This window comes from Thalassophryne amazonica, chromosome 3 (genome assembly GCF_902500255.1).
Source record: "Thalassophryne amazonica chromosome 3, fThaAma1.1, whole genome shotgun sequence".
In the NCBI taxonomy this organism is placed as follows: Eukaryota; Metazoa; Chordata; class Actinopteri; order Batrachoidiformes; family Batrachoididae; genus Thalassophryne; species Thalassophryne amazonica.
In genome coordinates this window covers 96,652,614-96,796,792 of record NC_047105.1, presented here as the reverse complement: position 1 = coordinate 96,796,792, position 144,179 = coordinate 96,652,614, and the positions used below count along the sequence as shown (strand labels likewise).

The window sequence follows — 144,179 nt, the reverse complement described above, 5'->3', positions numbered from 1 at the left end:
CACCCACACGACGCCACACACGCTGTCTGCCATCTGCCCTGAACAGTGTGAACCGGGATTCATCCGTGAAGAGAACACCTCTCCAACGTGCCAAACGCCAGCGAATGTGAGCATTTGCCCACTCAAGTCGAACTGGAGTCAGGTCGAGACCCCGATGAGGACGACGAGCATGCAGATGAGCTTCCCTGAGACGGTTTCTGACAGTTTGTGCAGAAATTCTTTGGTTATGCAAACCGATTGTTTCAGCAGCTGTCCGAGTGGCTGGTCTCAGACGATCTTGGAGGTGAACATGCTGGATGTGGAGATCCTGGGCTGGTGTGGTTACACGTGGTCTGCGGTTGTGAGGCTGGTTGGATGTACTGCCAAATTCTCTGAAACGCCTTTGGAGACAGCTTATGGTAGAGAAATGAACATTTAATACACGCGCAACAGCTCTGGTTGACATTCCTGCTGTCAGCATGCCAATTGCACGCTCCCTCACATCTTGCGACATCTGTGGCATTGTGCTGTGTGATAAAACGGCACCTTTCAGAGTGGCCTTTTATTATGGGCAGTCTAAGGCACACCTGTGCACTAATCATGGTGTCTAATCAGCATCTTGATATGGCACACCTGTGAGGTGGGATGGATTGTCTCAGCAAAGGAGAAGTGCTCACTATCACAGATTTAGACTGGTTTGTGAACAATATTTGAGGGAAATGGTGATATTGTGTATGTGGAAAAAGTTTTAGATCTTTGAGTTCATCTCATACAAAATGGGAGCAAAACCAAAAGTGTTGTATTTATATTTTTGGTGTGTGTGTGTGTGTGTGTGTATATATATATGTGTGTGTGTATATATATATATATATGTGTGTGTGTGTGTGTGTGTGTGTATGCAGTATCGATATGATCAACATTTCAGAAAGTGATAGAGTATCAATATTCACACACACACACATATATATATATATATATATATATATATATATATATATATATATATATATATATATATATATATATATATATAATATAAGATATACATCAGAGAGAAGCATAATGTATACAAATCCTATATAGAGTATCAATATCATTCTTATATATATGTATAAATAAAAATCATATGGAATATCAATATATCATAAAAATCTATATACATCTGTCTGTCTGTCCAGGATAAACTCCCAAACTACAATATGTAGCCCTAAAAACTATATGTATTCTGAATCCTCATGACATAGGGAACAAACTGGTACCATTTTTTTAAAAGTTGAACTGAAAATTACCCCCAAAATAGCCGGCTGTGGGTATGACCAGGCAGATTCAAATTTCCAGCCCTGTATATGTGTTGGCCATCTCTGTTTATTTAATCCCTTCCTTCAGCTACTTTATGTTCTCAACTGTTAAGCACCTGACTGTCCTGTACAACCCAGTTTGCCTTCCTGTCTGAATACATTCATTTTATGTTTGTAAAATTGCAATGTAAAAACTGAAATACACAACTACCTCAATTTTGTTTCATTCATATTTACATTTACTGTTACCTACCTTTTTGTGTGTAATTTTGTTATAAAGTTGATTGCAAAACAAAGTCTGCATGAAGGACTTCAAATGTGTTTGTCTTTTAACTGAGTATTTCCACTTATTTTGGGGAGTCCACCTCTTATAGTTCGGCTGGACAAATTTTAGTCCATTAACTATTATATTTATAAGACATCAGCATTACAAAAACAAATGCTGGGCAATTGTTTTGATTAAAATGATTGGCATTTGGCTTATGTCTAAAACAGGTTAATCTGGGCAGCGCCGGGTACCCCAGCTAGTAATATATAAATCATATATAGAATCAGTATACTTCATATCAGGTCAGAGAGAGAATTAGAGTTCAAAGGCTATACAAAGCAGAGAGAATAAAATGGAATGCAAGTTGTCAGTTAACACAAGAACATGTATTGTACATTGTATACATTGTCCATAGAAAGTTATTTCATGTGTATTTTTGATAAAACAGTAATCACAAAAGTCTAACCAAGTCTAATTAGCCCCCCCCCCCCAAAAAAAAAAAAAAAAAATTGGTCCGTCCTGCTGTCACTGCGCATGTGTCTGAGACTGACTTGGAGTCTGACTCTCTGCACCCTCAACGCGATCAACGAGAATCATGTGATTATTAACCATCAGATGGCAAAGTAAAGCCTCTTAAATTATTCTACGGTCAGTTTTAAGCAGAAACGAGTCAATAATCGGTGACTTGCTACTGATGGCCCAAAATGACGTAGGCGCAGCAGCACATCTGTGCTGCTGTGCGCTCTGATTGGTCCCCTGTCTTTTATGATGAAATAATGCTGAATTTATGTGGAAATGATTGTTGTACAAAAGCTTCAGATGTCTGTTGCTGAGACAGATGATGACGAGAGTGCAATATTAAGCAGAAATGAGGCGATAATCGGTGAATCGCTACTGATCCTCAGGAATGACACTGCTGTGGTCCGAAATGACGCATGCACAGTGAAGGCAGGGTGGACCGATTTTTAGAGGGCACCGTTCGGTCGGTGACACTGGGAGACTGAGAGAAGCAAAATTTCAGTTCTGAATATGTCTGTGTATGCATTGCAGAATTGACAACTAAAGTTGACTTGATTGTGTTTTACTGCTACAATTTCACCTGGCCTGGGTGAGATTTATTATTATAATATTTATTTTTGACGGTGGTTATCCATACGTACGTATTTGTATAGTGAAATTCTATTCGTACGTAGCGTTGCGCTCATTGGTCGGTATAGATTACGTGATCAAGAGGCCATGCACTTGGACATGTATTTACTATTTATACCTACAATGAACAAAAATATAAAAGCAACACTTTTGTTTTTGCTCCCATTTTTAATGAACTGAACTCAAAGTTCTAAAGCATTTTCTGTTTACACAAAAGAGCTATTTCTCTCAAATATTGTTCACAAATCTGTCTAAATCTGTGTTAGTGAGCACTTCTCCTTTGTCGAGATAATCCATTCCACCTCACAGGTGTGGCACATCAAGATGCTGATTAGACAGTATACAGCTCTACAACTTCCTGATTGTTGCACAGGTGTGCCTTAGGCTGGCCTCAATGAAAGGCCACTCTGAAATTTTAAGTTTTAAGACATCTGTGGCACAATGCCACAGATGTGACAAGTTTTGAGGGAGCGTGCAGTCGGCATGCTGACTGCAGGAATGTCCACCAGAACTGTTGAATGTTAATTCTTCTACCATAAGCCGTCTCCAAAGGTATTTCAGAGAATTGGCAGTACATTCAACCGGCCTTACATCCACAGACCACGTGTAACCACACAAGCCCAGGACCTCCACATGCAGCATGTTCACCTCCAAGATCATCTGAGACCACCCACCCAGACAGCTGCTGCAACACTCAGTTTCAGAACCAACTTTTGTGTATATAGAAAATGTCTAACATCTTTGAGTTGAGCTCATGAAAAATGGGAGCATAAACAAGTGTTGCATTTATATTGCTGTTCAGTGACGATTCCTAAACTATGTTAACCACAACCACTAATCCTGACCCCTAACCATAAGAAGGCTGCACTACATATGAATAGAATTTGGAATTATTAATACGCCTACATATGAATAGCCACTTTTTTCTTATCTTTATTATTTATTTATTTATTTATTTTTTAATTCCCAAATCTGACCGCTGGAAGTGTTTCCAGTGTCAGGAAGAGATTCTAGACCAGTCTCCACTGCCTAGCAACTTTGCAAATTATTTTAGCTTAAATGTAGTGGTGTGCGATACTGCAAGATTTCCTGTTGAGTCGATACCAAGTAAATATAGGCCCAGTATCATAGATACTGGGCCTATATTGGCAAAGCTTCTGGGGAAAACCTGGTCTTGTTAGGAGAGATGGCATCCATCCCACTTTGGATGGAGCAGTTCTCATTTCTAGAAATCTGGCCAATTTTCTTAAATCCTCCAAACCGTGACTATCCAGGGTTGGGACCAGGAAGCAGAGTTGTAGTCTTACACACCTCTCTGCAGCTTCTCTCCCCCTGCCATCCCCTCATTACCCCATCCCCGTAGAGACGGTGCCTGCTCCCAGACTACCAATAACCAGCAAAAATCTATTTAAGCATAAAAATTCAAAAAGAAAAAATAATATAGCACCTTCAACTGCACCACAGACTAAAACAGTTAAATGTGGTCTATTAAACATTAGGTCTCTCTCTTCTAAGTCCCTGTTGGTAAATGATATAATAATTGATCAACATATTGATTTATTCTGCCTAACAGAAACCTGGTTACAGCAGGATGAATATGTTAGTTTAAATGAGTCAACACCCCCGAGTCACACTAACTGTCAGAATGCTCGTAGCACGGGCCGGGGCGGAGGATTAGCAGCAATCTTCCATTCCAGCTTATTAATTAATCAAAAACCCAGACAGAGCTTTAATTCATTTGAAAGCTTGTCTCTTAGTCTTGTCCATCCAAATTGGAAGTCCCAAAAACCAGTTTTATTTGTTATTATCTATCGTCCACCTGGTCGTTACTGTGAGTTTCTCTGTGAATTTTCAGACCTTTTGTCTGACTTAGTGCTTAGCTCAGATAAGATAATTATAGTGGGCGATTTTAACATCCACACAGATGCTGAGAATGACAGCCTCAACATTGCATTTAATCTATTATTAGACTCTATTGGCTTTGCTCAAAATGTAAATGAGTCCACCCACCACTTTAATCATATCTTAGATCTTGTTCTGACTTATGGTATGGAAATAGAAGACTTGACAGTATTCCCTGAAAACTCCCTTCTGTCTGATCATTTCTTAATAACATTTACATTTACTCTGATGGACTACCCAGCAGTGGGGAATAAGTTTCATTACACTAGAAGTCTTTCAGAAAGCGCTGTAACTAGGTTTAAGGATATGATTCCTTCTTTATGTTCTCTAATGCCATATACCAACACAGTGCAGAGTAGCTACCTAAACTCTGTAAGGGAGATAGAGTATCTCGTCAATAGTTTTACATCCTCATTGAAGACAACTTTGGATGCTGTAGCTCCTCTGAAAAAGAGAGCTTTAAATCAGAAGTGTCTGACTCCGTGGTATAACTCACAAACTCGTAGCTTAAAGCAGATAACCCGTAAGTTGGAGAGGAAATGGCGTCTCACTAATTTAGAAGATCTTCACTTAGCCTGGAAAAAGAGTCTGTTGCTCTATAAAAAAGCCCTCCGTAAAGCTAGGACATCTTTCTACTCATCACTAATTGAAGAAAATAAGAACAACCCCAGGTTTCTTTTCAGCACTGTAGCCAGGCTGACAAAGAGTCAGAGCTCTATTGAGCTGAGTATTCCATTAACTTTAACTAGTAATGACTTCATGACTTTCTTTGCTAACAAAATTTTAACTATTAGAGAAAAAATTACTCATAACCATCCCAAAGACGTATCGTTATCTTTGGCTGCTTTCAGTGATGCCGGTATTTGGTTAGACTCTTTCTCTCCGATTGTTCTGTCTGAGTTATTTTCATTAGTTACTTCATCCAAACCATCAACATGTTTATTAGACCCCATTCCTACCAGGCTGCTCAAGGAAGCCCTACCATTATTTAATGCTTCGATCTTAAATATGATCAATCTATCTTTGTTAGTTGGCTATGTACCACAGGCTTTTAAGGTGGCAGTAATTAAACCATTACTTAAAAAGCCATCACTTGACCCAGCTATCTTAGCTAATTATAGGCCAATCTCCAACCTTCCTTTTCTCTCAAAAATTCTTGAAAGGGTAGTTGTAAAACAGCTAACTGATCATCTGCAGAGGAATGGTCTATTTGAAGAGTTTCAGTCAGGTTTTAGAATTCATCATAGTACAGAAACAGCATTAGTGAAGGTTACAAATGATCTTCTTATGGCCTCGGACAGTGGACTCATCTCTGTGCTTGTTCTGTTAGACCTCAGTGCTGCTTTTGATACTGTTGACCATAAAATTTTATTACAGAGATTAGAGCATGCCATAGGTATTAAAGGCACTGCGCTGCGGTGGTTTGAATCATATTTGTCTAATAGATTACAATTTGTTCATGTAAATGGGGAATCTTCTTCACAGACTAAATTTAATTATGGAGTTCCACAAGGTTCTGTGCTAGGACCAATTTTATTCACTTTATACATGCTTCCCTTAGGCAGTATTATTAGACGGTATTGCTTAAATTTTCATTGTTACGCAGATGATACCCAGCTTTATCTATCCATGAAGCCAGAGGACACACACCAATTAGCTAAACTGCAGGATTGTCTTACAGACATAAAGACATGGATGACCTCTAATTTCCTGCTTTTAAACTCAGATAAAACTGAAGTTATTGTACTTGGCCCCACAAATCTTAGAAACATGGTGTCTAACCAGATCCTTACTCTGGATGGCATTACCCTGACCTCTAGTAATACTGTGAGAAATCTTGGAGTCATTTTTGATCAGGATATGTCATTCAAAGCGCATATTAAACAAATATGTAGGACTGCTTTTTTGCATTTAAGCAATATCTCTAAAATCAGAAAGGTCTTGTCTCAGAGTGATGCTGAAAAAACTAATTCATGCATTTATTTCCTCTAGGCTGGACTATTGTAATTCATTATTATCAGGTTGTCCTAAAAGTTCCCTAAAAAGCCTTCAGTTAATTCAAAATGCTGCAGCTAGAGTACTGACGGGGACTAGAAGGAGAGAGCATATCTCACCCATATTGGCCTCTCTTCATTGGCTTCCTGTTAATTCTAGAATAGAATTTCAAATTCTTCTTCTTACTTATAAGGTTTTGAATAATCAGGTCCCATCTTATCTTAGGGACCTCGTAGTACCATATCACCCCAATAGAGCGCTTCGCTCTCAGACTGCAGGCTTACTTGTAGTTCCTAGGGTTTGTAAGAGTAGAATGGGAGGCAGAGCCTTCAGCTTTCAGGCTCCTCTCCTGTGGAACCAGCTCCCAATTCAGATCAGGGAGACAGACACCCTCTCTACTTTTAAGATTAGGCTTAAAACTTTCCTTTTTGCTAAAGCTTATAGTTAGGGCTGGACCAGGTGACCCTGAACCATCCCTTAGTTATGCTGCTATAGACGTAGACTGCTGGGGGGTTCCCATGATGCACTGTTTGTTTCTCTTTTTGCTCTGTATGCACCACTCTGCATTTAATCATTAGTGATCGATCTCTGCTCCCCTCCACAGCATGTCTTTTTCCTGGTTCTCTCCCTCAGCCCCAACCAGTCCCAGCAGAAGACTGCCCCTTCCTGAGCCTGGTTCTGCTGGAGGTTTCTTCCTGTTAAAAGGGAGTTTTTCCTTCCCACTGTAGCCAAGTGCTTGCTCACAGGGGGTCGTTTTGACCGTTGGGGTTTTACATAATTATTGTATGGCCTTGCCTTACAATATAAAGCGCCTTGGGGCAACTGTTTGTTGTGATTTGGCGCTATATAAAAAAATTGATTGATTGATTGATTGATTGATACTGATACTTTTTAATAATTAAGATGGATGCATCATCAAATTGTCAAATCTGAATTAATTTTCATGACCTTTTAAGTGTTTTGTGATCTGTCCCCACCCCCATCCAGAGTTTACAATATGGCTCAACAGTAATACAGTTTTCCTGGAGATTAACATGTTACACAGGCAGTGCACAAACAGGTGCCACCCATATAAATCAGAAATAATCCAGATTTGGTCACAGCTGGATTTAAAACCATTGTTACCCAAGGCCAAATTATGGCCATCGTGTATTGCAACTTTGCATCCATCCATCCGTCTGTCTGTGTTCATCATAAGTCCAGTCCTATTATTGCCAGGATCTTCAAATTCACAGGGAACATTCTTGGGACACAGACCTTTTACAAGTTCAAGATTGGTAACCTTGACCTATTCTAAGGGGTCAAAAGGTCGCATTATTTCAACACACTATTTCATTGATTACATGCTCATATGGCTGAGGGTGCTTTAGCATTGCGTTACATATTTTTAATATTTATATTCTTTCTGTCCACCTTCCCTTCAGAAACCCATCAGGCCAGTCTTCCTCCTTGCTGTATTGAGACTTCTCCGCCCTCCTGTGAGATCCAGGAGCAGCAACAGACCAATCATATTAAAGAAAAGCATGAAGAGGGAGCTGATCAGCGAGAGATGCTCCGCGAGGTGAAGTTTGAAAGCAATGGTAACACACTGTTACAAAACATAAATGGCAGTGAGGATTCCCATCTGCCCTTGCGTGACACCATAACTATTGCTGAGTACAGTCCCATCCCTGCAGCAGTGGACATCAAATCTGAACCCGGTAATGATGAACGTGCCACTTCTCCATCAAGCAGAGAGGTGAAGATCTCCTGTGATGTTAAACCTGATTGTTCTGGATTACAGCAAGAAGCCCTGAAAGGTGAGGAGAGTCTTAAGGCTGAAATCCACCCTGACTTTAATTAATACACTGGTGATGCGTTCTAATGGGGTTTGCACTGGTCTTTAACTACAAATGTGTATTTTGATGTAAAGTCATAGAATGTGTGGGTTTTTACTCTTTAGTCATTTTGGTCAACAAGATGAAAATGATAAAACAGATTTTGAGGTATGCTTTCATGCTTTTTATTAACATGTAGATCCTCTTGAGGCGGACAGACCCAGTGATCAGATGTGCGCTGATCCAGATTGGCACCCCTGTCAGGACGACAACGCTCCAGGTCCCGAATCAGTTAAAGAAGAAAAAGTGACGCTGACTGGTCCTGTGGAAGAGATTACGTGTGATGGCAAACACTCTTTCCATTCAAACACGATGGCTTATGATGAGCCTCCAAGTTCAGACCAAAGCCAAGACGTTAATCAAAGGCACGGAAGAGTTTACACAACAGAGGAACAGAGTAAAGAAGGATTGGAACCGTCTGGCCTGACAAGAGACTCTGTGCACTTCTACTCAGTGGCTTCGGCGTGTGTACCTCCATCTGAATATAGGGAGAATACAGGAAAATGCTTTATAGCTCTCTCACTGAAAGAACTCAGGCTGAGGAACAGACAAAAATCCATCACGCGCTGTCTAGCAAGAAGTGGGACACCAGCTAAAGAAGGCGCAAGCAGTGCGTTCAATCAAAGACGACACATGTGTTCGATCTGTGGAAAGTGTTTCAGAGACTCCAGCCACTTGAGGGATCATGTGAGAATCCATACAGGAGAGAAACCATTCCAGTGTCAGAAATGTGGCAAGAGCTTCAGGCAGCGTGGGACTTTGAATTTGCACACGAGAATCCACACAGGAGAACGGCCCCATGAGTGCAGCGACTGTGGCCGCCGCTTCTTCAGAAAATGTGACATGGATTCGCACAAAGTGACACATACTAGGGAAAAACCCCACGTGTGTGTCACATGTGGGAAAAGCTTTCAAAGAAAACACAGCTTAAACGTCCATGTAAGGACTCATGTAGTTGATCGTACGGATGGTCAACTATGAGCGTGTTAAGTATTAGTCACAAGTAATTGGAGAAACTAAAACTTAGAATTAATGTTGATACAAATTCTCGCTTTCACGGCTAGTTTTCTTTGGAAAAGACGGGATGGATACGTGAACATTTTCACGTCCCTGAATATCAGTGTGTTTCCTGGTTCAAAATGAGGCTGAGGTGGTAGCCCCCCACAGGACCTGGGGTTGGGGAGGGTCATCTTGTTTATGCCTTGTACACATAGACATTTATAGTCTTAGACTTGCAGATTATTTAAAGTAGAAGAAAATATGTGAGAAATGGTCAGAAAACTTTGTTTCAAAATTTATACCTTGTTTAATAAAGGAAAGTTGCACATTCTGTCTATTTGATCTATCTAATCTGTAATCAATATATGGATTACTTGCTGGAGAAGCCAAAATAAATTATTTTTAATCACAATATTATAATATTGTGCTCCAAATGATTTGACCAGTAGAGATGTCAGTGAGCTGCTGTGGGGACAACGCACAGAGAAGGCAGCGGCGTTGGTATGACACAAATATCAAGGTTTAGACGACACATGGTTTAATCTAACACTACACTGTATGTTTTGCTTTGATCAGCTTTTTATTTTCTCAACAAACGCATTACGTCATGGCTAGCTGTCCGTTTGACTCCACCGTCTGTGCTAGCGAGGACATATGAAGCACTGCTTCACAGCACTAAATGTATGATTCAAGCATTGTTTGAAGAAGATAAGTGGTGTGTATTCTTGTTTGGAGATGTGTATAGATTTTGGTGATAATCTGGACATGCTGTATGTATGGAGAGATTCCATGTGCTAGGACACGACGGGTATGTAAAATCTGATTTATTTTCATATTTGTTTGTCTTTTTTAATATATAAATAGGACAATTGAATCCTGTACCACGATCATACACACAAGAACATGTACTGTTCCATAGAGGGGAAATATGTAGCAGTTGAACTGACAAATGTTTGTCTTTGGGCTGCGCCTTTTTTCTGTACAGGATTGCAGATCTGTAGTGGAGAAACCAAAGCTTTTTGAACCACTGAATCAATATGAAACAGTTGTGTTGCAATGGTTCAGTGTTTTGAAGCATTTGATACAATTAAATATGGCGACATCTGCTGGCCAATCTTCAACATAGCACTTGCAGGGAACAAAGGGCAAGATGTCATGAAACAGTAACACTTGTGTATATTTAATAAAGGTTCTATGTGCATCTTGAAATTTTTCACTATATTTTTGTTTAAAGACAATCATATACTTGTAATGTGACTGTTTCATAAATTACTGTATGTAATAGATATAAATTGAGAAATGCTTGCACAACTACGGACTGTTATGAAATTGTACAAAATGATGGGATGGGATTTCAGGGCTTGTGTTTTTATTTAAACACAAGGTCATTTCAGTGGCGTTAGGCTTGAGTCTGTTCCTCTTCTTTGATACTTCCTGTCCAGTTTTAGAGAAGACCCTCTCATGGCATAGACGGTGGCATATGAAGGTAGATTTTGTTGAGCTTGTAAAGAGTTGGATAAACAACTGCCTCCATCCTCCCTATCTCTGCTTTCCTCACACTATCACTTTCTATTATTCTCACACTCACATTGCACTTAAAAGTATGAACATGAAAAGTATGAGCATGTACAGCACTCAATACGTAGTTGGGGCTCCTTTTGCCTGAATTACTGCAGCAATGCGGCGTGGCATGGAGTCAATCAGTCTGTGGCACTGCTATTTGGTATAAGAGCCCAGGTTGCTATGGGGTTAAGGTCAGGTGAGTTTGCTGGCCAATTAAGAACAGGGATACCATGGTCCTTAAACCAGGTACTGGTACGTAGCTTTGGCACTGTGTGCAGGTGCCAAGTCCTGTTGGAAATTGAAATCTGCATCTCCATAAAGTTGGTCAGCAGCAGGAAGCATGAAGTGCTCTACAACTTCCTGGTAGATGGCTGCATTGACCTTAGACCTCAGAAAACACAGTGGACCAACACCAGCAGATGACTTGGCACCCCAAACCATCACTGACTGTGGAAACTTTACACTGGACCTCAAGTAACGTGGATTCTGTGCCTCTCCTCTCTTCCTCCAGACTCTGGGACCTTGATTTCCAAAGGAAATGCAAAATATACTTTCATCACAGAACATAACTTTGTACCACAGTAGCAGTCCAGTCTTTTTTGTCTTTAGCCCAAGCAAGACGTCAAGTCAGCAGTTTTCCCCATGATTATGGCAAGCCAAGAGTGCCACAAATACGCCACTTTCAGACACGTTTCACCAAAAATACGCTGTAAAAAATGCAGTTTTGTCAGTTATTACGCTTTTTACTCTAATTAAAGACAACGCCATTGTCAAAAAATGCAGTTTTTCACGACGCAATAGAGCCCTTAACAAAACACTAAAATACGCCGTTCAGATGGCCACAACGCGTGTATGGCAAGCTAACGGTGCCACAATTACTCCACTTTCAGACACATTTCGCCAAAACTGTCATCAGCATCAAAATGCAAATTAGCATTTGACACATAAAAGCCCAAAAAGTTTATATTATTAATAAATAAAATGGGACCCAAAACAGAACCCTGCAGCACCCTCTTGTGAACAGTAACAAATTCAGAACACAGACCACAGGACCACTCCTACTTGATGGTCCTGGTGATGATGATCCACAGGTAGCAGAAGGACTCCACAATGGAAACTGGAAAGTCACACAGGGCTGGGTTCTTTCTGAACTCAACAACCATCTCCACTGACTTGATGGTGTTGAGCTCCAGGTTATTCTGTTTGCACCAGGTGATCGATCTCCGTCTGTAGGCAGACTTGTCCCTGTCTTTTACTTGTTCACTCACAAGAATGTCAAGAATTTTGGCCGGCACTGCTAGATTAGATGTTGGTGTGTAATTAGTTAAAATTAATGGGTAGCCATCTTTAGGTAAAAGGAAAACAAAAGCTGATTTACATACTATAGTTAAGCAGACGACAGAATATTTACAGAGGAATCTTTCAAATGGTGAAACAAGCACCTAATTTGGCACAAATAGTCCTTAGCCATCACTCCTTTGTAAAAGCACGTTAGCCACCTAAATTTTCAATAGGCAGCTAGGTAGGTGCAAATTATCGGTTGTGCTAATAGGATTAATAAATGGAATAGTTTTGATGTGTTGAATGTTTGGTCTCCAAAGTAAAGGTCAAACAAGGTCAATGTCCATTGGATTCTATGACATGTGACATATGTTACCCTGTAACATGATAACTAAGCATGGCACATAGTGTAAACTATTCCTTTTTAAAACCCTATTAACTCAACCAATAATTTGCACCACTTTTTTTTACCATAATTGGAGCAACTTTAACTTTTGACCCCTGTACAAACTGAAATTGACCTTTGTCACCATTCTTGTTGTTTTTACCCCATAACTGCATAATATTCAGTTATAGATAGACCAAACTATACCCTTTTGGAATCTTCATGATCAGACTAATAATGTAATTTTCAACATGATTGGAGCATTTTTTAAATTTTGACCCCTGTGCAATTCTTCAATTGATCCTACCTGGCTGCCTATTGAAAATTTAGATGGCTAATGTGCTTTTACAAAAGAGTAATGTCTAAGGTGTATGTGTGCAAATTTTGGTGCTTGTTTCCAGAAATGAACAATTGTTACAGTTATCTGCTCCACAACTAATGGAATTTCATTCTTTTCCACTGTGAGGTTAAAAAGATATGGAAGGGGCTCTGCTCAAAAATCAGCTGCCAGCTTCAAAAAGTAAGGATCAATGAAATCAGGTCCACATGATTTCCTGCTATCTAAAGCTTTAAGAGCTTGATGAACTCCCCCCCGTCCTGCATATATACGTAGTAATGGTAAATGCCACACTGGCAGAACCATTTATGAACATTAATACACATATATGCAATTTATTCTTGCAAGACAGAAGGTATGTAGTGTGTGAATGAATGTGGTGTGTGTGTGTGTGTGACCCCCATCCACCCTTCCCGATCAGCCTACAACAGCCTACTCAAACCCGACCGACAACGTCTATCAGGAGGGACCGACCACCAAAACAACACAAAGACAGACAAGAATGAAAGACAAGTGGTGAAGGCAATAACTGATGTGATACACCGAGGAGATGGGGCCCAACCATACAACATACCAGGACAAACAACCATACATGGACAGTCTGTTGTCTAATTAGTGAGCATCCATACCCTAATCTAGGACACCAGAATCTTGATCCCCTTGAGAGCATCCAAAACTGAATTGTGGTGACGGCCACAAACACACTGCCATCCACACGTAGAGACCCAGATCACAGCTAATTATCCGATCACTACTGTGGCTGGTGTGTTGGGCCAAGACAAAAGTACAGAACCTTACCAAATGACCTGGACCAATCCGGCATGTCAGAAGTCATGCGGTCGACCGCAAGCAATGACAGAAATGGGTGCAGGACGCAGGGCCCCAGGAGAAAAAGGGCAGCGGAAGGGCACAGGGGTCAGGAAGGGCAGCCACCAGAGCCACCGGGGCAGCACGGTGAACCAACACCCACCGCCCGGGTGGTGTGGGCGGAGGAGCGGGCTGCGGAGGGGATGGGGAGCAAAGGAGCCACTGCAGCCGAACCCAAAGTGAGGGCAGGGAACACCACCAAGCCAATCAAGGTTGGGACCCGGCCCCCAGACAAGAGGCGAGACCCACCCCCCTTGGGCCATGAAGCACATGAGACCCCCCGAACACCCAAGACTCCCCCAGCACAGCCAGCAGGACCCCTCCATGGGTGCATTCTTTTTCCTCTACTCTTCTCCCTGTACCAACAGCTGCACCTCCAGTCACCAGTCTGTGAAGCTCCTGAAGTTCACGGATGATACAACCCTCATCTGACTCATCTCTGATGGGGACAAGTCTGCCTACAGACAGAGATTGGTCACCTGGTGTCCTGGTGCAAACAGAACAAGCTGGAGCTCAACACCCTCAAGACAGTGGAGATGGAGTGTTGACTTCAGAAAGAACCCAGTCCTGTGTGACTCCCCAGTTGCCATTGTAGAGTCCTTCTGCTACCTGTGGATCACCATCACCAGGACCTCAAGTAGGAGCTGAACGTCAGCTCTCTCGCCAAGAGGGCAAAACAGAGGATGTACTTTCTACAGCAGCTGAGGAAGTTCAACCTTCCACAAACAATGATGGTGAACATCTACACTGCCATCACTGAGTCCATAATCTTTGTCTGTCACCACTAATAACCTAAACAGCCACAGAAATTTTGGAAAGTTATTAAATCTCTATCTGTGAGGAAAAGCTCTCAATGACATGTTATGCTTTCACGTACTTCATGTCTTCACTGAAGCAGGAAAGAATGCATTCAGTTTTTCAGCTCCCTCTGATTGGAATGTTCAGACTGACTTCCTTGAACTCCTTCCAGTTTATTTAAAGAGATCACAAATGGAATTCGTTTGCTCAATGCCTATGTTTCTAAAACTAAATCTGCCTGATACTTTACACCATGTGCAATGCTATTATGACCAAGTCAATTGTATTTTATTTATCACCATCATTCTCCTGTTGATGTTAACCTGTCCATGATGACATATGCTGCTGCCTTTCATTGCCTGGTCTTCCTTGCAAAGAGGCTTCAATCTCAATGGAATTCTACCTGGTTAAATAAAGGTAATTATTATTTTTAAATCTGATGGTCTGTGTTCTGAATTTGTTACTGTCCACAAGGGGGTGCTGCAGGGTTCTGTTTTGGGTCCCCTTTTATTTATTAATCAAACCAACTTTTTGGGCTTGAATGTGTCAGATGCAAATTTGCATTTTTATGCTGATGGCACAATTATTTATTGCTGTGGTTCAACTCTGTTCCATGTGCCCAGACAGAAGAGGGCTTTTGTCCACTCCACAGCTTTTGCCTGGAATAAACTGCAAGAGGAGTGGAAATTAAAGCTATTAATTCACTGAGCCTTTTAAATCCACATTAAGAGCACTTGAGGCCAACTCTATAATACGAGGTCTATTAGATAAGAAACCAACACTTTTTTTTTAACTATGGATTTGAATGACGTGCGATTACACCAATCATGCTTGAACCCTCGTGCGCATGCGTGAATTTTTTCACGCGTGTCGGTGACGTCATTTCCCTGTGGGCAGGCCTTGAGTGAGATGTGGTTCAGCCCTCTTGGCTGAATTCCTTTGTTTCACACGCTGCTCGAGATGGCGCGCGTTGCTTTATCAAAATTTTTTCTGGACCTGTGAGGAATATCCGAGTGGACACTATTCGAGAAATTTAGCTGGTTTCGGTGAAAAGTTTAACGGCTGATGAGAGATTATGGGGTGTTTCTGTCGCTGTAAGGACTTCCCACGGAGCGGGACGTCGCACAGCACTTCAAGGCACCGTCGTCGGCCTGTTTCGACCTGAAAACATCCTAATTTAAGGCCTTAATTCACCCAGGACGTCGTGAGAGAACAGAGAAGATTCAGAAGAGGCCGGCATGAGGACTTTCCACTGTTTAAGGACATTTTGTAATGAAAGACGTGCGCGCAAATTTGCCGAGTCGTTTCCGTGACAACTCGGCGAATCTGTGTGCGCCGCGACAGGAAAAACACCTCCGTGTTGAAAACCATTTGTAAAATTCAGGTGGCTTTTGATGGCTTTCAACAAGTGAGTAACTAAGAAATTGTTTAACAGCTTGGACATGTTACAACTTGCCCGTTAAGGTTTCCAACGGAGGTGTTTTTTCCTGTCGCGACCCCACGCGGTCAGGTCCGGCCCAACATGCGACTCTGCCCGCACGTTCTTTCATTACAAAATGTCCGTTAACAATGGAATGTCCGAATAAACTCCTCATGCCGACTTCTTCTGAAAGTTCTCTGTTCTCTGATGACTTCCTGGGTCAACAGAGCCTGAAATGTGAAAGTTTTCAACTTGAAACGGCGAGACGCTGCCGCCCTCGAAGCACAGATCGCCGTCAGGCGCCGTGGACCGTCCTTTAAAGCGACACTACCAGACCAAAATCTCTCATCAGCCGTTAAAATGTTTACCGAAAACCAGCTGAATTTATCGAATGGTGTCCAACTCAGTTGTGCCTTACAGTTTTGAAAAAATTTTTATCAAACAAAGCAGCAGTCTCTGAGCCATTCCTAAACAATGAAAAAATGGGCCACTCCTCACTCAAAGACTGCCCACAGGTGAATGACGTAACCGACAGGCGTGAAAAAACTTTTGCATGCCCACGAGGGTTCAAGCATGTCTGATGTAATCACACGTGATTCAAATCCATATGGTTTTTGAAAAAAATAATAAGGTCGGATACTTTTCTAACAGACCTCGTATGCACTTTTTTATAGTGTGCTTGTAATTTAATTTTTTTATCATCTTTTTATTTGCCTTTTGATTGAAAGGAGTCAGTTGAGGTGGCTCGGGCATCTTTCCGGATGCCCCCTGGACGCCTCGCTGGAGAGGTGTTCCGGGCACGTCCCATTGGGAGGAGGCCCTGGGGAAGACCCAGGACACGCTGGAAGGATTACATCTCTCGCCTGGCTTGGGAACGCCTTGGGGTTCCCCCGGAGGAGCTGGGGGAGGTGTGTGTGGATTGGGAGGTCTGGGCGGCTTTGCTTGAGCTGCTGCCCCGCGACCCGACTCCGGATAAAGCGGAAGAAAATGGATGGATGGATTGTGTTTGTGTAAATGTGTAACTGTGCTTTGTATTTGCTGTTGTTCATTTTTTCTCAGGACTCGCTGGGAAAAGATGTTCTTAATCTCAATGGGAGTTTTTCTGGTTAAATAAAAAAAAAAAAAAAAAACAGTCGCGGGATTCGAACCTGAATAGCAGACAGCCACAGTTGGGTGACAGAAATGTAAAATCCCTAAAATAAATAAGGAGGGAAATTTATTTGATTAAAAAAATGAAACGATGTATAAAAGAGGATGTTAATTTATGATATATTTTCCTGTCTAACCCCAAAAATATTAGCTGATGTTAAATGACACAGCAGCTAAGATGGAGCAAACTGCCACAAAGGGATCTGTGCTGGACTGATTCGGTTTGCTTGTCTTGATCAGCGATTGGGCACAAACACGTCAAGTTCAGTGGCTGAGAGAAAACTTGCCCAGTTCTGGATCACTGCTGTAGTATTTGCATCGCCGTTTTTTGTAATCAGCGCAAATAAGCTAATACTTGGTACCAATGGAATGACAGATGTTTTGTCTACAAATGACCACAAGCTCGACCAGATCCAGCCATCTTTGTGATCAGCAGAGGAATCAATACATCGGGTCTCTGTGGTGTGCGCGCGCGTTTTCTGACTCACTCATTTGTGCAAGTGTGAAAGTGACGATCTCTATTAAGTACCAAAGATGAGTTAGTCATTCAGTCTCATTAGTTCTAGAGTGGGAAAATACTTACTTACTTGGGGTAGAAAATGTTTATCTCTGACGCGAACATTTGCCGGTTGTGGATCACTGAAGCAGCAACCTGTGTCAGTAGTTGTGAGCCTTGTGTACTTTGGGGGTCATCTCAACATCACGAATGGGCATGAATGTGGGGGCTTTTACTTTTGAATTCAGGAGAAATCTCACCTCCACACATTTAAAACCCTCCTTTGCTCTCCATCTCTAACAATATAAGGTGCGAAATGATAGCAAATTGGGGGCATCTTGTGGTATCCCTGACCCATTTCATTGAGTTAAAGCTTAGGGAGAGATGTCAAAATCCAAGAATGTTTATTACCACAGATTTTATTTTATCTTCATTTATTAAGGAGTGCCACCCATTTTGAGTAAACACTTCATTTTTTGCTCGTAAAAAACGCATAACAGTGCCTTTCAAAACTAAGTAAATTCTCATTTAATAAGTATAGTTTATATCATTTTTGTGTTCAAAACACCTTCTCGGACACAGTGTGTATCATTCTGCATTAAAAGGGCTCCAGCCAGATGCCAGCAATGCCCCCAAAGTGACACAGAGTGTCGTTATCCAGAACCGGGCAAGTGGTACATTTCTGGCAAATATTTGCGCCACACATAATGTGGCTTCACCCTTCCTGACTTTTTCAGCTAGATAACATCCAAATACCCAATACAACAATACCCAATAAAGGACATTCAGTTGCATTATGGCTCCGTATAACGGAACTTTCAAAAAATTGATCCAGAACTTGGCAACTGACTGTATCATACCGCACAAACGCCGTTTTTACATGCGTTGTAAAGTGCACAGACGCACCTATTTTATGTGCATTGTAGGCATCTTAACGGCATTTTTCACTGTGTTTTTTTAAGGGCTCCATTGCAGGGTGAAAAACGTCATATTTTACACATTACGGAGCATTTAATGGTGTCGTCTTAATTACAGTGTAAAAAGCACCGTAATAACTGACAAAGCAGTGTTTTTTTAACGGCGTATTTTTGGTGATACGTGACTGAAAGTGGTGTATTTCTGGCACTGTTAGCTTGCCATAAGTCTGCTCCATTTTCGCCAAGTTTTAACCCCCGTTTCGTTATTATCAGTCCAATTTCGCTCCATTTCGCTTAAAAATAATTAAATAAAAGTAGTGAATTTAATCATATTTAATGATATTTGGAGTCAGTCTGCTCTACTTTGGTGCGACACCCAGTCACCTTGGTCGTTCCTCTTGTGTCTGGTTCACACGACAGGACTTTAAAATTACCTTTAAGTTTCCAAAACCTGAGAGACCACACACATGAAGATAAAAAATCATGGATCTAACAGGTTTGGCCGTACAAGTGTGTGGTGTGCAGCCACACAGTAAGAATAACACCACACATGAACATTCCCAGGTCAGACAGGAAATCTCACAAAATCTCTCGAAATTAAACGTGATTTCAGAGTATAGAAACGGAGATACTTTGTGGACTATTTAAAACAGAGGGAAAAAATGATACAAAAGGAAAAAGAAAAGTGTTCTTTAAAGGAGTGGAGACAGCTGGAACACCGGACTTTTTGGTAAGTCAGAACAGCTGTTTTGATTTTATTTCTGCTCCGTGCGTCCGTCACCTCGCTTTCTGATTGGTTACATGTCACATTCAGCAGGCTGCATGCTCGTTTGTGGTCGGAGGACACAACACACTCCTGTAGTGAACTGAACTTTGATCCTGAGTGAACTGAACTTTGATCCTGAACTGCTACACTGAATGAACTATTTAAGTTTAGTTTTGATTGTTATTTCTAGATGTGTGCCCAACATGCAGCTGCACAACCTCACCCGCCCTTTAATTCTCCCCTGCAGCTGATCTAGCCCCACCAGCTCTATAGGCTCGCTTCTCCTGGTCACTTTCCTGTCTGTCTTGTCAGTCTGGTTCCCTTCCTCTAACCTGTCGACGCTGTCAGTTAAGTCTTCCTTGTTTTGCCCTCTACTGCGCAGTTATTTGTTTTGTTCAATAAACTCTTAAGTTATTCTGCCTGCATTACTGCTCTCTGCATGTGGGTCAACATCCAAACCTGGTCCTCCACCCCGCAACAAACAGCAAGATAGTATAGTGATAAGCAACAAGCAATAACTAAGGTAATAAACATAAACTGCTATGCCTAGTTTCACCATTACAAACAGCAGAGTACATAAACTCTAAACGTAATACCTGCCATGTGCCTGTCTAAGCAGGAAAACAGGTTATAACAATCGATGTAATTAAAACCCAATGAAGATAATAAATGCACAGCATGGATGCATAGGAATCTATGAACAGATATAACAAAAATAGGGCCTGACTCCACATTAAGTAGGCTAATTATTGCACACAGGTACAGGTTAAGCAAACAGACAGTGATCTACAGCATGGTACTAATTAGTCACGTGGCTCAACGAGCTCAAGTTAGCCACACCAACCAACAAATTATCCGCATGTCAAAGCACTATAAAAATGCAACAAAAAGCATTTTTGGACATTTTATTAGCATTTTTTGTGTGTGTTTTACTACGACGGAGTTTTAGGGCCACATTGAATTTTTTTTTTTTTTTGTTTGTTTTTTTTGGACTAATATTACGAGAATAAAGTAGTAATTTTACGATGAAAAAAGTTGTAATATTATGAGAATAAATTAGTAATTTTACGAGAAAAAGTCGTAATATTACGAGAATAAAGTCGTAATTTTATGAGAAAAAAGTAATATTACAAGAAAAAAGTCGAAATATTATGACTTTATTCTCGTAATATTAGACTTTATTTCTCATAAAATTACAAATTTATTCTCGTAATATTACGACTTTATTCTCGTAAATTACTCATTTATTCTCATAATATTACAAACTTTTTTCTCGTAAAATTACTACTTTATTCTCGTAATATTACGACTTTATTCTCGAAGTCTTAAAATTACGACTTATTCTCGTAATATTACGACTTTATTCTCTTAAAATTACAAATTTATTCTCGTAATATTACGACTTTATTTCTCGTAAAATTACAAAATTTATTCTCGTAAATTACGACCTTTATTCTCGTAAAATTACTAATTCTCATAATATTACTACTTTATTCTCGTAATATTACGAGTTTATTCTCGAAATCTTAAAAAAAAAAACAAAACAAAAAAAAAAACAAATTCTATGTGGCCCTAAAACGCCGTCGTAGTTTTATGAACACCAAGTAAGTGTGTTTACTTGGTGTTCATAAACACACACAAAACTCGAAATGAATGTTCCCCGACTCCGTGCCTGCTTTCATCAAAGTGAGCCGCGCGGTTCAGGGGATGGTGCGTTCAAGCGCATCTCGGAAATCCTAGCGCTGAACAAATAGGCTTTCAGACAAGCCTATTTCACGAGCTTGATTTTTTTTTTTTTTTTTGACACCCTACGCGCAGTGCGTGATACGCGTGTGCGGAACGACAGCAGTGACTCAGAGAAATAGAAACACTGGATTTTTGAGCGTTACAGGAGAAACAAACTGTGGATTTTCTGTGGGTGTCTCCCCACACATTACAGGAGAAAAGTTTCGTTTGGCTTCGACGCTCCGCCTCTTCAGTCCGCTGTACAGATGAACCGACAGGTATCGCACCAAAGTAGTTCTCTCGCCGTCAGAATTTGTATCCCCTGGCGCGGGAGCGCGCACTGACTCTGCAGCGCTTACAATCTCCTGCTGCTCCCAGACAAAATAACAGCATGTTGGCTGTTCAATACATGACATTAAAATAAGTTTCGTAATCTTTTGACGACGTTTAATGCATGCGTGTCTTCACGTCGATTACACGCACAGCACAGAAACGTGTCCAACAGCACGCCGTAAGACGTTTATTAAAAAACGCTGTAAGACGTTTATATGTAAAAACAACAAAAACTAAAAACACGCTGAAGACGTTTATGATCGCACCACTCCAATGATTTTCATTCTTTCTTCAGTTTAGTTCGTTCATTTGAGATTAAAATATGTACAGTTATAAACTGTGCACTCTTGTACTTGTCCGTGACTTTTTCTGTTTTAAATAAATTAAAATAAGCAGACAAACGTGATGTGGTGATGGTTGTTTTGGTTTACAAGAATAAAATTCAGCTTTTACACTGTAAAAAAAATCCAGTTTTTACAGAAAAATTCTGTCAGCTGTGGTTGTCGGGAATTCTGTCAATGAACGTGTAAATGGTTTTACACATACATATATTTATGTCAATTTTACAGTTTAAACCTGTAATTAAAAAATATTAATCTGTAATTTTGATGGTCTTTTTCATGTTGAATTGGCATGGCCATGCTGATATTAAACTTTTTTTTTTTTTTACATATATAAACGTCTTACAGCGTTTTCTTTTTTAATAAACTTTTTTTTTAAATAAACGTCTTACGGCGTTTCTATGTCTGTGCGTGTAATCGACGTGAAAACACGCATGCATTAAACCTCGTCAAAAGATTATGAAACTTATTTTTAATGTCATGTATTGAACAACCAACATGCTGTTATTTTGTCTGGGAGCAGCAGGAGATTGTAAGCGCTGCACTGAGTCAGTGCGCGCTCCCGCGCCAGGGGATACAAATTCTGACGGGGAGAACTACTTTGGCACGACACCTGTCAGTCTGACTGCAGGCAGCAAACGGCCGGCTGGCATCATGGACACTCTGCACCAGCTGTTTGAGGAGAAGATTCGACCCTGTATTGACCTGGTCGACTCGCTGCGCTCTCTGGGAGTAGAGAGGGACTTGGCGCTGCCTGCTATCGCCGTGATCGGAGACCAAAGCTCGGGGAAGAGCTCCGTGCTGGAGGCACTGTCAGGGGTGGCACTGCCCAGAGGCAAAGGTAAATATCATTACAAAATATTTAGGAATTAAACCCATCATCATATGCAGCCTCAGAGTGATCAGAGACCACAAATAATTGGACAAACTCAAGGATGATTGTCAAAATAATCACTTTTACAGGGTGTTTTTTTTTTTTTTTATCCAGAAAGGGTTCAGATTTATGAAATCATCACGAGACAATGTAGACATCCACATCTCTTTTATTAAAGTTATTGACTCAGATCAGTTTGCTCCTTTTTTTCTCTCTCTTTTGTTTTGTACTTTTTGTGATTTTTACAAAGGCTATTTTTTAAATTCAGTTCAGATTGCAATTCAATAGAACAATTTAATGTTTTATTTTAAAATATTGTTGTTGGGAAGGTGTCGTGACACGGACCCACAACAGGGGGCGCTAAGGAACGGACAATGGATAAGCCAACCAGTAACAATTTAATGTTGTGGAAACACACAACGGAATACACACAGAGATATGGATTGCCAATGATACACCAGGTGACGTGTGGGCAGGCTCGAAGATAGAAGACCTCTGGCGAGAGAAGAGCTGATTCCCACACAGCTTCCACCAGCAGCGGGCCTGAAGAACACCGGAGCCGCCAAGTCCCGAGTCCCCAGGTGGCCTCTGCCTTCGGCTGTCGACCCTGGTACTGCTGGCAGAGAACAGAGAAAATCCAGGTGAGTGTGAATCCGCACACTCAGTAGTCCACTCACAGTCAATGTTCTCCAAGGAGGGAGCACCTCCACCTCCAATCACACACTCGTGCAGCTCCTGTGTAACCACTTATCTGCTACGGAGCGTGATGCGAAGTCGTCGCGGTCACGCCCTTCTCCAGCTCCGATAAGAACACCACAGGGCAAGCGGCTGCAAGGAAGAGTTACGTTAGCAGAGAAATTTACCACAGAGAAGATTACCTCTTGGTTGCTGATTTCTCGGCGGGGAGGTGGAGTTGTAGTCTGGCTTTTATGGTGATGTGGTGAATGAGTGACAGCTGGTGCAGATGATGAATGACAGCTGTCACTCTCCGTTGCTCCGACGCCCTCTCCTGCTTGAAGCCCGCACTCCAAGCAGGGCGCCATCTGGTGGTGGTGGGCCAGCAGTACCTCCTCTTCTGGCGGCCCACACAACAATTCTATGGAACATTAGACACCTTGTTTTCATTCCCAGTGAGCACAAGACATAAGGCTGATTTTTGGTTGGCTGATGTCATAGGCTTTTTTTTTTTCATGTCATAGACTGTATAAAACCCTGCTCAGAGTGCTGCTCTCTTTTGAGCAACAACAACACAGAATGTGTCTCTTCCCAGATAAGATCTCTTTCAGTGCAGCTTCTTGTTCTGACTTTAACAAGAAGTTAACACCCAGGTCTTTCATCGCCAACTGGAAATGGTCATCAAAACATTCCAATCATATCTTTCTGAACTCTTCCGCATCAAACTCCATCATGTTAATGTTTATAATGTGTTTGAGCGATAACAGGTGAAGTTGCTCATAAACTTCTTAAATATTTATTACGGCCACTCTTAAAACTTCAGTTATCGTTATAATTTTATTACTGGTAAATTTTAGAATTAATTTAGATGTATAATATATATCAGAATTATCTGGGAACTACATTTTGCGCAGGAATTCATCAAGCACGTCGGCTGTGGGCGCGTACTGACACAGAATACCCAGAAACTGGACAGTTGTTCGGCCATAACGAGAGCGTCCACTTTTAGCATGTCATAAGCTAAGCTAGTGTAACGGAGGCCAGCAGGTGTCGCTGTGCAGATGTAGTTAACCTCACTCCCAACAGCTCAAAAGGATTCTCTGGTCACAAGGCCAGAGCCCTGGGTTTTAGCCTTCTGGTCAGAGTCTGACTCCCATGCCGGAAATCGTGAGTTCGCATCCTGAGGGAGCGAATGGGTGGAGTCATAACAAATCAAATCAAATCAATTTCATTTATATAGCAAAGCCATACAATAATTACGGAAAAACCCCAACTGTCAAAATGACCCCCTGTGAGCAAGCACTTGGCGACAGTGGGAAGGAAAAACTCCCTTTTAACAGGAAGAAACCTCCAGCAGAACCAGGCTGAGGGAGGGGCAGTCTTCTGCTGGGACTGGTTGGGGCTGAGGGAGAGAACCAGGAAAAAGACATGCTGTGGAGGGAGCAGAGATCAGTCACTAATGATTAAATGCAGAGTGGTGCATACAGAGCAAAACTCAGCATTACAAAAACAAATGCTGGGCAATTGTTTTGATTAAAATGATTGGCATTTGGCTTATGTCTAAAACAGGTTAATCTGGGCAGCGCCGGGTACCCCAGCTAGTAATATATAAATCATATATAGAATCAGTATACTTCATATCAGGTCAGAGAGAGAATTAGAGTTCAAAGGCTATACAAAGCAGAGAGAATAAAATGGAATGCAAGTTGTCAATTAACACAAGAACATGTATTGTACATTGTATACATTGTCCATAGAAAGTTATTTCATGTGTATTTTTGATAAAACAGTAATCACAAAAGTCTAACCAAGTCTAATTAGCCCCCCCCCCCCAAAAAAAAAAAAAAAAATTGGTCCGTCCTGCTGTCACTGCGCATGTGTCTGAGACTGACTTGGAGTCTGACTCTCTGCACCCTCAACGCGATCAACGAGAATCATGTGATTATTAACCATCAGATGGCAAAGTAAAGCCTCTTAAATTATTCTACGGTCAGTTTTAAGCAGAAACGAGTCAATAATCGGTGACTTGCTACTGATGGCCCAAAATGACGTAGGCGCAGCAGCACATCTGTGCTGCTGTGCGCTCTGATTGGTCCCCTGTCTTTTATGAAATAATGCTGAATTTATGTGGAAATGATTGTTGTACAAAAGCTTCAGATGTCTGTTGCTGAGACAGATGATGACGAGAGTGCAATATTAAGCAGAAATGAGGCGATAATCGGTGAATCGCTACTGATCCTCAGGAATGACACTGCTGTGGTCCGAAATGACGCATGCACAGTGAAGGCAGGGTGGACCGATTTTTAGAGGGCACCGTTCGGTCGGTGACACTGGGAGACTGAGAGAAGCAAAATTTCAGTTCTGAATATGTCTGTGTATGCATTGCAGAATTGACAACTAAAGTTGACTTGATTGTGTTTTACTGCTACAATTTCACCTGGCCTGGGTGAGATTTATTATTATAATATTTATTTTTGACGGTGGTTATCCATACGTACGTATTTGTATAGTGAAATTCTATTCGTACGTAGCGTTGCGCTCATTGGTCGGTATAGATTACGTGATCAAGAGGCCATGCACTTGGACATGTATTTACTATTTATACCTACAATGAACAAAAATATAAAAGCAACACTTTTGTTTTTGCTCCCATTTTTAATGAACTGAACTCAAAGTTCTAAAGCATTTTCTGTTTACACAAAAGAGCTATTTCTCTCAAATATTGTTCACAAATCTGTCTAAATCTGTGTTAGTGAGCACTTCTCCTTTGTCGAGATAATCCATTCCACCTCACAGGTGTGGCACATCAAGATGCTGATTAGACAGTATACAGCTCTACAACTTCCTGATTGTTGCACAGGTGTGCCTTAGGCTGGCCTCAATGAAAGGCCACTCTGAAATTTTAAGTTTTAAGACATCTGTGGCACAATGCCACAGATGTGACAAGTTTTGAGGGAGCGTGCAGTCGGCATGCTGACTGCAGGAATGTCCACCAGAACTGTTGAATGTTAATTCTTCTACCATAAGCCGTCTCCAAAGGTATTTCAGAGAATTGGCAGTACATTCAACCGGCCTTACATCCACAGACCACTGTAACCACACAAGCCCAGGACCTCCACATGCAGCATGTTCACCTCCAAGATCATCTGAGACCACCCACCCAGACAGCTGCTGCAACACTCAGTTTCAGAACCAACTTTTGTGTATATAGAAAATGTCTAACATCTTTGAGTTGAGCTCATGAAAAATGGGAGCATAAACAAGTGTTGCATTTATATTGCTGTTCAGTGACGATTCCTAAACTATGTTAACCACAACCACTAATCCTGACCCCTAACCATAAGAAGGCTGCACTACATATGAATAGAATTTGGAATTATTAATACGCCTACATATGAATAGCCACTTTTTTCTTATCTTTATTATTTATTTATTTATTTATTTTTTAATTCCCAAATCTGACCGCTGGAAGTGTTTCCAGTGTCAGGAAGAGATTCTAGACCAGTCTCCACTGCCTAGCAACTTTGCAAATTATTTTAGCTTAAATGTAGTGGTGTGCGATACTGCAAGATTTCCTGTTGAGTCGATACCAAGTAAATATAGGCCCAGTATCATAGATACTGGGCCTATATTGGCAAAGCTTCTGGGGAAAACCTGGTCTTGTTAGGAGAGATGGCATCCATCCCACTTTGGATGGAGCAGTTCTCATTTCTAGAAATCTGGCCAATTTTCTTAAATCCTCCAAACCGTGACTATCCAGGGTTGGGACCAGGAAGCAGAGTTGTAGTCTTACACACCTCTCTGCAGCTTCTCTCCCCCTGCCATCCCCTCATTACCCCTCCCGTAGAGACGGTGCCTGCTCCCAGACTACCAATAACCAGCAAAAATCTATTTAAGCATAAAAATTCAAAAAGAAAAAATAATAGCACCTTCAACTGCACCACAGACTAAAACAGTTAAATGTGGTCTATTAAACATTAGGTCTCTCTCTTCTAAGTCCCTGTTGGTAAATGATATAATAATTGATCAACATATTGATTTATTCTGCCTAACAGAAACCTGGTTACAGCAGGATGAATATGTTAGTTTAAATGAGTCAACACCCCCGAGTCACACTAACTGTCAGAATGCTCGTAGCACGGGCCGGGGCGGAGGATTAGCAGCAATCTTCCATTCCAGCTTATTAATTAATCAAAAACCCAGACAGAGCTTTAATTCATTTGAAAGCTTGTCTCTTAGTCTTGTCCATCCAAATTGGAAGTCCCAAAAACCAGTTTTATTTGTTATTATCTATCGTCCACCTGGTCGTTACTGTGAGTTTCTCTGTGAATTTTCAGACCTTTTGTCTGACTTAGTGCTTAGCTCAGATAAGATAATTATAGTGGGCGATTTTAACATCCACACAGATGCTGAGAATGACAGCCTCAACATTGCATTTAATCTATTATTAGACTCTATTGGCTTTGCTCAAAATGTAAATGAGTCCACCCACCACTTTAATCATATCTTAGATCTTGTTCTGACTTATGGTATGGAAATAGAAGACTTGACAGTATTCCCTGAAAACTCCCTTCTGTCTGATCATTTCTTAATAACATTTACATTTACTCTGATGGACTACCCAGCAGTGGGGAATAAGTTTCATTACACTAGAAGTCTTTCAGAAAGCGCTGTAACTAGGTTTAAGTATATGATTCCTTCTTTATGTTCTCTAATGCCATATACCAACACAGTGCAGAGTAGCTACCTAAACTCTGTAAGGGAGATAGAGTATCTCGTCAATAGTTTACATCCTCATTGAAGACAACTTTGGATGCTGTAGCTCCTCTGAAAAAGAGAGCTTTAAATCAGAAGTGTCTGACTCCGTGGTATAACTCACAAACTCGTAGCTTAAAGCAGATAACCCGTAAGTTGGAGAGGAAATGGCGTCTCACTAATTTAGAAGATCTTCACTTAGCCTGGAAAAAGAGTCTGTTGCTCTATAAAAAAGCCCTCCGTAAAGCTAGGACATCTTTCTACTCATCACTAATTGAAGAAAATAAGAACAACCCCAGGTTTCTTTTCAGCACTGTAGCCAGGCTGACAAAGAGTCAGAGCTCTATTGAGCTGAGTATTCCATTAACTTTAACTAGTAATGACTTCATGACTTTCTTTGCTAACAAAATTTTAACTATTAGAGAAAAAATTACTCATAACCATCCCAAAGACGTATCGTTATCTTTGGCTGCTTTCAGTGATGCCGGTATTTGGTTAGACTCTTTCTCTCCGATTGTTCTGTCTGAGTTATTTTCATTAGTTACTTCATCCAAACCATCAACATGTTTATTAGACCCCATTCCTACCAGGCTGCTCAAGGAAGCCCTACCATTATTTAATGCTTCGATCTTAAATATGATCAATCTATCTTTGTTAGTTGGCTATGTACCACAGGCTTTTAAGGTGGCAGTAATTAAACCATTACTTAAAAAGCCATCACTTGACCCAGCTATCTTAGCTAATTATAGGCCAATCTCCAACCTTCCTTTTCTCTCAAAAATTCTTGAAAGGGTAGTTGTAAAACAGCTAACTGATCATCTGCAGAGGAATGGTCTATTTGAAGAGTTTCAGTCAGGTTTTAGAATTCATCATAGTACAGAAACAGCATTAGTGAAGGTTACAAATGATCTTCTTATGGCCTCGGACAGTGGACTCATCTCTGTGCTTGTTCTGTTAGACCTCAGTGCTGCTTTTGATACTGTTGACCATAAAATTTTATTACAGAGATTAGAGCATGCCATAGGTATTAAAGGCACTGCGCTGCGGTGGTTTGAATCATATTTGTCTAATAGATTACAATTTGTTCATGTAAATGGGGAATCTTCTTCACAGACTAAATTTAATTATGGAGTTCCACAAGGTTCTGTGCTAGGACCAATTTTATTCACTTTATACATGCTTCCCTTAGGCAGTATTATTAGACGGTATTGCTTAAATTTTCATTGTTACGCAGATGATACCCAGCTTTATCTATCCATGAAGCCAGAGGACACACACCAATTAGCTAAACTGCAGGATTGTCTTACAGACATAAAGACATGGATGACCTCTAATTTCCTGCTTTTAAACTCAGATAAAACTGAAGTTATTGTACTTGGCCCCACAAATCTTAGAAACATGGTGTCTAACCAGATCCTTACTCTGGATGGCATTACCCTGACCTCTAGTAATACTGTGAGAAATCTTGGAGTCATTTTTGATCAGGATATGTCATTCAAAGCGCATATTAAACAAATATGTAGGACTGCTTTTTGCATTTAAGCAATATCTCTAAAATCAGAAAGGTCTTGTCTCAGAGTGATGCTGAAAAAACTAATTCATGCATTTATTTCCTCTAGGCTGGACTATTGTAATTCATTATTATCAGGTTGTCCTAAAAGTTCCCTAAAAAGCCTTCAGTTAATTCAAAATGCTGCAGCTAGAGTACTGACGGGGACTAGAAGGAGAGAGCATATCTCACCCATATTGGCCTCTCTTCATTGGCTTCCTGTTAATTCTAGAATAGAATTTCAAATTCTTCTTCTTACTTATAAGGTTTTGAATAATCAGGTCCCATCTTATCTTAGGGACCTCGTAGTACCATATCACCCCAATAGAGCGCTTCGCTCTCAGACTGCAGGCTTACTTGTAGTTCCTAGGGTTTGTAAGAGTAGAATGGGAGGCAGAGCCTTCAGCTTCAGGCTCCTCTCCTGTGGAACCAGCTCCCAATTCAGATCAGGGAGACAGACACCCTCTCTACTTTTAAGATTAGGCTTAAAACTTTCCTTTTGCTAAAGCTTATAGTTAGGGCTGGACCAGGTGACCCTGAACCATCCCTTAGTTATGCTGCTATAGACGTAGACTGCTGGGGGGTTCCCATGATGCACTGTTTGTTTCTCTTTTTGCTCTGTATGCACCACTCTGCATTTAATCATTAGTGATCGATCTCTGCTCCCCTCCACAGCATGTCTTTTTCCTGGTTCTCTCCCTCAGCCCCAACCAGTCCCAGCAGAAGACTGCCCCTTCCTGAGCCTGGTTCTGCTGGAGGTTTCTTCCTGTTAAAAGGGAGTTTTTCCTTCCCACTGTAGCCAAGTGCTTGCTCACAGGGGGTCGTTTTGACCGTTGGGGTTTTACATAATTATTGTATGGCCTTGCCTTACAATATAAAGCGCCTTGGGGCAACTGTTTTGTTGTGATTTGGCGCTATATAAAAAATTGATTGATTGATTGATTGATTGATACTGATACTTTTTAATAATTAAGATGGATGCATCATCAAATTGTCAAATCTGAATTAATTTTCATGACCTTTTAAGTGTTTTGTGATCTGTCCCCACCCCCATCCAGAGTTTACAATATGGCTCAACAGTAATACAGTTTTCCTGGAGATTAACATGTTACACAGGCAGTGCACAAACAGGTGCCACCCATATAAATCAGAATAATCCAGATTTGGTCACAGCTGGATTTAAAACCATTGTTACCCAAGGCCAAATTATGGCCATCGTGTATTGCAACTTTGCATCCATCCATCCGTCTGTCTGTGTTCATCATAAGTCCAGTCCTATTATTGCCAGGATCTTCAAATTCACAGGGAACATTCTTGGGACACAGACCTTTTACAAGTTCAAGATTGGTAACCTTGACCTATTCTAAGGGGTCAAAAGGTCGCATTATTTCAACACACTATTTCATTGATTACATGCTCATATGGCTGAGGGTGCTTTAGCATTGCGTTACATATTTTTAATATTATATTCTTTCTGTCCACCTTCCCTTCAGAAACCCATCAGGCCAGTCTTCCTCCTTGCTGTATTGAGACTTCTCCGCCCTCCTGTGAGATCCAGGAGCAGCAACAGACCAATCATATTAAAGAAAAGCATGAAGAGGGAGCTGATCAGCGAGAGATGCTCCGCGAGGTGAAGTTGTGAAAGCAATGGTAACACACTGTTACAAAACATAAATGGCAGTGAGGATTCCCATCTGCCCTTGCGTGACACCATAACTATTGCTGAGTACAGTCCCATCCCTGCAGCAGTGGACATCAATCTGAACCCGGTAATGATGAACGTGCCACTTCTCCATCAAGCAGAGAGGTGAAGATCTCCTGTGATGTTAAACCTGATTGTTCTGGATTACAGCAAGAAGCCTGAAAGGTGAGGAGAGTCTTAAGGCTGAAATCCACCCTGACTTTAATTAATACACTGGTGATGCGTTCTAATGGGGTTTGCACTGGTCTTTAACTACAAATGTGTATTTTGATGTAAAGTCATAGAATGTGTGGGTTTTTACTCTTTAGTCATTTTGGTCAACAAGATGAAAATGATAAAACAGATTTTGAGGTATGCTTTCATGCTTTTTATTAACATGTAGATCCTCTTGAGGCGGACAGACCCAGTGATCAGATGTGCGCTGATCCAGATTGGCACCCCTGTCAGGACGACAACGCTCCAGGTCCCGAATCAGTTAAAGAAGAAAAAGTGACGCTGACTGGTCCTGTGGAAGAGATTACGTGTGATGGCAAACACTCTTTCCATTCAAACACGATGGCTTATGATGAGCCTCCAAGTTCAGACCAAAGCCAAGACGTTAATCAAAGGCACGGAAGAGTTTACACAACAGAGGAACAGAGTAAAGAAGGATTGGAACCGTCTGGCCTGACAAGAGACTCTGTGCACTTCTACTCATTGGCTTCGGCGTGTGTACCTCCATCTGAATATAGGGAGAATACAGGAAAATGCTTTATAGCTCTCTCACTGAAAGAACTCAGGCTGAGGAACAGACAAAAATCCATCACGCGCTGTCTAGCAAGAAGTGGGACACCAGCTAAAGAAGGCGCAAAGCAGTGCGTTCAATCAAAGACGACACATGTGTTTCGATCTGTGGAAAGTGTTTCAGAGACTCCAGCCACTTGAGGGATTCACTGTGAGATCCATACAGGAGAGAAACCATTCCAGTGTCAGAAATGTGGCAAGAGCTTCAGGCAGCGTGGGACTTTGAATTTGCACACGAGAATCCACACAGGAGAAACGGCCCCATGAGTGCAGCGACTGTGGCCGCCGCTTCTTTCAGAAAATGTGACATGGATTCGCACAAAGTGACACATACTAGGGAAAACCCCACGTGTGTGTCACATGTGGGAAGAAGCTTCAAAGAAAACACAGCTTAAACGTCCATGTAAGGACTCATGTAGTTGATCGTACGGGATGGTCAACTATGAGCGTGTTAAGTATTAGTCACAAAGTAATTGGAGAAACTAAAACTTAGAATTAATGTTGATACAAATTCTCGCTTTCCACGGCTAGTTTTCTTTGGAAAAGACGGGATGGATACGTGAACATTTTCACGTCCCTGAATATCAGTGTGTTCCTGGTTCAAAATGGAGGCTGAGGTGGTAGCCCCCCACAGTACCTGGGGTTGGGGAGGGTCATCTTGTTTATGCCTTGTACACATAGACATTTATAGTCTTAGACTTGCAGATTATTTAAAGTAGAAGAAAATATGTGAGAAATGGTCAGAAAACTTTGTTTCAAAATTTATACCTTGTTTAATAAGGAAAGTTGCACATTCTGTCTATTTGATCTATCTAATCTGTAATCAATATATGGATTACTTGCTGGAGAAGCCAAAATAAATTATTTTATCACAATATTATAATATTGTGCTCCAAATGATTTGACCAGTAGAGATGTCAGTGAGCTGCTGTGGGACAACGCACAGAGAAGGCAGCGGCGTTGGTATGAACACAAATATAAAGGTTTAGACGACACATGGTTTATCTAACACTACACTGTATGTTTTGCTTTGATCAGCTTTTTATTTCTCAACAAACGCATTACGTCATGGCTAGCTGTCCGTTTGACTCCACCGTCTGTGCTGCGAGGACATATGAAGCACTGCTTCACAGCACTAAATGTATGATTCAAGCATTGTTTGAAGAAGATAAGTGGTGTGTATTCTTGTTTGGAGATGTGTATAGATTTTGGTGATAATCTGGACATGCTGTATGTATGGAGAGTTCCATGTGCTAGGACACGACGGGTATGTAAAATCTGATTATTTTCATATTTGTTTGTCTTTTTTACATATATAAATAGGACAATTGAATCCTGTACCACGATCATACACACAAGAACATGTACTGTTCCATAGAGGGGAAATATGTAGCAGTTGAACTGACAAATGTTTGTCTTTGGGGCTGCGCCTTTTTTCTGTACAGGATTGCAGATCTGTAGTGGAGAAACCAAAGCTTTTTGAAACCACTGAATCAATATGAAACAGTTGTGTTGCAATGGTTCAGTGTTTTGAAGCATTTGATACAATTAAATATGGCGACATCTGCTGGCCAATCTTCAACATAGCACTTGCAGGGAACAAAGGGCAAGATGTCATGAAACAGTAACACTTGTGTATATTAATAAAGGTTCTATGTGCATCTTGAAATTTTTCACTATATTTTTGTTTAAAGACAATCATATACTTGTAATGTGACTGTTCATAAATTACTGTATGTAATAGATATAAATTGAGAAATGCTTGCACAACTACGGACTGTATGAAATTGTACAAAATGATGGGATGGGATTTCAGGGCTTGTGTTTTATTTAAACACAAGGTCATTTCAGTGGCGTTAGGCTTGAGTCTGTTCCTCTTCTTTGATACTTCCTGTCCAGTTTTAGAGAAGACCCTCTCATGGCATAGACGGTGGCATATGAAGGTAGATTTTGTTGAGCTTGTAAAGAGTTGGATAAACAACTGCCTCCATCCTCCCTATCTCTGCTTTCCTCCACTATCACTTTCTATTATTCTCACACTCACATTGCACTTAAAGTATGAACATGAAAAGTATGAGCATGTACAGCACTCAATACGTAGTTGGGGCTCCTTTTGCCTGAATTACTGCAGCAATGCGGCGTGGCATGGAGTCAATCAGTCTGTGGCACTGCTATTTGGTATAAGAGCCCAGGTTGCTATGGGGTTAAGGTCAGGTGAGTTTGCTGGCCAATTAAGAACAGGGATACCATGGTCCTTAAACCAGGTACTGGTACGTAGCTTTGGCACTGTGTGCAGGTGCCAAGTCCTGTTGGAAATTGAAATCTGCATCTCCATAAAGTTGGTCAGCAGCAGGAAGCATGAAGTGCTCTACAACTTCCTGGTAGATGGCTGCATTGACCTTAGACCTCAGAAAACACAGTGGACCAACACCAGCAGATGACTTGGCACCCCAAACCATCACTGACTGTGGAAACTTTACACTGGACCTCAAGTAACGTGGATTCTGTGCCTCTCCTCTCTTCCTCCAGACTCTGGACCTTGATTTCCAAAGGAAATGCAAAATATACTTTCATCACAGAACATAACTTTGTACCACAGTAGCAGTCCAGTCTTTTTTGTCTTTAGCCCAAGCAAGACGTCAAGTCAGCAGTTTTCCCCCATGATTATGGCAAGCCAAGAGTGCCACAAATACGCCACTTTCAGACACGTTTCACCAAAAATACGCTGTAAAAAATGCAGTTTTGTCAGTTATTACGCTTTTACTCTAATTAAAGACAACGCCATTGTCAAAAAATGCAGTTTTTCACGACGCAATAGAGCCCTTAACAAAACACTAAAATACGCCGTTCAGATGGCCACAACGCGTGTATGGCAAGCTAACGGTGCCACAATTACTCCACTTTCAGACACATTCGCCAAAACTGTCATCAGCATCAAAATGCAAATTAGCATTTGACACATAAAAGCCCAAAAAGTTTATATTATAATAAATAAATGGACCCAAAACAGAACCCTGCAGCACCCTCTTGTGAACAGTAACAAATTCAGAACACAGACCACAGGACCACTCCTACTTGATGGTCCTGGTGATGATGATCCACAGGTAGCAGAAGGACTCCACAATGGAAACTGGAAAGTCACACAGGGCTGGGTTCTTTCTGAACTCAACAACCATCTCCACTGACTTGATGGTGTTGAGCTCCAGGTTATTCTGTTTGCACCAGGTGATCGATCTCCGTCTGTAGGCAGACTTGTCCCTGTCTTTTACTTGTTCACTCACAAGAATGTCAGAATTTGGCCGGCACTGCTAGATTAGATGTTGGTGTGTAATTAGTTAAAATTAATGGGTAGCCATCTTTAGGTAAAAGGAAAACAAAGCTGATTTACATACTATAGTTAGCAGACGACAGAATATTTACAGAGGAATCTTTCAAATGGTGAAACAAGCACCTAATTTGGCACAAATAGTCCTTAGCCATCACTCCTTTGTAAAAGCACGTTAGCCACCTAAATTTTCAATAGGCAGCTAGGTAGGTGCAAATTATCGGTTGTGCTAATAGGATTAATAAATGGAATAGTTTTGATGTGTTGAATGTTTGGTCTCCAAAGTAAAGGTCAAACAAGGTCAATGTCCATTGGATTCTATGACATGTGACATATGTTACCCTGTAACATGATAACTAAGCATGGCACATAGTGTAAACTATTCCTTTTTAAAACCCTATTAACTCAACCAATAATTTGCACCACTTTTTTTTACCATAATTGGAGCAACTTTAACTTTTGACCCCTGTACAAACTGAAATTGACCTTTGTCACCATTCTTGTTGTTTTTACCCCATAACTGCATAATATTCAGTTATAGATAGACCAAACTATACCCTTTTGGAATCTTCATGATCAGACTAATAATGTAATTTTCAACATGATTGGAGCATTTTTAAATTTTGACCCCTGTGCAATTCTTCAATTGATCCCTACCTGGCTGCCTATTGAAAATTTAGATGGCTAATGTGCTTTTACAAAAGAGTAATGTCTAAGGTGTATGTGTGCAAATTTTGGTGCTTGTTCCAGAAAATGAACAATTGTTACAGTTATCTGCTCCACAACTAATGGAATTTCATTCTTTTCCACTGTGAGGTTAAAAAGATATGGAAGGGGCTCTGCTCAAAAATCAGCTGCCAGCTTCAAAAAGTAAGGATCAATGAAATCAGGTCCACATGATTTCCTGCTATCTAAAGCTTTAAGAGCTTGATGAACTCCCCCCCCGTCCTGCATATATACGTAGTAATGGTAAATGCCACACTGGCAGAACCATTTATGAACATTAATACACATATATGCAATTTATTCTTGCAAGACAGAAGGTATGTAGTGTGTGAATGAATGTGGTGTGTGTGTGTGACCCCCATCCACCCTTCCCGATCAGCCTACAACAGCCTACTCAAACCCGACCGACAACGTCTATCAGGAGGGACCGACCACCAAAACAACACAAAGACAGACAAGAATGAAAGACAAGTGGTGAAGGCAATAACTGATGTGATACACCGAGGAGATGGGGCCCAACCATACACATACCAGGACAAACAACCATACATGGACAGTCTGTTGTCTAATTAGTGAGCATCCATACCCTAATCTAGGACACCAGAATCTTGATCCCCTTGAGAGCATCCAAAACTGAATTGTGGTGACGGCCACAAACACACTGCCATCCACACGTAGAGACCCAGATCACAGCTAATTATCCGATCACTACTGTGGCTGGTGTGTTGGGCCAAGACAAAAGTACAGAACCTTACCAAATGACCTGGACCAATCCGGCATGTCAGAAGTCATGCGGTCGACCGCAAGCAATGACAGAAATGGGTGCAGGACGCAGGGCCCCAGGAGAAAAAGGGCAGCGGAAGGGCACAGGGGTCAGGAAGGGCAGCCACCAGAGCCACCGGGGCAGCACGGTGAACCAACACCCACCGCCCGGTGGTGTGGGCGGAGGAGCGGGCTGCGGAGGGGATGGGGAGCAAAGGAGCCACTGCAGCCGAACCCAAAGTGAGGGCAGGGAACACCACCAAGCCAATCAAGGTTGGGACCCGGCCCCCAGACAAGAGGCGAGACCCACCCCCCTTGGGCCATGAAGCACATGAGACCCCCGAACACCCAAGACTCCCCCAGCACAGCCAGCAGGACCCCTCCATGGGTGCATTCTTTTTCCTCTACTCTTCTCCCTGTACCAACAGCTGCACCTCCAGTCACCAGTCTGTGAAGCTCCTGAAGTTCACGGATGATACAACCCTCATCTGACTCATCTCTGATGGGGACAAGTCTGCCTACAGACAGAGATTGGTCACCTGGTGTCCTGGTGCAAACAGAACAAGCTGGAGCTCAACACCCTCAAGACAGTGGAGATGGAGTGTTGACTTCAGAAAGAACCCAGTCCTGTGTGACTCCCCAGTTGCCATTGTAGAGTCCTTCTGCTACCTGTGGATCACCATCACCAGGACCTCAAGTAGGAGCTGAACGTCAGCTCTCTCGCCAAGAGGGCAAAACAGAGGATGTACTTTCTACAGCAGCTGAGGAAGTTCAACCTTCCACAAACAATGATGGTGAACATCTACACTGCCATCACTGAGTCCATAATCTTTGTCTGTCACCACTAATAACCTAAACAGCCACAGAAATTTTGGAAAGTTATTAAATCTCTATCTGTGAGGAAAAGCTCTCAATGACATGTTATGCTTTCACGTACTTCATGTCTTCACTGAAGCAGGAAAGAATGCATTCAGTTTTTCAGCTCCCTCTGATTGGAATGTTCAGACTGACTTCCTTGAACTCCTTCCAGTTTATTTAAAGAGATCACAAATGGAATTCGTTTGCTCAATGCCTATGTTTCTAAAACTAAATCTGCCTGATACTTTACACCATGTGCAATGCTATTATGACCAAGTCAATTGTATTTTATTTATCACCATCATTCTCCTGTTGATGTTAACCTGTCCATGATGACATATGCTGCTGCCTTTCATTGCCTGGTCTTCCTTGCAAAAGAGGCTTCAATCTCAATGGAATTCTACCTGGCTAAATAAAGGTTATTATTATTTTTAAATCTGATGGTCTGTGTTCTGAATTTGTTACTGTCCACAAGGGGGTGCTGCAGGGTTCTGTTTTGGGTTCCCTTTTATTTATTAATCATACCAACTTTTTGGGCTCTAATGTGTCAGATGCAAATTTGCATTTTGATGCTGATGGCACAATTATTTATTGCTGTGGTTCAACTCTGTTCCATGTGCCCAGACAGAAGAGGGCTTTTGTCCACTCCACAGCTTTTGCCTGGAATAAACTGCAAGAGGAGTGGAAATTAAAGCTATTAATTTCACTGAGCCCTTTTAAATCCACATTAAGAGCACTTGAGGCCAACTCTATAATACGAGGTCTATTAGATAAGAAACCAACACTTTTTTTTTAACTATATGGATTTGAATGACGTGCGATTACACCAATCATGCTTGAACCCTCGTGCGCATGCGTGAATTTTTTCACGCGTGTCGGTGACGTCATTTCCCTGTGGGCAGGCCTTGAGTGAGATGTGGTTCAGCCCTCTTGGCTGAATTCCTTTGTTTCACACGCTGCTCGAGATGGCGCGCGTTGCTTTATCAAAATTTTTTCTGGACCTGTGAGGAATATCCGAGTGGACACTATTCGAGAAATTTAGCTGGTTTTCGGTGAAAAGTTTAACGGCTGATGAGAGATTATGGGGTGTTTCTGTCGCTGTAAGGACTTCCCACGGAGCGGGACGTCGCACAGCACTTCAAGGCACCGTCGTCGGCCTGTTTCGACCTGAAAACATCCTAATTTAAGGCTTAATTCACCCAGGACGTCGTGAGAGAACAGAGAAGATTCAGAAGAGGCCGGCATGAGGACTTTCCACTGTTTAAGGACATTTTGTAATGAAAGACGTGCGCGCAAATTTGCCGAGTCGTTTCCGTGACAACTCGGCGAATCTGTGTGCGCCGCGACAGGAAAAACACCTCCGTGTTGAAAACCATTTGTAAAATTCAGGTGGCTTTTGATGGCTTTCAACAAGTGAGTAACTAAGAAATTGTTTAACAGCTTGGACATGTTACAACTTGCCCGTTAAGGTTTCCAACGGAGGTGTTTTTCCTGTCGCGACCCCACGCGGTCAGGTCCGGCCCGACATGCGACTCTGCCCGCACGTTCTTTCATTACAAAATGTCCGTTAACAATGGAATGTCCGAATAAACTCCTCATGCCGACTTCTTCTGAAAGTTCTCTGTTCTCTGATGACTTCCTGGGTCAACAGAGCCTGAAATGTGAAAGTTTTCAACTTGAAACGGCGAGACGCTGCCGCCTCGAAGCACAGATCGCCGTCAGGCGCCGTGGACCGTCCTTAAAGCGACACTACCAGACCAAAATCTCTCATCAGCCGTTAAAATGTTTACCGAAAACCAGCTGAATTTATCGAATGGTGTCCACTCAGTTGTGCCTTACAGTTTTGAAAAAATTTTTATCAAACAAAGCAGCAGTCTCTGAGCCATTCCTAAACAATGAAAAAATGGGCCACTCCTCACTCAAAGACTGCCCACAGGTGAATGACGTAACCGACAGGCGTGAAAAAACTTTTGCATGCCCACGAGGGTTCAAGCATGTCTGATGTAATCACACGTGATTCAAATCCATATGGTTTTTGAAAAAAATAATAAGGTCGGATACTTTTCTAACAGACCTCGTATGCACTTTTTTATAGTGTGCTTGTAATTTAATTTTTTTATCATCTTTTTATTTGCCTTTTGATTGAAAGGAGTCAGTTGAGGTGGCTCGGGCATCTTTCCGGATGCCCCCTGGACGCCTCGCTGGAGAGGTGTTCCGGGCACGTCCCATTGGGAGGAGGCCCCGGGGAAGACCCAGGACACGCTGGAAGGATTACATCTCTCGCCTGGCTTGGGAACGCCTTGGGGTTCCCCCGGAGGAGCTGGGGGAGGTGTGTGTGGATTGGGAGGTCTGGGCGGCTTTGCTTGAGCTGCTGCCCCGCGACCCGACTCCGGATAAAGCGGAAGAAAATGGATGGATGGATTGTGTTTGTGTAAATGTGTAACTGTGCTTTGTATTTGCTGTTGTTCATTTTTTCTCAGGACTCGCTGGGAAAAGATGTTCTTAATCTCAATGGGAGTTTTTCTGGTTAAATAAAAAAAAAAAAAAAAAAACAGTCGCGGGATTCGAACCTGAATAGCAGACAGCCACAGTTGGGTGACAGAAATGTAAAATCCCTAAAATAAATAAGGAGGGAAATTTATTTGATTAAAAAAATGAAACGATGTATAAAAGAGGATGTTAATTTATGATATATTTTCCTGTCTAACCCCCAAAAATATTAGCTGATGTTAAATGACACAGCAGCTAAGATGGAGCAAACTGCCACAAAGGGATCTGTGCTGGACTGATTCGGTTTGCTTGTCTTGATCAGCGATTGGGCACAAACACGTCAAGTTCAGTGGCTGAGAGAAAACTTGCCCAGTTCTGGATCACTGCTGTAGTATTTGCATCGCCGTTTTTTGTAATCAGCGCAAATAAGCTAATACTTGGTACCAATGGAATGACAGATGTTTTGTCTACAAATGACCACAAGCTCGACCAGATCCAGCCATCTTTGTGATCAGCAGAGGAATCAATACATCGGGTCTCTGTGGTGTGCGCGCGTTTTCTGACTCACTCATTTGTGCAAGTGTGAAAGTGACGATCTCTATTAAGTACCAAAGATGAGTTAGTCATTCAGTCTCATTAGTTCTAGAGTGGGAAAATACTTACTTACTTGGGTAGAAAATGTTATCTCTGACGCGAACATTTGCCGGTTGTGGATCACTGAAGCAGCAACCTGTGTCAGTAGTTGTGAGCCTTGTGTACTTTGGGGGTCATCTCAACATCACGAATGGGCATGAATGTGGGGGCTTTTACTTTTGAATTCAGGAGAAATCTCACCTCCACACATTTAAAACCCTCCTTTGCTCTCCATCTCTAACAATATAAGGTGCGAAATGATAGCAAATTGGGGCATCTTGTGGTATCCTGACCCATTTCATTGAGTTAAAAGCTTAGGGAGAGATGTCAAAATCCAAGAATGTTTATTACCACAGATTTTATTTTATCTTCATTTATTAAGGAGTGCCACCCATTTTGAGTAAACACTTCATTTTTTGCTCGTAAAAACGCATAACAGTGCCTTTCAAAACTAAGTAAATTCTCATTTAATAAGTATAGTTTATATCATTTTGTGTTCAAAACACATTCTCGGACACAGTGTGTATCATTCTGCATTAAAAGGGCTCCAGCCAGATGCCAGCAATGCCCCCAAAGTGACACAGAGTGTCGTTATCCAGAACCGGGCAAAGTGGTACATTTCTGGCAAATATTTGCGCCACACATAATGTGGCTTCACCCTTCCTGACTTTTTCAGCTAGATAACATCCAAATACCCAATACAACAATACCCAATAAAGGACATTCAGTTGCATTATGGCTCCGTATAACGGAACTTTCAAAAAATTGATCCAGAACTTGGCAACTGACTGTATCATACCGCACAAACGCCGTTTTTACATGCGTTGTAAAGTGCACAGACGCACCTATTTTATGTGCATTGTAGGCATCTTAACGGCATTTTTCACTGTGTTTTTTTAAGGGCTCCATTGCAGGGTGAAAAACGTCATATTTTACACATTACGGAGCATTTAATGGTGTCGTCTTTAATTACAGTGTAAAAAGCACCGTAATAACTGACAAAGCAGTGTTTTTTTAACGGCGTATTTTTGGTGATACGTGACTGAAAGTGGTGTATTTCTGGCACTGTTAGCTTGCCATAAGTCTGCTCCATTTCGCCAAGTTTAACCCCCGTTTCGTTATTATCAGTCCAATTTCGCCCCATTTCGCTTAAAAATAATTAAATAAAAGTAGTGAATTTAATCATATTTAATGATATTTGGAGTCAGTCTGCTCTACTTTGGTGCGACACCAGTCACCTTGGTCGTTCCTCTTGTGTCTGGTTCACACGACAGGACTTTAAAATTACCTTTAAGTTTCCAAAACCTGAGAGACCACACACATGAAGATAAAAAATCATGGATCTAACAGGTTTGGCCGTACAAGTGTGTGGTGTGCAGCCACACAGTAAGAATAACACCACACATGAACATTCCCAGGTCAGACAGGAAATCTCACAAAATCTCTCGAAATTAAACGTGATTTCAGAGTATAGAAACGGAGATACTTTGTGGACTATTTAAAACAGAGGGAAAAAATGATACAAAAGGAAAAAGAAAAGTGTTCTTTAAAGGAGTGGAGACAGCTGGAACACCGGACTTTTTGGTAAGTCAGAACAGCTGTTTTGATTTTATTTTCTGCTCCGTGCGTCCGTCACCTCGCTTTCTGATTGGTTACATGTCACATTCAGCAGGCTGCATGCTCGTTTGTGGTCGGAGGACACAACACACTCCTGTAGTGAACTGAACTTTGATCCTGAGTGAACTGAACTTTGATCCTGAACTGCTACACTGAATGAACTATTTAAGTTTAGTTTTGATTGTTATTTCTAGATGTGTGCCCAACATGCAGCTGCACAACCTCACCCGCCCTTTAATTCTCCCCTGCAGCTGATCTAGCCCCACCAGCTCTATAGGCTCGCTTCTCCTGGTCACTTTCCTGTCTGTCTTGTCAGTCTGGTTCCCTTCCTCTAACCTGTCGACGCTGTCAGTTAAGTCTTCCTTGTTTTGCCCTTCTACTGCGCAGTTCTTTGTTTTGTTCAATAAACTCTTAAGTTATTCTGCCTGCATTACTGCTCTCTGCATGTGGGTCAACATCCAAACCTGGTCCTCCACCGCAACAAACAGCAAGATAGTATAGTGAATAAGCAACAAGCAAATAACTAAAGTAATAAACATAAACTGCTATGCCTAGTTTCACCATTACAACAGCAGAGTACATAAACTCTAAACGTAATACCTGCCATGTGCCTGTCTAAGCAGGAAAACAGTGTTATAACAATCGATGTAATTAAAAACCCAATGAAGATAATAAATGCACAGCATGGATGCATAGGAATCTATGAACAGATATAACAAAAATAGGGCCTGACTCCACATTAAGTAGGCTAATTATTGCACACAGAGTACAGGTTAAGCAAACAGACAGTGATCTACAGCATGGTACTAATTAGTCACGTGGCTCAACGAGCTCAAGTTAGCACACACCAACCAACAAATTATCCGCATGTCAAAGCACTATAAAAATGCAACAAAAGCATTTTTGGACATTTTTATTAGCATTTTTTGTGTGTGTTTTACTACGACGGAGTTTTAGGGCCACATTGAATTTTTTTTTTTTTTTGTTTGTTTTTTTGGACTAATATTACGAGAATAAAGTAGTAATTTTACGAGAAAAAAGTTGTAATATTATGAGAATAAATTAGTAATTTTACGAGAAAAAGTCGTAATATTACGAGAATAAAGTCGTAATTTTATGAGAAAAAAGTAATATTACAAGAAAAAAGTCGAAATATTATGACTTTATTCTCGTAATATTATGACTTTATTCTCATAAAATTACAAATTTATTCTCGTAATATTACGACTTTATTCTCGTAAAATTACTCATTTATTCTCATAATATTACAACTTTTTTCTCGTAAAATTACTACTTTATTCTCGTAATATTACGACTTTATTCTCGAAGTCTTAAAATTACGACTTTATTCTCGTAATATTACGACTTTATTCTCTTAAAATTACAAATTTATTCTCGTAATATTACGACTTTATTCTCGTAAAATTACAAATTTATTCTCGTAATATTACGACTTTATTCTCGTAAAATTACTAATTCTCATAATATTACTACTTTATTCTCGTAATATTACGAGTTTATTCTCGAAATCTTAAAAAAAAAACAAAACAAAAAAAAAAAACAAATTCTATGTGGCCCTAAAACGCCGTCGTAGTTTTATGAACACCAAGTAAGTGTGTTTACTTGGTGTTCATAAAACACACACAAAACTCGAAATGAATGTTCCCCGACTCCGTGCCTGCTTTCATCAAAGTGAGCCGCGCGGTTCAGGGGATGGTGCGTTCAAGCGCATCTCGGAAATCCTAGCGCTGAACAAATAGGCTTTCAGACAAGCCTATTTCACGAGCTTGATTTTTTTTTTTTTTTTTGACACCCTACGCGCAGTGCGTGATACGCGTGTGCGGAACGACAGCAGTGACTCAGAGAAATAGAAACACTGGATTTTTGAGCGTTACAGGAGAAACAAACTGTGGATTTTCTGTGGGGTGTCTCCCCACACATTACAGGAGAAAAGTTTCGTTTGGCTTCGACGCTCCGCCTCTTCAGTCCGCTGTACAGATGAACCGACAGGTATCGCACCAAAGTAGTTCTCGCCGTCAGAATTTGTATCCCCTGGCGCGGGAGCGCGCACTGACTCTGCAGCGCTTACAATCTCCTGCTGCTCCCAGACAAAATAACAGCATGTTGGCTGTTCAATACATGACATTAAAAATAAGTTTCGTAATCTTTTGACGACGTTTAATGCATGCGTGTCTTCACGTCGATTACACGCACAGCACAGAAACGTGTCCAACAGCACGCCGTAAGACGTTTATTAAAAAACGCTGTAAGACGTTTATATGTAAAAACAACAAAAACTAAAAACACGCTGAAGACGTTTATGATCGCACCACTCCAATGATTTTCATTCTTTCTTCAGTTTAGTTCGTTCATTTGAGATTAAAATATGTACAGTTATAAACTGTGCACTCTTGTACTTGTCCGTGACTTTTTCTGTTTTAAATAAATTAAAATAAGCAGACAAACGTGATGTGGGTGATGGTTGTTTTGGTTTACAAGAAATAAAATTCAGCTTTTACACTGTAAAAAAAATCCAGTTTTTACAGAAAAATTCTGTCAGCTGTGGTTGTCGGGAATTCTGTCAATGAACGTGTAAATGGTTTTACACATACATATATTTATGTCAATTTTACAGTTTAAACCTGTAATTAAAAAATATTAATCTGTAATTTTGATGGTCTTTTTCATGTTGAATTGGCATGGCCATGCTGATATTAAACTTTTTTTTTTTTTTACATATATAAACGTCTTACAGCGTTTTCTTTTTTAATAAACTTTTTTTTAAATAAACGTCTTACGGCGTTTCTATGTCTGTGCGTGTAATCGACGTGAAAACACGCATGCATTAAACCTCGTCAAAAGATTATGAAACTTATTTTTAATGTCATGTATTGAACAACCAACATGCTGTTATTTTGTCTGGGAGCAGCAGGAGATTGTAAGCGCTGCACTGAGTCAGTGCGCGCTCCCGCGCCAGGGGATACAAATTCTGACGGGGAGAACTACTTTGGCACGACACCTGTCAGTCTGACTGCAGGCAGCAAACGGCCGGCTGGCATCATGGACACTCTGCACCAGCTGTTTGAGGAGAAGATTCGACCCTGTATTGACCTGGTCGACTCGCTGCGCTCTCTGGGAGTAGAGAGGGACTTGGCGCTGCCTGCTATCGCCGTGATCGGAGACCAAAGCTCGGGGAAGAGCTCCGTGCTGGAGGCACTGTCAGGGGTGGCACTGCCCAGAGGCAAAGGTAAATATCATTACAAAATATTTAGGAATTAAACCCATCATCATATGCAGCCTCAGAGTGATCAGAGACCACAAATAATTGGACAAACTCAAGGATGATTGTCAAAATAATCACTTTTACAGGGTGTTTTTTTTTTTTTTTTATCCAGAAAGGGTTCAGATTTATGAAATCATCACGAGACAATGTAGACATCCACATCTCTTTTATTAAAGTTATTGACTCAGATCAGTTTGCTCCTTTTTTTCTCTCTCTTTTGTTTTGTACTTTTTGTGATTTTTACAAAGGCTATTTTTTAAATTCAGTTCAGATTGCAATTCAATAGAACAATTTAATGTTTTATTTTAAAATATTGTTGTTGGGAAGGTGTCGTGACACGGACCCACAACAGGGGGCGCTAAGGAACGGACAATGGATAAGCCAACCAGTAACAATTTAATGTTGTGGAAACACACAACGGAATACACACAGAGATATGGATTGCCAATGATACACCAGGTGACGTGTGGGCAGGCTCGAAGATAGAAGACCTCTGGCGAGAGAAGAGCTGATTCCCACACAGCTTCCACCAGCAGCGGGCCTGAAGAACACCGGAGCCGCCAAGTCCCGAGTCCCCAGGTGGCCTCTGCCTTCGGCTGTCGACCCTGGTACTGCTGGCAGAGAACAGAGAAAATCCAGGTGAGTGTGAATCCGCACACTCAGTAGTCCACTCACAGTCAATGTTCTCCAAGGAGGGAGCACCTCCACCTCCAATCACACACTCGTGCAGCTCCTGTGTAACCACTTATCTGCTACGGAGCGTGATGCGAAGTCGTCGCGGTCACGCCCTTCTCCAGCTCCGATAAGAACACCACAGGGCAAGCGGCTGCAAGGAAGAGTTACGTTAGCAGAGAAATTTACCACAGAGAAGATTACCTCTTGGTTGCTGATTTCTCGGCGGGGAGGTGGAGTTGTAGTCTGGCTTTTATGGTGATGTGGTGAATGAGTGACAGCTGGTGCAGATGATGAATGACAGCTGTCACTCTCCGTTGCTCCGACGCCCTCTCCTGCTTGAAGCCCGCACTCCAAGCAGGGCGCCATCTGGTGGTGGTGGGCCAGCAGTACCTCCTCTTCTGGCGGCCCACACAACAATTCTATGGAACATTAGACACCTTGTTTTCATTCCCAGTGAGCACAAGACATAAGGCTGATTTTTGGTTGGCTGATGTCATAGGCTTTTTTTTTTTCATGTCATAGACTGTATAAAACCCTGCTCAGAGTGCTGCTCTCTTTTGAGCAACAACAACACAGAATGTGTCTCTTCCCAGATAAGATCTCTTTCAGTGCAGCTTCTTGTTCTGACTTTAACAAGAAGTTAACACCCAGGTCTTTCATCGCCAACTGGAAATGGTCATCAAAACATTCCAATCATATCTTTCTGAACTCTTCCGCATCAAACTCCATCATGTTAATGTTTATAATGTGTTTGAGCGATAACAGGTGAAGTTGCTCATAAACTTCTTAAATATTTATTACGGCCACTCTTAAAACTTCAGTTATCGTTATAATTTTATTACTGGTAAATTTTAGAATTAATTTAGATGTATAATATATATCAGAATTATCTGGGAACTACATTTTGCGCAGGAATTCATCAAGCACGTCGGCTGTGGGCGCGTACTGACACAGAATACCCAGAAACTGGACAGTTGTTCGGCCATAACGAGAGCGTCCACTTTTAGCATGTCATAAGCTAAGCTAGTGTAACGGAGGCCAGCAGGTGTCGCTGTGCAGATGTAGTTAACCTCACTCCCAACAGCTCAAAAGGATTCTCTGGTCACAAGGCCAGAGCCCTGGGTTTTAGCCTTCTGGTCAGAGTCTGACTCCCATGCCGGAAATCGTGAGTTCGCATCCTGAGGGGAGCGAATGGGTGGAGTCATAACAAATCAAATCAAATCAATTTCATTTATATAGCAAAGCCATACAATAATTACGGAAAAACCCCAACTGTCAAAATGACCCCCTGTGAGCAAGCACTTGGCGACAGTGGGAAGGAAAAACTCCCTTTTAACAGGAAGAAACCTCCAGCAGAACCAGGCTGAGGGAGGGGCAGTCTTCTGCTGGGACTGGTTGGGGCTGAGGGAGAGAACCAGGAAAAAGACATGCTGTGGAGGGGAGCAGAGATCAGTCACTAATGATTAAATGCAGAGTGGTGCATACAGAGCAAAAAGAGAAAGAAACACTCAGTGCATCATGGGAACCCCCCAGCAGTCTAAGTCTATAGCAGCATAACTAAGGGATGGTTCAGGGTCACCTGATCCAGCCCTAACTATAAGCTTTAGCAAAAAGGAAAGTTTTAAGCCTAATCTTAAAAGTAGAGAGGGTGTCTGTCTCCCTGATCCGAATTGGGAGCTGGTTCCAGAGGAGAGGAGCCTGAAAGCTGAAGGCTCTGCCTCCCATTCTACTCTTACAAACCCTAGGAACTACAAGTAAGCCTGCAGTCTGAGAGCAAAGCGCTCTATTGGGGTGATATGGTACTATGAGGTCCCTAAGATAAGATGGGACCTGATTATTCAAAACCTTATAAGTAAGAAGAAGAATTTTAAATTCTATTCTAGAATTAACAGGAAGCCAATGAAGAGAGGCCAATATGGGTGAAATATGCTCTCTCCTTCTAGTCCCTGTCAGTACTCTAGCTGCAGCATTTTGAATTAACCGAAGGCTTTTCAGGGAACTTTTAGGACAACCTGATAATAATGAATTACAATAGTCCAGCCTAGAGGAAATAAATGCATGAATTAGCTTTTCAGCATCACTCTGAGACAAGACCTTTCTAATTTTAGAGATATTGCGCAAATGCAAAAAAGCAGTCCTACATATTTGTTTAATATGCGCATTGAATTACATATCCTGATCAAAAATGACTCCAAGATTTCTCACAGTATTACTAGAGGTCAGGGTAATGCCATCCAGAGTAAGCATCTGGTTAGACACCATGTTTCTAAGATTTGTGGGGCCAAGTACAATAACTTCAGTTTTATCTGAGTTTAAAAGCAGGAAATTAGAGGTTATCCATGTCTTTATGTCTGTAAGACAATCCTGCAGTTTAGCTAATTGGTGTGTGTCCTCTGGCTTCATGGATAGATAAAGCTGGGTATCATCTGCGTAACAATGAAAATTTAAGCAATACTGTCTAATAATACTGCCTAAGGGAAACATGTATAAAGTGAATAAAATTAGTCCTAGCACAGAACCTTGTGGAACTCCATAATTAACCTTAGTCTGTGAAGAAGATTCCCCATTTACATGAACAAATTGTAATCTATTAGATAAATATGATTCAAACCACCGCAGCGCAGTGCCTTTAATACCTATGGCATGCTCTAATCTCTGTAATAAAATTTTATGGTCAACAGTATCAAAAGCAGCACTGAGGTCTAACAGAACAAGTACAGAGATGAGTCCACTGTCTGTAACTAATGAAAATAACTCAGACAGAACAATCGGAGAGAAAGAGTCTAACCAAATACCGGCATCACTGAAAGCAGCCAAAGATAACGATATGTCTTTGGGATGGTTATGAGTAATTCTTTCTCTAATAGTTAGAATTTTATTAGCAAAGAAAGTCATGAAGTCATTACTAGTTAAAGTTAAAGGAATACTCGGCTCAATAGAGCTCTGACTCTTTGTCAGCCTGGCTACAGTGCTGAAAAGAAACCTGGGGTTGTTCTTATTTTCTTCAATTAGTGATGAGTAGTAAGATGTCCTAGCTTTACGGAGGGCTTTTTTTATAGAGCAACAGACTCTTTTTCCAGGCTAAGTGAAGATCTTCTAAATTAGTGAGACGCCATTTCCTCTCCAACTTACGGGTTATCTGCTTTAAGCTGCGAGTTTGTGAGTTATACCACGGAGTCAGGCACTTCTGATTTAAGGCTCTCTTTTTCAGAGGAGCTACAGCATCCAAAGTTGTCTTCAATGAGGATGTAAAACTATTGACGAGATACTCTATCTCACTCACAGAGTTTAGGTAGCTACTCTGCACTGTGTTGGTATATGGCATTAGAGAACATAAAGAAGGAATCATATCCTTAAACCTAGTTACAGCGCTTTCTGAAAGACTTCTAGTGTAATAAAACTTATTCCCCACTGCTGGGTAGTCCATCAGAGTAAATGTAAATGTTATTAAGAAATGATCAGACAGAAGGGAGTTTTCAGGGAATACTGTTAAGTCTTCAATTTCCATACCATAAGTCAGACCAAGATCTAAGATATGATTAAAGTGGTGGGTGGACTCATTTACATTTTGAGCAAATCCAGTTGAGTCTAATAATAGATTAAATGCAGTGTTGAGGCTGTCATTCTCAGCATCTGTGTGGATGTTAAAATCGCCCACTATAATTATCTTATCTGAGCTAAGCACTAAGTCAGACAAAAGGTCTGAAAATTCACAGAGAAACTCACAGTAACGACCAGGTGGACGATAGATAATAACAAATAAAACTGTTTTTTGGGACTTCCAATTTGGATGGACAAGACTAAGAGTCAAGCTTTCAAATGAATTAAAGCTCTGTCTGGGTTTTGGATTAATTAGTAAGCTGGAATGGAAGATTGCTGCTAATCCTCCGCCTCGGCCCGTGCTACGAGCGTTCTGGCAGTTAATGTGACTCTGGGGTGTTGACTCATTTAAACTAACATATTCATCCTGCTGTAACCAGGTTTCTGTAAGGCAGAATAAATCAATATGTTGATCAATTATTATATCATTTACTAACAGGGACTTAGAAGAGAGAGACCTAATGTTTAATAGACCACATTTAAATCAAGTCAAATCAATTTTATTTATATAGCGCCAAATCACAACAAACAGTTGCCCCAAGGCGCTTTATATTGTAAGGCAAAGCCATACAATAATTACGGAAAAACCCCAACGGTCAAAACGACCCCCTGTGAGCAAGCACTTGGCGACAGTGGGAAGGAAAATCTTGCTTTTAACAGGAAGAAACCTCCAGCAGAACCAGGCTCAGGGAGGGGCAGTCTTCTGCTGGGACTGGTTGGGGCTGAGGGAGAGAACCAGGAAAAAGACATGCTGTGGAGGGGAGCAGAGATCAATCACTAATGATTAAATGCAGAGTGGTGCATATAGAGCAAAAAGAGAAAGAAACACTCAGTGCATCATGGGAACCCCCCAGCAGTCTAAGTCTATAGCAGCATAACTAAGGGATGGTTCAGGGTTACCTGATCCAGCCCTAACTATAAGCTTTAGCAAAAAGGAAAATTTTAAGCCTAATCTTAAAAGTAGAGAGGGTGTCTGTCTCCCTGATCCGAATTGGGAGCTGGTTCCACAGGAGAGGAGCCTGAAAGCTGAAGGCTCTGCCTCCCATTCTACTCTTACAAACCCTAGGAACTACAAGTAAGCCTGCAGTCTGAGAGCGAAGCGCTCTATTGGGGTGATATGGTACTCTGAGGTCCCTAAGATAAGATGGGACCTGATTATTCAATCATGAAGACAGGAAGTCTTTTCTACAAACACATTTTACGTGTGAACTAACAATGTCCAGTAGGTGGCATCATTGTGATGTGAGTGTGTTAAATTTTCAAGCACAAGGTCACAAATTCATAAAGGAAACGTGTTACGTAACTGTTTTAGTCTGTGGTGCAGTTGAAGGTGCTATATTATTTTTTCTTTTTGAATTTTTATGCTTAAATAGATTTTTACTGGTTATTGGTGGTCTGGGAACAGGCACCGTCTCTACAGGGATGGGGTAATGAGTGGATGGCAGGGGGAGAGAAGCCGCAGAGAGGTGTGTAAGACTACAACTCTGCTTCCTGGTCCCAACCCTGGATAGTCACGGTTTGGAAGATTTAAGAAAATTGGCCAGATTTCTAGAAATGAGAGCTGCTCCATCCAAAGTGGGATGGATGCCGTCTCTCCTAACAAGACCAGGTTTTCCCCAGAAGCTTTGCCAATTATCTATGAAGCCCATCTTATTTTTAATAACACAACACAGAGTGCAGCCGCTGCACTAGTGGTGCTCGTGAGAGTGTGGGTGGAGTGATGAAAAGACAGAGATATGTGAACAGGTGCCAAGAGAGTGAGTGAAGGAAAACACAAAGCAGACAGCATAAAGGTGAGAGACAAAGATATGAGACAGGTGCAGTGATGAAGTGAGAACATAATCAGATGGGCATAAGAGTGAACACAAACAACTGAGATGAGCAATCAGAAAGCAAAGGCAGAATAATAAATTACTAGTAGCCAGTGGTGAGTTCCGCTAATTATCGAAGATAATGTTTTCATTATTGAATTAGCTTTTCAGATAACTTTGAAAACCATCATCGGACCAATTATTTTCTGATACGTTTTGGTCCGATAATTTTTAGATTGCTAACATTTTTGCAGGTATAGCTTTTTGTAGTAGATGTGCAGTTCTATCCTCTACAAACAGAGGTGGTTCTAGAAGAAACCGCTCCATCCTCTGCAGGCAAGGGAGGGCTGCCATATGGGGGGGCAAGAGAGAGCTCGTTTCTTTAGACCCCATACTAACTTGCTGGCAATAGCACCCAAGTCATCCAGAGGCATACAGTTTTAACTTATGGTTAAAATTTTAACCAAACTAATTTTGGACAACTTATTTAAATTAATGTGATGTCTGAAGTTTTATAAAGTGAAAATATCAGATATATGTTTTAGTTTTAAAGTAATGCACTCATTTTGAAGGTTTTAGTGTGGACATGCTGTGTCCAGGTGCATTATGGGTATCTCAGTACATTCACGACAGGAGAAATGCATTTGAGACACTCTGATCAGGCTCCACGCGGACAACAGCATTAAACTCTTTGTATATTGTGCCTAAACTCTTGTGAATATATTCTCTGGATTTAAAGACGTTGTTATTGTGTTTGTTTTATGCAAAAATGCCAGAAGAAGCTCAGGTTGCTTCCCAAAGACAAAAATTCTGTTAAATTGTGAGTCTGGCCATGTGATATAACTGGCGTCAAAATGCATAGAACACTGCCATCTACTGGCAACTGGTTATATCACAGTGTCGTTGACCGCAGGATTTTAAAATTATCTGTAGGTTTCCAAAACCTGAGAGACCACACACGTGGAGATAAAAAAAAAAATCATAGATCTGACAGGTTTAGTTGTACAGTGTGTGGGGTCAGCCACATGGTAAAAACAACACACACAAACAGATTTCACACATCAACATTCCCAGGTCAGCCTGCTCACTTTCTGATTGGCTGCATGTCACATTTAGCTCCTCATGTCCTTCTTAACACACCACATATGGCAGGAATATCTGATAAGATTATATATAGCGTCATCACGATTGTCAGGGTGTCCGTAAGATTGTCGGCAGGGAAGATCAGGTCCGATATCAACCTAATTATCTTGCCATGTGAACCAGGCTTGATGTCATGACGCCTCACGGAGCGCCTGATTGATGTGTTATGACCATGATTATGATACCGCACCGAACATGTTTTCACTATTATTTGATTTCTTTGTGCGACTGACATCGTTATTCAAGCATTCAAAAGGAGATTCCAATTACAACCACACACGAGAAAGTTTTTTTTGACAGTTCTTGTTATTGAAAGAAACCTTGTCTCCCGAACCGGATAGAGTTGTGATGTCATCACGCGTGCGCTTAGGCGCTGTCTAGCGGGATCTTGAAAATTTCTGTCTTTTTTATATACAAATACAAAAATGACAGATTTTACAAAAACACATTTATTTGTAAACACCAACACGTTGATTCACTTGTGTTGGTTTTTACATAGAATGAATGAATCAACCAATCAGTATGAGCAGAGTGTTAGTATACCCATAATCCCTTTGGGCTTCTCTGTGTTAATGTTCAAATCTTCAGAATTAGTGCATTATTTTAAAATTAACAGATATGCGTTATATATGTCTTTGTACATTTTAAGAGTTTCCATTAATGTAGTTATTCTATCCGGAATTAGTTTATTTATAAAGCAAAACCATAATTTAAACCTGCTTTCCATTTCAAGACCTCTGCCTCATTGCTGGACCACTGTATCCTGTCAGGGTATATGACACTTTTCTACACCAGGAGGCAGTGCGCACAAAGACAGAAGTGCTGGCTTATTGGCTGTTTGGGTTGGTGATTGTCATTGGTTATATTAGAAACTTTGGCTGTGTTTAAACTCAAAATCAGCTTCTGAGTAACTGAGAGCGTATTTCAGGCAAAATTGAAAGTTATCTGTAGCTTCTGATAAGTTTTTAGGCAGTTTATCGGTTTAGCGTTAAAAAAGATAACTTTTCAGTTAGCTGATAACTAGTTATTGAAGCTAACTTTTTGGTTAGTTGTGCCCACCACTGAATTCAGCATTATTTCATAATAAAATACGGGGGAAACGATCAAACCACCACAGCAGCACATTTGAGTCTGACTCTCTGAGTCTGACTTTCTACCTCCAAAGTGATCAAAGAGAATAATGTGATTATTAACCATCAGATGACAACGTTAAATCATTGTAAAGTTAGTTTTAAGCAGAAACGAGGCGGTAATCTGTTAATCACTGCTAACGCTCTGACATGACGCATGCGCAGTGAAGGAGGGGGCATACTCTCATGCGTGCCACTAGCTCAGGCAGTTTACACTCTCGTTTTGACCCAACAACAATATTGAGTTTCTGTATATTCTGTGTTAGTACGCGCCCGCAGCCGATGTGCTTGAGGAATTCCTGCGCAAAAAGTATTTCCCAGACCTGCGATGACAGTGCGTTTTCATTGGGAACAAAAACATCAGGAGTAGCATTTTTGGTGAGTACGAGCATGATATGAGTAAAACTCATCAATAGCTGTGCTCGTGCTGAAGGAAAATTCTCATTCGCTATCTCACTGTCTTCACGCTCTGTGATTGGCCAGTCACACACAGTGCCCACCCCTCCCTACATAGACACGTCTCTCTGCAGCCAGACCTGTGGCTTTCTCTCTCTCTCTCTCTCTCACACACACACACACACACACACACACACACACACACACACACACACACACACACACACACACACACACACACACACACACAGACAGGATCTCTCTCTCTCGCTCTCTCTCTCTCTCTCTCTCTCTCTCTCTCTCTCTCTCTCTCTCTCTTTCTCTCTCTGTGTGTGCTTGGCTTGATTCTACCTCACGTTGATCCCTCCTTAAGTTTTCTTCAGCTCGCCTCTTTTTTGGTTTGTATGATATTTAAAGTAGACCTGCATTGAAATAAATGCAGTCAGATCTTTGGACCAAAAAATGACTTATATTTACACATAAGATCCTTCTGAATGTAGTAAAGTAAATCTGCAAGCCCAGATCGGTCATTCAATGGAGAAATCTTCATTTAAAAATGACAAATTTACAGCTAAAATTTAGCCCTCCGCAAAGCTCTCATCACATCCGGGACGCTGCCGAGACGTCAGGGAAAAGACCCCATCCCAGCATGCACTGCGCGCGCCAACTGTAATTTGTGGATTTACGTCAGTTTGCATCTGCACCTTTTTCTTGTCTTATATGGAAGGATCTACCTTTTTTAAAACTTCATGTTGTCTTGCGGCATGTTTGGTGAGTACACATTTATTTTGTTTGTGCTTGAAAATTATTTTGGGGGACTTTTTCATACGCCTGTTTGATTGAGTGGTGTCGCATTGAAAATCTGTCTTTCGCCTCCGGTGTTACTGTCGCGGGGTACGGAGGTGGGACCCGCAAAGAATCCAAGTCATTAAAAAGATATAAACCTCTCTCAGTGGCCACGGAGCTCTGCAGCTCCGATTACTGAGACATGCGGCGCTGCGGAAAGTCTGTCCTTGCAGCAACAGGTGTCACCGGCCAAGCCGCATCAAAACAGCGAGCGTAGTCTCTGGACTTTTGCCAAGTTGGCTGCACCTCCATTCAGTAGACAGGGACGTGGTGCCGGCTGCACAGCAGACATGGGGGCGATGTGAGTGGCCCACTTCGGTGTTTACCGAGCACGCAGACTCGGTAAGCGCAGCGGAGACAGAGAGCGGGGCGTCGGGGAAGAACGTCGCCCGCTGTCGATGTCGCCGCTGATCTGAGCATGCAGAGCTGGATCTCACATTTATTGCAGCTTACTTTTGGATGCTGAAACCAGGACGTGTATAAGAGTAACATTGCTAACAGATAAAATCAATTTCAATGCGGGATCGGACTGAAGGTGGGAGCACTCCGTCTTCTGCCGGACATCACTGCAATGATCCGGATGTACAAACAGTTTTCGCTGAGGGCCAAATTTTAGCTACAAATTTGTCATTTTTAAATGAAGATTTCTCTGCTGAATTACAAATTTGGGCTTGCAGATTTACTTTATTGCATTCATAAGGGTCTTACAAATACATATCAGCTATTTCTTTCTGAGATCTGACCACATTTATTTCAATGCAGGTCTACTTTAAAGTTATTTGGTGAACTTGTTTCGTATTGTACGCGGTGCTTTTGACAAGACAGCTGAAAACGGCTCATGTCGCGTCGGTCACTGCCTCCACTCCGGTCGCGTTATTTATTTATTTATTTCTTTATTTATTTTAACTGTTTGCTTGCTCTTTCTTTGGTTTGGTGATATAAAGTCAGTTGGAAAACTCTGCTCGTACTGAACGCGGTGCTTTTGAGAAGAATACAATGAACAAGGCTGACATATTATTTCCCTGTTTGCCATCACTGGATGTTTGTATGAATCACCAAGTTCACACAGATCATGAAAAAATAAACAGTCTTACAGACCACTTACACACAACACACACATATAGCTGAACACACAAAGTAGCCTATATGAATATTTTTATTGAATATGGCTGCATGCAGTATCTGACACTTTCTCACTGCAGTTCTTAAAAATAAATTGGTCAGTGGAACAACTTCTCCCGCTCCCTCTCACACAGTCACTCAGTCACACAAACATGCACACACAGACCTACATGCACACACAGACATAAAATAAAAAAAAAAGAAAGTTGTGTTGAGTATGACAACTCTTGTTCATGCATACTTAGTAGTTCATAATTTCCTACTACATTGAATGTCAATTCTGAGGCTGTTCTGTTATTCATTCATACACTTTAGAATATTCATGTTCTGAATTTATATATAAAAAACTTGTTCTGTAAAATAGTTCTCTTACTTTTGTGATCAAAAACATTGATTTGAATCTCAATTTTGAGGCTGTTCTGTAAATAGTTTTCAAATAAACAATAAAAATTGCAACTTCTGATCAATCCATATCAATTTCAGGGTTAAAATAATATACTGATTTAAGCCCCAACCATTTTGGGTTAAGCCACACCCACTTCTGCTTTAGGCCCCGCCAACTACAGTACAGCTATGGATACAGATAATTTGGATGGTTGAACAGATACAGATACAGATAGTGGTGTACTCGCTCATCCCTAATCAGGAGTATATGTGGCACAAGAACTTGTGTATCTCGTGTGATTTTACGCCTAAATGATCGTAAGTCAGTACTCACTCATCCAGCAGTATCTTCTCATGTCGGCAAATTCAGTGCTGGGTCAGGCGAAAGTAGTCCGGCGAACTATCCCACAATGCCAAAATAGCAGAGACGTCACTCCAATGAGAGCGCCATGCTGAGCAGTGTGGGCGGGGGGGGGGGGGGGGGGGGGGTGCTCAGTCTAAGAGAGTGCTGAGTCCCTGACACCGGGTCTGGCTGGGTATACTTTGGCCGACTTTGGCCAAAGCACACTTGCCACCTAGCGGATGTGCCGGTTCTTCCACCAGCTGTACCACCATATGGACAAGGATTATAAATTAATGTTGTTGTTTTTCTAATGGGGCCTAAAAGTTATCCGCCGCATATTTCTTCATTAATCATGCATTAAGTGGACCTTCTGACAGCTGCTAAAAGTGCTAACATTAGCACATAGCATACAATATTAAATATGTTTGAATGTTTCACCACACAACAAACCACATTATTCCAGGTGTTTGCAATATGGATGGACACAGTCACTGTCACTCAAAGCAACCACTCCCACAATTATCCAGAATTTTATTAATTGAATCGTCTTTAACCCAACGTACAGTTGTCATGGAGGAAGAAACTATAGAGGCCACAAGTGGCCAGTCAAGAAAAATCACTTCTGCTATAGAGTCAAAACGTGAGCTTGACTGTTGGCACTTGGGTGACATCCGTCTGAACATATTGTCACAAAACAGCGAAAATGTGGCTACATTATCAACAGGTCACAAAAACATGCAGCTTTCTTTCATTAAATGGGTGACTGGTTCAGATGAAACTTAAAACAGAGGTGATACGAATTATTGTGGTGAAATTTCTCCAAATTAATTTTTCACTGGTCGGTGAAATCTGGTTTATTAAAAAATGTCTTTTCAACACATTTAAATGATAAATGAGGACATGCCTAACTACTGTTCAGAGTCACGGTTAAAAACGGTCTAAACCCAAACGTTGATTGTCTACAAATAGATGTTGAACAAACTTTCACTTTTAAACCATTTTTGAATGCCTTTAAATGGTGGTTGTAGACATTTTTTAAACTTCTTTTCAATGTAAAAATGCTCACTGGGTTGAAGGCACAGAGGCAAAATTGCGGATATAAATATTTTGCTTCCTCAAGCGAAATACAGAATACAATACAGTGTTTTCACTGGTGTAACGTGCTAATAAAAGACATAGTTTTCCCAGGGCCAACTTATCCCTGGACTGAGATCTCCCGGGGCTGACTTATCCCGGCCAGCTTCATGCTTGGGCCAAGGTCTCTCAGGCGCTGAGATATCTTGTTACCTCACAGATAATAGTCATTAACAAGGCAGCCCTAACTTGCAAACAGTTCCAAAATCTTACAAGCTAAACTCAGTCATGAAAAGATTTATTTTTGAGACGGTCTCAATCCCGACATATTAATATCAGAGAGATACGACCAATCCAAGCTCTCGCCATGTTGTCAGATGAACATGATGTAAATGGACTGCATTTATATAGCGCTTTTCCATCTGAATCAGATGCTCAAAGCGCTTTACAATTATGTCTCACATTCACCCCGATGTCAGGGTGCTGCCATACAAGGCGCTCACTACACACCGGGAGCAATAGGGGATTAAAGGCCTTGCCCAATGGCCCTTAGTGATTTTCCAGTCAGGCGGAGTGGCAAATAGAAAAATAAGATTAAATTTTGAGGAGTACTACTGGCAGAAACTATGATTTCCTTTTAGACATCAGTCATATTTCATGAAGGTTGGTGATGAAAGGTACAACCCCAATTCTAATGAAGTTTGGACATTGTGTAAAATGTAAATAAAAACAGAATACAATGATTTGCAAATCCTCTACATCCTATATTCAATTGAATACACCACAAAGACAAGATATTTAATGTTCAGACTGATAAATTTTATTGTTTTTGTGCAAATATTTGTTCATTTTGAAATGCATGCCTGCAACACATTTCAAAAAAGCTGGGATCAAGGTATCAACAGAACAGTGTCTAAAATCTGTTTTATTTAAATGCTCAGATGGTTTATACACTAGGGTTGTGGATGGACACGCAGTACTTTAATGTCATCAAACTCCAGGGGCAGATCTCGATTTAGATTGGGGGGGTGACTTGGTTCCCCCTGGATAATTTTTAAAATCTAAAGCCTTTTCCTGCATTGTAAGGCAATCTGGGATGTTAATTACTGAAGCCTTGGTCCCACCGAATAATAAAGCCATGAATAATGAACCACATATGGATTTGCCAGAAATTTCAGTGATTATTTGAATAATGAGCCATGTATAAATCTATCAAGTATCTGCTGTGAAGAAGCCTCTATGTGCCTCTAAGTACCTCACATGTGCCTCTAATCAACCATGACTGACCTGTCATTTGAGCCCCGTCCAGCCTGGAATGGCTCGTGTCGCCACATATGATCCACGTCAAGCCACATATGATCTATGTAGTGCCACCACACAATGTTGGTGCATGTTTAGGCATGGGTTTGATCCAACCCTCCAGCCCTCCCACACTTGTCTCTTTTAAAGTGTGGGTTTTCATTTCACTGCATCCATTCAAGATGTTGTCACATTTTTTTAAACGCAGTCCAAAAAAGATGCTCCTGTCACAGTCTGCCAGTGTGCACGTCTGTGCACCAGGCTGCAGTTCACCTGTGTTACAGAGTCATTAAATGCAGCAGTTCTGCATGTGCACCCAGCTCTCTGTGACCAAAAATAAATAAATAAATAATTATATACGTCTGCACCTGTGTGGATCCCCCCCCCCCCCCCAAAAAAACTGATCCACAAACACAAAAACCCATCCATAACCAGACCAGCTGGAACCGAACCACGGCTTCCTGGACAGTCGTCTCTGTGCTTCCTCTCACTGGCTTTATTTCTTACATGGCTTTACAGTCATTTTGACACCGTGATCCAACTTTTAACTTTGTGTTCGTCCGTTATTGTCTACAAAATCACCCTTTTGCGAGCTCGCATTCTGTGTAAATGCTCGTCTTCATTTTGACACTGGTGATCCAACTTTTAACTTTGTGTTCGTCTGTTATTATCTGCAAAATAGCTCTTTTGCACACTCGCGTTCTGCATAAATGCTCGTCTTGAGTGTGACTCTTTGCGCCAGTGCGCACACACAGCAGAGCTCAGCTGATCCATTATAACAAGATGTTAAATCCATCATAAACATACTTTTACTGCTGCTTATAAAGAAGTAATGAACATGCAACTGTTTTACCAAACCATGACAATATAAACATTACAAATAATTACCTTGTAGGCTGTTCCAAATACGTTCTCCTTCTGACAGAAAATGATTAATCCACTACAAAATAATAATTATTTTATATACAGTGTCCAGTGCACAAAGCAGGTGAGATTGTCACTGTGAAGTGCACGAGAGGGCGGAGCCAAAATAGCCTGTCCAAAATAGCCTGTCCTGTCCTCATAGCCACCAGGTGCTCGGTATAACGGGCTTTTAACAGCCTTGTCCTCATTACAAACATGCCTGTACAATCCTCGTTTTTCTCGTTTGTCCTCACAGTAACTTTTACACAAACTGCCCCACACTGTTGTTGCTAAATTTTGAACTTCTTGAAATTAGCGCCATGCTCAGAGATGACCCTCATTAGCCGAATATTCTGCCGCTACAAGTCTCTCAGAGCCACTGTTCTTCCACGATTGTTGAATAATGACTCGTACCCCCCCGCCCAAATAAAAATATGCTACCTGGCTCATTATTTATCGTTGATTATTCGGTGGGACCAAGGGGGCAGCTGGTCTGCTCTGTGTCAGCCTGATCCCATCAGATATCAGAAGCTAAGCAGTGCGAGACCTGGTTAGTACTTGGATGGGAGACCTCCTTGTGAACACCAGCGGCTGTGTGTGTTTCTCCAGGTTACACTGGAGTTGCGTCAGGAAGGACATGAGGCTGACACAGAGCAGATCGGCTGCATACAAAACAGTAAATATAGTTGAGCTAAAATAAAGACAATATAACTAATGGTAAGCAGAAAAAAAATAAATAGCATTTGCCTGAAGAGAATTAAAATAAGTGGACTTTCTAATATGAACAAGGAAATTGTTCCACATTGTAGGAGCATGGTAACTCAGCCACATGGGGTGTGCAGGCAGTACATTCTGAGTGCCGGTCCCAAGCCCGGATAAATGAGGAGGGTTGCGTCAGGAAGGGCATCCGGCGTAAAACAAGCAAACCCAACTATGCAGACTCAGAATCAAATTCCCATACCGGATCGGTCACGGCCCGGCTTAACAACGTCCGCCACCGGTGCTATTGCCCAACAGGGTGCTGGTGGAAATTGGGCTACTGCTGGGCGAAGACGACGAAGAAGAGGAGGAAAATGTTGCCACGAACAGCGGGAGAAGAAGAAAACTAGAAGGGTGGAAATGAGAGTGGGGACTTTGAATGATGGTAGTATGACTGGTAAAGGAAGACAGCTGGCTGATATGATGGAGAGGAGAAAGGTAGACATATTGTGTGTGCAAGAGACCAAGTGGAAGGGAAGTAAGAGCAGGAGCATCGGCGGTGGGTACAAGTTGTTGTACCATGGTGAGGACAGGAAGAGAAATGGTGTTGGGGTCATTTTAAAGGAAGAGTATGTTAAAAGTGTGTTGGAGGTTAAGCGAGTGTCTGACAGGGTGATGAGTGTGAAGTTGGAAATTGAAGGGGTGATGATGAATATCATCAGTGCATATGCCCCACAGGTAGGTTGTGAGATGAAGGAGAAAGAAGATTTCTGGAGTGTGTTAGATGAGGTGGTGGAGAGTGTGCCCAAGCATGAAAGAGTGGTGATAGGAGCAGACTTCAATGGGCATGATGGTGAAGGGAACAGAGGTGATGAGGAAGTAATGGGTAGATATGGTATCAAGGATAGGAATGGGGAAGGACAGATGGTAGTTGATTTTGCAAAAAGAATGGAAATGGCTGTGGTGAATACCTACTTTAAGAAAAGGGAGGAGCACAGGGTAACATATAAGAGTGGAGGAAGGTGCACACAGGTGGACTACATTCTTTATAGGAGATGCAAGCTAAAAGAAATCACAGACTGTAAGGTGGTAGCAGGAGAGAGTGTCACTAGACAGCATAGGATGGTTGTTTGTAGGATGACTTTAGAGGTAAAGAAGAAGAAGAAGAGAGTGAGAGCTCAACAAAGGATCAGATGGTGGAAGCTGAAGGAGGAAGACTGTTGTGTGAAATTTAGCGAGCAGGTGAGAGAAGCACTAGTTGGAGGGGAAGCAATTTTGGACAACTGGAAAAGTACTGCAGATGTGGTGAGGGAGACAGCTAGGGCAGTACTGGGTATGACATCTGGACAGTGGAAGGAAGACAAGGAGACTTGGTGGTGGAATGAAGAGGTCCAGGAAAGCATAAGGAGAAAGAGGTTGGCGAAAAAGTTTTGGGATAGTCGGAGAGATGAAGAAAGTAGACAGGAGTACAAGGAGATGCGGCGTAAGGCGAGAAGAGAAGTGGCAAAAGCACAGGAAAAGTCATATTGCGAGCTGTACAAGAAGTTGAATAGTAAGGAAGGAGAAAAGGACTTATACCGATTGGCCAGACAAAGGGACAGAGCTGGAAAGGATGTGCAGCAGGTTAGGGTGGTAAAAGATGCACATGGTAATGTGCTGACAAGTGAGGAGTGTGTGCTGAGAAGGTGGAGGGAATATTTTGAAGAGTTGATGAATAAAGAAAATGAGCGAGAGAAAAGGCTGGATGATGTGGTGAGAGTAAATCAGGAAGTAAAAGAGATTAGCAAGGAAGAAGTGAGGGCTGCTATGAAGAGGATGAAGAGTGGAAAGGCAGTTGGTCCAGATGACATTCCAATGGAGGCATGGAAATGTCTAGGAGAGCTGGCAGTAGAGTTTCTAACCAGATTGTTTAATAAAGTCTTGGAAAGTGAGAGGATGCCTGAGGAGTGGAGACGAAGTGTGCTGGTTCCTATTTTCAAGAACAAGGGTGATGTGCAGAGCTGCAGTAACTACAGAGGCATAAAGCTGATCAGCCACAGCATGAAGTTATGGGAAAGAGTAGTAGAAGCTAGGCTTAGAAAACAGGTGAAGATCTCTGAGCAGCAATATGGTTTCATGCCGAGAAAGAGCACTACAGATGCAATGTTTGCTCTGAGAATACTGTTGGAAAAGTACAGAGAAGGACAGAAAGAGTTACAATGTGTGTTTGTGGACTTAGAAAAAGCTTATGATAGGGTGCCAAGAGAAGAGTTGTGGCATTGTATGAGGAAGTCTGGAGTGGCAGAGAAGTACGTTAGGGTAGTGCAGGACATGTACAAGAATAGTGTGACAGCGGTGAGATGCGCAGTCGGAATGACAGACTCATTCAAGGTGGAGGTGGGATTACACCAAGGATCAGCTCTGAGTCCTTTCTTGTTTGCAGTGGTGATGGACAGGTTGACAGATGAGATCAGACAGGAGTCCCCATGGACTATGATGTTTGCAGATGACATTGTGATCTGTAGTGAGAGTAGAGAGCAAGTTGAGTCTAGTCTGGAGAAGTGGAGACATGCTTTGGAGAGAAGGGGAATGAAAGTCAGTAGAAGCGAGACTGAGTACATGTGTATGAATGAGAGGGAGCCCAGTGGAATAGTGCAGTTACAAGGAGTAGAAGTGGTGAAAGTAGATGAGTTTAAATATTTGGGGTCAACTGTTCAAAGTAATGGAAAGTGTGGTAGAGAGGTGAAGAAGAGAGTGCAGGCAGGGTGGAGTGGGTGGAGAAAGGTGGAAGGAGTGATTTGTGACCGAAGAATATCAGCAAGAGTGAAGGGGAAAGCTTACAAAACAGTAGTGAGACCAGCTATGTTGTATGGTTTAGAGACAGTGGCACGAACATATGGAATGGAATGAACATATCAGAGGGACAGCTCAGGTGGAACAGTTTGGAGACAAAGTCAGAGAGGCGAGATTGATGGTTTGGACATGTGCAGAGGAGGGACCCAGGGTATATAGGGAGAAGGATGCTGAGGATGGAGCCACCAGGCAGGAGGAGAAGAGGGAGACCAAAGAGGAGGTTCATGGATGTGCTGACAGAGGACATGCAGGTGGTTGGTGTGACAGAGGAAGATACAGAGGACAGGGTGAGATGGAAACGATTGAGCTGCTGTGGCGACCCCTAACGGGAACAGCCGAAAGACAAAGAGGAAGAAGAAGGAGCATGATGGACAAAGGGTCTAAAACCTGCTGATTTCTTAACCTGACAAGCTCACACTCTTGAATCTGTATCAGCAGTTCTGCATCCAGATTGGAAGTTAAAAAAGTGGATTTAGCCCATCTCTATTATTTTCCTGTTCACAAGTTTGTTCATTGTCAGCCTAGCCCATTCAAAAGAGAAGGGTTTTGGCTATACCTCCATCACACCAGAGGGTGAATGAGCCCAAATGTTGCCGCAATGGAAATTCGACTCACACTGGGGAAGTGTCGAGGTGCATTCTTAACAGTCGGGCAAATTCATGTGGCTGACCTGAATGTCTAGCTAGCTCAAGTTCAAAACAGTTGAGGTGGAAAAATATCGTACAGCAATCAAGGTGGACTCCAACTGCAATCTGACTGCGTTCTATATATTGTCACGATGTCAGACCAATGTCTGGTCGAATTCGAGGGAAATTCGCCATGGGCAGGCACATCTAATCCTGCTGGCATGATACCGTTCGGGGTGCGCAAAGGAAATATTGTAATGTGCAATGTTTGTGGCACACATTCATTTTGTGAACTAGATGTGAACATTGTGCAATCAAACTGAAAACACTGTGTCAATGGTGGTCAGCGTGTCTCTGAGTGTCGGAGCAGCGTGCGCAGGTGAACATGGTGTTACATCCATAATGAGCATGATATTACAGCTTCATTGTCACTCCACCTCATGTGTTAGATGTATCTGTAATATTATGTTATCATAGCTGTTACACCCCATCTAGATGGCTGTGCTGCGGGTCAACACATCACAGAGATGTGATGATGTTCAGCACTTGTGAACGTGGCGTCACAGCTGTAATAAACATATAATGACTAAACTATTAGAAGGACTGATGATGCAACTGTTTACCAAGGTCCTACAATGTAAATAAAGTAGGTAATGGTTCCAGACACACTTCCCACCACACAGCGACCACCTGCCACATTGCAGCCATCAGCTGTCATGTCATCCGTGTGACATGGGTGCAATGTGGGATGGTGACCGGATGATCGGGGGGCAGATGCACGGTCTACTATGAAATAATTATTCTATATGACGCCACGTCCAGACAGCGCTCACTTGCCCAGCCACCGTCATGCTCTCTCTCTCTCTCTCTCTCTCTCTCTTTCCAGGACATCAGCCTTTTAGCGGACAGCGGACCTTCCCGCTGTCCGGCAGCTGCAAGTGGCGATGAGGGCGGATGGTTCTATGTGGAAGATCCCTGACAAATCGGAGCGTTTGGATACGACTCTTTTGATCCTTACTGCCAGTTCAGATTGGGTCGGAGTTTATACACGCGCCCATCACACACGCACCTGCCATACGGAAAGACTTCTGGTGCGAGTAAAAAAAAACAAAAAAAAAACTGTCAGTGTAACATGAAGAAACACACGTTCAAGCTAAATCATATCAATATTTTATCTTTACTGGACCATGTGCACTGCACAAACATGTTTTGCCCCTAAGCCACCATCAGCATGTAATGAACAACAGAAAGGAATGTATTTACAAAGGTAACAGGTGAATCCTATGATGTCAACTGATGAGCTGCACCCTACAGTGTAGCATACAAATTACAGGACATTGCCAGACAAACAGATAATACAAAATGGCATCACAGCAGGTCATCATTGATGGGCACATGCAACCACCAAGGACAACACTGTCATGCTTTGGTCCTGGACCGGCCCAGAACCTGCTTTTGTTCCCCAGTCTCCTTCCATTTCCCTGTCTTGGTTTTTCTGTTTAGCTCTGAGTGTTTATTTTCTGTTTCTTACACTTTAGTCTTGGTTTTATGATTTGTTACACTTCACCCATGTTAAGTTTGGTTCTGGTTCTAGTCTCTGTTTCTTATTTAGTCATTATGTGTTATCACATTAGGTTTTGAGGATTATCTGTTACTCTTCAGCCACTTATTGAGTTCTGTTCTAGTTTAGTCTTCATCCTTTACATTCTGGTTATTCAGTCACTCTGTGTTGAGCACATTAGTCCTTCAGGTTTTTCTGTACACTCCTGCCACATGTTGAGTTCTCATCTAGTTTAGATCCAGCCTTTAATTTTCTGTTCTGTTTCTTCCTTTTCATTTGGTTATTCTGTTTCTCACATTTGGATTCTAGGTATCATTATTTCCTAATTGTTTAACATTTGTTCTGTCACTGTCACATTCCTCTTTTTACTGCTTTTGTCTGACACGCCCACCTGTCACTCCACTCTTGTCTCACTCAGCCACGCCTTCTTTCCTGCACCTGTATCTCATCACGCCCCGATTATCCTCTGCTTTTAAACCCCTTGTCTTCCACAGCTCACTGCTAGTTCGTTGTGCATTCAGCCTCGTTAGGAGCCATCTGTATCCTGTCTTAGACTGTGTTTTTGCCGTTCTCGACTTCTGCTTCTCCTTGACTACGTTTTTGCCTGAGCCTGTCAACCTGCTTCTCTGTGTCTGAACCCAGCCTGTTTTTGACTCTGTTTTTTGCCACCTCTTATGTACCTGTTTGCCCGTGCTGGAACTCTACTTGTTTACTGACCACGCCTCCGCCTGACGACCGTCCGTACAGCCGCCTGTCTGATTGTCTTCCTGTGCACCGACCAAGCCTGTTTCTGATTAAACCTTTACTAATCCTCCATTTGAGTAATGAGTCTGCATTGGTGTCCACCTGCCTGCCGTGCCACTTCACCTCAGATCCTGACAAACACAAGATCAACAATTTAAAAATAAATAAATAAATAAATTCTGACAACTGGATACATAATGACATTAGTGCCCCCTTCTGGTCAATCCCTTCTCAAGCATCCGGAACAATGATGCACTAAGAATCAAAAGGTTTGTCTCAATTACTACAGTGGGGTAAAAAAGTATTTAGTCAGTCCCTGATCGTGCAAGTTCTCCTACTTAGAAACATGAGAGAGGTCTGTAATTTTCATCATCGGTACACTTCAATTATGAGAGACAAAATGAGAAAAAAAAAAATCCAGAAAATCACATTGTAGGATTTTAAAAAAAAATTATGGCAGGGGTGGTGTCCAAGTGGTTAATGCACTTGGTTTCAGTGCAGAAGGTTCTGGGTTCAAATCCCACTCCTGCCACATTTCTCCATGTAATGTGGAGTTGCGTCAGGAAGGGCATCCGGCATAAAACCTGTGCCAATACAACATACAGATCCACCTTGGATTTGCTGTGGAAACCCCGAGTGCAAACAAGGGAGCAGCTGAAGGGACTAACTAAGTTATTTGAAAATTATGGTGGAAAATAAGTATTTGGTCAGCCACAAACAAGCAAGATTTCTGGCTCTCAGAGACCTGTAACTTCTTCTTTAAGAAGCTCTTCTGTCCTCCACCTGTAATGGCATCTGTTGGAGCTCGTTATCTGTATAAAAGACACTTGTTCACAGCCTCAAACAGTCAGACTCCAAACTCAACCATGGCCAAGACCAAAGAGCTGTCGAAGGACACCAGGAAGAAAATTGTAGACCTGCACCAGGCTAGGAACAGTGAATCTACAATAGTCAAGCAGGTTGGTGTGAATAAATCAACTGTGGGAGCAATTGCAAGAAAATGGAAGACATACAAGACCACTGATAATCTCCCTCGGTCTGGGGCTCAACGCAAGATGTCATCCTGTGGGGTCAAAATGATCATGAGAACGGTGAACAAAAATCCCAGAACTACACAGAGGGACCTGCAGATAGCTGGGACCAAAGTAACAAAGGCTACACACTACGCAGAGAGGGACTCAAATCCTGCAGTGCCAGTGTCCCCCTGCTTACTCAGCAGGGGGACATGGAGGTGGGAGGGAGGTGATGGTCTAGTGGTTAAGGTGTTGGGCTTGAGTCCAGAAGATCATGGGTTCAAATCCCCGCCTGACTGGAAAATCACTAAGGGCCCTTGGGCAAGGCCTTTAATCCCCTATTGCTCCCGGTGTGTAGTGAGTGCCTTGTATGGCAGCACCCTGACATCGGGGTGAATGTGAGGCATAATTGTAAAGCACTTTGAGCGTCTGATACAGATGGAAAAGCGCTATATAAATGCAGTCCATTTACCATTCCATTTACTTACTGGCTTTCGTTCAGCCAGTAGAACTATTGGTGTGGAACTGTCTGTCCTGGAGGACATTTACAAAAAAAGGCTTAAGTCCCAGTCTTTGGCTATTACTAAGGATCTCCTGCATCCTGCCAGGCCTGTTTGAGCTTCTTCCTTCGGGTAGGTGCTATCGGTCTATTAAATGTGGGACATCACGTTATAGAAAAAGTTTCTTCCCACAATCTGTAGCAATGATCAACACTCTTTGATTAGTTTTAAATTGTATCTTAAATTATTTTGTGGCTTTGTCATTTTTTATGTTCTTTTATGTCTTTTTATTGTTTGTTTATGCCTTCTAGTGCACTTTTGAGCTCCTTGCACCTTTTCCAATGTGGTTTTAATACTGCAAATGGCAAATAAACTTGAACTTAAGCCAGTACATGTCCAGGCCCGTCTGAAGTTTGCCAGAGAGCATATGGATGATTCAGAAGAGGATTGTGAAAATATCATGTGGTCAGATGAAACCAAAATAGAACTTTTTGGTAAAAACTCGACTAGTCTTGTTTGGAGGAAGAAGAATTCTGAGTTGCATTCCAAGAACACCATATCTACTGTGAAACATGGGGGTGGAAACATCATGCTTTGGGGCTGTTTTTTCTGCAAAGGGGACAGGATGACTGATCCGTGTTAAGGGAAGAATGAATGTGGCCATGTATCGTGAGATTTTAAGACAAAACCTCCTTCCATCAGTGAGAGCATTGAAGATGCAACGTGGCTGGATCTTCCAGCATGACAATGATCCCAAACACACCGCTCGGGCAACGAAGGAGTGGCTCCGTAAAAAGCATTTCAAGGTCCTGGAGTGACCAAGCCAGTCTCCAGATGTCAACCCCATAGAAAATTTGTTGAAAGTCCGTGTTGCCCAGCAACAGCCCCAAAACATCACTGCTCCAGAGGTGATCTGCATGGAGGAATGGGCCAGAATACCAGCTACAGTGTGTAAACCTGGTGAAGAATTACAGGAAACGTTTGACCTCTGTCATTGCCAACAAAGATTATGTTACAAAACATTGAGTTGAACTATTGTTATTGACCAAATACTTATTTTCCACCATAATTTACAAATAATTTCTTTAAAAATCCTACAATGTGATTTCCTGGATTTTTTTTTTTCTCATTTTGTCTCTCATAGTTGAAGTGTACCTATGATGAAAATTACAGACCTCTCTCATCTTTCTAAGTTGGAGAACTTGCACAATCAGGGACCGACTAAATACTTTTTTACCCCACTGTACTGTACAATAAATAACTCATAACCAGACCACATTATGAAGTATGTTGGCCTAATAAGACCCAAAAGTTAACAAATAATGTGTTTTACAATAATCATAGAGAATATTGGTGTTCAATATGTACTGAACACCAATATTGATAATATATAGAAAACCCTGTCAATCACAAAAAGCAATTTAAAACCAACTCTTCATGTCGTCCATTGGGATGTGCAGTCTGAAGTTTGTGGCTCCAGATGGCCTCCCGTTGAAGAAGATAGCTCTCCGTGTCCCCACCCCATTTAAGGTGCCTTACTGACTCAGTGCCTTGAAATTTCAAGGTACAGATGTTATGGCCAAACTCATTAAAATGTCTTGAAACAGATGAATTGATGTCACGATTTCTTATGTTGCTTTTGTGTCTATTTATTCTTATTCTTAATTCACTTTTGTTTTCACCAACATAACAAAAGCCGTATGGACATTTCAGAAGACAGACAACAAAAGACGTACTACAAGTAATTCCCCTCCTCATGGAGAATGTCTTCCCCGTCTGTGGATTAAAAAAAAAAGCCTTTAATCACAGCGTGAAAATGAACACATCTACATGGAAAGTTGCCTGGGTCAAATGTTGGAAGCCAATTGCTTGGAGGAATGAAAAAGTCTCTCACCAATACACCTCAGAGAGAGTGGACACTTTCAAAAGATAATTAGGAAGAAGAATAAATGAACACAAAACACACAAGAAAACTGTGAACACCACTGTAAAGCAGCAAGTGCATGAGGAAGACAGAAGAGAACCAAATCCAGGAAGAGTCAGCAGAGGGAAACAGAGGACAAGGACAGACACAGACACATTACCATAAGTAACTCCCTTTGTTTGCTCCCTTGTTCACACTCGGGGTCACCACAGAAAATCTGAGATCTGCATGTTGAATTTGCACAGGTTTTTACGCCGGATGCCCTTCCTGATGCAACTCCACATTACATGGAGAAATCTCGCAGGGGTGGAGTTTGAACCAAGAACCTTCTGCACTGAAACCAAGCACACTAACCACTTGGTCACCACCCCTGCTGCAGACAAGAACTATGACACATTTGTTTTCTTGCTCCTCCTCGTGCAGCAGATAAATGAAACAATCCTTTAAATGGTGATACATGCACCAAATTCAGCACAAGTACTTCTTAAACATCACTCTTTTGGGAAAAAAATAACCGGCCACTTTAATATTCAATAGGGGCCACATAGGGGTCAATTTTTAGGAGGCCACATAGGACTCAAAATTTAAAAATGCTCCAATCATATTGAAAACTATACCACAAGGGAATTTCAACAAGTTAGTAAAAAAAATAGAAAAGGAGGTGTTCACAATAATAGTAGTGTGGCATTCAGTCAGTGAGTTCGTCAGTTTTGTGGAATAAACAGGTGTGAATCAGGTGTCCCCTATTTAAGGATGAAGCCAGCACCTGTTGAACATGCTTTTCTCTTTGAAAGCCTGAGGAAAATGGGACGTTCAAGACATTGGTCAGAAGAACAGCATAGTTTGATTAAAAAGTTGATTGGAGAGGGGAAATCTTATACGCAGGTGCAAAAAAATTATAGGCTGTTCATCTACAATAATCTCCAATGCTTTAAAATGGACAAAAAAACCAGAGACGCGTGGAAGAAAATGGAAAACAACCATCAAAATGGATAGAAGAATAACCAGAGTGGCAAAGGCTCACCCATTGATCAGCTCCAGGATGATCAAAGACAGTCTGGAGTTACCTGTAAGTGCTGTGACAGAAGACACCTGTGTGAAGCTAATTTGCAAGAATCCCCCACAAAGTCCCTCTGTTAAATAAAAGACATGCAGAAGAGGTTACAATTTGCCAAAGAACACATCAACTGGCCTAAAGAGAAATGGAGAAATATTTTGTGGACTGATGAGAGTAAAATTGTTCTTTTTGGGTCCAAGGGCCACAGACAGTTTGTGAGACGACCCCCAAACTCTGAATCAAGCCATAGTTCAAAGTGAAGACAGTGAAGCATGGTGGTGCAAGCATCATGATATGGGCATGTTTCTCCTACTATGGTGTTGGGCCTATATATCACATACCAGGTATCATGGATCAGTTTGGATATGTCAAAATACTTGAAGAGGTCATGTTGCCTTATGCTGAAGAGGACATGCCCTTGAAATGGGTGTTTCAACAAGACAATGACCCCAAGCACACTAGTAAACAAGCAAAATCTTGGTTCCAAACCAACAAAATTAATGCCTCGCAGATGTGAAGAAATCATGAAAAACTGTGGTTATACAACTAAATACTAGTTTTGTGATTCACAGGATTGCTAAAAAGTAGTTTGAACATAATAGTTTTGAGTTTGTAGCGTCAACAGCAGATGCACTATTATTGTGAACACCCCTTTTCTACTTTTTTTTTTCTAATAGCCCAATTTCATAGCCTTAAGAGTGTGCATATCATGAATGCTTGGTCTTGTTGGATTTGTGAGAATCTACTTAATCCACTGGTACCTTGTTTCCCATGTAACATAAGAAATATACTCAAAACCTGGATTAATCTTTTTAGTCACATAGCACTACTATTATTCTGAACACTACTGTACTTATCAGTACTATTTTTTGGTAAGGGGGAGGCAGAACTTTTCAGTGGACTTGTACTGGTCAGTGACAATAAATGGCTATTCTTCTTCATAAGGTGCATTTGCTTTTATTGAACTAAGCTTATATTATCCTGCATTATACAATATGACACTATTATATGGTATGTTATGGCCAACATTATATTCCTTACTGTGGAAGATCGCAGTGAGATCATTAATTGCCAATTATCTGCATGGCAACTAATCATCACAAAAATTTTGTGATCATGACAACCCAACTGACTTCATGTCCCATCATTCATTGCTCATTTCAGGCATTGTCACAAGATGTCCTCTCAAATTAAAAATGAAGAAAAAGAAGGATGGGGAGAAATGGCACGGAAAAATAAGATACAAGGATTATGAGGAAGAGTTGGTAGATCCTGTAGATGTGGAGGATAAGATTCTACATGGTGTGGGATCCACAAATTCAACACACATCATGTTTAAATGTCATTCATGAAAGTATTGATGGTGTTGATGCTGTTCTCTCAATCATCACTTCATTCCTCATGATTGCATGTCGTGTCTCCACACCAGCACAGGATGAAATGGCTGGGGTCGGACAGGGGATCAGCGATGACCTCATCAGTCTGGAGATCGCTTCTCCTGATGTTCCTGATTTGACGCTCATTGATCTGCCTGGCATCGCAAGAGTGGCCTTAAAGGGACAGCCAGAGAACATTGGAGATCAGGTTTGATTCCTCACTTCAGTTGTTAGCGAATAACCACATAATATATTTTAATACAGGGTTCCTATGCAACACGTGTGCATTGTCTGTACGTCACTCATCTGCCACCACTGATGGGTGTGTGTGTGTGTGTGTGTGTGTGTATGTATGTGTTTATCAGGCATGAAACACACAGCCAGGGTTGAGTGCGCATTTCCCAACTGCCACTGCTCACGTGCATCTCTCTTTCACACTCACTTTCACATAAGCCCAAGCCACAGCCCCGTTCAGAGACGGGTGTGGGATATAGCCATCAGCATGTCCATCCATCCGTTTTCTCTTGTTAGCACAAGATCTCAAGAACCAGTTGACCAATTTCATTCATATTTAGCATAAGGGTGTACTTGGGTGATGATCCCTGATGCTTTGTATTACAGATTTGTGTGTATTGGGGGGATATGTCATCTCCTGATGACTTGTTACCTCTGTAAATGTTTAAAACCTTCTATTAGAAAAGCAGTTCCTTACCTCAGCTGCAGCAGTTCAGTCCATAAAAGTCAAATGATGATGAGATAAATGGACTGCATTTACAGTGAGGAAAATAAGTATTTGAACACCCTGCGATTTTGCAAGTTCTCCCACTTAGAAATCATGGAGGGGTCTTAAATTTTCATCTTAGGTGCATGTCCACTGTGAGAGACATAATCTAAAAAAAAAAAAAAAAATCCGGAAATCACAATGTATGATTTTTTAATAATTTATTTGCATGTTACTGCTGCAAATAAGTATTTGAACACCTACCAACCAGCAAGAATTCTGGCTCACACAGACCTGTTAATTTTTCTTTAAGAAGCCCTCTTATTCTGCACTCTTTGCCTGTATTAATTGCGCCTGTTTGAACTTGTTACCTGTATAAAAGACACCTGTTCACGCACACAATCACACTCCAACCTGTCCACCATAGCCAAGACCAAAGAGCTGTCTAAGGACACCAGGGACAAAACTGTAGACCTGCACAAGGCTGGGATGGACTACAGGACAACAGGCAAGCAGCTTGGTAGAAAACAACAACTGTTATGATTATTTATTAGAAAGTGGAAGAAACATAAGATGACTGTCAATCTCCCTCAGTCTGGGATTCCATGCAAGATCTCACTTTGTGGGGTAAGGATGATTCTGAGAAAGCTCAGAACTACACAGGAGGACCTGGTCAATGACCTGAAGAGAGCTGGGACCACAGTCACAAAGATTACATTAGTAACACATGATGCTGCCATGGTTTAAAATCCTGCAGGGCATCAAGGACCCCCTGCTCAAGCCAGCACAATTTACAATTTATTTTCATTTATATAGCGCCAAATCACAACAGAATTGCCTCAAAGTGCTTCACACAGGTAAGGTCTAACCTTACCAACCCCCAGAGCAACAGTGGTAAGGAAAAACTCCCTCTGAGGAAGAAACCTCAAGCAGACCAGACTCAAAGGGGTGACCCTCTGCTTGGGCCATGCTACAAACATAAATTACAGAACAATTCACAGAACAATTCATGGACAAATATAAAAGAAATGCTATAGGCGCACAGGACAGGAGGATCGCCAACACGAATACAACTCCCATCTCTGGATGGAGCTGCACCTTAAACAGAGAGAAAAAACAGAATCAGGCATCAGAAAGACAAGAAATACTGTATAATTTGCCAGCATTAAACAACAAGAAGAACAGAGAAATACTAAGGTGATTGCCGGCCACTAGCCCTAAACTTCATTAAAAGACCCAGAATTTAGGTAAAGTTGAGGCCGCAGCCCGCTCCAATTACTAATAAATGAATTAAAAGAGTAAAAAGCATAAAACAAAACTGTACCAGTATGCTAGCCATATCTAAGGGAAAATAAGTGCGTCTTAAGTCTGGACTTGAAAATCTCCACAGAATCTGACTGTTTTATTGACCCAGGGAGATCATTCCACAGAACAGGGGCACGATAAGAGAAAGCTCTGTGACCCGCAGACTTGTTATTCACCTTAGGGACACAAAGTAATCCTGCACCCTGAGAACGTAAAGCCCGGGCCAGTACGTAAGGTTTAATTAGGTCAGCTAATTAATATTATATTATATAGCCCAAGGGGTGCTATATAAAGGGTGGTGTCTGAATTCATTGTAAGCAGAAGATCATTCACCACTTTAGTGAGAGCCGTCTGTGTGGAATTATATTTTCTAAAAGTAGACTGCAGTAGCTCAAAGAGATTATTCTCAGTAAGATAGTCTACGAGCTGCTGTGACACCACTTTTTCCACAATTTTAGAGAAAAATTATAGATTTGATATCAGCCGATAATTTTTCAATACACTAAGGTCAAGATTAGGTTTCTTAAGTGATGGTTTAATCACTGCAGATTTGAAACATTTAGGAACAGATCCAGATGTTAAGGAAAGATTAAGAATTTCCAGCACAGTCACCCCAAGAGTGGGCCACAGGTCCTTAAACAGTTTTGTTGGTATAGGATCAAATAAACAGGTTGTGCTTTTTGTTGACATTACGAGTTTTGTCAGCATGCCTAGTGAGATACTATCAAAATCTTTAAATCTAGGTAATACCTCAGTAGTGGTGCCCACCTCAATAGCAGGGTGTAGTGGCTGGGTTAAGGCATGCCGGGATATGTTTAACCTGATGTCTTCTATTTTCTTCCCAAAGTAATCCAGGAAATCTTGTGCTGTAAAAGGAGAGCAAACTACAGGTGGTTGTCCATGCATAAGTGTTGCCACCGTGTCAAACAAGAACATTGAGTTATGCTTGTTTTTGTTGAACAAATCAGAGTAGTAAGTCCGCTTTGTAGCCAATAATGCATGCGTAAGCCCAGGTTACACATAGACGGTTTTGTCCGCGGGTAGTACGTAGACCGAAGTTCGCGGTAGTTCCGGCTGTTTTCGCTGTGGAAAGGGGCGGAGCATTTCGCCGGCGTTTTGAGAGCCATACTAGCCGCAAATACGCGGATAAAACGCCGCTAAATCCGCCGAATAAAGTGGAGTTTTGACGCCGTAGCATCCGGCACACGTCAGGCAACGGGGGTTAATACTCAGTTCTATCCTTTACAATCGCAGGTTAAGACGCGCGTGAGAATGGCGGTGTTCTGCTGCCGCCGATAATGCCCTGTGTACCGCTGAATTTATCCAGGCAAATCCTGCGTTACTGGTGATGGTCTAGTGGTTAAGGTGTTGGGCTTGAGTCCAGAAGATCATGGGTTCAAATCCCCGCCTGACTGGAAAATCACTAAGGGCCCTTGGGCAAGGCCTTTATTCCCCTATTGCTCCCGGTGTGTAGTGAGCGCCTTGTATGGCAGCACCCTAACATCGGGGTGAATGTGAGGCATAATTGTAAAGCGGTTTGAGCATCTGATGCAGATGGAAAAGTGCTATATAAAAATGCAGTCCATTTACCAAGGTGACTGTGATTTGGGGGAGTGTGGTTTTAACACAGGTGGTGCAATCATGTCGAGTGTAGTTTTGAGCACTGAGTTTAAACTATCCACAACTCTGTCTACTGACTGGGTATTTGTCAAATGCGAAGCTAAGACATCAGGCAGTCGAGCTTCGAGTTCAGTCTTAGTTGAGGAGTTGATGCATCATGGTAATGATATATAAGGTTGTTGTTCCATTAAACACGGCAGCGAAACTGTAAACGTAAGTGAGTGATCAGACACCACTGATGTAAGAGGCATGATGTCAATATTCGTGACAGCAGTACCATGTGCGAGAACCAGATCCAAGGTATTTCCACTAATGTGCGTCGAATCCCGAATGCATTGCCGAAATCCTAATGCATCCACCATTTCCATAAATGATTTGCAGAGAGGATCAGAATGCTTATTTATATGAATGTTAAAGTCACCAATGATCAGAATGTTATCTACACTAGTTGACAAGTTACAGATGAACGCACCAAATTCATCTAAGAATTCAGAATATGGGCCAGGAGGCCTGTATACAGTGACAAAGTAATACGACTGATTTTTATTCTTCTGACCTTGGCAATGTGTAATATCCTGAGCAGAGCGGTGAATCAGATGCTCAAACGAGTTATATTTGTGACCACCAACAGCTAATAAGCTGAACCTAGATTTATAAATAAGAGCAACACCCCCGCCTTGCTTTGCATCACGAGGGGCGTGACTAAATGTATATGCTGGTGGGCAGGCCTCATTTAAGGGGAGGACAGCTGTAGGTTTAAGCCAGGTTTCACATAGCCCAATCATATCTAAGTGATGATCAATAATTAGATCATTGATCAACAATGATTTTGAGGACAGTGATCCTATCTTGAGACCCAGTCTAAGGACCTCAGTGGGGCTGACAGTTGAACTGTTTGGGTTTAGGGGTGGTTTCAGAGTAGCATATATAAGATGCCTAGAAGTAGGTTTAGGTTTGAGACATTACACGCGCATTGTAGGTAGCAGACACAAAGTCTTTGCTATTGCTGGAAGAACCACTGGGCCATCCTCAATTTCAACAAATTTCATCCAATATAGTAATGGGTATTAAGTTTGGAAAGCATATCCCTCTATGATTTTTATGGGCACGACTACGGAAGCAGGCCACAGTCTCAACTTGTTGAAATTCCCTCCCTGGCAAATAAACTGCACTATCACCATAGTGGATTTTCTGCACTAAATTCCCCACTAAGCTAATGGATTCCACACCCACATTTGTCATAAGCCTTGCAGGGTCTGTAATCACCTGCTCCGTGGCCTGCTGTAGATTCCTAATGTTACCCTCCATGTAGAGCTCTGTCTATGTTCGCAGACGAGATGGCGGCGCCTTCCCCAGTAGGGTGGAGGCCGTCTGGCATCAGCAAGCCACGGCGGCCTCAGAACGAAGGCCAGTAATCAATAAAGCTAAAGCCTTGCTGTCTACAAAACTGCGCCAGCCACCTATTTAACGATGTCAGCCTGCTAAACGCCTCATCAGTACCCTGGGAGGGGAGGGCACCAGAGACTTTTAATCGATGTGACATCTTTCTGGCAAGGTCACAAGTCCTCTCTATGTCCATTTTTGTGACCTCTGAGTGCTTCATCCTGATATCATTGGTGCCAACGTGAATAACCATGTGACTATATCTCATGTCATGTTCCTTCATCTGTCTTCCCTTCTGCAGCGTCAGCACCCTAAGATGAGATGCAGTGTCGGGAGCTCTGGCCCCAGGAATACATTTAACGTCAGCCGGCGTCTGTAACCTGACTTTGCGGGTGATAGAATCCCCTATCACTAAAGTCCGGTGTTTCAGCCTGGAGACAGGAGTGGAAGACACTTGTAGGCTCAGAGAATTCACATCTAGCAAATCCAAGGGGGACAACCGATTCACAGTTCGCACTGGTTAGTGTGATCGGGGTGCCACAACCGGGCACCAAGCCCTACGGGGCTTCCTCCGCCTAGCCACAGTCCGAAAGCCGTCCTCCACAGCCGGCGTTTCTAAACTGATACTAATGGGCTCGCTAGCCGGCCCAACACTAACCTCATCTGGAGTGCCCGTAACATCTAACTCCACTGCGCTAAGAAGCTGCTCTAACTTAAGGACACGGCTCTCTAAGAGAGCCACCCTATCTTCCAACATCATGCAGGATTTACGGAGGGTGTAAAATAGGATTTTTAGTGTACTTTTGCATTAAGAAATTCAAGAATGTAACCAAGCAAACACGAGCTAACCAATAATGGATAAGCTAACCACTCCTAAGGCTCACACACATGCAAATAAATGAATTAAAATTCACTGCAGTTACACTGAAAAACTAACAGAAATATTAAACAGGTAAAAAAGCAGCAGTTATAAAATACACTAAACAGTTAATTAACTAACAGAAGTACAAAAAATGAAATGAAAAAATGATGACGGGGATCCGAAATAGCTAACGCAAGCTGACCGCTAGCGAAAATGCTAGCCGCTCCTAAGATTTTACACAGGAGTAAAATAATTACTTAAAATTCACAGCAGTTCGACTGAAAAACGAACAGAAGTATTAAATGGGTAAAAAAAAGCAGCTATAAAAAGTAACGATGGGGGGAGGGGAGGAGTTGACCTAGCTAGCGAAAGCTAACTGCTAGCGAATGCTAACTGCTAATGATTCACAACAGGACTGTTGTTAAATAACATACACACAAATAAGCACATATCCAGGCCCATTTGAAGTTCACCAGTGAACATCTGGATGATCCAGAGGCGGCATGGGAGAAGGTCATGTGGTCAGATGAGACCAGAATAGAGCTTTTCGGAATCAACTCCACTTACCATGTTTAGAGGATGAGAACAACCCCAAGAAAACCATCCCAACCATGAAGCATGGGGGTGGAAACATCATACTCTGGGGGTGCTCTTCTGCAAAGGGGACAGGACGACTGCACCGTATTGAAGGGAGGATGGATGGGGTCATGTATTGCAAGATTTTGGCAAACAACCTCCTTCCCTCAGTAAGAGCATTGAAGATGGGTCATGGCTGGGTCTTCCAGCATGACAATGAGGCCACACACACAGCCAGGGCAACTAAGGAGGGCTCTGTAAGAAGCATTTCAAGGTCCTGGAGTGGCCTGGCCAGTCTCCAGACCTGAACTCAATAGAATATCTTTAGAGGGAGCTGAAACTACAAACCTGAAATATTTGGAGAAGATCTGTATGGAGGAGTGGACCAAAATCCCTGCTGCAGTGTGTGAAAACTTGGTCAAGAACTACAGGAAACGTTTGACCTCTGTAATTGCAAACAAAGGCTACTGTACCAAATATTAACATTGATTTTCACAGGTGTTCAAATACTTATTTGCAGCAGTAACATACAAATAAATTATTAAAAAAATCATACATTGTGATTTCCGATTTTTTTTTTTTAGATTATGTCTCTCACAGTGGACATGCACCTAAGATGAAAATTTCAGACCCCTCCATGATTTCTTAGTGGGAGAACTTGCAAAACCGCAGGGTGTTTAAATACTTATTTTTTCTCACTGTATTTAGAGCTTTACCATCTGCATCAGACACTCAAAGCACTTTACAATAATGCCTCATATTCACCCCATGTCAGGGTGCTGCCATACAAGGCACTCACTACACACTACACACCGGGAGCAACAAGGGGATTAATCACCTTGCTGAAAGGCTCTTCGTGATTTTCTGGTCAGGCTGGGTTTTGAACCAAGGGTCCTCTGATTTGAAGGCCAATGGTTAACCACTAGACCATCACCAGAGATGATGAGCTTTTCTTTTCTAACCAACTAAATACTGAAGGATGTTTTCAAAGTCACTGGCAAATATACTGAAAAAAATGCACATATGTTTAATATTGCTTCATGAGTAAAATCTCTGCCAGATATTGTACAGGGTGTCACATACAATAGTAAATAAAGCTGTGTTTGAATTTATCGAGTAGATAAACAGAAATGTAACATTCTGGATCAGATCACAGTGAACAGCACGTGACCACCATGTGCTGCAGTTAATGAAGCTAATCTTGTGTGCATCGAATCCACTAAGTGGTGAATTTCCTGTTGAGGGATGACCTGCTACTCCTATCTCAAGGCATTCTGGAGTTGAACAACAGTATTCAGTATCGGGATACGAGCACTAACATGACGATCCAGAATATCTTATAACTGTTCTATGGGCTTTTCGTGCATCCTCCTTGTGTCACGGAACCTTCTCCTTATCAAACTGATCATTGAATCACACTCACTCACTCATCTTCCATCACTTACTCCAGTTAAGGGTGATCATTGACTCTTGAACTTTTAAATGTCTGGCTATGTTCCACACTGTCAAACCAGCATCCAACATGCCATGCAATGTTCATGAAGAGTTTCATTGGGGCGTGGCTATGTTGTATTAACTGCACATATCATCATTAGCTGTACATTCATATTAACCTGTACACTGCTGTTTACAGTTATTATTGTATGTATATTTTAAAAACTTTTTGTGAAAAAACAGTATCCATTTTCAAAATATAATTTTCTCTCAAAGTATTTATATGGCGGTTGTATCCATATTTCGCAACATATTGGCCGTCTTAAATTCACTACGTAATATATAATTTTCAAGCAATAGCTGTGTCAAGTTCATGGATACCAAGTGTTTAGAAATGTCAACAATATCAAATACTAAACAAATTTTAATAGGATCAAAGAAAGTACATATAGATATAAAACACAGTTATAAAGAATCACAATAAAAGAAAATAGTTCTCAAAAATAAAACTAGACAGACTAGTCTGTACTTGCAGAAAAGAAAAAAGGGACTGATGATAAAGCCAACCAACGACTAACAAAGTCCCAAAAATGTCCAGTGTGCTTAAGACACTAGTGGCATTGTCCTTTTTGTAGGGGGGAGGAAAGGGGGAAGCCTTCTTCCCTCGCCACGGGTTCAACTTCCGGCACACTGAGAGAGAGAAAAAAAAAAAGGGGCGTTCAGTGTCCTGGCCCAATGTTAGCCACACACAAACACACACAATTGGCTCTTGCAGGGTGATGTCCCTTTTTTACTTAGTACTGGAGCATCAAATCCTCTCTCCATGTCGAGTCTGGATCGCTCTCTGGGGCCCCACCTCCAAGTGTGGTTGTCCTTGCCTGTGCCGCCGATGAATCCCAGGGAAAAAAAACGCTCTGGCCTGATATCCAGGAAGCCAACAGAGACGCACGCTGCGAAAAAAAAAACGGGGCAGCTTTTAGCGGCCTAACTCAAACAATATTAGACCACACAACCAAATCTGCGCACTGCACAACGACGTCCCTTTTCACTTAGCTCGCCAAGCGTGAAATTTCCCCAGTTGTGCCATCTCCTCGCCTCACGCCTTCCTCCCGTACAGCTGCTTCCTGGTTCCCTTCGATCGGGTCTCCCCCTCCCGTACCCTCCGCCCCCCTTTTACCAGCCTCCAGCTTTGAGATCAGCCAATAAAGTTCAGTGGGGGAGGAGTCAGTTAGTCCAGTTTCTCCCAACTCCAGTCCAAATAAACACCTACAACTAATAACCCAATAAAAACACTACAAGCAAGTACATACAAAAAAAACAAACAAACGTTCAAACAGACACAACACACAAATAAAAAACTCAAATAATTGAGGGACCACAAAGAAAAAAACCCAGCTAATGAAGACCACTGACATTGCCCCCCAGTTTTAAAAAATCGGTTGTCTCGGCCAATTACTCACAATACCGGGCTGGGGGCACACCAGTATTGGAACGCTGTGAGCGACGTACTATAGGCACTTTGGGGACCAATGGTTCTTCTGAAGGGCCAGGGAGTTCAGCCTGATGCCCACTCTGTTCTTCCAGCACCATCTGGCAGGGGGCAAGTCTAGGAAGCCAACAAGTAGAAGGTGGTAGCTTTTCCTGTTGTATCTGTAATTCCATTGGTTCCTCTCGCTCCTCCTGCATGATGTTAGTAGGGCACAAATGGAGATTGTTACGATAGATAGTGCGTGTTGGAGCGTCCTTACCTTCGGGGTGAACAATGTAAACGGGATAGTCTTCCCTCAGTTGACCCACCACCACAAACGGTCCTGGGACCCACCTCGGGGCTAGTTTCCCTCTCGCCCCCCTGCGAAAATTGCACACAAGGACGCGCTCACCTGGAATTAGCAAGGTCGCTCTCACCTTCCGATTGTATCTGGCCTGGTCCTGTTCCCTCCTGCGTGTAGAGTGTTGCTGGGCTGCTTGATAAGCATGGCACAAAGCACTGTGATGTTGTTTTACCCAGCCGTCCAGGGTATAGCTCTCAGCTGAAGGGTTGAGGCCTGTCACCCAATCCACTGGCAACCTTGCATGTCTCCCAAACACTAGGTAATGTGGCGTCATCCCGGTGGTACTATGCACGGTATTATTATAAGCTTGAACCAGTGCAGGCAACTTGTTAGGCCACTGACCTTGTTGTGTCTGACAAAGAAATTAGAAGTCTTAAAAGAGTCTGATTAAACCTTTCACATGCGCCATTACCTTGTGGGTGGTACGCTATTGTACAGCTCTTGTGGCATCCATAAAGTTGACACAGCTGATTCATGAGGGATGACTCAAAAGCAGCACCACGATCCAATAAAATGCGTTCCGGACATCCAAATGTGTGAATGAGGTTGCCATAAATGACTCGAACAGTGGTGTCAGCGGACTGGTCCTTTGTAGGCACTGCGGCAGCTTTCTTTGAGAACAGGTCAATAATCACCAAAATATACTGATACCTGTCCTCTACTCACCCCAAGGAGAGATAGTCAATCCCCATGACCGCAAATGGATAAGAGGTAGAGATGGGGTGCAGTGGTGCTCGCACGGATGGACCAACCTCGGTGCAGATACAGTGGTGACAGGATTCAGTCCATTCTTTAACATCCTGCAACATTCCTGGCCAGTAACAGTGGTGTCGCAGGGCTGCTCCAGTCCTCTCCCCACTTGTGTGGTCCAACCTCTTATGGTAGGCCCGCCATGCTTCCCTTTTTTCTTGCTTTGGGACAGTGACCTGAAACATTTCAGATTCAACCCCGGGCTTTTCCCACACTCTTCACAACACCCCATCCTGTAACCTGATCTTCTCCCACTCCTTCACAAGTCCTTGTAAATACTGGGAGGCCTCTCCACATACCCCGGGTCTGGGGATACCCTGCTCCTTCCACTGACGCAGTTGTACAAGGTCTGGGTCTTTAGCCTGGCATTCACCCCAAGATAACTCTCTAGCCACTACTGCATTTGCAACATACCCAGAGGACACCTCTAGCCCTGGCTTCGGAAGCCTAGAAAGTGCATCAGCATTTTTATTTTGGGTACCAGGGCGATATTTAATCATGTACCTGAAATTTGCAAGTTGGGCCACCCACCATTGTTCTACTGCTCCCAAACGGGCTGTATCAAGGTGCACTAGTGGATTGTTTTCTGTGAAAACAACAAACTCAGAGCCATAAAGATATAGTCTGTAAATTTTTCAGTCACTGGCCATTTCAAGGCCAACAGTTCCAACTTAAAGGAGCTGTAATTTTGGTCATTGCACTCAGCAGGCTGGAGACTTCTACTAGCATAAGCAATGACTCGCTCTTTTCCACCTTGGACCTGAGCCAATACAGCACCAAGGCCTTCAAAACTGGCATCCGCGTATCATCTAAAGGTAACAAAAAGTCAGCATAAGCCAAAATGGGAGCATTTACTAAAGCTGCCTTAAGAGTGTCAAAGGCTTTCTGGCACTCCTCAGACCAGTCCACTAACGTCGACTTAACATCATGTGCAGTATTTCAAGTCAAGGCATTAAGGGGTGTTACAATCTTTGAGAAGCCAGGGATAAACCGTCTATAATAACCGGCAAAGCCAAGGAATGATTTCACCTGTTTTGATGTCTGAGGCACTGGCCATTCTTTTACTGCCGCAGTTTTAGCAGGGTCAATCGCCACTGCCTTCTCACTGATCACATGGCCTAAATAAGTCACCTCCCGTTGAAAAAGGCTACACTTCTTTTGTTGCAACTTGAGGCCATGTTGGCTCAGCCTTTGAAACACTTCTTCCAGATGTTTCAGGTGGCTGTTGAAACCTGGAGAGAAGGCCACAACATCATCTAGATATATCAACAGAGAGTCATTAACCAAACTACCCAAACAGCGCTGCATCAGCCTCTGAAATGTGGCAGGGGCATTACATAAGCCAAAGGGCAGCCTCTCAAACTCATACAGCCCAAAAGGGGTTGTAAATGCTGTCTTCTCATGGTCAGCAGGGTCCATCTCGACCTGCCAGTAACCACTGGCCAGGTCCAGAGTTGAGTACCATTTGGCCGCTTTCAGCCCTGTCAGGGATTCCTCTATGCGAAGTAGGGGGTAGGCATCTTTATGAGTCAGTGCGTTAAGTTTCCTATAGTCCACGCAAAATCTCCAGCCACCATCCTTCTTCCTCACAAGCACAATCGGGGCGGCCCATGGGCTGGCACTTTCCCTCACTACTCCACTATCAAGCATGTTCTTTAATAGTGTCTGTAGCTCTTGATATAATGCAGGAGGGACTGGACGATACCGCTCTCGACTAGGGGGCGCTGAGCCTGTTGGTATTTGGTGTCTAACGACTCCAGTTCGGCCAAAGTCTTCCTTGTGTTGTGAAAAAACCTTCCTCCATCTATAGAGCAAGGCTGTCAACTCCTCCTGCTGTCCTGGAGTAAGGCCACCCCCTGGAGGGGCAACACAGAATGTGAATGTTTGACTTCTCCATCTCCCACCCCCACATGTATCACGGTCACCTCAACAACATCTGGGGCTACAGGGTTCAATACAAGCTCCTGCTCTCCTTGGATATCCGCCGCCATAACCTCCCTGACACTAGCCACTGGCTGTTGCTGTGGAACTTCCACCAGATATGGATTAGGGTTACACACTCTGCATGGAACACGCCCTTCTGTCACTGTGGCCAAGGTCCGCCCTATACGCCACTCTCGATCACCCTCTGGAAGAGGTTCAACCATTACACAAGATGAATTAAAAGAGGTGGGAATTATCTGCATCCACAAAACCATCTCCAACTGAGGAGGGATGACTACGGGCAACTGGCGAGGCAACTTGGCAACCCCTTCATACAATGGTACCGGACCTTTGACAATCCACAAACGCTCTAGACCAGGCTTCACTCTCTGTGGATGGCATCACAGTTTTAAAAGCTAGCAAACCTGGGTGACTCCTTTCTGTAAGGGCGGACCAGACTGGCCTCATAATGTTCATCCCCAGTATGCCCTTATCGCGGCCCAAAACAGCCATCCTTTACAATTATTACCCCTTTACCTGGAACATCAACGCCTCCCACCATACACTCAACAAGGGTGTAGCCTATATAGGGTATCTTCAGTCCATTAGCAGCCCGGAGAGTCAGCCAAGGCACAGTATAGGCACCAGTCACCCCAGTCCCTTCCAGGTGCCTCTTAAATAGACTTTGGATAACCTGTGTAACCTGTGACCCGGTATCGAGTACAAAAGGAACAGCTCGGTTTTCAACTTCATTAGAACATCAGGGCACTCACCGACAAGGGCAGACTTCGGCTCTGAGTCAATCCCAGGCTCGGTTGCATTTGGTTTGGGTTCCTGCTCCAGATTTACTGCCCCCGCGACTTGGCCTTCAGCTGCAAGGGAAGCTAAAAATCCTGTGGCTTGACTGACCTCAGAGGGCACCGGCGTTGCACATGACTGGCTGCTCCACAAGCTCGACAAATAGGCCTCCCCTCTGGATCCCACTGATAAATGGCAGCAGTGGTACCCCCTGGCAGCCCCTTTGCGGGGAGCTGATGGAGCCACAGGTGGTAAACTGTGGATGGAAAACTGGGCCTTTATCTCTGTAATGAGATCAGAAGAGAGAGCTTTTAATTGAGCTTTAATCTCAGTCCTTATCTCACTAAACAATTCTTCCTTGAGCTCGGCCTTAATCTGTGCTTTTAATTGATCAGGGTTAACTGCTGCCTGCCTCTGTGGGGCATAGGAGACTCTATTCGAGATAGTGGCTTCTTCGTCCTCGTTGAGCTCCTGTGCCAAAGCCTGGGCTTCTTTGCAGGCATCCTTAAAGGACATAGTTCTTTGACGTCTCATTTGTCGAATCAATTCTTGCCTAATCGGCCCCTTCCTCAAGACCACCTTAAGCTGGTCCAATAGTGCCTCATCTTCCCTACTGGTGCCATCTTCATCATTTTCTTGCCATCTATAAAATAACTATCTTACCTGCAAAATAAAATCATTAACAGTTTCATCAGTCTTTTGTTTACAATTAAAAAAAATTAGCTCGTAGCTGTGCTTTACTAGTTGACTGTGCATACAGGGTCTGTAATAAATCAAGAATTTTCTTGCCCATATCCTTCTCCCTTGGGCTAGCAAGCTGCAACTCTCGCTTAGCGTTGCCCTCTAATGCCCCCAGAACAAAATCTGCTTATTGTTGCTGGCTTAGCCCTTGTGCCCTCAACATAGCTTCTACCTGTGCCCTCCCATTGGGCAAATTTAGTAGTTTCCCCATCAAATTTCGGTATAAAGGCTGCCCCCATAAACCACAGCATGACAAACTGTGCAGTAATGGCCGAGTCTGAACCTTTTGGGGCTGCATCCATTTCTAAACAATATTGGTATCCTGCCGACAACGCCAAAATAAGTAATGTCAAGTTCGTGGATACCAAGTGTTTAGAAATGATGTCAACAATATCAAATACTAAACAAATTTTAATAGGATCAAAGAAAGTACATATAGATATAAAACACAGTTATAAAGAATCCCAATAAAAGAAAATAGTTCTCAACAATAAAACTAGACAGACTAGTCTGTACTTGCAGAAAAGAAAAAAGGGACTGATGATAAAACCAACCAACGACTAACAAAGTCCCAAAAGTGTCCAGTGTGCTTAAGACACTAGTTGCATTGTCCTTTTTGTAGGGGGGAGGAAAGGGGGAAGCCTTCTTCCTCCATGGGTTCGACTTCCGGCACACTAAGAGAGAGAAAAAAAAGGGGCGTTCAGTGTCCTGGCCCAACGTTAGCCACACACGCGCGCATGCGCACACACACACACACACACACACACACACACACACACACACAGAATTGGCTCTTGCAGGGCGACGTCCCTTTTTTACTTAGCTTATGGAGCGTCAAATCCTCTCTCCACGTTGAGTCTGGATCGCTCTCCGGGGTCCTGCCTCCAAGTGTGGTTGTCCTTGGCTGTGCCACCGATGAATCCAAGGGAAAAAAAAACGCTCCGGCCCGATATCCAGGAAGCCAACGGAGTCACACGGTGTGAAAAAAACGGGGCAGCTTTTAGCGGCCTAACTCAAACAATATTAGACCACACAACCAAATCTGTGCGCTGCACAATGACGTCCCTTTTCACTTAGCTCGCCAAGCGTGAAATTTCCCCAGTTGTGCCATCTCCTCGCCTCTCCGTCTTCATGCCTTCCTCCTGTACAGCCTCTTCCTGGTTCTCTTCGACCGGGTCTCCTCCTCCCGTACCCTCCGCCCCTCTTTTACCAGCCTCCAGCTTTGAGATCAGCCAATAAAGTTCAGTGGGGGACGAGTCACTCAATTAGTCCAGTTTCTCCCAACTCCAGTCCAAATAAACACCTACAACTATTAACAACCCAATAAAAACACTACAAGCAAGTACATACAAAAAACCCCATTCAAACAGACACAACACACAAATAAAAAACACAAATAATTGAGGGACCATAAAGAAAAAAAAAAAAAACAGCTAATAAAGACCACTGTGACAGCTGCACAAAGTATAATTGTTTTATATAAAATATAACTGTTTTTTTTTTTTTGTTCAAATGTGCATTATATTTGTTTAATGTGAATTTTATATTCTTTAAAAACTAAATAGCAATGTTTTAAAACAAGTAAACCGTTCATGAATATTTATAAATAATTAAATCCAACACCATACAAATCCATTTTGGGCTTTGAAGGAATTGACCGTAAATACGGTTTAGCAGAAATGCATTATTGTGTATTAATTATATATTCTTGGGTAATAGGCTAAAGTGTGCATTTTTCCAGTCAAATAAAAAAAATTGTACTCTATCTGATTATTGACTGAACATTATCAGCAAATGTCAGAACATGTCAAAACATTTCACTCATAAATAACACAACTTACTGAGTGACACGTTCGTCGCTCAATATAATAAATAAATATAATGCCTCAAACTATTGATATGACTGTGTATTCAAATAATATAACTTTGATTGGTTTTTAATTGAACATTATCATTAGGTACAGTCAAAAGACCTATGGATTGTTACATGTACAGGTAATATATGTTGTAGAAAAAAAATCACACTCACAACATTACCTGTACACCTATATAATTGTTATTATTTATGTTATCATTATCATCATTATCATCTGACCCTGGTGGACAGCGGGGCTGTAAGGAGGGAAAGTTGGGAGTCTGGAGGGCTGAGAAGTGGGATAGGGTTCAGTGCTGCTGTTCCATGCACGCTCATCACGCACTGTGCGTAGGGCAACAAGTCCCTGGGGGGCACCAAAAAAATCAGTGTCTAAAAGTGTCAAAAACACGTGCCTGTCTCTGTCCTCTTCTGTGAATGAAACAGAGGAGCAGCTAGGAATGGGTATTGGGAACTGGTTCTTTTCAGGTATCGTTAAGAAATTATTTGATCCACCGACATCAATAGCCTTTTTTGCTTAACAATTCCTTTGGGGGTCCTTCAGAGTGGCCATTCTTTTTGGGGATGTTTGTCAGGAAAATGATCATTTCTCTACATTGATTACAGGCCGTGCAGTGGGTCTGTAATCAGCTGTTTCTGTAGCATGGCTTTGCTTTGAACTTTGAATCAATGAAGCAGTGCTTCGATCTTCTGCCTTGTTGGTTCTTTGTTTTATTTCTCTTTATCTTCATTTTCCCCACTAAAACCTTAAAGCGCATATGTCTGTGAGTAATATTTACCTTTTTAATGTTAAACCGACCTGTTATGGTCTTCTGAAACAGTTGATAGATGTTTTTTATAACTTAAAAACGGGACCAGTGCTAACGCATTAGCATGTTTATGGCATTTTCAATGTTAAAGTTAGCATTAAGCTGTTCGCATCTCAGTACGTTTGTGTGCATTTGTTTTCTGTATAATAATTAATAGCTCAGCGCTTGTTGTCGTAAAAGAGTCAAATGTATTACAAATTGTAATTTTTTTTATTTATTTTTATTTATATAATAGCAGCAGCAACAACAATAACAGTAATAATAACTAATAATGCTACAAAGACAATTTTAGAGAAGGAGACAAAAAGAACCTGATAAAACAAAACATAAAAGGAAAGATAAAACCAACTAACAATGATCATAAATAAATAAATAAGTGGTTCCTGTGAACACCTAGTGACTCTTACACCTCCACTTCATCCCTGTTTTATTTAAGTTTAATGACAATTTGTTTAAGTTTAATGACAATTTGTTTCAGTCAAACCATATTTTCAATTTGTTAATTTCTTCAGTGATTTCCTTCAGAACCATCTGCCAAGCTAGAAAACTGCTGCATCCTAGTAAGAGCAGAATACTACTGGAATGAATTTGAATAAGGAAAGTTGGGTTTTTTTCTCACTAAAATGGATGTGCAGTCACTGCACTCACTGCAGTTTATTGTCTGAAATAGCCCCAGATTGCATTTCAGAGCTTCTAGAATTCAAACATTTTCATGCGGGTGGTGTTTGGGGGTAATTTTGGGTTTCAGCTTTTTTTTGTTTTTCACCACTTTCATCCCTGAATATGTCAATCGTGAGTCACTTTTGTGTGGATTAAAGTCACTAACTGGGACTCCTGTCTTGTTGCAAGAATGAAACGAGTATCGTCCTCCATTCTGTTCTCACAGCTCCAAATGCTGTGCGGCTCTCTGCTGAGTCAAGTTAGAACGATAGAGTCCAGTCAGAATTAATAACTTGAAAGGGAAACACCATTAAAATCAAATGACACCTCTTTGTTGTAATATAAACAAACTGCAATTGATCAAAATGTTTTTTTTCCTACCAAAACGACACATCCTGTGCTGACGTGCAGCAGCTGGCTGAGCTCAGCTCAGAGGTATGGAGAGACATTCATGCCAAAATGTTTGAAACGAAATGCTTTTGACAAAAACTACAGATTTGATTTATTTTTATTTATGTCAAGAGATCAAGGATCCAGTGACCAATTTAAACTGTTGTTGACATAGCAAACCTGTAAAGCGTACATTTAGTACACAGAAAATTCACAAGAGGTATTGATAAGGAAATCGATAAGGAATCGGATCGATAAGCGGAATCGATAATGGCATCGATATCGATAAAATCTTATCAATACCCATCCCTAGGAGCAGCAGAAGTTTTTTTTCTCTCTCTCTTTCCATCATCAATACAATACAATAGTGTTCAATAAGTACAAATTTGTCAGATGTATCACCACTTTGCCAATGTCTGGAAGAAAACCTTCAAATGAGAGGAAATTGCTTGCATGCTCAGGAACAACCCAGGAACCACCAATGAACTGCTGGAACACCAGTGTCACTGTCCACACTGAAGCAAGTTTTTCATTACCACAGACTGAGAGGGTGCCGCCCAAGAGAGAACCCCTCTCTCCAAAATTGAAATCGGCAATCGAGACTGAAATTTGCAGCTGCTCATGTGGACAAGCCAAACGTCTTCTGGAGAAACCTTTGTGGTCAGATGAGACAAAAATTGAGCTATTTCATAGCTTCATAGTGGACTGGAGAAAAATTTTCTTTCAACAAAACAGATCAAATCCTTTGTGGTCAGATGAGACAAAAATTGAGCTATTTCATAGCTTCATAGTGGACTGGAGAAAAATTTTCTTTCAACAAAACAGATCAAATCTAGGCTTGCATTTCCTTTGTACCTTCTGGCAAATTGTAGCTGAACTTCCAAGTTTTCTTTTTCTTCACTATACCATTTTATCATGAAGCTGTATAAGTGGTGATGCAAAATTCAAAACTTGGAGTCTGGACAATTTTTCCAGTTGCAGCCAGAGAAGCCTATAACTTCTTTAGAGTCCTCTGGGTGTCTTTGTTGCTTTCCTCACTCCTCTTCTTTTTGCACAGTCCCTTAGTTTTTGACACCTGTCTCTTCCACATATATTTACCATAGAGTGCCATACTGTTTATGTTTCTACATTATTGATGTAAATAAAGTCCAAACCATATTCAGCATCTTGGAAATGTTAATGTATCCATCCCCTGACTTGTATGAAGAAGATTGGATGTAAAAGTGATGGTTTGTATGTGTTAAATTAAAGGGGGCACTTACTTATTAACACCATCATGTTGGCTTTTAGATTTTTATTTATTTTAATTCATGATGTAGATATTAGTTTTCACTGTGAATTTAAAGAGCAAAATTTTAGAAATTTTAATATACAAAGCAGAGTTGAAGTCAATTTAATCGTAATCCAAAATTTGGATTAGATTACAATTAGATTATTTAATCTAATCTAATCTAGTCTAATCTAATCCAAAATTTTTCCATTTAATCCAAATTTTTGGATTAAAATTTGATTAAATTTTGATTAAAATTCACAATCTTACAAAAGTGCCTTCTATATACAAGTTGGTACGTTGTCAGCTCAGTTCAAGCAAACTTGTCACACCTCAGTCCCTTCACACAACAAAGCCAACCCTTGCAGGTTTCTCAAAACAGGGTGATAGCACAATTACCATGTAAACACATCTCAATTGAGGACAACACCATCTTTCCACCTATCTTCTTGCAACAAAGAAAGCACCTCTCTCCCTCCCATCTACCCAGCAAAACAATCTACTCAGCTTATCCATTCCTATCTCCAAACAATATCACAATGTCAGGGTGATGACACAAGTGCCATACAAACACCAGTTATTAAAGAACAAAAGAGGCCACTTAACTTACACTTCAAATGTAAACATGCATGACAAACTCAACAAAAGAGGTCCAGCCCACCTCCCGTGATGTCTCCCCAGCCCACCAAGAAGTCATCGATTACTTGCATGAACTCCTGTTGTGCATGGACAAGGATCCACTCTCCTACTGGAAGGTCAACGAGGGCAGGTATCCACACCTGGCCAAGGTAGCCCAGCGATACCTGTGCATCCCTGCCAAATCAGCTCCAGTGGAGAGGGTTTTCTCAGTGGCGGGGAAGATCTTCCGGCCTGAGAGGTGTCGCCTCAGTGACTGTCTTCCAAGCACTTATGTTTGTCAAGTGCAACTGGAAGGAGGTTAGTGGTGTGAAGAAGTGATGCTTAGGTTGTGAACTGGTTGAGTGAGACACTGTATTAGTGGTGACTGAAGACTCTATTATGATGGTGATTATGATCAAAGACTCCCTTGCTTACTCGATGTCAGGTTTGAACTGGTTGAGTGAGACACTCTGATTGTGTGTGATGACTGAAGACTGTATGTGTTATGTATTATGTAGTAAACTCCATAATGTTATATATCTGATGTTTCATGTTGTTGAAGACTGATCATGATGATGATAATGATTGAAGACTCCACGTTTAGTAGTTAAGTGTCCGATGTTATTATCTGATGATATTGAAAACTAAATGTAAATATGCCTGACTTCTTGTACAGTGTACATATAGTTTATCTTATAATAAATGTTTCAAAATGAAAAATCTGTGTTAGCCTCTTCACATATTTCATCATTCACATATGCACATACATATTGCGAATAAAGTTTAATCAAAGTTTAATCAAATTTAATCAAGTTTAATCATTTAATCTAATCTAATCTAATATAATCCAAACAAAAATCAATTTAATCTAATCTAATCCAAAATGAAATGCCCTTTAATCTAGTCTAATCTAATTCAGTTTCATTTAATCACTTCAACTCTGATACAAAGTCTGATTTATTTTATTTTATTGTTTTAGATATCCTAAAACTAATGCAAATATGCTCAAGGGGGCACACACTTTTTCATCTCATTATAAATCAGTAATTCAGCAGAGTTTTTTAAAAATGCAAACAAAGTGCATTTTGTAAAGAATGTATTGTTTCACATTGTTAAGGCAGTGCTCTGCAGATTTGTGATCTGATGCAGTTTCATCACTTGATACACAATGATTAAATACTTTCAGATAAAGAGAATGATCCAGAAGTTCATCACCAAGCAAGAAACCATCAGCTTGGTGGTTGTTCCAGCCAATGTGGACATAGCAACCACTGAAGCTTTGAAGATGCCCCAGGAATTGGATCCTGATGGAGAAAGGACTCTGGGTAAAGATATTTGGTTTTAAATATGGACCAGCTCTTTAATACAACAAAATTCTGACACTATTCTATGTCTTTCTTAGGTATTTTGACCAAACCTGATCTCGTTGACAAAGGCACAGAAGAGAATGTGGTTCAAATAGTCCAGAATGATGTCATCCCTTTGAAAAAGGGCTACATGATTGTAAGATGCAGAGGTCAGCAGGAGATCAGTGGTAACGTGTCACTTATTGAAGCAATCAAACGAGAGGAAGCATTCTTCAAGGACCATGTGTATTTCCGGTGTGTTCGCTGGTTTTGTTGGTAAATATTTTGTAGTTATCTGATTTGTAGTTTTACATTTTGTGTGGTACATTTTCACTCTTGCTGCAGCACTCTCTACGAAGACGGCCACACCACTGTTCCAAAACTAGCTGAGAAACTCACTCTTGAGCTGGTGCAACACACTGAGGTGACCTGTTGTTTTTACATATAATCTATCTATCTATCTATCTATCTATCTATCTATCTATCTATCTATCTATCTATCTATCTATCTATCTATCTATCTATCTATCTATCTATCTATCTATCTATCTATCTATCTATCTATCTATCTATCTATCTATCTATCTATCTATCTATCTATCTATCTATCTATCTATCTATCTACAGTTGTGCTCAAAAGTGTACATACTCTGGCAGAATGTTTTATTTTTTTATGAATGATAACACAAAAATCTTTTTTTTCACTCATGGTTAGTGGTTGTTTGAAGTCATTTATTGTCAAGCAACTGTGTTTGCGCTTTCAAAATCATAATGACAACAGAAACTACCCAAATTACCTCTATCAAAAGTTTGCATACCCCAGTGATTTTGACCTGATAACGTGCACACAAGCTGACACAAACAGGTTTGAATGGCTGCAAAAGGTAACCATCTTCACCTGTGATCTGTTTGTTTATAATCAGTGTGTGTATAAAAGTTTTTTCATTCTTTCTCTGTAATGATGTAGCGGTGTAACAACACTGTGTTGTAGTCCAGGCTTTTTTGTTGCTTTTTTTTTCATAGCTGCACTGGTCAAGTGCTTGTCTCGTGGGTGTACGTTGTGAGTCCTTTGCTCATGTTTACGAAGCGACTGCAGTACGAGTACAGCACAACGTGCATTCAAGGTGGCAGACGTCAGCGACTTTCCAGAAATTCCTCCAAGAAATCACATTCAGGCGCTGAAAAGAATACTTAAGAATGTGGTCAGTGTGGCTTTTCTTCTGTGGAGAGCTTTTCAAGAGGATAAAGTGCTCCAACTGGTTCTCATCACTCTTGGTGCAGGTTGTGGGCAACAGTGTTTTGACATGAATTGCTGGTGGTAGTGCCCATCTAAAGGCAGTAAGTCATAGCACCTTTAAAATAATTCAGAGTAAACTGAGATTTCTGATGTCCTCCAATCCGGATCTGGATCACCTCCAAAATTCAGTGGGGTCTTCCATGCCCTAATATGTATCTGTGGTGCAAATCTGGTGAGAATACGTGAAGTAGTTTTGATGTAATCCTTTCAAGCCTAAATAAAGTGAAATCTTGATCCAGAATCCAGATGCGGATCACCTCCAAAATTCAGTGGAGTCTTCCATGCTATAACATCTATATCTATGGTGAAACTTTCATCAAAATCCATGCAGACAGCTAAATAAACACCAGTGATTTTATTATGTCCCTCGCGGACGTCATCACATATCAGGTTTTTGCAGTGTTATGCATTCAAGTATTTGATGTCTGTGTGTTTTACAGAAATCTCTGCCTCGGCTGTGGGAGCAGATTGAGAAGAAATTAGAGTCTCATGCAGAGTTGAACAGATACGGCACCGGAGCCCCGTGTGAGGCAGCAGAGAGAAGGGTCTACCTCATTGATGTGAGTCCAATTTTTTGGCAGTCTGTGTCTTTTATATTGAAGTAGTTTATAATAAAACACTTCACTATACTGTACAGCAGTGGTGTCCAAAGTATTCCAGAATGGGCCAAGGGGATGCAGGTTTTCTTTGCAGCCACTGAATCCAGCAGGTGATTTCAGTGTGATTAACATCACTTTCAGCAGATGGGATGAGTTAATCAGTGAAATCACCTGCTGGAGTCAGAGGCTGCAAAGAAAACCTACACCCTCTTGGCCCTTTTTGGAATACTTTAACTGCTGTATAGTAATCCTACAGATGACTAATTTGAGGTTCTCAGATGACTCATTCTAAAATAGAACCTGCATTTTGCTCCCTTTATATCCTAGAAAGTAACAGAATTTACACACAGCGCTGTCAGCCTCGCCACAGGAGAAGAACTAAAATATGAAAATGGGTCCAATATCTTCTCGGACCTCAGAAGCCAGTTTTGTGAATGGAATAGTACCATCGTGGTGTCTGGACAAAATTGTAAGTGCATTAAGGTGCTGCTATTATATGTGTTTACTGCAACTTATGTCTCTCAACAGTACAATTTCAGGCCTTATTTCACAGTGAAACATGTCTGTTTAGTGTTTTGATACCAACACAGAGTGAAAAAGTAGGAGGAGATGCAAATGTGAGTGTTTCCTCAGACAGATCAGCAGGGTGGTGCAAATTCAGTTAATCACCAGACGCTGTCAAATGAGAATGAACGTTGCCAGTAATCTGGAGGAAAACTGCTTTGATGACCTTTCTTCATTTCTCCATCATGCAGTCGCTTATCAATTATTGCAGCGTCTTCAATCAAGGAATCTCAGACAGGTGATAACTGAACAGAAATGAGCTGATCACTGAAGACAGGCTGGTCAGGAAATCATCAAACTGTGGTGCGTCATTCCATCCACTGATCCAGTTGTCCTTGATGAAGATACTTTAGGACATGGGTGGCCTCCTGGCTGGGAGAAACTATGAGAAAAATCTTTATGAAGGCTTCAGAAAACATTTATAGGAATAACACAGAAGATAATTATGGTCCCACTCTGCCGAAGCCACTGCTGTTTTATAATAAATAACATTATGCACTCTGTGTAAGGATACACCTGTTGTATCCTTTATTTTCAGGGAAAGTAGACCACATTCGTCGGCCATGTTCCAAGGAGCGGTCATTGACGTGGTTGACGAATGCAGTCTAAAAAGGATGCAGCCCCTGAACTGGGACACAGCGGATAACTTCTTTCAGTATCAGGTAGCAGCCCTATTCCACAGGGTGCTGTTCTACTATAACTTGCCCATGATCCAAAAAAAGTGCAAAAATGGGATGAAATGGCTTAATCCAACTTGCCTCCTACCAGGCTGGCTGATAAAGTGCAGACGTGGCAACTGGTTGGCTTATAAAGTGCAGACCTGGCAACCCACTTGAAAATTAAAGAATGGAGCTTTGCCCTTGGTCAGAACCGCAACAAATGCTACTTTGGCTTCAAATATTTACCCCGGTGGAGCAAACAAGATTCAAGCTTTACTCACGAGGAATTCTCCATTTAGTGTGATTGAAGCCGTTAAGACTATGAACACCCGGAAGTTAGCCCAAACTCAAATAAAGCACATTCATGCAAGATAATATAATTTAATTTAGTTGGGACTACATATATTTATTACATGGAAATCCTGCCCATAATTGAATTGAGTTCATCCAGTGAGTCATTTGTTTGTGTGATACACTCAAAAAATTGAGTCATTGGTTTGGATTAACATTTAAACATTAACATTAAACATTAAATAAACACCAATGATTTTATTGCGTCCTTGGCAGACATATTTTGTTCTTTCCACTTCTGGATTATGGCCAGAAGTGCTCACTGGAACATTCAGAAGTTTAGAAATCCTTCTGTAACCACTGCCATCAGTATGTTTTGCAACAATAAGGTTGCGAAGGTCTTGAGGAGCTCTTTGCTTATCCATCATGAGATGTTTCTTGTGTGACACCTTGGTAATGAGACATATTTTCAAATGCCATCAGTTGGGACTGATCCAGCTGATATTAATTTGCACCGACAACGGGCAGGATTGCTTTCTAATTATTGATAAATTTGAAGTGGTGTCTTGGCTTACCATGTCTTCTTGTACCTCCCTTTCTATAGGTGTTCAATACTTTTCCCTGTGTCAATCTACATTATTACACATTATTTAATTTATGGACAACTATGGTTTGATTTCTTTGTATGTGTGAATTACTTGGATTGTTACCAACATCTGGTGAAAATTTCATGTCAATAGTAGCTTTATAAATATAGTTACTGAAAGAAATGGTTTACCGGTTGTACATGCGGGCTGAGCAGGTAGGTGATCTGAAACACATCATAAGTGAAGGTTAAGCAAGAGAATAAACAAAATATGAACTAAGAGAAAAGTAAATGAATTCCATAAAAACAACAAACATAACCTGATCAGGGGTGGGAATATGACAGATTCATTATTACTCTACACATCTACTTAAATTTACATATAAGTCGCCATCAGAGTTTTTGGGCAGTGTCTGTTACTTGACACATCTGGAAATCATATGACTTCTTGGAGCAATGTCTTTCGAGTTGGTGTAATATTTTTGTCATACTGTACAGACCCTGAGGCAACTTGGGTTCTTATTCCAAGATTCTGTAAGCATGAAGCAGATGAGACTCTATGCCTCTCCCTGGATGGGATGCCAGTCTAATGCAGGTTTCTTCCTCAGGCTAGTCCAGTACCCATTTATAGCTGGACGCACCGGGATAATGCATATAAAATGTCTGGTCCAAGTACATGCAGACAAATAGTGTGGCCAGGAGTCCAACTCAGGTCTACATATTGGTAGCCCAACTACTTATTCAACAATGGAGGTACCTGCTTTACCCCCACTGTCATGGGCACAGCTATTCGAAAAGTGCTGTTCAGTTAAGCCCCTCTCACACTGGTGCAAACGTAGAGTTGGGTTGTGTTGCATTTAGAGTACGCCTGAAATGCCGCATACTCTGTGTTTTTCTTGCGTATCGCATGTCACATTGCTGCGCTTGGAAAACACTGCTGTCTCGTCACAGCTTGTAACATCAGATCACAAAGTTCAGAGTCTGGTGTATGTTCCCCCCACACAAAGAAAAAAAAGGAAAATATTGCCATTTAAACTCACACACTTAAACGTCAGGCCTCTTGTTTGAACATGTGAGAGAGAGAGAGACAGAGAGAGACAGAGAGAGAGAGAGCGCTGTCTCTCTCTGCTCCTTTTGTTAGACCAGCTGTTTGTGTTCTCTGGATTTTGAAAGAAATCCATTTTATGAATTGAAAGAATGTAACCATGTTTTCTGATTTGTATTTTAATGGATGGGTCCCTGCCAGCTCATGCACACATGCTGCGGGTGTGTGGATCATTTTAGCACACATGTTGCATCACACGCGCTACGGGCTGTGTGGATCAAACCGTTCACACGCGAATCTGAAACCTTTTTACTCTTGATGCTCAAAGCATGCTTCTGTAAACGGTTGCCTGGTTTGCACAAACTGAGGCGCAGTTCCGTCTGAGAGATCACCACAGACTACACAAAATATTATTACGTCGTGTTGGCACTCAGCAGCACCAAGTCAACGAGAGTGATCGCGCTCCTGCAAAGCCCCCTGCTGTGAACAAATGCACAGCCATCAAGGATCATGTCAGCACTCAGCAGCTCCAACGAAGATGATCAAGCTCCTGCAAAGCCTCTCCCTCCAAGGGAGTGCTCACAAACCGGCTTCTGTTTCTACCATGCAACATTCGGAGCCACCGACTCGGTTTCTACAGTGTACAGCTGTGTAGATTTGCATGCAGTAGCTCAGTGCAGCGCAGACTTACATGCAGAAGCGCAGACTTGCTTAAAACAGTGTGCTTTAATCGTCCAGTGCTCTATGCAGAAAAAAATAAACGTTTATTTTCTTCCACTTACTGCTGCATTTGGAAGCAAAAACTCAGCGCTGAGCTGCGTAGAGCTGCATAACTCAACATAGTAGGTACGCCACAATGCACAACTCTACGTTTGCGCCGGTGTGAAAGGGGCTTTAGCAACCAACATTACAGGTGTGCTGGGAAACACCTACAGTGTCCCTGCAACCAAGACCTCTGTCATGGTCCAGCCCTTTTGGGCCAGCTGTTATGATTCTGGACCTTTTTCCTTTTACGTGCTCTGAGCCTTTTTGTGTATTTTATTTATGTCATGTATTATAGTCATGCTTAGGTTATGTTTAGTCTTGTTTCATGTTCACATCAGGTTACTATGCTCAGTTTATGATTCGTTCTGTTTCATTTATTTTCTGTGTTTCACTTGGTTGCCATGTATATAGTTTTGCTGTTTTATTTATTGTTTGCCTTCACTCTTGGTCCCTTATGTTGCTTTAGTTGTAGTTTAATTCTGCTCATCACATTTACCGTATTATGCTTTAGTCACAGGTTTTTGTTATCATTTTCAGTGTTGCTTATCTGATTTTGTTCCAATTGTTATTTATTGCATTTTCTGTTGTCTTGTTTTATTCATTGCACTATTTTGTAGTCACTGGGGTTGTTTCGTCTCTGTTTGCATATAGGTTGTTTTGCCACCTGGTTATCTTTTATTTCTACTTTCATTCATGATTTGTTTCCATCTTAGTTTTGTTCTTATTCTGATGATTTGCTTTTCAGTTCATATGTTCATGCTTAGTTCATTCCCGGTCATAGTTGTTTTGCATTCTGTCCTCGGTTTCTGATTTATCTTTGTTCTCTCTTGTTTTTGCCCTTCTTATTTGACTGCCCCTGCACCAGCCCTTGTGTCTTTGTCTCTCTCTGTGAATCTTTGTACTGTGTTTTCATCCACCCCCACTCTTGCACCTGCTCACATGTCTTTGTCTATTACATCAGTCCACTCTTTGTTTCCCTCTCTTCACTATCTTGCACTGTGCACAACCTTTGTCTTCCCCGGTCATGCCCTCTTCCAGAGACTTCCCCACAACTGCCTCATATCACCTTGATTTGTTTGCTCCTTATTTAAACTGCCAGATTGTTGATTTTTTGTCACTATCCGGCCCTGTTCCTCGCTCTGTTTTTGCCTGTATGTATTTTGACTCTGCCTCGTGTTTTTACCTTGATTTTGCCTTGCCTCTGATAGCCCTTACACCGTGTTTTTTGACCTGTGCTTGTTTATTGTACCACGTCGTTGTATGACGTTGGGACATTGTGTAAAATGTAAATAAAAACAGAATACAATTATTTGCAAATCCTCTTCAACCTATATTGAATTGAATACACCACAAAGACAAGATTTTTAATGTTCAAACTGATAAACTTTATTGTTTTTGTGCAAATATTTGCTCATTTTGAAATGGATACCTGCAGCACGTTTCAAAAAAGCTGGGACAGTGGGATGTTTACCACTGTGTTACATCATCTTTCCTTCTACCAACACTCAATAAGTGTTTGGGAACTGAGGACACTCATGATTGGGTATGAAAGTAGCATCCCCAAAAGTCTCAGCCGTTCACGAACAAATATGGGGCGAGGATCACCACTTTGTGAACAACTGCATAAAAAAATAGTCCAACAGTTTAAGAACAATGTTTCTCAATGTTCAATTGCAAGGAATTTAGAGATTCCATCATCTCTAGTCCATAATATAATCAGAAGATTCAGAGAATCTGGAGAACTTTCCACTTGTAAGCGGCAAGCCGAAAACCAACACTGAATGCCTGTGACCTTCGATCCCTCAGGCGGCACTGCATTAAAAACCGACATCATTGTGTAAGTGGTCTTACCGCGTGGGCTCAGGAACACTTCAGAAAACCATTGTCAGTTAACACAGTTAATCACTGCATCTACAAGTGCAAGTTAAAACTCTACCATGCAAAGCGAAAGCCATACATCAACAACATCCAGAAATGCTGCCGCCTTCTCTGGGCCAGAGCTCATTTGAAATGGACAGACGCAAAGTGGAAAAGTGTGATGTGGTCTGATGAGTCCACATTTCAAATTGTTTTTGAAAATCATGGATGTCGTGTCCTCTGGACAAAAGAGGAAAAACACCATCCAGATTGTTACAGTAGTGTTCAGAATAATAGTAGTGCTATGTGACTAAAAAGAGTAATCCAGGTTTTGAGTATATTTCTTATTGTTACATGGGAAACAAGGTAGCAGTAGATTCAGTAGATTCTCACAAATCCAACAAGACCAAGCATTCATGATATGCACACTCTTAAGGCTATGAAAGTGGGCTATTAGTAAAAGTAAAAGTAGAAAAGGGGGTGTTCACAATAATAGTTGTGTGGCATACAGTCAGTGAGTTCGTCAGTTTTGTGGAACAAACAGGTGTGAATCAGGTGTCCCCTATGTAAGGATGAAGTCAGCACCTGTTGAACATGCTTTTCTCTTTGAAAGGCTGAGGAAAATGGGACATTCAAGGCATTGTTCAGAAGAACAGCGTAGTTTGATTAAAAAGTTGATTGGAGAGGGAAAAACGTATACGCTGGTGCAAAAAATTATAGGCTGTTCATCTACAACAATCTCCAATGCTTTAAAATGGACAAAAAACCCAGAGACGTGTGGAAGAAAACGGAAAACAACCATCAAAATGGATAGAAGAATAACCAGAATGGCAAAGGCTCACCCATTGATCAGCTCCAGGATGATCAAAGACAGTCTGGAGTTACCTGTAAGTGCTGTGACAGTTAGAAGACGCCTGTGTGAAGCTAATTTATTTGCAAGAATCCCCCGCAAAGTCCCTCTGTTAAATAAAAGACATATGCAGAAGAGGTTACAATTTGCTGAAGAACACATCAACTGGCTTAAAGAGAAATGGAGGAATATTTTGTGGACTGATGAGAGTAAAATTTGTTATGTTGGGACGCAGGTTAGAGGAGCGAACCAGCGTCTGACAAGGATCCAGCGCTAAAGAAACAGAGAGCGGTTCCAAAGAACATAACAGATTTATTTCATGTGCAAATATAAACAAAAAGTGAATTAACAGCCTGGCGGGGTGGAGGACGACGCGCTCTTCCTAGCGCCCAAGGGATTGGAGCCCAACAGTTCTGGACCCAGAAATTCCCGCCGGCACCCCCCAGGTGGTTAATGAATCGGACAGTGCCTGTTAAGGATGAGAGGCGAGATAAGTCAACACTGTTCACACAAATACTGTTTAGGGTTCACACCATCAGCAAACACATTCAGGTTCTAATTCAGACTCAAATTACAGAAACAGCTCTCACAGCCCGTGGAGGACCATCAATCCGCACGCCACGGCTGTGAAGAGCGAATTTACACAATTATCAGAGTAGCTCAAATATAGCTGCGTACAAAACGCCAAATTACTATTGTTAATTACTCAAAGTCATTCACAGCTTTAGTTACCTCTGAAGTGTGCTGATGGAGCATGTCCCTCACCCATCTCCTTAACAGGCACGGTGCGTCAAACCTGGAGCGATCCTCAGCGTCACAATGTTAGACAAACGATCGTCACACAGCAGCAACAAGGTTGAGTCCCCAGCACCTTACACAGAGCAGTCATGGCTTAAATGTAGTACATCATTAGGATATCTACTTCAGCTGGAAGTCCTTTGGAACTGCTGATCAGGATATCCACTTCAGCTGGTAGTCCTTTAACTCTGCACGTGAACTGCTCATCAGGTGCATCCACTTCAGCTGGTAGTCCTTTAGCTCTACACGTGAACTGCTCATCAGGTACATCCTCTTCAGCTGGTAGTCCTCTAGATCTGCACATGAACTGCTCATCAGGTGCATGGGGTTGGCATGATGACAGTGGAGGGTGAGAGATGCTTCATCCATCATCACAGCCCCAGACGCCCCCCACAAACCACCCGAAGTATACACAAAACACACAAACAGTATCTTGGCCAGCCAACCCCCCCCCCCCAACACACAACAAAAATTGTTCTTTTTGGATCCAAGGGCCACAGACAGTTTGTGAGATGACCCCCAATCTCTGAATTCAAGCCACGGTTCACAGTGAAGACAGTGAAGCATGGTGGTGCAAGCATCATGATATGGGCATGTTTCTCCTACTATGGTGCTGGGCCTATATATCGCATACCAGGTATCATGGACCAGATTGGATATGTCAAAATACTTGAAGAGGTCATGTTGCCTTATGCTGAAGAGGACATGCCCTTGAAATGGGTGTTTCAACAAGACAATAACCCCAAACACACTAGTAAATGAACAAAATCATGGTTCCAAACCAACAAAATTAATGCCTTGCAGATGTGAAGAAATCATGAAAAACTGTGGTTATACAACTAAATACTAGTTTAGTGATTCACAGGATTGCTAAAAAAGCAGTTTGAACATAAAAGTTTTGAGTTTGTAGCGTCAACAGCAGATGCTACTATTATTGTGAACAACCCCTTTTCTACTTTTTTTTAACTAAAAGCCCAATTTCATAGACTTAAGAGTGTGCATATCATGAATGCTTGGTCTTGTTGGATTTATGAGAATCTACTGAATCTACTGGTACCTTGTTTCCTATGTAACAATAAGAAATATACTCAAAACCTGGATTAATGTTTTTAGTCACATAGCACTACTATAATTCTGAACACTACTGTACCTGCGCTAAGCTCAAAAGCCAGCATCTGTGATGTATGGGGGTGTGTTAGTGCCCATGGCATGAGAAACTTACACATCTGTGATGGCACCATCAATGCTGAAAGGTACATCCAGGTTTTGGAGCAACACATGCTGCCATCCAAGCAACGTCTTTTTCAGGGGTGTCCCTGCTTATTTCAGCAAGACAATGCCAAGCCACATTCTGCACGTGTTACAACAGCATGGCTTCATGGTAAAAGAGTGCGGGCCTGCCTGCAGTCCAGACCTGTCACACATTGAAAACGTGAAGCGCAAAATATGACAACAGAGATCCCGGACTGTTGAACAATTGAAGTCGTACATTAAGCAAGAATGAGAAAGAATTCCACCTACAAAGCTTCAGCAATTAGTGTCCTCAGTTCCCAAATGCTTATTGAGTGTTGTTAGAAGGAAAGGTGATGTAACACAGTGGTAAACATACCACTGTCCCAGCTTTTTTGAAACATGTTGTAGACATCCATTTCACAATGAGCAAATATTTGCACAAAAACAATAAAGTTTATCAGTTTGAACATTAAATATCTTGTCTTTGTGGTGTATTCAATTGAATATAGGTTGAAGAGGATTTGCAAATCATTGTATTCTGTTTTTATTTATATTTTATACAACATCCCAACTTCATTGGAATTGGGGTTGTACCTTTGCGTTGCTGCTGGACCACACATGTACCAAACCCCTGCCTGTTATTAAACCATTTGAACTTTAGCGGTCTTGTGAGCTTGTATTTGTGTCCATCCGGTTTGTCCCATTGAGGCTTTTCAGGTTTCAAATCCCGCAAAACTTCGAAGAGGTCGCCGCGCTGCGAGATCTCAGTAACATTGAGAACTGCATTGAGACGCTCTGATCGGGCTTCACTTTAACCGCTGCACACGGACAACACCATTAACATCGCAACATAAAACTATTTTTTATACTGTGCCTAAAACTCTCATGAATATATTCTCTGGGTTTTTAGATGTTGTTATTGTGTTTGTTTTATGTAAACACGGGAGAATCACAGGCTGTCTCTCTGTTATTTTCAGTGGGAGCTGCTGTGAGCTACGCTCGCTTCCTGATCATATCGTTCTGGGGGAAAGTGAAGTTTGCTCTTTAACGTCTTGATTATTGTTCTTTACAACACTGTTTGTCCTCTTTGTTCCAGACTAATATATATAATATGTCTGAAATTCGGTTTGCGCTTATTAAATTCCACGCAGATTAAACGTAGCAGACACAGATTATTTGTTATAATTGTTTTAGCAAGTTTTCAGGGTATCATGCAGCAGTCTCTTATTAACGTGACGAAAAGCATAAAAAAATACATTTTTGTAGTATAATATTCATTTACAATTGTCATCATGTGGATTTTCTATGTTGTTTGACTGCAGCGACTCTCTGGCACGCAAGGGATTATGGGATATATGAAAACCCCGAATGCCTGATAACCTCATGCTTTGTGCTGGCTATGTTCCTTGCACGCTTCAAATTGGGCCCTCTGTGTGTTATTAAGAAAAATGTTTGAAACCAATATCTGTAGTTTCAAACAGTATCACTTTTACTGCTCACATTTGGGAGATTTAAATTTGGTTGTTGGCTGTTGTCTTGACCACTAACATTTGCTTTACTTTTTCTCCAGCATCTCTTTCAATAAAGCAAATTTATTTTACAGTCAGTGCAAAGTGTGAGCAACAGGTGACAAGAGTACGAACAAAAGTACCGTGGACGGGAGCTGCCAGGGTTCATCAACTACAAGAGCTTTGAGGAGTTGATCAGACAGCAGATCAGATATCTGGAAGAGCCTGCTGTCAGGAAGCTCAAAGATGTGTCAGGCACGTCCTACCATGACTCCATCTGAATAACAGTGTTTAGATAAACAGTGTATGAATGTATTTTTCACTCTGTCTCCACGCGACATGTCTTATAGATGACGTGAAGATAGCATTCTGTCAGCTGGCAGAGAACAGCTTTATTGGATTTCCTAACCTCATCAAAACAGCTAAGGTGACATTTAATGGTCGAACAGCACAAAATATGGACTGTGCTCCACATTATGCTGACTGACGTTTTCTGTCCTACAGACAAAGATTGAAACCATCAGAAAAGAGAAGGAGATCACAGCAGAATCCATGTTGAGGACTCAGTTCAAGATGGAGTTGATCATTTACACTCAGGACAACAGATACAGTGGGCAGTTATTGAAGCGGAAGAGGGAAGATGAGGAGACTGCAAGCAAGAATAGACAACTTGGATATGTTAACAGTTCTCAACAAAGCACTCTGAGCTGTACTGACAGCAGAGCCACCCTGAAAGAGATGATGAAACACCTTAAGTCCTATTACCAAGTAAGTACCATTTGTATTTTAAAAATATATATTTGTCATATTCGTCGGAGAATGAATCATTTGAAAAAGACTGTACAAGTGCATCTCAGTAAATTAGAATATCATGAAAACGTTAAGTATTTTTAATCAGATGTTTTGTAGAGTGGGCAGCATGGTGGCTTCGTGGTTAGCACTGTTGCCCCACAGCGAGAAGGTCATGGGTTCAGTTCCTGCCTGTGGTCTTTCTGTGTGGAGTTTGCATGTTCTCCCTGTGTTTGCGTGGGTTTTCTCCGGGTGCTCCGGTTTCCTCCCACATCCAAAGACATGTGGGTTAGGTGTATTGGACTCTTTAAATTTAAATTCCGTAGGTGTGCGAGTGGGTGTGAATGTGTTCGTTTGTCTATTTGTGGCCCTGCGACAGACTGGTGTCCTGTCCTGGGTGTACCCCGCCTCGCGCTCTATGACTGCTGGGATAGGCTGCAGCCCCCCGCGACCCTTGATTGGACTAAGCGGTTGCAGATGAGTGTGTATTTTATAGAATGAAAATTTGACATATTATCAATTCATTACATGTTAACAAAATGTTTGGATCCAAAATGCAAACTCTCAGACTAGGCTTGGATGTAGAAGAAATCATGGTCTTTAATTCAGGCTCTGGTTCGGTACACAGGTGATCAGTCGGCGAGGCAGAAGCACAAACAGGGTCAGGCAAAAACGCAGTCACGGGCTAGCAGGGTTCAAAGGCACAAGCAGACACAGACGTCATGGGCGAGGCAAAAGGCGCAGTCAAAAACACAAAGCAGGATCTGGATACACGTAAATCAAAACAGGACAAGATACAGAGCTGGTAAGCGTGCAAAGACAACAAACGAGCAAGGGTGTGGTGGCTGGGTGGAGATTAAATAAGACAGGAGTTAACAAGGTGCACGTGAGGAACAATCAAGAAGGGGGCGTGGCTAGTGAACGAAAATACAACATTGTGCAAGACAGTGAGGGAGGACAGCACAAGGTGGAGTGAAGAAAAGACAGAGATATGTGAACAGGTGCACAGAGCGTGAGTGAGAGAAAAACACAAAGCAGACAGAGTTAAAGAGAGAGAAAAACATGGCAGGTGCAGGACGTGAAGTGAACGTAAATAACTGGGCGTGAGACGAGGACATGAAAGCAGGTGCAGGATGTGGAGTGGGAACAAGAGGCAAAAACAAAACTGAGCTACAACTGAATAATATTACCGTGAACAGCAATCAGACATGAACATAAGAACTAGACTAAACATGAACTGGCGAGACGGACTTAACAGGACAGAAAAGCAGACCAGAGATGAACTAGATAAAACTGCTCAGAGAATAATAAGAAATTTAATACGATGACAAAACTAAACTGGAACAGGCAGGCATAAACTCTAAGTAGAAAAGAAACAAAACCTGACAAGGTGCAAACAGAAAAGAGAGCAGCAAAAATAGGCAAACGATAACTAAATGATCAACCATGAAAACACAGATTAATAGAATGGAACTGAAACATGGCCAAAGTATAAAAGTAACAAAGCAAAATTAGGATGTAGAATAAACGCATGATGAAAGTAACAAAGAAAACAAAGTGACAAATCAAAACAGAACTGAGAATAACCATATGATGAAAATAAGATAACTAGTGAATCATAACAAGAACAAAGTGACAAGAAAAACATGACAATAAAACATGATGAAAATAATAACTAATAAATCAAAGCCGCAGCAGATGGGAGACCATGAAAAGGGGAAAAACAAGGGCTCAGCGCCCTGACCTGGCCCAATCCCTGACAGTTTCAAGCATTTCTGTTTGTGTAATTTTGATAATTGCAGCCTGCGTCTCCAAAAAACAGAAAAAAGCAAATCAAAATATTAGAATATTTCATTTCAAGTTTGAAAACTCACTCTTTATGTGGCATAAACACCATGAATTTCTCACTCTGGTTGAGTATACACAGTCACAGTCATGGGGGAGACATGCTGACTTGACAGCTGTCCAAAAGACACTCATTTTTGACACCCTCCACAAGGAGGTAAAGTCACAGAAGTTCATTGCTGAAAGGACTGGCTGTTCATAGAGTGCTGTATTAAAGCATATTGATGGAAAGCCCACTGGAAGAGAAACGTTCAGCTGGAAAAGATACACAAACGGCAGGGATGACTGCAGCTTTGAGAAGACTGACAAGCAAAGCTAAGTCAAGGATTTGGGAGAACTTCACAAGGAGTGGAATTAGGCTGGAGTCAGTGCATCAACAGTCACCATGCACAGATGTTTCCATGAAAGGGGCTGCAAGTGTTGCATTCCTTGTGTCAAGCCACTTCTGAACCACATACAATGTCAGAAGCATCTTACCTGGGCTCAGAAAAAAACAGAACTTGACTGTTGTTAAGTGATCCAAAGTCCTCTTTTCTTTTTAAATTAAATTTTGTATTTCAGTTGGAAATCAAGGTCCCAGAGTCTGGAGGAAGAGTCAAGAGGCACAGAATCCAAGATGGTTGAAGTCCAGCGTGAAGTTTTCACAGTCGGTGATGATTGGGGGAGCCATATTATTTGGCGTCGGTCCACTGCGTTTTATTAAGTCTAAAGTCAATGTAGCCGTGTGTAACCGTGCTGAACTGGGCCGTGTGTTAGTCCAGCTTGATCCAAAGAGACATAACCCTGTCCTGTTCGTCTTTCTCTTCTCAAAATTATGTTCATTCAAGCACAGTTCTAACACACTAACACCATGGCAGCTTTGAGTGACAGCACACATGTTGATGCCCTTTTAAAAATTTTTTAAATTATTATTAGTATTATTAATATTAGTAGTAGTATTTGTAATGCTTTTTTGTTCATGTTTTGAAGATGTGGTCAGCCAGAGGCTGGTTCAGGCTGCTGTGAAGGAAACAAATCATCTCAGATGTGTTTTGTGCTGGTATTCAGTGAAATTATTGTGTGGATGTAATTTTGGTTGGTTACTGTGTTAGCATTTGTGGCAGCTATTGGTATTGTCATGATGTTTGAGCGTTAATCCATGATTATGGAGAAAATAAGTAGGTAATATTTTTAATGTCCAAAACCAAAGTAGAACAGTTATGAAAAGCACGGCTCAGCTCCGAAAATATATTCTAAACACTCACACTGAAGTTAGCATGTTAGCCGAGCTTGTCAGTGAAGCCCTGGCCACATGGCACTAAGCCATGGGTTAAAGCAATAAATTTTCATCTGACTGAAATTTTTTCCTGGCAAAAATCAGCCAGCAATTCCCTAAAATGTGGCAAAGTTGGGGCACACACTGTTTTTTTCCTCAATAAATACAATAAACACATTATACAGCATACAAATCAATTCTAAATAGCCTCTAAGGAGAGACAGACAAAGCATAAAAAGAATGCAAAACCTGAACATAAAGGTACATAAAAGGGTGGTGGGGGTGGGGTGTAGTCTTGATTCTGGGGGGTCTGGAGGTGCTCCCCCAGAACATTTTTTTAAAAGTCAAATTTTGTGTGTTCTGGTGAAGTTTAATGGGTATGAAGCCCTCTGAATCAAATAAAACTCACTTTAAACTGTTAAGTAAAAACACAGTATTGATTATGGGGGGTCTGGGGGATCTCCCACAGAATTTGTTTTAAAAGAGCAAGTTAAATTTTGTATATTCTGGTGAATTTTAATGGGTATGAAGCCCTCTGAAACAAAGAAAACTTACTTCAAACTATGGGGGTCTGGGGGATCTCCCACAGAATTTTTTTTTAAAAGAGCAAGTTAAATTTTGTATATTCTGGTGAATTTTAATGGGTATGAAGCCCTCTGAAACAAAGAAAACTTACTTCAAACTATGGGGGTCTGGGGGATCTCCCACAGAATTTTTTTTTAAAAGAGCAAGTTAAATTTTGTATATTCTGGTGAATTTTAATGGGTATGAAGCCCTCTGAAACAAAGAAAACTTACTTCAAACTATGGGGGTCTGGGGGATCTCCCACAGAATTTTTTTTTAAAAGAGCAAGTGAAATTTTGTATATTCTGGTGAATTTTAATGGGTATGGAGCCCTCTGAAACAAAGAAAACTTACTTCAAACTATGGGGGTCTGGGGGATCTCCCACAGAATTTGTTTTAAAAGAGCAAGTGAAATTTTGTATATTCTGGTGAATTTTAATGGGTATGAAGCCCTCTGAAACAAAGAAAACTTACTTCAAACTATGGGGGTCTGGGGGATCTCCCACAGAATTTTTTTTTAAAAGAGCAAGTTAAATTTTGTATATTCTGGTGAATTTTAATGGGTATGAAGCCCTCTGAAACAAAGAAAACTTACTTCAAACTATGGGGGTCTGGGGGATCTCCCCCAGAATTTTTTTTTAAAAGAGCAAGTTAAATTTTGTATATTCTGGTGAATTTTAATGGGTATGAAGCCCTCTGAAACAAAGAAAACTTACTTCAAACTATGGGGGTCTGGGGGATCTCCCACAGAATTTTTTTTTAAAAGAGCAAGTTAAATTTTGTATATTCTGGTGAATTTTAATGGGTATGAAGCTCTCTGAAACAAAGAAAACTTACTTCAAACTATGGGGGTCTGGGGATTCTCCCTCAGAATTTTTTTTTTTTAAAGAACAAGTCAAATTTTGTATATTCTGGTGAATTTTAATGGGTATGAAGCTCTCTGAAACAAAGAAAACTTACTTCAAACTATGGGGGTCTGGGGGATCTCCCACAGAATTTTTTTTTAAAAGAGCAAGTGAAATTTTGTATATTCTGGTGAATTTTAATGGGTATGGAGCCCTCTGAAACAAAGAAAACTTACTTCAAACTATGGGGGTCTGGGGGATCTCCCACAGAATTTGTTTTAAAAGAGCAAGTGAAATTTTGTATATTCTGGTGAATTTTAATGGGTATGAAGCCCTCTGAAACAAAGAAAACTTACTTCAAACTATGGGGGTCTGGGGGATCTCCCACAGAATTTGTTTTAAAAGAGCAAGTGAAATTTTGTATATTCTGGTGAATTTTAATGGGTATGGAGCCCTCTGAAACAAAGAAAACTTACTTCAAACTATGGGGGTCTGGGGGATCTCCCACAGAATTTGTTTTAAAAGAGCAAGTGAAATTTTGTATATTCTGGTGAATTTTAATGGGTATGAAGCCCTCTGAAACAAAGAAAACTTACTTCAAACTATGGGGGTCTGGGGGATCTCCCACAGAATTTGTTTTAAAAGAGCAAGTGAAATTTTGTATATTCTGGTGAATTTTAATGGGTATGGAGCCCTCTGAAACAAAGAAAACTTACTTCAAACTATGGGGGTCTGGGGGATCTCCCACAGAATTTTTTTTTAAAAGAGCAAGTTAAATTTTGTATATTCTGGTGAATTTTAATGGGTATGAAGCCCTCTGAAACAAAGAAAACTTACTTCAAACTATGGGGGTCTGGGGGATCTCCCACAGAATTTTTTTTTAAAAGAGCAAGTGAAATTTTGTATATTCTGGTGAATTTTAATGGGTATGAAGCCCTCTGAAACAAAGAAAACTTACTTCAAACTATGGGGGTCTGGGGGATCTCCCACAGAATTTTTTTTTAAAAGAGCAAGTGAAATTTTGTATATTCTGGTGAATTTTAATGGGTATGGAGCCCTCTGAAACAAAGAAAACTTACTTCAAACTATGGGGGTCTGGGGGATCTCCCACAGAATTTGTTTTAAAAGAGCAAGTGAAATTTTGTATATTCTGGTGAATTTTAATGGGTATGAAGCCCTCTGAAACAAAGAAAACTTACTTCAAACTATGGGGGTCTGGGGGATCTCCCACAGAATTTGTTTTAAAAGAGCAAGTGAAATTTTGTATATTCTGGTGAATTTTAATGGGTATGGAGCCCTCTGAAACAAAGAAAACTTACTTCAAACTATGGGGGTCTGGGGGATCTCCCACAGAATTTTTTTTTAAAAGAGCAAGTTAAATTTTGTATATTCTGGTGAATTTTAATGGGTATGAAGCCCTCTGAAACAAAGAAAACTTACTTCAAACTATGGGGGTCTGGGGGATCTCCCACAGAATTTTTTTTTAAAAGAGCAAGTGAAATTTTGTATATTCTGGTGAATTTTAATGGGTATGAAGCCCTCTGAAACAAAGAAAACTTACTTCAAACTATGGGGGTCTGGGGGATCTCCCACAGAATTTTTTTTTAAAAGAGCAAGTTAAATTTTGTATATTCTGGTGAATTTTAATGGGTATGAAGCCCTCTGAAACAAAGAAAACTTACTTCAAACTATGGGGGTCTGGGGGATCTCCCACAGAATTTGTTTTAAAAGAGCAAGTGAAATTTTGTATATTCTGGTGAATTTTAATGGGTATGAAGCCCTCTGAAACAAAGAAAACTTACTTCAAACTATGGGGGTCTGGGGGATCTCCCACAGAATTTGTTTTAAAAGAGCAAGTGAAATTTTGTATATTCTGGTGAATTTTAATGGGTATGGAGCCCTCTGAAACAAAGAAAACTTACTTCAAACTATGGGGGTCTGGGGGATCTCCCACAGAATTTTTTTTTAAAAGAGCAAGTTAAATTTTGTATATTCTGGTGAATTTTAATGGGTATGAAGCCCTCTGAAACAAAGAAAACTTACTTCAAACTATGGGGGTCTGGGGGATCTCCCACAGAATTTTTTTTTAAAAGAGCAAGTTAAATTTTGTATATTCTGGTGAATTTTAATGGGTATGAAGTCTTCTGAAACAAAGAAAACACACTTCAAACTGTCAAGTAAAAATTCTTTGTCTTCTGTAGTATTTTGATTTGTTCTAATCCGGTGAATGCACCAAATGGGTGCTGTGTCGCTGTACAGTCAATAAAATACAAAATTAGGGCCTAAAGCAACTGACAACATTGTTCTGTGGTGCACAAAGTAACACTGTCACCAGTTTTGAATATGCATGCGCACTGAGAAACTCAAAACTGGCTTATTCACATTTAATCTGTAAAATGCTCTCACTCCTAAAACAAAATGGGGCTGCAACTAACAATTATTTTAGTAATCGATTAATCATTTTTTTTGTTTGTTTGTTTTTTTTTACTTACATGTGAGTTTTGCAATTATTTCTTGAAGTGAGTTATTATTAAAACGCCTTTATCACGCAACATCAACGTTTGACCTTGTAATAAAGTTATGATGTTATATTCTGGTCAAAAACATACCTCAAATAATGTTTTGTTTTATTTTGAGAGATTTCCATCAGGTTTCATCCGATTATGAGCATTTTTAGATTCCTACAGAAACTATCTCAACCATTGACAACATATTACAGCAATAGTCCACAAAAGTATTTTAAAGGCCTGACTAAAGTGTAATATGTGATCTTTAATGTTATTTTCATGAAAAAGACACAAATGTGCAATTTACTGCATTTTATTTTGTGTGTAAAAACACAGCTTAGATGTGGTTTGACTGAAACAAATTGTCATTAAACTTAACCAGTTGTATATAATTCTCGTTTTACATTACGTAGTCCACAATTCATTTTATTTTATTTTACCTTATGTTTATATTAGTTGTGCATATACTCTGAATAATTTACCGTTGAATTTCACGATCTTTCATTTGGCTAAAAATGACTCGCACCACGGAAAGCACCTTTTTGTAGTTGCACTCAAATCTCGTTGTAATGGAAATTACAATGACAATAAAGGCGATTCTGATTCTGATTCTTCTGATTATTATTATTATCAATACATAAATAAAAATAAATAAATTATAATTCGTAATACATTTGACTCTTTTACGACAACAAACACTAAGCCATTATTTATTATACAGAAAACATGCACACAAACTGTGCTGAGATGCGAACAGCTTAATACTAACTTTATCATTGAAAACGCCATAGACATGCTAACGCGTTAGCATCTGTCCCGTTTTTAAGTTATAAAATACATCTATCAACTGTTTTAGAAGACCATAACAGGTCCGTTTAATACACTCAACAAAAATATAAACGCAACACTTTTGGTTTTGCTCCCATTTTGTATGAGATGAACTCAAAGATCTAAAACTTTTTCCACATACACAATATCACCATTTCTCTCAAATATTGTTCACAAACCAGTCTAAATCTGTGATAGTGAGCACTTCTCCTTTGCTGAGATAATCCATCCCACCTCACAGGTGTGCCATATCAAGATGCTGATTAGACACCATGATTAGTGCACAGGTGTGCCTTAGACTACCCACAATAAAAGGCCACTCTGAAAGGTGCAGTTTTATCACACAGCACAATGCCACAGATGTCGCAAGATTTGAGGGAGCGTGCAATTGGCATGCTGACAGCAGGAATGTCAACCAGAGCTGTTGCTCGTGTACTGAATGTTCATTTCTCTACCATAAGCCGTCTCCAAAGGCGTTTCAGAGAATTTGGCAGTACATCCAACCAGCCTCACAACCTCAGACCACGTGTAACCACACCAGCCCAGGACCTCCACATCCAGCATGTTCACCTCCAAGATCGTCTGAGACCAGCCACTCGGACAGCTGCTGAAACAATCGGTTTGCATAACCAAAGAATTTCTGCACAAACTGTCAGAAACCGTCTCTGGGAAGCTCATCTGCATGCTCGTCGTCCTCATCGGGGTCTTGACCTGACTCCAGTTCGTCATCGTAACCGACTTGAGTGGGCAAATGCTCACATTCGCTGGCGTTTGGCACGTTGGAGAGGTGTTCTCTTCACGGATGATGCGAAGGTGATGTGTTGCACTGCATGAGGCAAATGGTGGTCACACCAGATACTGACTGGTATCCCCCCCAATAAAACAAAACTGCACCTTTCAGAGTGGCCTTTTATTGTGGGCAGTCTAAGGCACACCTGTGCACTAATCATGGTGTCTAATCAGCATCTTGATATGGCACACCTGTGAGGTGGGATGGATTATCTCAGCAAAGGAGAAGTGCTCACTATCACAGATTTCGACTGGTTTGTGAACAGTATTTGAGGGAAATGGTGATATTGTGTATGTGGAAAAAGTTTTAGATCTTTGAGTTCATCTCATACAAAATGGGAGCAAAACCAAAAGTGTTGCGTTTATATTTTTGTTGAGTATATAAAAAAGGTAAATATTACTCAATGACATATGCTCTTTAGGGTTTTAGCGGGGGAAAATTAAGATACAGCGACAAACCATCGAAGCAGAGTTTGATCATTGCTTCACTGGTTCAAAGCAAAGCCATGCCTCGCTCTACTTGGGGAGTGTCTGCCAGTGTTTCCATGAAGACAGAGAGGAGAAGGACCGTGGCTCATAGCAAGCAGTAAACAGAGCGGAGAGGAGTGAAAATTCACACAGTCCCTTCCTCCACAGTCCACGCTGACATTGCTGCTGTTTTGATTAGCGCAGAATGGGATGTTGCTTTGACAGTGAGACTATCATATTTCGGCCCCAAAACACGCATGACACTACGTGCGCACGCATATGTGTGGTTAAATTTTCCAAATGACGGAAATCGCGTCGCGGTGATGGAGAACTTTAACCCATGCACTAAGCCCAAATGAAGCAAGTAATCTGGACTTTCGTAGACTTTTTGAGGCATCATTTAACCTTTGTCCAGCTTCGTTCCTGCAGCTGGCACTTTGTCAGAATTTCTAAACTGTTGAAAAATTTGAACGAATACCAACGACAACCTCAATTTGTCCATATTTTGTTCTGCAGTTTCTTATCCTTTGCTGAGTTTTCGTAACGTTAGTGTTTCGTTTGACTTTCATCCAACTTCGTTCAACTTCCCAAGTCCGATGTCTTGAACGAAGGTTGATGATAAATGGTGAATGGACTGCATTTATATAGCGCTTTTCCATCTGCATCAGACACTCAAAGCCTAATGCCTCACATTCACCCTGATGTCAGGGTGCTGCCATACAAGATGCTCACTACACACCGGGAACAATAGGGGATTAAAGACCTTGCCCAAGGGCCCTTAATGATTTTCCAGCCAGGCTGGGATTTGAACTGAGGATCTTCTGGTCTCAAGCCCAATGCCTTAACCACTAGACCACCTCCCCTGATATCTGAACAAATCAGTAACTAAAGCTTTGACATCCTAACGAAACATCCTTGTATCACTAATGTATCACGTCGTGATACATCATGTATCACATTGATTAATAGTCTCTGGTCCCCTCCCCTCCCCTCCCGGGGTACTGATGAGGCGTTTAGCAGGCTGACATCGTTAAATAGGTGGCTGGCGCAGTTTTGTAGACAGCAAGGCTTTAACTTTATTGTTAACTGGCCTTCCTTCTGGGGCTGACGTGGCTTGCTGATGCCAGACGGCCTCTGGGGAAGGTGCCACCATCTTGTCTGCAAACATAGATAGAGCTGTACAGGAAAGGTAACATTAGGAATCTACTGTTATGTGTCGGACGCAGCTCGGAGAACCGACCAGCGTTTGAAGGACCCAGTATGAAATAAGCAGAGCACGGTACAAAGGATAACTGAATTTAATACATAACAGTGATCATAATAATAATAAAAGGTGCGGTCTGGCGTGGTGCGCTCCCAGCAGTGCTAATGGTCCGGAGCCAGAAGCTGTTTCGGACCCAAGGACCCCGCCGACACCCCCCAGGTGGCCGCAACAACCGAGTCTGTGAAAGAAGGAACCATTATGTGAGTCCACACTCTACACACAGAACACTTAAAGGTGTACAAACAGCAAACACTTCCTGGCTTGATTACTGATCAGCTTCCAACCTGCAGGCATGGAACATCCCGTTCACAAATCACCACCGCAGTGGAAGCTGATACATGACTAACATACAGCTCAATACAATAAGGTGTGAGGGACACCACATTTACTGACTGTATAACTGTTAGTCACAAAATCCAACGTACCTCAGGAAGTGTGCTGACGAGCGTGAGACCTCACCCTCTCCTCTTTCACAGACCGTGCATCAAACCTGGACATTCTCAGCGTCCGCTGCTGATGAGATGGCTCCCAAGACGACGATCTCACCCGTCTGGTCACAAGGTCGAGTCTCTGGCAAATGCACACTGTGCACTTCAGTCTTAAATGCCAACATACTCCAATCCCTCCAGATGCACCTCAGCTGTGAGTCCTGACGAGTCGCAGGTGATCAGGGTGAAGTCCTAACAGCCTCAGCAACACAGCCACTCAGTCCCAAATGCATGCCACCTGGGAGGAAACACAAAAGGCAAACAAACCGGCAGCCAGGCCCCCCCCAGCCATACAACAGTGTCCCACCCTCACGGGAAGCCTCCCGGCGACCACACACACCTGGCCCAGGAGAAACACCCCCCTCCAGGGACCATGGCTGGAAACCACGTCCGCGTTAGTCCTCCAACAGACTGGTTGAACTGGCTGCATCTTTGCCTTTGTTTCTGACAGTCTTAGCACAGGTGTGGCCAGGAGTTCCTACACCTGTGCGGTCAGCCTTTAACCAAACGTGTGATTAGTCAAAAACAAAACAACCAAAACATCCCCCCCCCCCCCCTCCCCAGGGGACCGTCCCATCAAACCCCAGGGAAGGGGAGAAAGGAAAAACAACCCAAACCTACAAACAAAAATACTAAAACACACCCCCCCCTCCTCCCCCCCAAACGACACGCAGGGACCAACACCCCCCAGAGGGCCACCCGCCAGCTCCAGGAGTAATAACCACGGCCGAGGTCCCTCTGGGATCCACCGTCACCCACGGGGACTACCAGCGCCCCCCAGAGGACCACTCGTCAACCCCAGGAGACGCCTCCCCACACGACCAATGGACCCAGCCCCGGCCGCCCACGGCTAGATGGACCCAACGCCTTTTCCCCCCCAGAGGACACCACAGTCAAACCCTGAGGGTGGAAACTGGGGGAGGAAAAACAAAACAAAAACCCCAAACCCCCCCCCCCCCCCCCTCCCGGGTGCAGAGGCCACCTGGGAAACGCCCAGTACAACCTAACTGCACCCCTCCAGCAATGCCGACACTACGGCACCCCCGGCTGGAGTCAGAGGAGAAGAGAGGGCATAACAAAAACAAAGAGAAAAAACAACCCAAATACCACCCCATCACCCCCCAGGGGACCGTTCCACCTAACCCCGGGGAGGGGGGAAACAAAAAGAAACAAAAGAAAAAAAAAACAGACCAACACACAGTTGTTTGGGTCCCCGTCTGTCTTTTTTTTTTTTTTTGTGTAACAAAGGCCGCAGGATCACACCCCCAGACAAACAGTGGACAACAAAAAAAACAAAAGCCCACACAAAAACCCACTCAAAAACACCCACACAAAATGAACCAACACAAAACAAATCAGTGAGTTATACCGTCAAGCTCAACCACATGGAACACACCTGTTCCTACTCAAGAGCTTGACGGTACCGTGATTCAGTCACCACAAGGGGGAACCAGAGTGCTAAAAAATGAAAAACCCCCTTTGGTGACAAAAAACAAACGAGCTGCATCTTCGTGCGCAGCTGTGTGCAACACAACCAAAATGTGCTCAACTAAATAACGCCGGAGCTGAAACAACAGACGCAGTAGTTACCTTTATCCGGGGAAACGGGGCTACGACTGTAGCACAGGAAGCCCAGCGACCCGTGCTAACAGAGCTCCGCCGTGCGCGTGAACCCATTACAAACGCACTCTTGCAGCTCCCGTTTAAACCTCTTATCCGGTCGGAGTGTGACGCGAAGCTGTCGCCAGTCACACTCCACCACGACCCACGGATAAGGCACAAACACAGGACACGGCTGCAAGAGAGCACAAATTAGTATCCAGTAATGGGTTCTCAAACACGCACCTTCCGGGCGGAGAGCCCCGCAACTGATCCGGATAACCACTGAACGTCTGCTGCCGCCTTCCCGGCGCGTTACCGTCTCTGCTACCGCTGGGTCCGTGATGTTTGGCCAGAGACTACTGTTATGTGTCGGACGCAGCTCGGAGAACCGACCAGCGTTTGAAGGACCCAGTATGAAATAAGCAGAGCACGGTACAAAGGATAACTGAATTTAATACATAACAGTGATCATAATAATAATAAAAGGTGCGGTCTGGCGTGGTGCGCTCCCAGCAGTGCTAATGGTCCGGAGCCAGAAGCTGTTTCGGACCCAAGGACCCCGCCGACACCCCCCAGGTGGCCGCAACAACCGAGTCTGTGAAAGAAGGAACCATTATGTGAGTCCACACTCTACACACAGAACACTTAAAGGTGTACAAACAGCAAACACTTCCTGGCTTGATTACTGATCAGCTTCCAACCTGCAGGCATGGAACATCCCGTTCACAAATCACCACCGCAGTGGAAGCTGATACATGACTAACATACAGCTCAATACAATAAGGTGTGAGGGACACCACATTTACTGACTGTATAACTGTTAGTCACAAAATCCAACGTACCTCAGGAAGTGTGCTGACGAGCGTGAGACCTCACCCTCTCCTCTTTCACAGACCGTGCATCAAACCTGGACATTCTCAGCGTCCGCTGCTGATGAGATGGCTCCCAAGACGACGATCTCACCCGTCTGGTCACAAGGTCGAGTCTCTGGCAAATGCACACTGTGCACTTCAGTCTTAAATGCCAACATACTCCAATCCCTCCAGATGCACCTCAGCTGTGAGTCCTGACGAGTCGCAGGTGATCAGGGTGAAGTCCTAACAGCCTCAGCAACACAGCCACTCAGTCCCAAATGCATGCCACCTGGGAGGAAACACAAAAGGCAAACAAACCGGCAGCCAGGCCCCCCCCAGCCATACAACATCTACAGCAGGCCACAGAGCAGGTGATTAGAGACCCTGCAAGGCTTATGACAAATGTGGGTGTGAATCCATTAATTTAGTGGGGAAATTAGTACAGTGGTGATAGTGCAGTTTATCTGCCAGGGGGGGAAATTCAACAAGTTGAGACTGTGGCCTGCTTCTGTAGATGTGTCCATAAAAATCATAGAGGGATATGCTTTCCAAACTTAATACCCATTACTATATTGGATGATGTTGAAATTGAGGATGGCCGAGTGGTTGTTCCAGCAATAGCAAAGATTTCGTGTCTGCTACCTACAACGAGCGTGGAATGTCTCAAACCTAAACCTACTTCTATGCATCTTATATATGCTACTCTGGAACCACCCCTAAACCCAAACAGTTCAACTGTCAACCCCACTGAGGTCCTTAGACTGGGTCTCATTAACATAAGATCACTGTCCTCAGAATCATTGTTGATCAATGATCTACTTATTGATCATCACTTAGATATGATTGGGTTATGTGAAACCTGACTTAAACCTACAGCTGTCCTCCCCTTGAATGAGGCCTGTGGGGGTGTTGCTCTTATTTATAAATCTAGGTTTAGCTTATTAGCTGCTGGGGGTCATAAATATAACTCGTTTGAGCATCTGATTCTCCGCTTTTTCAGAAACAAAAAGAAATATAAGGTTAACAGAACTACATGCAGCCCATAACATACATACAGGTGCTGGTCATATAATTAGAATATCATGAAAAAGTTGATTTATTTCAGTCATTCCATTCAAAAAGTGAAATTTGTACAATGTATACATTCATTCCACACAGACTGATATATTTCAAGTGTTTAATTATTTTAACTACTAATTAATTAATTACTAATCAATCAATTAATAATGAATAAAATAACAATATTAATTATTACTATTATTAATGGCTAATTATTATCAGTATTATCAACATTAATTACTAATTAATTAATTATTAATACTACTAATTATTATTATTATAAATTATGAATTAGTTAAATTAATCATTAATACCACAAAATTCTCCGACGTGATTGCGATGTGTCGAAGAAATCTGCGACTTCTTCTGTTTCTTTGCCTTTACGCAGAAATGTGAGAAAATAAAAAGAGCAAACAGGCTACTGCAACAAGTTTCACTTCGGTTGTCATGTTGACAAACAGTGAAGACGGCAGTTTGAGACGGGCAGTTTGTTTTTCCCCCTAAGGTGGGGGGGGGGGGGGGGTATCTCAATTCATAGGGCTAGAGGCATACCCCTTCGCCTTACCCCTTGTTTTAAAGGGGTAGGCATAGGTAGGGGTAGGGCCAAGGGGAAGGGGTAGAAAAGAAAATTGAGATTGGGCCTAAACCTCACTCCCAACAGCTCAAAAGGATTCTTTGGTCAAAAGGCCACCCACCCGGAAGCGAACATTTGCAAACATCAAACAAATGTTCATAGAATGTTTGTTTACTGTTCAGCAAGTTTGCGAACGTTCATGTAATGTTCATGATGTTTGTCTAATGTTTGCATGGAAGCGAAAATGTGCGAACATCAAGTGAACGTTCATAGAATGTTCATTTACTGTTCAGCAAGTTTGCAAATGTTCATATAATGTTTGTGATGTTTGTCTAATGTTTGCATGAAAGCAAACATTAGACAAACATGTAAGCAAACATTTGCAAAAATCAATCAAATGTTTATAGAATGTATGCTTAATGTTCAGTGTGTTTGCGAACATTCACATAATGTTCATGTTGTATGTGTAAAGCTTGCCTCTAAATAAAAGTATAAATTAAATTATTATTTAATTATTACAATTATTTTGTAAAAATTCATATTACAGGAAAACATTAAATATCATTTACTGCCTACAGAAAGTTAATGTTGGACTCCATTTAAATTATGTGTGCAAACATAGGTAGAATGAACAATAAGAAATGATTTCAACACTCATGGTAACCAATAATTTGTCGATTTATGATTTATTCAGACCTACTGAATATACGAGGGTAGGCTGAAAAGTTCTAAGGCTCCCCATGAAGGAGTAATGCATTAACTGCATTATAGTGAGCCTTAGAACTTTTCAGCCTACCCTTGCATAATTTCAAGATTACTGTGATAAACTGACAGAGCTAACTCAGAAACATGTCTTGGGGCAACTTGCATAAACATGCACTCTGTTAATTGGAATATTTTTGCAATAAAAAATTTACGTCACTACAGACTGTGATTGTCAGCTACTGAAATATGTTTTTTTATGGAAACAGATTGCAATGGCAGCTCATTATCCAGAAGTCCCACAGACCTGAGTTACATACATTTTGCCAAATTTTCTAAAAGCATAATATCTTTAGCATTTTTGGAAATAAGGAAAAATACATTAAAGGTATTAAAATTGATTTACAACATAATGTTTTCAACATGCATGAGCAGGAAACATTGACATTTAAATAAAACAGCTCATAGACAAATAATATTTTTTACTGGTCACTTCACAACTTGCAGTTCAAACATTATCAGACATGTTTTTAAACAAACATGCTGAACATGAGATGAATAGTCACACATGTCACAGTCTAACAGTGTTTGGTGGGAATTATTACCATAACAACATATTCTTCCTTTCTGATTCCTTTAATTTCAGCTGCTCAATTCATGTTTTCAGTGAGGCATGATATTATAATTATCCAGGGTAAAACATGTACATTGTACACATTATAACACCTGGATACAATTATTTCTGAATGTAAAATGCAACATTCTCATTCTGGTAAAAAAAAAAAAAGCTTGTAGTGCTCTCCACCAAACAGTTGGTGGCAGTGGTGCACTGAGTTGGGTTAAAACACGCTGTTTAACATAGAAGAAGAAGAAGAAGAATAACACGACTTGGCTAACAAATAGTGCTGCATGCTCTCCGCTCTCTTTTGGCAAATAAAAGTTTATGTTCAAGACGTTAATTTGCCTGTTCAGTCTCTATACTACGATTAAGACACCAGTGAGAGCAGAAGAGGAGACTAACACTGGATGATCATCGACTGGATCACAGAAAACCAACACAACCAAGAGTTAGCAGCTAGCTTCAAATGGCGAGGCCTTCCTACAGTCATCACGAGGTAATGGAACCTGATGTGAGCACAAACCCATTTTTGACAGAAAAGACAGAACTTGCTTGAAGCTTGATTATGCCAGACATGGACTAATGAGAACCAAACCAGCACATTTTTGACTAGCACGGAGCTAACGTTAGCCACAGAGAGGCACAGGCCTAATTCATATTTTGTCCATGTTTTAATATATTCTGATATTAAGCCAGAAGCCTAAAGGTGTCAAAGTGTGTGTGGGCATCTCACTTCCAAGGACATGCAGGTTGGGTGAATTGGAAACTTTATAATTGTCCAGGTCACTTATAAAAGAGGTCTCGATCTCAAAGGGACTAATTTGCTTAAATAAATGCTAAATTTAAAATATACATAACTTTTTATGACCATGACTAAAATATATATACTCTGTCTTTTATTAGGTGTTGATGCAATTAAAGTTTAAGTAATGTCAGTGCCCAGAAAGAGACTTTAAAAAGATAAGTTTGATAATATTTTCGATCATTGTTTGTTCCCCACCACAGTAACCATGCCTGCTGCCTTAAGAGTTGTTAAATCACTGAATCCTCCATCTGACCAGTCGGTTGAGTGTGTGCCTGCAGTTGATTCACATCAGCCCGATCTTTATCCCGAGGTTTGTACTATAATGGTTAAATAAGATTGTTCAGTGTCTTGTGCCAGAAGATTCTAAAAATTCACATTCAGCAAGCAAAATATTCAAAATTTCTGGCAAGAAATATTCTGTTGTATATGCTAACTTTCCTTATTTAAAGAAATAATTTACAGGTCTTGTTACTTAATTGACATGTTTATTTATTGCTGATATAAAGTTACAGAATTCCTTTTATAAAAACTCAATTTCTATGTCCCTTGCATAATGTGTCATTTGCATAGTGTGTGCATACTGTCTATGGTACCATACACTTGAAACAGGAGGACTTTTATGCTATACTACTGAGGTTTACCACCTTATCTGGTGTGGGAAAAGTGATCTGTCCAAACAAAAAAAAAAAAAAAAAAATTTTTTTTGAGATTTTTTTGGTGGGTAAATAGACCTGAGAAAGCACCAGAATTAGGGCTGAAACGATGAGTCGAATAACTTGAATAATTCGATTACAAAAAATGTTTGAGGCAAATTCTGTGCCTCGAAGCTTCGTTTAATGTTGTAGCACATATGTCAGGCCTGTGTGTGGCGCTGCAACGTCCGCAGAAAAAAAAACAAAAGGCGAGCATAACAGCTAATCAAATTAGCAACGATAGCTACCGCTTTCCAACGTGACACAGAGTAAAATAAAGCCTTTTAAGAGAAAGATGGTCCACACTGATCATCTGAAATAGACTTACTGTGCATTTAAAGCGAAGCAGTGTGTTTGTCTATTTTTCTGCTCTACGTGGGGAGGGACTCTTGACCCGGTGGCCAGCTGCTGTCTCTCTCTGCCCAGCGTGAGGAGCTCTCAGACCGGGCGAGTCACAGCTCTGTCCCTGGCTACATTGACAAACAGCAGAAGTCCACTCTTTCTTCTGTGTTTACCTCAGACTCACACTGAGTGTTTGACTTTTTAATGATGCGTTTTTGGGCAACACACAACACTTCACAAACACGGTAACTTAAATAATAAAAAACTGACTGCGATGCTGCATGTTCAACCTCCAGCTGAAATGCATCTGCTGAAGAGAAAGAGGGATAAAAAAAATCACGCAGGGACCCAGTCCATCAACCTTTATTAAAAAAAAAAAAAAAAAAAAACTTGGTTAATTTTTACAAATTGGACAAAACAAAATAGAAGGCTACATCCCATCGCCATTTCAGCAAAATGACAGTGACATTGTGCCATTGCTTATAGACAGCCCATTGATGTTGTTTAAAACGCAAAAGTACTTTTTATCCGATTAATCGCCAGAATAATCGATAGAATACTTGACTGCTAAAATAATTGATAGCTACAGCACTAACCAGAATGCATTTGAGATTTCACATTTTTCTGGGGGACAACCACCAGATCCCGTCAGGGCCTTGCCAAGATCTTTCAAGTTTGTTTGTTTTTTTGTTGTTGTTGTTTTTTTTCCTCCATGGCTCACTTTCATCACTGAGTGGTGGCCAAGTGGTTAATGCGCTTGGTTTCAGTGCAAAAGGTTCCGGGCTCAAATCCCACCCCTGCCACATTTCTCCATGTAATGTGGAGTTGCATAAGGAACGGCATCCGGCGTAAAACCTGTGCCAATTCAACATGCAGATCCACCTCAGATTTGCTGTGGCGACCCCGAGTGCAAACAAGGGAGCAGCCGAAGGGACTTACTTACCTACTTACTTTCATCACTCAGTTCATTCACAGATTTGTCCGTGCTGAAGATGAAAGGTCAACAGCATTGGTTTAATCATTTGTGAAGCATAGGATTTTATGTAAAGTGAGAACTTCTGTATTAAGGTTGTAACATATGGATCTGTATACATTTTGTGTTCCAGGAGAAGCAGAATGACATCATTCACAGTATCAAACAGCTAAATGACAAAGTTGGTGCACTGCATCCTTGGACTGTCCCTGAAAGTGTCAGTTCCCAGACGTACCAGGAGAGAGAACAGTGTGGACGCTGCTAAGATGATCATCCGAAGAATGGCCAGCTAAACCAGAGGTGTGTGCTTGAACCAATTCCAAGCAGTGCCTGGAAGTAATGGGCCTTCCAGTAAAGTCACTCGAAGAAGTGAGTTAATGTGTTTTCTGTTTGTTAGATCCTCATCACCTTAATAAAGTTTTGCTGTTTCATTTTTTTACACAGTATATTATGAAACATGCTGTATTTATGGAAATACGGTAACTAAGGCCTTTCACATTGCATGCTTTATACGCATCAGGCAACGCGTCGCGTCAACGCCTCCCACACCCCCGACGCGTTCTGTGTGGCAAGGGGGTGGAGACTTTTGCTCAGATGTTTTTTTTGTTTTGTTTTTTGTTTTTTTTTTTCTTTCTCCAGAGGAAAGCTGAGTGATCGCCATGTTGTATGTGCGTCGATGAACCACGAAAAAGCTTTAATACAGCAGTCAAATTAATTTTGAGGTTTAAAAAAAACATTTGCAAGGATTTTTCTTCAGAAAACTGCTCTGTATAAATGAGCAGTCCTGTGACACCTTCCTGTTTTGTAGGCATCAATGGTTTCTGCCGCTAGTCTTCCATGTTTGGACCCGACACATTGTTTCTTTTGGACAGTGTGAAGCTTTGTCACAGTTCAGAGCGGCAAAAGTTGGATTGGGTTGAGCTTTTACCACGTCAGCCTGTTGACAAGCAGGAATGTGCACACTCCCAGCAGAAGCGGTGGCTTAGCTCGGCTTTTGACGTGACGCTTCAGACGCCTCTAAAAAGCAACGCGTTTCATTGAAAATACTTTTTAGACCGATTTGTGGCGCCTCTGATGCTTCCAAAGCATGTGGTGTGAAAAGTCCTTTACACAAATAACAGTGGGTACAGAGGATTAATCATTTTTGTCTGATCTGCTTTTACCTGTGTGGTATACCTAATTGATAACTAAATTGAGAAAATTCTGGAAGCAATATAAACAGCTTGTTAAAAATATAGGGCCTGTCCAATAAGGTGCGGAGTTGAATACCAGTTATGACCATGTAGCTCAAATTATACAATATCTGAACAGAAAAATATATATAATTGCTTATGACTAACAAAGGAAATTTTCAACTTGCAGCTCAAGAGTACTAATGACAGACTTGATGGTGAGGACGAGGGAACCAGGCACCAGAGGAATGCCCTAATCAATACCTTAACTGCATACACCCCTGGAATGGAACAAGGGAAGTATACAGTAACAGTCATTGTCAGGGGCGGCTTGAACGCTACGGCTCCTGTTTATCTTTGGCAGCCAGGACAAGTCAGGAACTGTCAATTGCCAGGGACGTGCCACAAATTTAGAGTTGTCATGGCAACTGCAATAAAAATCACATCAATGGACAGTACTACCATTATTTCTACAATTGTGCCATAATCCAAAGATGTCCTGTCCGAGCAGAATCAAAGAAGTATAGACGGGACCATCCTGAACTTTTTCCTGACCCAGATTACACGTTTGAAAAACTAACAATCTTGCAAATCTGTTTTTTTTGGGGGGGGGGGACAGTCACAGTAGAGAGGCACCGTGACGTCTGGTCTCTGGCTGCGAATCCAGCGTGGCAGAATCCACTTCAAAACAGCTTAATTTCTGTGTAAATCTAACATGTCTATCATATATTATGTAAAAGCTACTGAAAAACACTTTGAAAACTGAAAACACTGTTTTCACAACCTGATAACACCTCTGCAGTGATTTACAAGGAGCCACCAAGACACCCAGACAACTTAGGAGAAGTTAATAGGCTTACGTGGCTGTGACTGGAGAAATTGTGCACAGTGCAAGCTTTGCATTTTGCATCACTAATCTTAGCTTCATAGTGGAGTAGAGCACAGAAGGATTTTCTTTCACCAAAACAGATCAAATCCAGGCATCTCAGGTGTATCTTCTGGCAGTTTGTAGCTAAAGGTTCAGGTCTTTTTTAAGAAAATCCTCCTTTATACAACTTCATCATGAAGAAGGATAACTGGTGATACAAAATGCAAAGCTTGAACTGTGCATAATTTCTCCAATCACAGCCACGTAAGCCTATAACTTCTGGGTTGTCTGGGTGTCTTGGTGGCTTTCCTCGCTCTTCTTCTTCTTGCACACTCACTCAGTTTTTCAGAACTGTTCATGCAAATTTACCATAGAGTGCCATATTGTTTGTATTCTTCATAATTGATGTAAATAAAGTCCAAAACATTCAGTGGCAGCTTTACCCTCAGAGAGCCTTGTCCACAACCACCACAAAAGACAGGCAGTACACGGTATTAAGAAGAGGGGTATGTAAACTTTTGATCAGGTTCATTTGAGTAGTTTGTGTTGTCATTATGATTTAAAAAGAGTAAACACTGTTGTTTGCCGGTAAATGGCTTCACCCAACCATGAACCATGAGCGAAAAAAAATTTTTTGTGTTATTGTTCATATTCTCTGAAAAATGGCCAAAAAAAAAAAAAAAAAAACTAAACTTCTGCCAGGGTATGTAAACGTTTGGCCCCACCTGTATACATATAGATTCCAATTAAATCATTATTAAGAAGACTGCACATACGGCTGAGGGTATTTTATATGATATCAGGGTTTATTTTCTATAATATCAAAGCTTATGGGCAGATTAGTAGCATTACTTAATTTGCATTGTACATGGAATATTTTTGATAAAATTTAATTTTACCTCCAGAGAACCTTTTTATTTGGGGATTAAACATTAATTTAAATTAATAATTTTGTATTATTTTTGTATATTTTTTTCATCGTGAATTTCCTCAGGAAATTTATTGATTGTAATATGTTTGTGTTAAACTGTTCAGTTTCGCTCTTAAAATGATGTGTGTTCAGTTGCATTGTTTTATCTAATGTCATACTGAGTCTTCAAATCTGCAATTAAAAGCTTCCATAGGAATTTTCTCAGGGAATTTATTGATAGTAATGTTTGTGTTAAAACTGTCCACAGTTTTGCTCTTAAGTATGACTTTTATTAATTGTATGTAGATGTCTAAAAGATTGTTGTAGTTTTTGTTTCAAGTGGTGATTTATGTTTAAGTTGAATTTATTTTTGCTCCTAAAGTGTGTATTATTGGTTGTATGTAGATAAATAGATGAATTATTATTATTATTATTATTTTTAATATTTCATTATTAAAGAAGATTTATTCTTATATCTGAACATTTTTTTGGAGTAGCGTTTGTGGTTTACCGCTTAAGAAATGTTTTGTAACGTTGAAAAGTTTTCATTTTATGTGCTTTTTGAGCAATGATGTTTAATTCTGTAAAGATGAATTCCTTTATCAATTAAGTGATTTCAAAAGTTTGTCCATTACTTATTTTATATGTTCCACAATATAATTCCACATTGCAAGTCACTATTGAAATAAAACCTATTGAATTTTAAAACATTTATAAAGTTTGTTTTACTTTTTTTTTTTTTTTTGTTCTCAATAGGAACAATCACAAAAATTGTAGGTAATTGAGCAAGAACATTGCACGAACATCATATGAACAAAGAATGAGGACAGGTAATGTTCGCATGCGAACACTCTACAAATGTTAATTTAATGTTCTGCTGCAACTGTTCATTTGGTGTTTGTGAACACTTGTGAATGTTTGTATAATGTTCATTGAATGTTTGCATGCAAACTTTACCTGTCCTCATTCTTTGTTCATATGATGTTCATGCAGTGTTCATGCCATGTTTGCAAACGTTCTCATGCAAACGTTCAAAGAACATTTGGTTTCTGGGTGGGCAGAGCCCTGGGTTTTATCTTTTTGGTTAGAGAGTCCGACTCCCATGCCGGAGATTGTGAGTTCGCGTCCCGGGGGGAGTGAATGGGCGGAATCATAACAACGCAACGCAGAGTGCAGCCGCTACACAGGTTCTAATTTTTAATGTCCACACCAGAGCAAAACTGTTATGTGAACAACCACTCAGCCCCCCAAAATATGTTTTAATAAACACCACAACCGAAGTTAGCTGAGCTTGTCAGTGTCCGGGATTATTAGTTCTACCCAGATCTCTACTGTTCATAGTGCAAGTTTTCTCTGTTAATCTACCAGTCACAACTTTATGGTGGAGGGGAAGATAGAAGGATTTTAATTCAAGAAAACAGATCAAATCTAGGCTCCCGTGTACCTTCTGGGGAAACTTTAGTGGAAGTTTCACATCTTTTTCAGAAAGGATAGCATAAAACTTTGAAGAAATAAACTGGGGAAAACGTTTTATTTATTTTCATTTTGCGAGCACAAATATTTATTACTTTGCTTGAACAAATATTGAGATAGTGACCATAGACTGTGTATATAGCCTGTGTGATGTCACCCATAGGTTTTCTGTAGAGACCCTGAACAGCTCATATGAAGCCCACATCTGGGTGTTGCAATGTTGGCAACAGCGCCATTGCTGATTCTGGCTATATCATGATGAACAAGTGATTAAGCTTGGGTGGGTCAGTGTGTGACAAAAGAAGCCTGAACACATCTTTGAGTCTGAACCACCCAAGCTAACAGGCAATCATATTTTTAGGCATTATGCAGAGGTTCTCTTTGCTGTAGACATTAAAGTTATGAGCCACTTATTTTCTCAGTAATCGTGCATTAATGCTTCACAGATCAGGCTAGCCATAGCTGCTAAAAGTGCTAACGGCGTTATTGTACAACATTAAATACAATGCGAGTTTCACTCAGTGTGAATATTGCATATCTGAGATCAGGGGTGGCCAAGTTCGGTCCTCGAGAGCTACCTTTCTAACACTCTTAGTTGTCTCCCTGCTCCAACACACCTGAATCCAATGAAGGACTTGTTAGCAGACTTTTAACGAGCCTTCCATTGGATTCAGGTGTGTTGGAGCAGGGACACAACTAAGAGTGTCAGGAAGGTAGCTCTCGAGGACCGAACTTGGCCACCCCTGTCTTAGATGATCCGTTTAGGTTTCACCACACGGCAACCTGTATTTTTCTAGGTTTTGTAGGAAAATGCTCCAAACAAAACAGACACAACCTCCACAACAGCTAGCAGCTGTAGTATATAAGACTTGAGTAGATCCTTGCCATTCGATTGGTGGTTTGTATGTCATGTGATATTGATCATTCGTCCCATTTGCCATTGTGCTCCATTTAGCATGGAAATTTGGTTCCATATGATTTGTACCATTGCACGCTGGGACCACTGCGCACACACGAGCAGCGACGGCACTTACCAGCTTACTAACACTGCTCATTCTTCTACAAATACAGTACACTGTAAGCCATCTGGAGGCATTTGCAATATTCGCTGAAACGTATCTAGCTAATGTAGAACCGCTGTCGCATGAAGAGCTCAACGAATTTCTGTGGTGAAATTTGCTGGACTGAGAAAAGCAGAAGTACTACACAAAGAAGTCAGTGCACTGCATCAGCTGTGGACTACATCATCAGGATTGTTGACTGAGAACAATTTTGGATTGGATTGGACTGCTATTTAAAATTTGTGTTGTAGTGTGTGGAACCTTTAATGTCAAAGGACCAGTGACACACACTAAAATGTAAGTCCGTTTTCTCTTGTGCATAAATGAATAAAATATCACATTTTTAGCTGTTATATAAAAAAGAGTGTTTTTTTCATTCATTCAATGGTACGAATATTTCATGTGGTGAAAGATGGAATGTTCCATTCAGACTTATAAACATTCATTATTTGTATACTAGTGGACAAACTACACAGTGAGGGTCTGAGTTCAGCTCAGCTGCTGTCACTCAAACCAACTACGCACCCATTTATACATATCTTTAAGGCTAAAAATGATCCCTGTTTTGCCCCATACAGTTGTCAAGGAGGAGGAAACTATCTTCAAGAACAAAGCCTTTTTGTTGTTGTTGTTGTTGTTTGTTTTTTTGTTTCGTACCAGGCTGTAAACATGCTTATTTTTGCTTTAAAGTTTGACATTTTAAGATGGAGTTGGATGAATAATTGTATGAATGGTATGGAGTTTAGAATAGAATGGAATGCCCTTTATTGTCTATACAAAAAGTACAATGACATTGGAGAGAGCTTTTCCTGTGTCAGTGCAAAAAGATAAAAGTATAAAAACAGAAGGTATAAATAGTTCTAATGAATTTTGGACGTTGTGTAAAATGTAAATAAAAACAGGAATACAATGATTTGCAAATCCTCTTCAACCTAATACAAAGATAAGATATTTAATGTTCAAACTCAGAAACTTTATTGTTTTTATGCAAATATCTGCTCATTCTGAAATGGATGCCTGCAACATGTTTCAAAAAAGCTGGGATAGTGGTATGTTTACCACTGTGTTACATCACCTTTCCTTCTAACAACATTCAATAAGCATTTGGGAACTGAGGACACGAATTGTTGAAGCTTTGTAGGTGGAATTCTTTCCCATTCTTGCTTGATGTACGACTTCAGTTGTTCAACAGTCCGGGGTCTCCGTTGTCGTATTTTGCGCTTCATAATGCACCACACATTTTCAATGGGTCTGGACTGCAGGCAGGCCAGCGTAGTACCTGCACTCTTTTACAACGAAATCATGCTGTTGTAACACGTGCAAAATGTGGCTTGGCATTGTCTTGCTGAAATAAGCAGAGACATCCCTGAAAAAGACGTTGCTTGGATGGCAGCATGTGTGGCTCCAAAAACTGGATGTACCTTTCAGCATCGATGGTGCCATCACAGATGTGTAAGTTGTCCATGCCATGGGCACTAACACACCCCAATACCATCACAGATTCTGGCTTTTGAACTTTGCGCTGATAACAATCTGGATGGTCTTTTTCCTCTTTTGTCCAGAGGACACGACGTCCATGATGCCCAAAAAATTTTGAAATGTGGACTCTTCAGACCACAGCACACTTTTCCACTTTGCGTCTGTCTGTCCATTTCAAATGAGCTCTGGTCCAGAGAAGGCGGTGGTGTTTCTGGATGTTGTTGATGTATGGCTTTCGCTTTGCATGGTAGAGAACTTGCCTTTGTAGATGTAGCGATGAACTGTGTTAACTGACAATGGTTTTCTGAAGTGTTCCTGAGCCCATGCTGTAAGATCCTTTACACAATGATGTCAGTTTTAATACAGTGCCGCCTGAGGGATCTAAGGTCACGGGCATTCAATGTAGGTTTTCGGCCGTGCCGTTTATGTGTACAACCCCTGGCAAAAATGATGGAATCACCGGCCTTGGAGGATGTTCATTCAGTTGTTTAATTTTGTAGAAAAAAAGCAGATCACAGACATGACACAAAACTAAAGTCATTTCAAATGGCAACTTTCTGGCTTTAAGAAACACTATAAGAAATCAAGAAAAAAAGATTGTGGCAGTCAGTAACAGTTACTTTTTTAGACCAAGCAGAGGAAAAAAATATGGACTCACTCAATTCTGAGGAATAAATTATGGAATCACCCTGTAAATTTTCATCCCCAAAACTAACACCTGCATGAAATCACATCTGCTCGTTAGTCTGCATCTAAAAAGGAGTGATCACACCTTGGAGAGCTGTTGCACCAAGTGGACTGACATGAATCATGGCTCCAACGCGAGAGATGTCAATTGAAACAAAGGAGAGGATTATCAAACTCTTAAAAGAGGGTAAATCATCACGCAATGTTGCAAAAGATGTTGGTTGTTCACAGTCAGCTGTGTCTAAACTCTGGACCAAATACAAACAACATGGGAAGGTTGTTAAAGGCAAACATACTGGTAGACCAAGGAAGACATCAAAGCGTCAAGACAGAAAACTTAAAGCAATATGTCTCAAAATATGAAAATGCACAACAAAACAAATGAGGAACGAATGAGAGGAAACTGGAATCAACGTCTGTAATCGAACTGTACGAAACCGCCTAAAGGAAATGGGATTTACATACAGAAAAGCTAAACGAAAGCCATCATTAACACTTAAACAGAAAAAAACAAGGTTACAATGGGCTAAGGAAAAGCAATCATGGACTGTGGATGACTGGATGAAAGTCATATTCAGTGATGAATCTCGGATCTGCATTGGGAAAGGTGATGATGCTGGAACTTTTGTTTGGTGCCGTTCCAATGAGATTTATAAAGATGACTGCCTGAAGAGAACATGTAAATTTTCACAGTCATTGATGATATGGGGCTGCATGTCAGGTAAAGGCACTGGGGAGATGGCTGTCATTACATCATCAGTAAATGCACAAGTTTACGTTGATATTTTGGACACTTTTCTGATGTTTTGGGATGATGAAATCATTTTTCAAGATGATAATGCATCTTGCCATAAAGCAAAAACTGTGAAAACATTCCTTGCAAAAAGACACATAGGGTCAGTGTCATGACATAGGGTCAGTGTCAACCAGCAGATGTGATTTGATGCAGGTGTTAGTTTTGGGGATGAAAATTTACAGGGTGATTCCATAATTTATTCCTCAGAATTGAGTGAGTCCATATTTTTTTCCTCTGCTTGGTCTAAAAAAGTAACTGTTACTGACTGCCACAATCTTTTTTTCTTGATTTCTTATAGTGTTTCTTAAAGCCAGAAAGTTGCCATTTGAAATGACTTTAGTTTTGTGTCATGTCTGTGATCTGCTTTTTTTCTACAAAATTAAACAACTGAATGAACATCCTCCGAGGCCGGTGATTCCATAATTTTTGCCAGGGGTTGTAGAAAGTTCTCCAGATTCTCTGAATCTTCTGATTATATTATGGACTGTAGATGATGGAATCCCTAAATTCCTTACAATTGAACATTGAGAAACATTGTTCTTAAACTATTGGAATATTTTTTCACACAGTTGTTCACAAAGTGGTGATCCTCACCCCATCTTTGCTTGTGAATGGCTGAGCCTTTTGGGGATGCTCCTTTTATACCCAATCATGACACTCACAATTAGTGTCCTCCCAAACGCTTATTGAGTGTTGTTGTTGTGTGTGTGTGTGTGTGTGTGTGTGTGTGTGTGTGTATATATATATAAATATAAATATATACACGTGTGTGTGTGTATATATATATATATATATATATATATATATACACACACACACACACACACAAATTACGTTACAGTTATTATGTTTCTACGCTGGGTGGCAAAAGTAAGCTCATCCCTGATGAGGTCAACCACAAACATTATCCCTGCATGATCAAGCCAGTAGCATGTTACTGAATCACTGACATTCAACATACAGGGAATATCTTTCCTTCCTGTCTGCCTTTTCTGACATTTTCTTTGCTTAAGACACTCTTAGCCTTCTTAAAAGTCCTCCTCCCTACTCTTAACAGTTTGGCACCTTAGGAGCTCTCTTAATAAGGCCTAAGGTGCTTTGTGAACAACTTTTATCTTACCAAGGAAAAATTTTAATAAATGGCTAAAAATTCAAGGAACTCATAGATTTTTCTTAGAATAACGTCACTAGGTGCTACTTTTAGCCTTAGGATGCTTCGTGGATATGGGCCCAGGTGTTGAAGTAGTTGTACTAAATGGAATAGCAGATGTCACTTGGACTGGTTTAACACATACTCGTGACTATTTCAGTGGCTGCTCCTTTTTGCCCTACTGGTCGTTCAGATATTTGGGCATGTCCAACTACAATTGACTATTTACACAATGTGAATTTCACATTGTGTAAATAGCCAGGTGGAGTTGAACATGCAAAAATATTCACTTGCCCTATGTGCATAAAGATTGTCACTCCTTTCCTACAGAGTTAACATTTTCAATAATTTATGAGTTTCTGTTTGATATATTAAGGGTTTCTTTAGGATTTATTTCATAGGGTAATGAAATAGTGACCTGGGGTACAGAAATGCAGTGGTTAGCAATGTGTTTTTTGTTTTTTCTTAAATCTGACGACGTTTGATCTCATGAAATGTTTTTCTCCTGTAAATCACAGATTGCTGGCGAACGTCTTGCTGACCAGATCCCCATGATTATTCGCTACCACATGCTGCAGGAGTCTGCACTCCAGTTGCAGAAGGAGATGCTGCCCATTCTTCAGGACAAAGAGCTACTTGAATTCCTGCTTCAAGAAGATTCTGTCATAAAAAAACAAGCGAATCAGGCTTCAAAAATGCATCACCCGCCTGAACAAGGCGCGTGGTTTGTTGGCTGCTTTTTTTAGTGCAAATGTCTTTCCGTTGAGTTGCACTGACCAGGTGACAAATGTATGGGGCCACACCAAAGCTTAATCGGAAGTGATTTGCTTAATTCAGTCATGGAGTACACTTATTTGAAGCCTCTGCATTTATCTTTCTGTTTATGGATTAAGTTTTTTTAATCACCGGTCTGTGTTGAAATGGCTACTAATGGTAGCATGACCTTAGTTCTTGTTTTATTGGCTTAAAATGTGCTGATTTTTCACCTTCAGAAGTATTATTAAAAAAACATTGCTTTATGTTTAACCAAGAAAATTAAAGTAAAAGAAACTGTTGAAGCTTTGTAGGTGGAATTCTTTCCTATTCTTGCTTCATGTACGACTTCAGTTGTTCAACAGTCCGGGTCTCCGTTGTCATTTTCAATGGGCGACAGGTCTGGACTGCAGGCAGGCCAGTCTCGTACCCACACTGTTGTAATGCGCAGAATGTGGCTTGGCTTTGTCTTGCTGAAATAAGCAGGGATGTCCCTGAAAAAGACGTTGGTTGGATGGCAGCATATGTTGCTTCAAAACCTGGATGTACCTTTCAGCATTGATGGTGCCATCACATATGTGTAAGTCGCCCATGCCATGGGCACTAACACACTCCCATACCATCACAGTTGCTGGCTTTTGAACTTTGCGCTGGTAAAAATCTGGATGGTCTTTTTCCTCTTTTGTCCAGAGACTACAACATCCACGTTTCTGGATGTTGTTGATGTATGGCTTTCGCTTTGCATGGTAGAGTTTTAACTTGCACTTGTAGATGTAGCGACGAACTGTGCTAACTGACAGTGGTTTTCTGAAGTGTTCCTGAGCCCACGCGGTAAGATCCTTTACACAGTGATGTTGGTTTTTAATGCAGTGCCGTCTGAGGGATCGAAGTTCACGGGCATTCAATGTTGGTTTTCGGCCTTGCCGCTTACGTGTAGAAAGTTCTCCATTTTCTCTGAATCTTCTGATTATATTATGGACTGTAGATGATGGAATCCCTAAATTCCTCACAATTGAATGTTGAGAAACATTGTTCTTGAACTGTTGGACTATTTTTTCACGCAGTTGTTCACAAAGTGGTGATCCTCACACCATCTTTGCTTGTGAATGGCCGAGCCTTTTGGGGATGCTCCTTTTATACCCAGTCATGACAATCACCTGTTTCCAATTAACCTGCTCCACTGTGTGTGTTCTTTGAGCATTCATCAACTTTCCCAGTCTCTTGTTGCACCTGTCCCAGCTTTTTTGAAATATGTTGCAGGCATCCATTTCAAAATGAGCAAATGTTTGCCCAAAAAAAGTCTCTCAGTTTGAACATTAAATACCCGCTCATACCGTTAGGAGAATTCTTGAAAGGCAGAGTGGAGTCGGCCGCTGCTGCCCTTCCCCCTGGTGAGCAACTCTGTCTCTGTTTACAAACCGGCAGCTAACGTTAGCTAGCTCTGCATCATGGCTGAAGGAGGCGAAGCCTGCGCTGAACTTTTCGCTCCGTTGAAAAGGACCAAGTCGGCAGTATGGGATTTCTTGGCAACCGTAAAAAGGCAAACTCCAACGAATTAGAGGAAGGAGGTCGTCCAACATTTCTTCATTTTATTTTCCGCAGAATAGCCCTTCAAACCAAAAACGGTGGTAACAAAGCACCGTAGCTATGGCCTGTGTCAGACTCGGAGTGATTCAAGATACCCACAAAGGATTATATGGAATGAATAAACTTTATCCCATCTTTGAAACCACTGAGAAATACAAGCGGTAAACTCGAGTCGTGCTTGTGGTCTACCAAATTTCTCCCACAAACATGTAAAGAAGGACAAATACATCTATTCCAAGCACTTTGTTGGTGAAGCTGGGCCACGTATTGAGCATCTGGAGTTCCAGAACTTTTTCCAGCCACTTTTCTCCCAAAGCAAGTAAGTCATGTTTCCCACGGGGCAGATGTGACATGTCTAAAAGAGAGAATATCATTTTGGTATTTTCTCTAAAGTTGTCAGTGGTATAGTGCTCGTAGCGGTAGACGTGTCAGTTAGTATACCTGAATCACACGCGCTTCATATGCAAATAGCCATAATGTTGTTAAAGCACATTTTAAAGCATTATACATAATACCGTTAAACCGTGGTATTTTTGCCCACGGTTATCATACTGTCCAACTCTCATATCGGCCCATGCCTAATATATATATATATATATATATATATATATATATATATATATATATATATATAATGCAAAAGAACATGTTTATTGATTGTGCTATGTTTCTAGTTCATGTGTTGACTACTTATGCATTTTATTAATAAGGTGTACTGTTTTCTTGTATTATCCACTGTTTGTTGTGTATTAAGTGGTTTGCATTATATTAGCATAACCTAAAGTGAGTATTTGTAACTGCCAGTAAATGCTGTTATTGTGTAATTACTGTGCACCTGCTGAGTGTGTGTGCAAAAACAAGAAACTGTGTAGACAGACTTTGTGGGAAACTAATAAATGGGTCAGACATTCTGCAGCTAGAATGAGACATGGTTGAATGCACAAAACAACTCATTTTTAGGTAATTATCCAGAAGACTGCACTGCACACAGGATGAGAAGTGAACCAATCAAGAAAGAATACAACATCTTCGCGTAGTGATGCAATGTTTAGACAGAAACTCAGTATATATGGGTTCAGTGAGAGGTAGACGAGGTTCCTGCTCAGAGCCTGATTGCTAGGGCAAACTAAGCGTGAACCCAGAGACTCTCTGTTATTGTTACTTTGGCTCATTCTTTGTATTAAAGGCGAGGTCAATCTGAGAACTGGACTGACTCCTGGTCATCTTTCCCTCTCTCATCAATGGACGCACGGGATGTGACCGAGGTAAAATGTTAAACAATTTCATGTTGATATTTTTGGGTTTACAGTTGTGTGACTGTTGTAAAAGGTCCACTCCAACAATATATATATATATATACGAGGTCTATGAGAAAAGTATCCGACAGCCAAGCTTGAACCTTGCCGCGTGGAGGCTTTGCGCGTCACGACCAATTCGCTGATGAAGCTAGACAAAGGAACACTTCCGTTTCGGAGTGTTAAAGGACCAGTTGGGACATGCCCAGCTCTCCACAATTTCTCTTATACTCCCTCGACTGATAAGCACTGAAAACCGAGATAGGCATGTCCCAACTTGTCTCGCTTCATCAGCGAATCGGTCGTGACGTGCGAAGCCTCCGCGCAGCTTTCCATGTCAAAATCTCTAAAAATATATATATATATATATATATATATGTATATATAGCTTCCGTGGGCTTACGTACTTCCAGCCCCTAAGTAAAGACAAGCATGAGAAATCCAGAGTCATAATCAAAAATTGGCTAATATGTAGCTGCCAGGACTGCACTGTGATCACACAGAAAGTGTGAATTTTCCCCTCAGGTGTTCCTGGATGAATGAAACTCCTCCAGGGAGGCGGCGCACGGTGCACCAAAACTGACATGCCCGGATGGGAGTGACCCCCTGGTTGTCCCTCAGGAGGTGTCAGGAGACACCTGATCTGATCTCATAATTACAAGATCAGGGTCAGATTTCTTTTTTTATTCAGTGAATGCAATACGCTTACGTATGACATAACAGTTCCTCATTATGTTCCTGTGCTGACAGTGTCCTCTCTGCTGTTCTGGCATTCAGTATGGCTGCAACAGTGAGGACAGCAAACAACCTTCTCTCTCGCAGCGCCTCCTTGCCAAGAGAATCCGCCAGATACAACTGTACACAGCCATGCTTTTTCTTCAGTCTGACTTTGGCTAAATGAACAGCAGCACGACATGCTGCTGCATTGTGAACTGCCCTCTCTCCCCTGGTGCTGAATTCACACCCTGCACTGGAGCATTCACCAATCAGAAGCCCAGTGTAAAGCATTGTTCAACCACAGTATTTGAACACATCATATCATAGAAGTAACAAACAAACATGTAGCCATCGGGAAAAGCTCTCCATCTAATGTCTGCTCAAAGTTTTGAGAAAGCATAAAACTTTCCAACAGACTTGCCAGACATCAACTGAGAGGGAATGCATTTAACAATTGAAAAAAGGCCTTGTACAGAGCAAAAACTGACAGGAACGGACATCAAAATTTTGTATATGTTAATACATTTCCTTAAGAGTGTTACAGACACTTAATGGGTTACATCGTAGCTTCACGCCACTCCCCAAAATCCTCATGGTCTGAAATAAGTGTTTCTTGAAGGTCTTTAGTGTGAATCCTCAAGTACATCTTAACTGTCCAGTTTCAACCAGCAAGGTCTTTCTCAAAGATGCATACATGAACATACATGTAGCATGTACTCAAAATATTTATGCTCTGAAAAAACTTGACTATAAATTAATCAGCTTAAAAAATTTAATGTAATCTTCCTTTTTTTTAGTTCTGATAACTTGTTTGGATTAATAGTGTGCTGAGTAGAAAACAATTAAGCATACCATTGGAATCAGTCAGTGGTGGGCACAGATAACCAAAAAATTAACTTCAGTAACAGATAATCAGATAACTGAAAAGTTATCTTTGATAAAGATAAAATGATAAACCACCCAAAAATGTATCCGAAGTTACAGATAACCAATAAATTCCAGTATTGTGTATGGTACATTTGCAACTACTAATAAACTGAATTTGAGTTTCAACACCACAATCGCTTCTGGCAGCATCAAAAGCAACCACAAACCCAATGAGTCCACACTTCTGTCTTTGAACATTTTGCCCTCTGGTGGAAGCTGTTGTTTACTACACGGCTTCCAGCACAGAAGCCAGCTGTGCACAACCAAAGTCCAGCTCTCTACCCAGTCACAATGCTCTGATCAGGCGGAGGCCTTGGAAAATAAAGCAGTGCTGACTTATGGTTTTGATTTATAAATAACATTAATACCGAAAGAATAACTCCATTGTCAATTCTGTCATTTGTACAAAGTTAAAATATAACATATATCTTTTAATGTTGAATAATGCACTAATTCTGAGGTTTTGTAACAAACACAGACAGATCGCAAAGGATTCTGGGTACTATGTGCCTCTGCTAAACACTGATTGGTTCAGTCATTCATTATGCAAACTAACATGTTAATGTGACGTGTGTTGGTGTTTACAGATCTATGTGTTTTTGTAAAATATTCAGTTTTTTTATTTGTAAAAACAGGCATTTTTACAGAGCCCTGGAAGTGTCATTGCAAAATGTTTTGCATGTGGAGAGAATATGCGCTCATTTTATTATATTGTGCCGTGTGCACGTTTTATGATGTGTGCATGTTTTATTATATAATTGTGCACACGTTTTATTATATTGTAAAATGTGCACTCAATATTGTCTTGATACATAAATGTTGGCGTTACACTTTGCGAGTTTTGGCCCTTTTTCAGATAATTTTTCATTCGTGCGAGAATTTTTTGGACCGAGTTTCAGGTTAATCGCGCGTCCTGTATCGTGTAGTGTACATGGAGTAACGTTTAACATCTCACGACCACCTGCTGATCGCCGATCGTATGGTCGAATGAAAATCAAACCTGTTTGATATTATTCTGGTCGGCAGTCGTGGGGGTTGAAACCCAGCCTTAACCGGGGAGGGGGTCTCAGACACGCTTTGTCCCCTGTTTACAATGGGTTACTCAGGTCAAAGCAGTTTCAGTCTTTTGTTCATGGTAATGAGTCATTCACGTCATCAGGAGAGTCGTCAAGGGAGCCATCAGGAAAGACTTACGTCCCATCATTAGGAGGGACAGTTGCCCTGTCATTAGGAGGGTGCTAACTAGAGCACAATAGGTGCTAATTAGAGCTATTGTTTAGTCACTAGCCTGTAGCAGTCGGCCTCTCGGTAGGAGGGGTCTGGTTAGGTTAAAAACTCCAGCTTTTGTTGGCTTCTGTTTTATTCTTCTCTACAAGAGTCAAGATGGAAGTCAGACTACCAGAGCAAGAATTGTAGCTGAGGAAGCTTCTGCGATTTGAAGCGAAACGTCGTCACGTCAAGCAACCCAGTCCAGTCGAAGATTCAAGCTTCTCTACAATGACAGATTGTAGGAAAAGTGTTTCCCTCTGCTGTGCATGATTTTTTGCACCCCTGTATATATATATATATATATATATATATATATATATATATATATATATATATATATATATATATATATATATATATATATTAAAAGTGCATGAGAGTTTCACCTAAAGTCGAGCACACTCGAGCCATTTGTACATTGCACGGCTCAGTCTGCTGCAGCTGCTGGTTATAGCTGTAACCTGTGTGTATCTACAAGAGCACATTTCCAAAATGATTTGCGTTTGTCCTTAATCGTGTGAATTTCTTCAGTTTTCATCTTACTATTTCTAGCACTCTCTCATGCAGTTCAGGTTAAAACGTTTGAGATCAGTACCATCAAGTGGCAACAGGTGGAATGACAGCTCAGAGACATTCAATACTGTGCTGGTGAGGCACTGATTTCATCACAGATTTACAAACATATGAACCCCACAGAGTAGTTTATTCACTGTTTGAATGACAGCAAACGGGTTATGTTTAAAATCTCATATCAGCATTGTTTACATATACAAACTGTTGTTGTTTGTATGTAGCTTGAGGATGTTAGGTCAAGTTAATACACCATTGTTGTCCATTCAGCTGCTCCCGTTTTGTGTTTTGGGTCGCCACAGCGGATACAACCAGATCCGCATTGATATTTGGCAAAAGGTTTTACGCCGGATGCCCTTCCTGACGCAACTCCAGTGTTACCTGGAGAAACACACACAGCCGCTGGTGTTCCAAAGAGGTCTCCCATCCAAGTACTAACCAGGTCTCTCACTGCTTAGCTTCTGAGATCTGACGGGCTCAGGCTTACACAGAGCAACACACAAAAAAGCACATTTAATTACAAAAAAACATTATTAGGTCTTACCTTCACTTATAAATGAAGTCCATATGCCACTCCTTCTGAACAAAAGCAGTGATGACTTGCTTGTGGAAGTTTTCCTTATCTTTCTTAAGTTTTAAAAGTCTTTCTGTCTCAGTGGAGATCACTGCCAGGGAAGAAAGTCGTCATTCATCAGTCCTGTTCTGACTCTATGTTTAGAATAGAATATAAATAGAATAGAAAGCCTTTATTGTCATTATACACAGCAAACACATTCTGCATAGTGCAACGAGATTAGGGGGGCTGCTCCTTAAAATGTGCATGCAGTGCAATACCAGACAATATAACATAAATAAACAACAATATAACATAAAGAAACATGCGAAGTCCTTTGCTGAAATGTAAAATTGTGTAACATATGGACAGTGCAAACAGTGCAGCAATTGAGAGAGTGCAAAAGGAAATGTAAAACTGTATGACAGCTATAGGTGATGTAAACAATGTAACAATTGAAAAAGTCCTGTGCTACAAATGAGATAGATATGGTGCGGCTCAGTACCTAATATAGTCCGTTTTTAGTGCAGATTATTGTTCAACATGGTGATGGTTTTGGGGAAGAAACTCTCTCTGAGTATGTTTGTCCTGGCCTGTATGGACCTGTAGCACCTGCCAGAGGGCAAAAGGTTGAAGAGGTGAAAGCTGGGGTGTGTATTGTCCTTGAGAATGTTCTTGGCTCTGCTAAGACAACAGGAGGTGTAGATGGTGGAAACGGAGGGCAGAGGACAGCCAATGATTTTTTGGGCAGTGTTTGCTACCCTCTGCAGTCTCTTCCTGTCAGGTTCAGTACAGCTGGAGTGCCACACTGACACTGCGTAGGTCAGCAGGCTCTCTATAGTGGAGTGATAGAAGGTCACCAGCAGGGGTGTGCTTAAAAATTAACACCCTCAAGAAGTGTAGTCGCTGCTGGGCCTTCTTGACCAGTGCTGCGGTTTTGACTGACCAGGAGAGGTCAGCAGAGATGTGAACCCCTAGGAACTTGAAGGACTCCACTCGCTCCATGCATTCGCCATTAATGTACAGGGAGGCAGGGGCAGCTTTCTTTCGACGGAAGTCCAGGATGAGTTCCTTAGTCTTTGTGATGTTTAGTGCCAAGTTGTTGGCTGCACTCCACTCGACCAGTTTTTGGACCTCATCTCTGTAGGCC

At 41.4% G+C, this 144,179-nt stretch overlaps 2 protein-coding genes and 1 long non-coding RNA gene across 5 annotated transcripts in view; all 3 read left to right on the top strand.

Moving 5' to 3' along the window:
• The window catches only part of LOC117507308 (zinc finger protein 16-like), a 13,608-nt gene extending 1,633 nt beyond the window's left edge, over nt 1-11,975 (top strand). The window contains exons 2-4 of one of the 3 annotated variants that reach the window (XM_034167152.1): nt 8,016-8,390; nt 8,608-9,464; nt 11,965-11,975. In XM_034167152.1, coding sequence (XP_034023043.1) covers nt 8,016-8,390; nt 8,608-9,449 — 1,217 coding nt within the window. In that variant the 3' untranslated portion in view covers nt 9,450-9,464; nt 11,965-11,975. Of the gene's footprint in view, nt 1-8,015; nt 8,391-8,607; nt 9,491-11,964 lie in introns of those variants that run through there. The other 2 variants (XM_034167153.1, XM_034167151.1) reach the window with 2 other exon arrangements.
• A 33,583-nt stretch (nt 11,976-45,558) lies between these two features.
• On the top strand, nt 45,559-136,208 carry LOC117507306 (interferon-induced GTP-binding protein Mx-like). Its single transcript, XM_034167150.1, is given in 15 exon segments — nt 45,559-45,841; nt 72,724-72,861; nt 72,989-73,143; nt 93,687-93,825; nt 93,903-94,101; nt 94,192-94,270; nt 95,584-95,703; nt 96,070-96,192; nt 98,525-98,533; nt 103,273-103,292; nt 106,005-106,153; nt 106,249-106,325; nt 106,403-106,666; nt 135,877-136,020; nt 136,022-136,208. Coding segments are annotated over 15 exon segments (1,953 nt in total). The 5' UTR covers nt 45,559-45,654; the 3' UTR covers nt 136,172-136,208.
• LOC117507307 lies at nt 123,210-127,181 on the top strand. Its single transcript, XR_004559671.1, has 4 exons — nt 123,210-123,446; nt 123,956-124,065; nt 125,896-126,131; nt 127,125-127,181. It is a non-coding gene; the product is annotated as an uncharacterized LOC117507307 (long non-coding RNA).
• Nucleotides 136,209-144,179: the final 7,971 nt, after the last annotated feature.